Source organism: Anomaloglossus baeobatrachus, chromosome 3 (genome assembly GCF_048569485.1).
Source record: "Anomaloglossus baeobatrachus isolate aAnoBae1 chromosome 3, aAnoBae1.hap1, whole genome shotgun sequence".
NCBI classification, from domain to species: Eukaryota; Metazoa; Chordata; class Amphibia; order Anura; family Aromobatidae; genus Anomaloglossus; species Anomaloglossus baeobatrachus.
The window spans coordinates 482,664,793-482,808,971 of record NC_134355.1 but is presented as its reverse complement, the minus strand read 5'-3'; positions in this window follow the sequence as shown (position 1 = coordinate 482,808,971).

Sequence of the window (144,179 nt, the reverse complement as noted above, 5' to 3'; positions counted from 1 at the left end):
ACAACTAACAGTTCCACTACTATTAACACCACCAACAGAGCTAGGCTAATGAATCATGTTGTCCTCCACCTCTGCCTTGACCAAGTCCTAACATTGTTGTCATCCACCACATTAAGTGGAGGAATATGTTTTTCTCTTAAAGGTACCTCACAATTACTTGGGATCACTAAAGACAGACATGTCTTTAATGTAAATTAAGGTCTCTTGGCAACATCTCTGCCTCACCCACCCTGTTTCTCTGTTTCTTCCCCTATCAGTTAAACCTATATTATTCTCTTTTGCTGACACACTAGTCTTCATTGCACCTGCACTATCTTTCCTGTATACCCTGTGCATTATGTCTATCTTTTTATGTCTATCTATAACTGCATAATTCCCAAAACAAGAAAGAGGCTTGAACTTGATGGACCTATTTTTTCAACCTATATAACTATGTAAAGATGGACACATACTATGGCATGGGTAGCACACCGTTTAAGATCTTACTTCACGCTGAGCCAGTACCCTACTCTTGCTCATTTCTTTATATGCATCTACACACAAATATTGCTACCAATGAAGCTGATTCGTGTTCCCCCACGGTATGGTACACCTTTCAAGGGCTACATAGGGCTCCTTAAACAATTAGATGACTCCACATTCCCGCACACATTGTATACGAGTAATGCCACCACAGTGTCCACCAAACATTCACTATGATTTCACATTACATTACTCCACACACAGTATGATACCCCCACAGTATATTCCCCCACAGTATGGTGCCACAGACTGAGAAACCCCCCACAGTATGATGTCTCCCAGAGACCCCTCACTAAATATGATGTCCCCCAGTGTACAAGCAAAGCTCTGCTATATAAACACACACACACACACACACACACACACACACACTCTACTACATCAACACATAGTTTTGTTACATTAACACACAGATATACACACTCCGCAGCATCAACACACACAGCTCAACTCTACTATACACGTACACAAACATGCACACAGGCCATCTTACACTTTTTCATGGCAATAGTATTCCCTAATGAAAGTGATTTCTTTCAAGAGAGTTTTGCATCCTGTCAAACTACAAAAGTTGCTCTGGAATGCATTGAGGAACATTAACAATATTTCAGTATTTTGATTTGTTGGCATTGGCCTCCAAATTACTCAGATGTCAATTTAATTGAACATCTGTGGGATGTGCTGTAAAATCAGTTATTCCACGGAGGCCTCACCTCATGTCAAACAGACATAAAGGGTATCTATCAGCAGGTTTAGGTACGTAATCTGACAGCAGCATGATGTAGGGACCTAGACTCTGATTCCAGTGATGTATTACTTAACTAACTGACTGCTACAGTTTTCTCTCCTGAAGACCTAGCAGAGCTGAAAATGATTAGCCCTGTTTAACCTCACCCACACCACTGATTAGCAGCTTTCTAGGTACAATGTATCTTAAAAATCACTGAATACCTAGAACTTAAATAATCCTTTATTCATATACTTTAAAACACCATAGAAATTTGTACATCATAAACATAGGTTAAAACAAATACCAACTCAATGTCAGGATACTATACACACATACATAATAATAGAGGTGGGATAATGCCTCTCAAATGCACTAAGTAGCCCTACATAACAGCATGATCACCCTAACATATAATGGTACCCGTGCTCAATGTCGATTTTCCCTATATGACCCTAGAATATATGGTTTACAGGAAAAGGAAGAATAAATCAAAATTTAAGTGTGTAGATATCTGATGAAATGCATGTAATTATGTCCACATATACCAGATGAAATACACTTACTTAAGCATGACACTCGACTTCCTCATGAGATAAGATTTATAATTATATTTTACACTCACACTCGATGCGTTTACCCCTTAACACAGGTTCATCAGGAGTTACAATGGTGAACTCATCTTTAAAGATAATAATAAATACACTACAGAGCAGGAATGTGAAAACAACAAGAAATGAATAATTGGGTCCATAATATTAAACACCTATATATATGAAGGGTCACCAAAAGAGAGCACAAAAAGAAGAAAGAGAGACCTTCAACCATACATGATTACCGCACCAATATCATAATAAATCCAGGAAAATTCCATTTCATGATCATAAGGTGCAATTTAATTCACATATAACAATACAATTTACCAATAGATTTAAAGGGATGTCATTTGGACACACAAAGTGCAGAAGTGCCTGTAAAAAATCACACCCAGGGAGGCGTGCCTGAAAAGGCAGATCCAGGGGTTTAATAAACCATAACATGCATGGGGATTATTGTAATTGCAAGCATGCAGTATTCTGTAGTACAACCATTGTATACAATTACATTTCATCAGATTAACTGAGCATAAGATAATAACCACTATTCAGCAATCACAGCTCATGATAAAACATGATAACAGAATGGAACATTATCCTTGCATATGGGAAAGTGCATACAGAACAAGCTATTATCTCCATGTATGGAAAGGTGCTGTCACAGCCTGAACCATAGCCATGGCAATTGGGAAACAAAAAGCTCCCTTGTGAATATAAGAGGCTGGACCGGCAGATAGGATAACCTACCACAATAACCCCAGGACCTGGTACAGACACACCACCCTGCACCTCGACGCGTTTCGCTGTCGCTTCGTCGGGAGGTGCAGGAGTGATGTGAGTGGCTGCTATATATCCGAAAATATATCCCTTACCGTCCCTCATTGGCGCGCCGCGGCAATCCGATGCCCATCCTCCACACTGACCGGCGTCCCGGAAACCGAGGTGCGCGTGCGCGCAACCCAGAGTCCTGGTAGGTCGCCAGACAGAAAGGAGGAGGGGAGATCGGACGGCCGTGCGCGCTCAGGACGGAAGCCGGTGACACCATATTTAGAGAGGGCAAAGAGATGGGCAGCACGATAATGCAGCACATAGCAGCAGAGAGCAATGACAAATAAGATCACATATACAGTAAGTCAATTTGTTAAACAACATAATAATGATGACGAGGATCCTTCTATTAGCAGATCTCTGTTGTGCTATAAATCCATATGAAACATATAGTTGTCTCTCTTCACTCTCCAGTGTCTCCCTTCTGGTAACCAATCAAATCAGGGGCAGCAGCCAGTCACATCTAAAAAATCATGTAATGGAAAAACATAAAAATTAATTAAAAACAAAAAATAAAAAATGGTGTATAGCCACCGGCACAATCACCCACAACCAATGCAGAGCCACGGTTAGTACATTTAATTCTGTTCAAGCAGATCAATTCAAAAACGGCTTGTAACTAATCATGTCATTCAAACCCCTTGGTTTAACGGTGTCAAGTATAGTTATCCACCGAGTTTCTCTTTTAAGTAGTGTATTTTTAAGGTCACCACCTCTAGATCCAAGATGAACTTTATCAATTCCTCTGAACTTTAACAAACGCCAGTTACAGTCATGACATTCTTTAAAATGTTTAGGAATATTTTTCAAAAGGAAAATATCCTCTGGCCTGTGTAGTTTGGCCGCGTTTTTGATATCCCGGATGTGCTCCAAAATCCGCACCCTGAATTCCCGGGAAGTCAGCCCTACATAGACCAGACCACAAGGGCAGACCGCCCAATAAATAATGCCTGACGAACGGCAGTTGATGAATTCTCTGATTTTATAGACATTTTTACGGCTTGAGTCCCAAAACTCCACCGCACGATCCATCTGAGGACACGCGCCACAATCCCCACAAGATCGAGAACCCCAGTTGGAACCCCTAGAACTGCCAAAAAAATTAGTAACAGTGGGAGTATAATGACTCCTCACAATTTGATCCTTTAATGTTTTTGATCTTCTTGGCGTAATAGCGGGTGTCGGACTTAAAATGTGAGATAAATCACTGTCAGTCTGAAGAATTGACCAGTGTTTTCTGACAATGTCCGACATCTCCCTCCACTGGGCATGGTAAGGGGTGATAAAGCGAATGACTTCATCATGGCACTTAATATGAGTTTTAAGTAATTCCTCACGTGGAGTATCCCTAGCCCTAATGTACCCATCTTGTATGGATCTATGATGGTAATGGCGGGCCCTGAACCTCTTTTTTAATTCATCAGATTGCTGCTCAAACAAGGCATCACTAGAACAGACACGTCGAACACGTAAGAACTGGCCAATAGGTATAGACTTAATCACCTGGGTTGGATGTGAAGATTTTGCATTCAGGAGTGAATTCACCGCTGTTTGTTTACGAAATAAATCTGTGCATAAAGTTCCATCATTCCCTTTAAAAACCCGCACATCAAGGAAGTCGATTCTCTCACTGCTGTGGACATAAGTAAGATGAATATTAATAGAATTAGTGTTGAGTCGCTGCATAAAGGTGTCAAGCTGATCAATCTCCCCCTGCCAAATCAAAAAAATATCATCGATGTAGCGCAGCCACATGTGGACTGCGCCCATCTCAGAATCTGGAAAATAAATAGACCGCTCCCAATGTCCAAGAAAGAGGTTCGCGTATGAGGGCGCACAAGACGCCCCCATCGCAACTCCTCTCTCTTGGAGATAGAAGCGGTCCTTAAATAGAAAAAAATTATGAGTGAGAATAAATCTTAAAAGAAGCAGGAGGAGATCAATCAGCCGGGCATCCAACCCAGTGGTTTTCAGAAAAAAATTAACCGCTTCAACACCGTCATCATGCTTTATAGATGTGTATAACGACTCAACATCAGCGGTTATCATTACCACATCAGTTTCAAAGATTATACCATCAAGTCTATTTAGAAAATCGGTAGAGTCCCGGATGTACGAGGGAAGGGTATTAACCAAAGGTTTAAGGTAATAGTCAAGGAATCTGCAAGCAGGTTCACATAGACTGTTATTGCCAGAAACGATCGGTCTCCCTGGCGGACAGATTATGTTTTTATGTACCTTTGGTAGAAAGTAAATTGTGGGTACAATAGGATGTTCCACTATCAGTCCCTCAAAAATGGACTTAGGTATGATGTTTCTCTCAAATGCCAGAAAAAGCAGATCAAAAAGTTCACTCTGATATTTCCTTAATGGATTAGTCTCTAATTTAGTGTAACAGCTGGTGTCATGGAGTTGTCTAAAAGCTTCTGCTTCATATTTCTCTTTTCCCCACAATACTACATTCCCCCCCTTGTCGGATTGTTTTATGACAATATCATCCATATTTTTTAGTTCTTGCAAAGCCACTCGTTGATTACGGGTGAGATTGTCATGTGTACGCCTACGAGGTAGGCGTCTAAATTCCTGTGTTACCACTTTCGTAAAGGTATCAATCACAGGACAAGTCGACAAGGGAGGAAATGCAGTAGATCTTTTTTTAATAAATGAGGGAAAGCCTGCCATGCTTCCATCCTCCTGTTCTGCCAATAGTGACTCCAATGTTCTCACTGCCTCCAATTCTTCAGGAGATAAGTCAGAGTGCAAACTCATCTCTTTTTTCCTGAAATACTTCTTAAATAGAAGCTTACGACCAAATAGATTAAGGTCCTTGATGGCAGTGAAAACATCGAAGTCAGCTACAGGTGAAAAAGAGAGACCCAACTGTAACACCTCAGCCTGATCATTTGTTAACAATTTGTCAGTAAGATTAATTACCTTAAGGGTATCCGCTGGGTTAGAAGATTTTTGTGCATTCTGGCGCTGCTTTTTCTTTGCAAAATTTCTCGTTTCCATCCTATATGTGAAGGGATTGTGTCTTCCATGACTACCAAAGGGAGGGCGGGAATGTGATATTCCCTCACCAGAGGAGAGTGATTCCGTGTTCGACTGTGACTTGGAGCGACTATTAGACCCAGACTTGAAGAATTTGTTATGATGCCATCTGAAAACATTCCCATTTTGATAATCAGTGACAACACGCTTGAATTTATGTGCCTTTTTCTGTTTGATATCTGCCTCCCATTCCTCAAATTCTTTGGCCAGCTCCCTGTCAAAATCTGAGAGGGCAGTTTCAGACATATTCTGCTTCAACTCATTATTGATTTTCTCAATTTCACATTCAAGTTCTTGAATTCTCTTTTTGTCATAACCTAGAAGAAGCTCCAGCATGGTTCGGGAGCATAACATGCAGGCCTCTTCCCACCTGGTTTTGAACATATCATCATCTACCACAAAGGCAGGAAATGTCTGAATACGTAGCCCTCTTGGTATAATATTTTTACAAAGATATTGCTCTAGTGATGCCTTATTCCACCACGTCTTGGTCCGCTTGAACAGAAAGTTTTTCAATTTAACCTGGAGCTCGCGGTGCTGCACTGGGGGCGAGGGGCCAGGCTGGCCATCACCATTTCCAAACACATCCGACACCTGTGTTGCCCAATTGGCATCCCGACCTCGATAATCCATTGTTGGACCTATATTCCCCAAGAAACCAGAAAACAACAAGAAATGAATAATTGGGTCCATAATATTAAACACCTATATATATGAAGGGTCACCAAAAGAGAGCACAAAAAGAAGAAAGAGAGACCTTCAACCATACATGATTACCGCACCAATATCATAATAAATCCAGGAAAATTCCATTTCATGATCATAAGGTGCAATTTAATTCACATATAACAATACAATTTACCAATAGATTTAAAGGGATGTCATTTGGACACACAAAGTGCAGAAGTGCCTGTAAAAAATCACACCCAGGGAGGCGTGCCTGAAAAGGCAGATCCAGGGGTTTAATAAACCATAACATGCATGGGGATTATTGTAATTGCAAGCATGCAGTATTCTGTAGTACAACCATTGTATACAATTACATTTCATCAGATTAACTGAGCATAAGATAATAACCACTATTCAGCAATCACAGCTCATGATAAAACATGATAACAGAATGGAACATTATCCTTGCATATGGGAAAGTGCATACAGAACAAGCTATTATCTCCATGTATGGAAAGGTGCTGTCACAGCCTGAACCATAGCCATGGCAATTGGGAAACAAAAAGCTCCCTTGTGAATATAAGAGGCTGGACCGGCAGATAGGATAACCTACCACAATAACCCCAGGACCTGGTACAGACACACCACCCTGCACCTCGACGCGTTTCGCTGTCGCTTCGTCGGGAGGTGCAGGAGTGATGTGAGTGGCTGCTATATATCCGAAAATATATCCCTTACCGTCCCTCATTGGCGCGCCGCGGCAATCCGATGCCCATCCTCCACACTGACCGGCGTCCCGGAAACCGAGGTGCGCGTGCGCGCAACCCAGAGTCCTGGTAGGTCGCCAGACAGAAAGGAGGAGGGGAGATCGGACGGCCGTGCGCGCTCAGGACGGAAGCCGGTGACACCATATTTAGAGAGGGCAAAGAGATGGGCAGCACGATAATGCAGCACATAGCAGCAGAGAGCAATGACAAATAAGATCACATATACAGTAAGTCAATTTGTTAAACAACATAATAATGATGACGAGGATCCTTCTATTAGCAGATCTCTGTTGTGCTATAAATCCATATGAAACATATAGTTGTCTCTCTTCACTCTCCAGTGTCTCCCTTCTGGTAACCAATCAAATCAGGGGCAGCAGCCAGTCACATCTAAAAAATCATGTAATGGAAAAACATAAAAATTAATTAAAAACAAAAAATAAAAAATGGTGTATAGCCACCGGCACAATCACCCACAACCAATGCAGAGCCACGGTTAGTACATTTAATTCTGTTCAAGCAGATCAATTCAAAAACGGCTTGTAACTAATCATGTCATTCAAACCCCTTGGTTTAACGGTGTCAAGTATAGTTATCCACCGAGTTTCTCTTTTAAGTAGTGTATTTTTAAGGTCACCACCTCTAGATCCAAGATGAACTTTATCAATTCCTCTGAACTTTAACAAACGCCAGTTACAGTCATGACATTCTTTAAAATGTTTAGGAATATTTTTCAAAAGGAAAATATCCTCTGGCCTGTGTAGTTTGGCCGCGTTTTTGATATCCCGGGTGTGCTCCAAAATCCGCACCCTGAATTCCCGGGAAGTCAGCCCTACATAGACCAGACCACAAGGGCAGACCGCCCAATAAATAATGCCTGACGAACGGCAGTTGATGAATTCTCTGATTTTATAGACATTTTTACGGCTTGAGTCCCAAAACTCCACCGCACGATCCATCTGAGGACACGCGCCACAATCCCCACAAGATCGAGAACCCCAGTTGGAACCCCTAGAACTGCCAAAAAAATTAGTAACAGTGGGAGTATAATGACTCCTCACAATTTGATCCTTTAATGTTTTTGATCTTCTTGGCGTAATAGCGGGTGTCGGACTTAAAATGTGAGATAAATCACTGTCAGTCTGAAGAATTGACCAGTGTTTTCTGACAATGTCCGACATCTCCCTCCACTGGGCATGGTAAGGGGTGATAAAGCGAATGACTTCATCATGGCACTTAATATGAGTTTTAAGTAATTCCTCACGTGGAGTATCCCTAGCCCTAATGTACCCATCTTGTATGGATCTATGATGGTAATGGCGGGCCCTGAACCTCTTTTTTAATTCATCAGATTGCTGCTCAAACAAGGCATCACTAGAACAGACACGTCGAACACGTAAGAACTGGCCAATAGGTATAGACTTAATCACCTGGGTTGGATGTGAAGATTTTGCATTCAGGAGTGAATTCACCGCTGTTTGTTTACGAAATAAATCTGTGCATAAAGTTCCATCATTCCCTTTAAAAACCCGCACATCAAGGAAGTCGATTCTCTCACTGCTGTGGACATAAGTAAGATGAATATTAATAGAATTAGTGTTGAGTCGCTGCATAAAGGTGTCAAGCTGATCAATCTCCCCCTGCCAAATCAAAAAAATATCATCGATGTAGCGCAGCCACATGTGGACTGCGCCCATCTCAGAATCTGGAAAATAAATAGACCGCTCCCAATGTCCAAGAAAGAGGTTCGCGTATGAGGGCGCACAAGACGCCCCCATCGCAACTCCTCTCTCTTGGAGATAGAAGCGGTCCTTAAATAGAAAAAAAATTATGAGTGAGAATAAATCTTAAAAGAAGCAGGAGGAGATCAATCAGCCGGGCATCCAACCCAGTGGTTTTCAGAAAAAAATTAACCGCTTCAACACCGTCATCATGCTTTATAGATGTGTATAACGACTCAACATCAGCGGTTATCATTACCACATCAGTTTCAAAGATTATACCATCAAGTCTATTTAGAAAATCGGTAGAGTCCCGGATGTACGAGGGAAGGGTATTAACCAAAGGTTTAAGGTAATAGTCAAGGAATCTGCAAGCAGGTTCACATAGACTGTTATTGCCAGAAACGATCGGTCTCCCTGGCGGACAGATTATGTTTTTATGTACCTTTGGTAGAAAGTAAATTGTGGGTACAATAGGATGTTCCACTATCAGTCCCTCAAAAATGGACTTAGGTATGATGTTTCTCTCAAATGCCAGAAAAAGCAGATCAAAAAGTTCACTCTGATATTTCCTTAATGGATTAGTCTCTAATTTAGTGTAACAGCTGGTGTCATGGAGTTGTCTAAAAGCTTCTGCTTCATATTTCTCTTTTCCCCACAATACTACATTCCCCCCCTTGTCGGATTGTTTTATGACAATATCATCCATATTTTTTAGTTCTTGCAAAGCCACTCGTTGATTACGGGTGAGATTGTCATGTGTACGCCTACGAGGTAGGCGTCTAAATTCCTGTGTTACCACTTTCGTAAAGGTATCAATCACAGGACAAGTCGACAAGGGAGGAAATGCAGTAGATCTTTTTTTAATAAATGAGGGAAAGCCTGCCATGCTTCCATCCTCCTGTTCTGCCAATAGTGACTCCAATGTTCTCACTGCCTCCAATTCTTCAGGAGATAAGTCAGAGTGCAAACTCATCTCTTTTTTCCTGAAATACTTCTTAAATAGAAGCTTACGACCAAATAGATTAAGGTCCTTGATGGCAGTGAAAACATCGAAGTCAGCTACAGGTGAAAAAGAGAGACCCAACTGTAACACCTCAGCCTGATCATTTGTTAACAATTTGTCAGTAAGATTAATTACCTTAAGGGTATCCGCTGGGTTAGAGGATTTTTGTGCATTCTGGCGCTGCTTTTTCTTTGCAAAATTTCTCGTTTCCATCCTATATGTGAAGGGATTGTGTCTTCCATGACTACCAAAGGGAGGGCGGGAATGTGATATTCCCTCACCAGAGGAGAGTGATTCCGTGTTCGACTGTGACTTGGAGCGACTATTAGACCCAGACTTGAAGAATTTGTTATGATGCCATCTGAAAACATTCCCATTTTGATAATCAGTGACATCACGCTTGAATTTATGTGCCTTTTTCTGTTTGATATCTGCCTCCCATTCCTCAAATTCTTTGGCCAGCTCCCTGTCAAAATCTGAGAGGGCAGTTTCAGACATATTCTGCTTCAACTCATTATTGATTTTCTCAATTTCACATTCAAGTTCTTGAATTCTCTTTTTGTCATAACCTACAAGAAGCTCCAGCATGGTTCGGGAGCATAACATGCAGGCCTCTTCCCACCTGGTTTTGAACATATCATCATCTACCACAAAGGCAGGAAATGTCTGAATACGTAGCCCTCTTGGTATAATATTTTTACAAAGATATTGCTCTAGTGATGCCTTATTCCACCACGTCTTGGTCCGCTTGAACAGAAAGTTTTTCAATTTAACCTGGAGCTCGCGGTGCTGCACTGGGGGCGAGGGGCCAGGCTGGCCATCACCATTTCCAAACACATCCGACACCTGTGTTGCCCAATTGGCATCCCGACCTCGATAATCCATTGTTGGACCTATATTCCCCAAGAAACCAGAAAACAACAAGGGAGCTTTTTGTTTCCCAATTGCCATGGCTATGGTTCAGGCTGTGACAGCACCTTTCCATACATGGAGATAATAGCTTGTTCTGTATGCACTTTCCCATATGCAAGGATAATGTTCCATTCTGTTATCATGTTTTATCATGAGCTGTGATTGCTGAATAGTGGTTATTATCTTATGCTCAGTTAATCTGATGAAATGTAATTGTATACAATGGTTGTACTACAGAATACTGCATGCTTGCAATTACAATAATCCCCATGCATGTTATGGTTTATTAAACCCCTGGATCTGCCTTTTCAGGCACGCCTCCCTGGGTGTGATTTTTTACAGGCACTTCTGCACTTTGTGTGTCCAAATGACATCCCTTTAAATCTATTGGTAAATTGTATTGTTATATGTGAATTAAATTGCACCTTATGATCATGAAATGGAATTTTCCTGGATTTATTATGATATTGGTGCGGTAATCATGTATGGTTGAAGGTCTCTCTTTCTTCTTTTTGTGCTCTCTTTTGGTGACCCTTCATATATATAGGTGTTTAATATTATGGACCCAATTATTCATTTCTTGTTGTTTTCTGGTTTCTTGGGGAATATAGGTCCAACAATGGATTATCGAGGTCGGGATGCCAATTGGGCAACACAGGTGTCGGATGTGTTTGGAAATGGTGATGGCCAGCCTGGCCCCTCGCCCCCAGTGCAGCACCGCGAGCTCCAGGTTAAATTGAAAAACTTTCTGTTCAAGCGGACCAAGACGTGGTGGAATAAGGCATCACTAGAGCAATATCTTTGTAAAAATATTATACCAAGAGGGCTACGTATTCAGACATTTCCTGCCTTTGTGGTAGATGATGATATGTTCAAAACCAGGTGGGAAGAGGCCTGCATGTTATGCTCCCGAACCATGCTGGAGCTTCTTGTAGGTTATGACAAAAAGAGAATTCAAGAACTTGAATGTGAAATTGAGAAAATCAATAATGAGTTGAAGCAGAATATGTCTGAAACTGCCCTCTCAGATTTTGACAGGGAGCTGGCCAAAGAATTTGAGGAATGGGAGGCAGATATCAAACAGAAAAAGGCACATAAATTCAAGCGTGATGTCACTGATTATCAAAATGGGAATGTTTTCAGATGGCATCATAACAAATTCTTCAAGTCTGGGTCTAATAGTCGCTCCAAGTCACAGTCGAACACGGAATCACTCTCCTCTGGTGAGGGAATATCACATTCCCGCCCTCCCTTTGGTAGTCATGGAAGACACAATCCCTTCACATATAGGATGGAAACGAGAAATTTTGCAAAGAAAAAGCAGCGCCAGAATGCACAAAAATCCTCTAACCCAGCGGATACCCTTAAGGTAATTAATCTTACTGACAAATTGTTAACAAATGATCAGGCTGAGGTGTTACAGTTGGGTCTCTCTTTTTCACCTGTAGCTGACTTCGATGTTTTCACTGCCATCAAGGACCTTAATCTATTTGGTCGTAAGCTTCTATTTAAGAAGTATTTCAGGAAAAAAGAGATGAGTTTGCACTCTGACTTATCTCCTGAAGAATTGGAGGCAGTGAGAACATTGGAGTCACTATTGGCAGAACAGGAGGATGGAAGCATGGCAGGCTTTCCCTCATTTATTAAAAAAAGATCTACTGCATTTCCTCCCTTGTCGACTTGTCCTGTGATTGATACCTTTACGAAAGTGGTAACACAGGAATTTAGACGCCTACCTCGTAGGCGTACACATGACAATCTCACCCGTAATCAACGAGTGGCTTTGCAAGAACTAAAAAATATGGATGATATTGTCATAAAACAATCCGACAAGGGGGGGAATGTAGTATTGTGGGGAAAAGAGAAATATGAAGCAGAAGCTTTTAGACAACTCCATGACACCAGCTGTTACACTAAATTAGAGACTAATCCATTAAGGAAATATCAGAGTGAACTTTTTGATCTGCTTTTTCTGGCATTTGAGAGAAACATCATACCTAAGTCCATTTTTGAGGGACTGATAGTGGAACATCCTATTGTACCCACAATTTACTTTCTACCAAAGGTACATAAAAACATAATCTGTCCGCCAGGGAGACCGATCGTTTCTGGCAATAACAGTCTATGTGAACCTGCTTGCAGATTCCTTGACTATTACCTTAAACCTTTGGTTAATACCCTTCCCTCGTACATCCGGGACTCTACCGATTTTCTAAATAGACTTGATGGTATAATCTTTGAAACTGATGTGGTAATGATAACCGCTGATGTTGAGTCGTTATACACATCTATAAAGCATGATGACGGTGTTGAAGCGGTTAATTTTTTTCTGAAAACCACTGGGTTGGATGCCCGGCTGATTGATCTCCTCCTGCTTCTTTTAAGATTTATTCTCACTCATAATTTTTTTCTATTTAAGGACCGCTTCTATCTCCAAGAGAGAGGAGTTGCGATGGGGGCGTCTTGTGCGCCCTCATACGCGAACCTCTTTCTTGGACATTGGGAGCGGTCTATTTATTTTCCAGATTCTGAGATGGGCGCAGTCCACATGTGGCTGCGCTACATCGATGATATTTTTTTGATTTGGCAGGGGGAGATTGATCAGCTTGACACCTTTATGCAGCGACTCAACACTAATTCTATTAATATTCATCTTACTTATGTCCACAGCAGTGAGAGAATCGACTTCCTTGATGTGCGGGTTTTTAAAGGGAATGATGGAACTTTATGCACAGATTTATTTCGTAAACAAACAGCGGTGAATTCACTCCTGAATGCAAAATCTTCACATCCAACCCAGGTGATTAAGTCTATACCTATTGGCCAGTTCTTACGTGTTCGACGTGTCTGTTCTAGTGATGCCTTGTTTGAGCAGCAATCTGATGAATTAAAAAAGAGGTTCAGGGCCCGCCATTACCATCATAGATCCATACAAGATGGGTACATTAGGGCTAGGGATACTCCACGTGAGGAATTACTTAAAACTCATATTAAGTGCCATGATGAAGTCATTCGCTTTATCACCCCTTACCATGCCCAGTGGAGGGAGATGTCGGACATTGTCAGAAAACACTGGTCAATTCTTCAGACTGACAGTGATTTATCTCACATTTTAAGTCCGACACCCGCTATTACGCCAAGAAGATCAAAAACATTAAAGGATCAAATTGTGAGGAGTCATTATACTCCCACTGTTACTAATTTTTTTGGCAGTTCTAGGGGTTCCAACTGGGGTTCTCGATCTTGTGGGGATTGTGGCGCGTGTCCTCAGATGGATCGTGCGGTGGAGTTTTGGGACTCAAGCCGTAAAAATGTCTATAAAATCAGAGAATTCATCAACTGCCGTTCGTCAGGCATTATTTATTGGGCGGTCTGCCCTTGTGGTCTGGTCTATGTAGGGCTGACTTCCCGGGAATTCAGGGTGCGGATTTTGGAGCACATCCGGGATATCAAAAACGCGGCCAAACTACACAGGCCAGAGGATATTTTCCTTTTGAAAAATATTCCTAAACATTTTAAAGAATGTCATGACTGTAACTGGCGTTTGTTAAAGTTCAGAGGAATTGATAAAGTTCATCTTGGATCTAGAGGTGGTGACCTTAAAAATACACTACTTAAAAGAGAAACTCGGTGGATAACTATACTTGACACCGTTAAACCAAGGGGTTTGAATGACATGATTAGTTACAAGCCGTTTTTGAATTGATCTGCTTGAACAGAATTAAATGTACTAACCGTGGCTCTGCATTGGTTGTGGGTGATTGTGCCGGTGGCTATACACCATTTTTTATTTTTTGTTTTTAATTAATTTTTATGTTTTTCCATTACATGATTTTTTAGATGTGACTGGCTGCTGCCCCTGATTTGATTGGTTACCAGAAGGGAGACACTGGAGAGTGAAGAGAGACAACTATATGTTTCATATGGATTTATAGCACAACAGAGATCTGCTAATAGAAGGATCCTCGTCATCATTATTATGTTGTTTAACAAATTGACTTACTGTATATGTGATCTTATTTGTCATTGCTCTCTGCTGCTATGTGCTGCATTATCGTGCTGCCCATCTCTTTGCCCTCTCTAAATATGGTGTCACCGGCTTCCGTCCTGAGCGCGCACGGCCGTCCGATCTCCCCTCCTCCTTTCTGTCTGGCGACCTACCAGGACTCTGGGTTGCGCGCACGCGCACCTCGGTTTCCGGGACGCCGGTCAGTGTGGAGGATGGGCATCGGATTGCCGCGGCGCGCCAATGAGGGACAGTAAGGGATATATTTTCGGATATATAGCAGCCACTCACATCACTCCTGCACCTCCCGACGAAGCGACAGCGAAACGCGTCGAGGTGCAGGGTGGTGTGTCTGTACCAGGTCCTGGGGTTATTGTGGTAGGTTATCCTATCTGCCGGTCCAGCCTCTTATATTCACAAGGGAGCTTTTTGTTTCCCAATTGCCATGGCTATGGTTCAGGCTGTGACAGCACCTTTCCATACATGGAGATAATAGCTTGTTCTGTATGCACTTTCCCATATGCAAGGATAATGTTCCATTCTGTTATCATGTTTTATCATGAGCTGTGATTGCTGAATAGTGGTTATTATCTTATGCTCAGTTAATCTGATGAAATGTAATTGTATACAATGGTTGTACTACAGAATACTGCATGCTTGCAATTACAATAATCCCCATGCATGTTATGGTTTATTAAACCCCTGGATCTGCCTTTTCAGGCACGCCTCCCTGGGTGTGATTTTTTACAGGCACTTCTGCACTTTGTGTGTCCAAATGACATCCCTTTAAATCTATTGGTAAATTGTATTGTTATATGTGAATTAAATTGCACCTTATGATCATGAAATGGAATTTTCCTGGATTTATTATGATATTGGTGCGGTAATCATGTATGGTTGAAGGTCTCTCTTTCTTCTTTTAGAGCAGGAATGTGATAGCCCATTTGGGCCTCTCAATTGACCATTCAGGGCTCTACACACAGATGCTTCATCTCCCCACAGGTGCTCATAGGCAGTCTGAATCCTCTGTTAGTGAAGTATTCTCTGAGAAACAGGGTGCCAGGACACTTAAGCATGTAGTCAGTGAATTTGTCATTCCATTCATATCTCTAAACCTAAAAAAAAGTGGATTAATCAATGTCTTAAACAGCTGGTCGAACTCGCAAAAAACTGGGACCGGCGGATCCCTGCTAAATTTAAAAAAAAAAAAACACCCCAGATCCGCTCCAGAAGCCGGTACCCATATAAGTCTATGGGGACCAGAATCTGGAAATTACAAACGTTGGTGGAAGGGATAGGGGGATAGGAGTGCGCACAGTGTATTCACCAAGGCTGTGTCATGGTGGCACACTGCTTTTGGGTCACGCTTTCCCTTCTGGAACAGACAATTGCACATTCACTGCTTTTCCCGCCCCCCGGTGCATGTAATTGGTTGTAGTTAGACGTGCCCCCACCCTGAGTGGCAGTGTGTCAGCTGACTGCAACCAATCACAGGTGCCAGGACAGCCTGTGAGCAGGTAAAGCAGTGCAAGTGTCTGCGGGTCAGAATGGTGGTATAACAATAAATGAATAAATAAAACAATCAGTGCAGGGTCCCCCATATTCTGATGCCAGCACAGATAAAGCCCGCGGCTGCAGCCCCCAGTTGTCAGGCTTTATCTGTGCTGTGTATCAAAATAGGCCCAAAGTCACATGTGCAAGGGACTTGTGACGCCCTGGACAAGCCAGGGGTCACAGGTAATGACATCACCACACCCTACACCCCGGTGAGGCACACCTAAGCTAGACCTGAAATCCTTGTTGCCTTCCTCCAGGGGCTGATGTCCACACCAGGGGGTGGGCCAGGCGGTTGGCTCCACCCACCAAGGAGTTCACAGTCCTGGAGGCAGGAAAACCAGGCAGTTAGAGTTTGGAGGAGGAAGTGAGAGTTGAGTGGTAGAGGAGCAAATGAGAGGAGAAAAGGGACAGTTAAAGAGCCTGAGAGCGTCCGGGTGTGTGCCCCGGACAGAGACAGCAAGGTTAGCAGACGGCGGTGACCGTCTGCAGTGGAGGCTGATCGGAGTTACCATAAGGACCGAGGATGGGTGGTGGCCCGTCGGTACCGGACCGGTACACAAGGAGAAGCCAGCACCATTGGCAGGGGCCTTTCGGATCCCGGCAAGGCTAGGAGTCGCCGTGAATTTGCCAAATCCGTCAGTGAAGGGGACCTCCGGGTCTCCAAACAACTAAGTCCCGATTGAAGGCAACAGTCTAACCGTATGAGAGAGACACCGCCACCGCCAAGGCACCAGTTTCTCAGGGCCAGCACCTGCGGGCAAAGAGGGGCTCCTCCGGCCCATATCCAAGTCGGGGAGCGGGTTACCGGTGGGAATCCATCGCTACCAACATTGAACATAGGTGCAGGGAAAGAGACAGTCACCGTTACCTACCGGGGAAAAGCAACAGCAGCCGTCCGTGGGAACCGTCTTTCCAGCCGTGTGTTTTACCGAGAACTGTGTCACCGTCTCAGGCTGAGTGAGTACAACTGTGCCGTGAGGCACAGCGCTGCCCCCGCGACCCTGCACCTCACCAGACCCCGCACCTGGCCTGCCATCCCTCATCCTCCACCCCATCACTGGGCCCCGGGACAACCAACCCCTACCCATGGAGGGGAGAACTAACAACTCAGCTGCTCCCTGTCACCGCTCCCGGGATCCCCATACAGAGCAGCGGTGGTGTCCACACAATCACCACAACCGTGGGTGGCGTCACGGACAATAAATCCCCAAAACAAAACCCCTTTTCACTCACGGGCGAGGAGCGCCGCTCGAGTCCCCGGGATCCGGCCCATCGCTCGAGCCACCGAGCAGCAGAGGCCGCTGCAGCAGCAGCAGCCGGACCCGAGCAGTGGGAGAGCACAGCGTCCCCTCCTCCGCCCGCGACAGACTCCCATCACATCACCTGGCACAGCCTGCCGCTCTCCGATCATGAACGTGCAGGTACATAGAAACAAATATTTCCAAACTCGATATCCAAATAAATACACTATACATCATCAAATCATGAGTCTTTATTGCTGACAGATGAAAAACATAAATCACAAAGGACAAAAATAAAAAAATATTATTATTAAAAACACTAGGCATGGAGAGCAGGTCGTACTCCAATTTTCCATAAAGTTATATTCAAATATACATAAGGGGGTTATAACTATTTAAAAATGGTGGTAATCAATATAACACTTTTACAATATTACCATATAAATCACCAATAATGCATTCATGACACTGCTCCCCCGCCACACACTCCAACGCAAGTTTCCCAACCACTTCCTCAGGAACGCCCTGAGGAAGCGGTTGTGAAACGCGCGTTGAAGTGTTTGACGAGGGAGCAGTGTCATACTCTGTATACCATGATATCAGGTTTGTCTATGTGATGTTACTAATGGGGTGGTTTTACTGATGATGCTATGCATATAATGCTGTGATATAATGGATTTGAATGCATCATTGGTGATTTATATGGTAATACTAGCTGTAGTATCCGGGCGTTGCCCGGGATAGTAACTGTCTCTCTGTCTCTCTCCCAGTCTCTGTCTGTGTGTCACTGTCTGTCTGTCTCTCTCTTTCCTTGTCTGTCTGTGTCTATGTCTCTGTCTGTCTGTTTCTATCTCTCTGTTTGTATTTATATCAGTCTATCTGTCTCCATCTCTGTGTCTGTCTGTCTCTCTCTATCTCTGTCTGTCTCTATGTGTGTCTGTCTGTCTCTCTCTTTCCCCATCTGTCTCTTTGCCCGTCTGTCTCTTTGCCCGTCTGTCTCTTTGCCCGGCTGTCTCTTTTCCAGGGCTGTCTCTTTGCCCGTCTGTCTCTTTGCCCATCTGTCTCTTTGCCCGTCTTTCTCTTTGCCCGTCTGTCTCTTTGCTGGGCTGTCTCTTTGCCAGGCTGTCTCTTTGCCGGGCTGTCTTTTTCCCGGGCTGTCTCTTTGCTGGGCTGTCTCTTTCCTGGGCTGTCTCTTTCCTGGGCTATCTCTTTCCCGGGTTGTCTCTTTCCCGGGCTGTCTCTTTCCCGGGCTGTCTCTTTTCCGGGCTGTCTCTTTGCCTGGCTGTCTCTTTGCCCGGCTGTCTCTTTCCAGGGCTGTCTCTTTCCAGGTCTCTCTTTGCCCGTCTGTCTCTTTGCTCGGGCTGTCTCTTTGCCCATCTGTCTTTTTGCCCATCTGTCTCTTTCCCCGTCTGTCCAGGTCTGTCTCTTTCCAGGTCTGTCTCTTTCCCCATCTGTCTCTTTCCCCGTTTGTCTCTTTCCAGGTCTGTCTCTTTCCAGGTCTGTTTCTTTCCAGGTCTGTCTCTGTCTGTCTCTTTTCAGGTCTGTCTCTTTCCTCATCTGTCTCTGTCTGTCTCTTTCTTGGTCTGTCTCTTTCCCCGTCTGTCTCTTTCCCCGTCTGTCTCTTTCCCCGTCTGTCTCTTTCCCCGTCTGTCTCTTTCCCCGTCTGTCTCTTTCCACGTCTGTCTCTTTCCACGTCTGTCTCTTTCCACGTCTGTCTCTTTCTGTCTTTCTCTATCCGTCTCACCACCGACATCTTATTACCTTACACATAAGCTTCTTATACTAACAGTTTATTTTGTTCTTATAACAACCACTGACAGCTGCTAATAATAACTTGTAGCTTCCAGCTCCTTTCAGTTTAATGGAGGCAGGATTTTGGAGAGTAACTGTAAAGCGGAGGGTTACATTTTCCTGTCAAAACATAGTCTATGATGTTCCCTGAGTCACATGAGGCGACTGTGCAAAATTTCGTGATTGTAAATGCGACGGTGCGGATTACTTTAGCGGACATACACACATACATACACAGATACATACATACACTCAGCTTTATATATTATATTGTAAAATTGTTATATTGATTACCACCATTTTTAAATAGTTATAACTCCCTTATGTATTTTTGAATATAATTTTATGGAAAATTGGAGTATTACCTGCTCTCCATGCCCAGTGTTTTTAGTAATAATAATAATAATAATAATAATAATAATATTTTAAATTTGTGTCCTTTATGATTTATGTTTTTAATCTGTCATCAATAAAGACTCATAATTTGATGAGGTATGGTGTATTTATTGGGATATCGAGTTTGGAAATATCTGTGGTATATTGTAGTAGTTTTCTGAACAGAAATATATTTTGGTATTTTCTTCTAATCTTTGGGTTAACATAGAAACAAATGCGGCTGACTCATTCCTGTCTGAAGCATGTGCGGCTGTGCTGGGTGATGCAATGGAGAATCGTGCGAGACTGGCATGACATCACCCAGCACAGCCTGCTGCTCTCAGAACATGAGTGTGCAGGTACATAGAAACACAACGGCTGATCCGCTCCTGTTAGGAGAGTGTGCGGCTGTGCCGGGTGATGCGACGCAAGTCCCTCGCAAGTGGGATTCTGGCATGAAGGCCCTGTTACACGCAACGACGTATCTAACGATATATCGCCAGGGTCACGGATTCCATGACGCACATCCGTCATCGTTAGCGACGTCGTTGCGTGTGACACCAACGAATGGCTGTTAACGATGGAAAATACTCACCAAATCGCCCATTGTTGACACGTCGTTCATTTTCAAAAAAAATCACTGGTTGTTGAGGACGCAGGTTGTTTGTCGTTCCTGCGACAGCACCCATCGCTACGTGTGACACCGCAGGAACGAAGAACAACACCGTACCTGCATCCACCCTCAAAGAATGTGGACGAAAGCAGGTGGGTGGGATATTCTGCTGCCCTTCATCTACGCCCCTCCACTTCTATTGGGCGGCCGCTTATTGACGCCACTGTGACGCCGAATGAACCTCCCCCTTAGATAGGAGGTGGTTTGCCGGCCACAGTGACATCGCTAGGCAGGTAAGTCCGTGTGACGGGTCCATACGTTGTTGTGCACCCCGAGCAGCGATTTGTCCGTGACGCACAACCGACGGGGGCGGGTGCTTTCACTGCTAGCGATGTCGCTGCTTGTAAAACCCCATTAAGAGAAACTGCATGCGGCTTTTTTTTTTTTTTTTAATTATTTAAATAAAAATATTAAAAAAAACGACGTGTTGTCCCCCCCAAATTTTGATACCCAGACAAGATAAAGCCAGCTGGGGGCTGGTATTCTCAGCCTGCAGCCGCCCGGTATTGCCGCATCCATTAGATGTGACAATCCCGGTGCTTTACCTGCACTTCCCATTGCCCTGGTGCAGTTGTAATTGGGATAATAGCAGGGGTTAATAACAGTGCACAGCTGCTACCAAACCCTAGGTTTGTGATGGCACAGGCATCTATGAGATACCTGCATCAATACCTGTAAATGAAAGTAAATAAGTACAAACACAGAGAAAAAATCCTTTATTTGGGATAAAATACAAAAACAAACCCTCTTTTATCACTTTATCAAACACCCCTCCAGATCCAGCGTAATCCACATGAGGCCCCACGCCGCTTCCAACTCTGCTACATCTCACCGCGAGCGGCCATAGAAGAAGACCGCCAGCTAAGAGTCCAGACAATGACTGAGCTGTGATGAGCGATGACTGCAGGTAGACACTATCACAGGCTGGGGGCGCGTCTGACTGCAACCAACCACAGATGACAGGATGGCCGGTAGGCGTGGAAACCACACAAGGCTGTGTGTATGCGATGAGCCTAATGTGCAGTACAGGAAGTGAATGCACACCCTGAAGCAGTTTGCCACCATGACAGCGTGTCTCCGTAACTATTAAACACTCGCTTAAGTCTTGTTTTCTTTATTTTTCCTTCAATTTCTCTAGTCAGTGTCGATACCGGATTGTACACCTGGAATATCAAGCCCGAGTCCGGCACCCGGGCACCTTTGGAACCACGTGGATCTGGACTTTTAAAGTCCAGATCCACTCAGCCCTACTTATAATAGATAATGTCAGCAGGTGCCATTTAGATAAACCTTCAAGTTGCATATATCACTGCTGCTTCACATAGCGTGAGATAGTCCGCTGCTATGCATCTTCAGTTTCTGATAGAGAGATTCTATAAGTTATCCTCACAGGACCGATATCCCCAATGTACATGCTCCATCCATCTTACAGTATATGCTACCAGGGGCAGCATCGCTAACATGCCGCATGACTGGATGAAGTAAAGAAATCTTAAATATCAAAGGGCAGTATTTCATGTTGCCGTATAAGATGGATCTCTTCTCTCCACTTTGAATTTTGAGCAGATACACTGCGGATATCAGTCATGTGGGGCTATCTGATGGTAAATTGACCTCAGCTGACCTCATTGAACTCAGTGACCTCAACAATATCTTCAATGTACATGCTCCAATTCCAAGTGTGAAAGAAAGATCCATCTTATATGCTACCAGGGGCATCCCCAACATGCTGCATAACTGGATGAAGTAAGGGAATCTTAAGTATCAAGGTGCAGTATTTCATGTTGCTGTATAAGAGAGATCTTTTCTCTCCACTGGGATTTTTGAGCATGAAATTGTTACATCTAATGGATGCTACAACTCTGGGTGGCAGCAGGCTGCTATTTTTAAACTGGGGGGCTAAATAACCATGGGCTTCCAAAACCTGAGAATATTAGCCCTCAGGTGCAGGCTTTATTTTGGTTGGGTATCAAAATTGGTGGGAACGCAGGCAGGTTTTTGTTTAAATTATTTATTTAAACTATTAAAAAAAGTCGCATGAGGGTCTCTTTTATTTTGAAACACAGCCAATATAAGCACATGGCTAGGGTCTACAGCCTGTACCCATATGCTGTAACTGTGCTGGGTATCACAATAGGGGGGGACCCAACAGCAATTTATTTATTTAATAATTTATTTTTACATCACTATAGAGACGCAGACAGCTTGTGTGATTCCAACCAAACAGAGACGCTGTTACACAGGATGTGGGCATGGTATAACGGTTCTCCTCTAACCCCCAAAGCCCTACCACCATATTACACCACAATATTTGGGTCCCCATAGACTTATATGGGGTTTGGTGTCTGGGAAGATATTCAGGTTTAAGTCTGGTCCCGAACTGGATTATTTTTTAAAGTCCGGCCGTACCCGGAGGTCTCAGGCTGCCTATGACCACCTGTGGCGAGCATCTATGTGTGGAGCACTGAAGGGTCAATCAAATGGCCCAATTGGCTGTCGCATGCCTGATCCATAGTGTATTAATTGTCATCTTTAAAGATGAGTTCACCATTGTTACTCCTGATTAGAGATGAGCGAACCGGCCGTGGTTCGGCTCGAGTTCGGTTCGTCGAACGGAGGTCTCGTTCGAGTTCAGTTTGGTGAACGTTCGACGAACTGAACTCGAACCGCATAGGAAACAATGGCAGGCAATCACAAGCACATAAAAACACCTAGAAAACACCCTCAAAGGTGTCCAAAAGGTGACAAACGACTCACAACACAACACAAACACATGGGAAAGTGACAAGGACATATACTCATGCGAAAACAAAGGAGCTGGACAAGGAAAAAGAGGAGGAGACACAGATATGGGTATATGCAAGGGAACGTCCATGCCATTACTGTGCAACTTGAGCCCTGCTCATTTTAGGCTTCCAATCTGGATAAATTGCCTGAGCTCACCACGTACGCCTTGGGGATCTTGTTGTGTCCCGCAGCCAGCGTTTTCTCGGAACGTGTCCTCAGTGCTGCTGGGGGTGTGCTGACAGCTAAGCACACGCATCTGTCCACTGACAATGTGGACAGACTAACGTTCACCAAGATGAACAAGTCATGGCTCTCAGAGGACTTTTCTTCCCCTGGCTCAGCCAGGGGAGGCGAAAGGCACACGTATTTTTGAGAGTGCTTCCTGCAAAGCATCTTTTTCATCTTGAAAATGGGGGTCAACTGATGCCAGTCAAGTGGGGTGTGTGTGGCCCAATTAGTGGAAACGAGGGAGACTGTGGTTGGAGTCCCCTTGCTGTGTTTTACATGCTTTTAGAAGGGCATGACATGGCTTAGAGCTTGACTTTCAGCATCTGCAAACTGTTGGCTACCAAAATGCTTCCTTTCCAACCTTTTTAACCGAGGATTTTCGAGACCTTATGCCCATTGCAGTGCCCCAAGAGCCGATGCCCAGGCTCCACTCCTTCTCCAACAAAGGCGTGCATGCGCTACACCAGCATGTCGCACCAAACATCACCGCTTCTTTGAGAAACTGTGTGACAGGGTGCATTTCACCACAGATACTTGGCCCAGTAAGCATGGACAGGGGCGTTACATGTCGCTGACTGGGCAATGGGTTACTATGGGGAGAGATGGAGAAGGGTCTGCTGTACAAGTCTTGCTGTCCCCACGAGTTGTATCAATCCTTCCTCTGTATGTAGAAGTTAATACACTGCTTCTGCCTCCTCAACCTCGTTTGGGTCCTTCACCTCGGCTCAAACCCTGTGTGGTCAGGGCACCCTTCCTTGTAACTGCGCACAAGGAAAACCACACACCTCCTCCTTACTATGCTGGCAACTGAGCTCAATGCCATCATGCGGTCAAATGTTTACTTTGAAATGTATGGGAAATGTGAGTCACACCGCTGAGAAGTTGTGGACGGTTAGCTCTGGAGACCAAGTTTCATCAATGGTTGTCTCCACTCAACCAGCAGCCAGGGAAGGCCGAGTGTGACAATGATGCAAACATGGGTGCGGCCCTTCGCTGTGACAATGTGACACACGTGCCTTGTGTGGCTCACGTGTTGAATCTAATTCTCCAGCAATTTTTAAAACACCATCCCGGCCTACATGGCCTTGTGCAGCGGGCACGCTCGCTATGTGCTCCATTCCATCGTTCGCACACAGCAGCTCAACAACTTTCGTCGCTCCAGAAGTCTTTAGGTCTGGTGGTTAAACGCCTGAAATGCGATGTGCCGACACGCAGGAATTTGAATCTGCACATGTTGCAGCGTTTGTGGCAGCACCGCCGAACCCTGCTGCAATACGTTATGACATATAGCCTGTCCTAATTTGATCCAGAGGTGGTGCAGATCACACTGCTGGAGTGGTGTCAGATCAAGGACCTATGCACCCTTCTACACAGTTTACAAATGTTGACGAAGATGTTTAGCACTGGCAATGCCATTCTCAGTGTGACAATTCTGGTCATCTACATGATGGAGCACACTGTAAGCATTATTCGGAGTCAGGTGTTGGGACAAGAGGAAGGGGAGGAAGTACAGGAGGAGCCATATGCGGAAGGGATAACAAGATCTACGAGGTCCAGATGGTCAGCAGCACCTAGGCGGCAGTCATGGTGAGGGAGAGGGATTAACAAGGGCGCATAGTATCAGCAAAAAGTGTTGAGGAAGGTGCAGGAGCCCATGAAGAAATGGAGGACGAACTGGCGATGGGCATGGAAGACTCAGCAGATGAGTGAGAGCTTGCTCACATTTCGGTTGTGCGAGGTTGGGGGAAGAGGGCAGAGGAAGGAGGCACGATTCTCACCTCTCTGCCACCAACACACCAAGGACTTGGTCCTCCTGGATGCACAAGACACATGAGCGCCTTCTTGCTGCACTACCTACAACATGACCCTCGGATTGTACGAATTCGAAGTAATGCTAACTACTGGGACACGCAACAGGGAGTGTGATTGGCAGGTCATCACTTGTTTTGGAAACAGATGGTATTGTTGAGCTGTCAGACATCGAGAAAACCAACATTGGATGCAGGCTACATTATATCCACACCTGCACCTTCGTCATAGATTGGCTGGACTACCTGCATTTAATAATTGCATTCCAGAAATGGAAAGGAGTGTAGAATGCACATGTGTTCTACCTTGCTTGGCAGCAAAGGAACACTAACTTAGTATTACAGACAATTTTAGGAAGGCAGAAAAAGAGTCAGCTCTTTAGGCAAATTAAATAGCGTGGCAAAAGTGGACAGGTGGGTACAGTGGCCGTGGTCTGTGGGTACCAGGACAGTAAAGGAAGCCTCACTTTCTATCCCTCCGAATTATCAAATGCAGCAAGGAATTCCCTGAGTTTGCTATAAAATTAGCGTAGCAAAATGTGCATGAGGGTGTCATGCAGAGGTGCTGCAAATAGATTTGCACCAGTGGGACACTAATGGAAGTCCAACAGTCACTTCTGGTATGCCACTAAATGGCAGCATTTTTTGCTATTATTATAGCTTATTAAAAACAGAGCAGGAGGGTGTCATGCAAAGGTGCTAGAAATAGCTTGGCACCAGTGGGACAATAATGGAATACAACAGCCAGTTCTTGTATGCCACTAAATGGCAGCATTTTTTGCTATTATTATAGCTTATTAAAAACAGAGCAGGAGGGTGTCATGCAGAGGTGCTAGAAATAGCTTGGCACCAGTGGGACAATAATGGAATACAACAGCCAGTTCTTGTATGCCACTAAATGGCAGCATTTTTTGCTATTAATATAGCTTATTAAAAACAGAGCAGGAGGGTGTCATGCAGAGGTGCTAGAAATAGCTTGGCACCAGTGGGACAATAATGGAATACAACAGCCAGTTCTTGTATGCCACTAAATGGCAGCATTTTTTGCTATTATTATTATAGCTTATTAAAAACAGACCAGGAGGGTGTCATGCAGAGGTGCTAGAAATAGCTTGGCACCAGTGGGACAATAATGGAATGCAACAGCCAGTTCTTGTATGCCACTAAATGGCAGCATTTTTTGCTATTATTATAAAAGGCTCGGGTGCTCGAGGCTCGGGCCGAGCATCCCAAGATACTCGTGTACTCGGCCCGAGCACCGAGCCCAATGTTATCCTATGGGAGACCCGAGTATTTTTATGAAATGACCCCCGGCAGCATGTAGAAACCCTAAAAATGTCACAAAAGTCTCAGAAGAGTGCTCAAATGACATGGCAACAGCATGGGGAAGACCCCTTGAAGCATTTATCACTCAAAAGTCACAGCTGTGAACAATTTTGTCCGAGTTTTACGCCATTTTTATGGACTCACCAGAAAACCTTCCAAAATGACACCAAAATGAATTTTCATGGCGGAAATGTTAAGGGCACATACCCAATAGTGAGATAGAGCTGGTGTATGTTACTTTTTGAGATTAATACATGAAAGATTTTACGTAAAACATTGTGTGGCACTCCGATGTCCAAAACGCACGTTTTGTGCTTTTTACTAGCGATGTCGGTCATTTTTTTTTTCATTCTATCTCCCGTCGGTCGGTCTCGCTCTGTCGGTCTCTCTCTGTCTTGTCTGTCCCCCTCTCACAGTCTGTCGGTCATTCTCCCCCCCTCTCTCTTACTTACCATTCCCCGATCACTGCCGCGGCGCTGCACAGCTGTTCACTAAACTTTGGCGGCTTTTCCTCTTTTGAAAAAGCCGGCCGCTCATTAAACAATCTCGTATTCCCTGCTTTCCTGCTTTTCGGCGCCTATGATTGGTTGCAGTGAGACACGCCCCCACGCTGAGTGACAGGTGTCTCACTGCACCCAAACACAGCAGCCGGTGTGTGTGTGTATACTGTGCAGTGAAATAAATAATTAAATAATTAAAAAAAACGGCGTGCGGTCCCCCCAATTTTAATACCAGCCAGATAAAGCCATACGGCTGAAGGCTGGTATTCTCAGGATGGGGAGCTCCACGTTATGGGGAGCCCCCCAGCCTAACAATATTAGTCAGCAGCCGCCCAGAATTGCCGCATACATTATATGCGACAGTTCTGGGACTGTACCCGGCTCTTCCCGATTTACCCTCAGTTTCCCTGAGATTCCTTCCATGATTAATCTATAAATTACAGTTAAAAAACACACACACCCGAAAAATCCTTTATTAGAAATAAAAAACATTAACAAAGTCCCTCATCACCAATTTATTAACCCCGACAAACCCTCCATGTCCGGCGTAATCCACAGACCTCCAGAGTCGCGTCCAGCTGTGCTGCATGAAGGTGACAGGACAGGAGCTGCAGAATACACCGCCGCTCCGGTCAGCTTCACACAGCAACTGAGGTGAGTATAGCGATCAGCTGAGCTGTCACTGAGGTTACCTGGATGCAGCGGTGGCCGCGGGTAACCTCAGTGACAGCTCAGCTGATCGCGCTACTCACCGCCTCTCCGGTCAGCTCCATGCAGCAACTGAGGTGAGTATAGCGATCAGCTGAGCTGTCACTGAGGTTACCTGGATCCAGCGGTGGATGCAGCTGTGGCGCCCCAGGACCTGGTTGCCACAACAGCATTGCCCTCCCAAAGGGTTAATGCTGAGCCTGGAGGTAATTGGGAGGTCCATTGGCCAGTAAGTTTAACATCCAACGCAGTTCTCCCTCCGGCCAGCAGGGGGAGCTCTGAACCTGGAATTCCAGGGAGCCTTCCTTAAGTCTGACCTGAGGGAGGAAGTAGTGTTGAGTCTGTAGAGAGAAGTGATTGCAAGCAGACGCAGAGTGTGCTGTCCTGTGGATCTGGGGCCTAGAGCTGACGCAGCTTGGCCCAGGGAAGCAGGAGTAGCAGAGAGGCACAGAAGAGACTCGGACATCGGAGTCTGTGGCCACCAGGGCCTAAAACACTTCCTGGTAGCCGAATCCGAAGGGCAGGAGAGCTGCAAGCACCTGGCCCATAAACAGCCCAAGGGTACAGCTGCATCATCAGGGCCCGGTGTGGACTCCAGCAGAGAAGCACTAGAGAGGGCCTGCGCAGCCTACCACAGAGGGAAAGGGACGTACCACCGTTCCCAGCAGCAAGAGGGCCATTGCTAGATCCAGAGAGCAGGGTCCTATAATAGTAAAGAAAAGAACAGGAGTAGGCCTCATACTCAGCTGGCCAAAAAGATTACCCCAAGTACTTCCAGGCCGACCGGATCCCCTTCACCACCTGTGACGGTCTCCCAGGACTGGACTGTTCTTAAAGTAAAAGAGGAGAAGCTAAAGAGACTGTTGTTTGTGCCTGGTTCTTTCATTGCCTGTCGGCCCTGCACCGTTTTGTCCACACAACACCATAGACTTTCACGAGCACCAACAGTGTCCCCGGGGCACCGCTCCACCTGTGGGGAGCAGTACCACCATTGCTGCCATATCATCACGCCGGAGGCCTTACACAGCAGCGGCGGCTTAATAGCCGCATACCACAGGTGGCGTCACGAACACAAACCCCAAGTCACCAGCCATATTTAACTGACACCCACCAGGGCCACGGAGTCGGGCCCCGCCACCACTGACTATCTCCGGACTAGTCCGGCCCGGCACCGGGTGTCCCATAGCCCTGGGGTGGGCGAGTCACAGCGGTAGCCGCGGGTAACCTCAGTGACAGCTCAGCTGATCGCGCTACTCACCGCCGCTCCGGTCAGCTCCATGCAGCAACTGAGGTGAGTATAGCGATCAGCTGCTGTCACTGAGGTTAATCGCGGCACCGCTGGATCCAGCGGTGGCCATGAGTTACCTGACTGACAGTAGCTGATCGCGCTACTCACCTCAGTTGCTGTGTGAAGCTGACAGAAGCGGCGGTGTATTCTGCAGCTCCTGTCACCTGAATGTAGCAGAGGTGGACGCCATGCTGGAGGACTGTGGAGTACGCCGGACATGGAGGGTTTGTCGGGGTTAATAAATTGGTGATGAGGGACTTTGTTATTGTTTTTTATTTCTAATAAAGGATTTTTTCGGGTGTGTGTGTTTTTTAACTGTAATTTACAGATTAATCATGGAAGGAATCTCGGGGAGACGCCTGACATGATTAATCTAGGATTTAGTGGCAGCTATGGGCTTTATCACCAGCTTCTGTGATTGGGTGCAGTGAGACACCTGTCACTCAGCGTGGGGGCGTGTCTCACTGCAACCAATCATAGGCGCCTGTGGGCGTGGAAATGAGATGGCTGTGTGCAGAGCACAGCGCGCCCGCCGGTATAAAGGCTCGGTCACGCTGTGCAGGCCGGCCAATCACTGCAATTCCACAACTAACAGGGCTGTGGCATTGCAGTGGTCTGCCAGCCAATCACTGCATGAGGGCTGGCTCTCAAAAGAGCGCCAACATGCAGGGATGAAGACCACGAGTACAGCACGAGTATCGCGAAATTACTCGGTACCCGCCGAGTAGCCTGAGTACAGTGATATTCGTGCGAGTACCGAGTAGTGACAAGCATACTCGCCAATCACTAATCATTATAGCTTATTAAAAACAGAGCAGGAGGGTGTCATGCAGAGGTGCTGCACATAGATTTGCACCAGTGGGGCACTAATGGAGTACAACAGCCACTTCTTGTATGCCACTAAATGGCAGCATTTTTTGCTATTATTATAGCTTATTAAAAACAGAGCAGGAGGGTGTCATGCAGAGGTGCTAGAAATAGCTTGGCACCAGTGGGACAATAATGGAATGCAACAGCCAGTTCTTGTATGCCACTAAATGGCAGCATTTTTTGCTATTATTATAGCTTATTAAAAACAGAGCAGGAGGGTGTCATGCAGAGGTGCTAGAAATAGCTTGGCACCAGTGGGACAATAATGGAATGCAACAGCCAGTTCTTGTATGCCACTAAATGGCAGCATTTTTTGCTATCATTATAGCTTATTAAAAACAGAGCAGGAGGGTGTCATGCAGAGGTGCTGCACATAGATTTGCACCAGTGGGGCACTAATGGAGTACAACAGCCACTTCTTGTATGCCACTAAATGGCAGCATTTTTTGCTATCCTTATAGCTAATTAAAAACAGAGCAGGAGGGTGTCATGCAGAGGTGCTGCACATAGATTTGCACCAGTGGGACACTAATGAAGTCCAACAGCCACTTTTAGGATGCCACTAAGTTTACTCAGTGTTTGGTATTATAACTGCTTAGTAACAATGAGTTTGAGTGTGCAATGCAGGCAGACGTGCTGCAAATATCTTTGCACTAGTGGGACAATAATGAAGTCCAACAGCCACTTTTAGGATGCCACTAAAGGGCAGCATTTTTTGCTATCATTATAGCTTATTAAAAACAGAGCAGGAGGGTGTCATGCAGAGGTGCTGCACATAGATTTGCACCAGTGGGGCACTAATGGAGTACAACAGCCACTTCTTGTATGCCACTAAATGGCAGCATTTTTTGCTATCATTATAGCTTATTAAAAACAGAGCAGGAGGGTATCATGCAGAGGTGCTGCACATAGATTTGCACCAGTGGGGCACTAATGGAGTACAACAGCCACTTCTTGTATGCCACTAAAGGGCAGCATTTTTTGCTATCATTATAGCTTATTAAAAACAGAGCAGGAGGGTGTCATGCAGAGGTGCTGCACATAGATTTGCACCAGTAGGGCACTAATGGAGTACAACAGCCACTTCTTGTATGCCATTAAATGGCAGCATTTTTTGCTATCATTATAGCTTATTAAAAACAGAGCAGGAGGGTGTCATGCAGAGGTGCTGCACATAGATTTGCACCAGTGGGGCACTAATGGAGTACAACAGCCACTTCTTGTATGCCACTAAATGGCAGCATTTTTTGCTATCATTATAGCTTATTAAAAACAGAGCAGGAGGGTGTCATGCAGAGGTGCTGCACATAGATTTGCACCAGTGGGGCACTAATGGAGTACAACAGCCACTTCTTGTATGCCACTAAATGGCAGCATTTTTTGCTGTCATTATAGCTTATTAAAAACAGAGCAGGAGGGTGTCATGCAGAGGTGCTAGAAATAGCTTGGCACCAGTGGGGCACTAATGGAAGTCCAACAGCCACTTTTAGGATGCCACTAAGTTTCCTCAGTGTTTGCTAGTATAATGGCTTAGTAACAATGAGTTTGAGTGTGCAATGCAGGCAGACGTGCTGGAAATATCTTTGCACTAGTGGGACAATACAGAAGTCCAACAGCCACGTTTAGGATGCCACTAAGTTTCCTCAGTGTTTGCTAGTATAATGGCTTAGTAACAATGAGTTTGAGTGTGCAAAGGGCAGGAGGGTACAGTGGCAGGGTTGTGGGTCTGGGTACAGGAAAGGAAGCCTCCCTTTCTATCCCTCCTAATGGGGAAATGCAGCGAGAAAATCCCTGACCTTAGCTACACAGACGCTGTCATCTTGTGTAGCTGTTAAAATCTGTTTTCACGGCCCTGACTGTCACCTATGGCTCTGACCCTGCCGGTATTAGCCCTTACAAGGGCTGAAAGAAACTTCTATCCCTATTCTGTATAGCGCTGTGTATAGAGCGTACACAGCAGTATCGGAGACAGGAGCAACGCCAGCGGTGACTGACACCCAGACGCAGAAGAGATAATGGCGTCCGGACGGGCAGATACTCGTTTTTATAATGCAGGGACATGTGACATGGACATCCTATCACACATGCCATTGCTTCTCTGGCTAAAAGTCCACTTAACTGTGTGTGTGTCTGGGATTGGCTGACATGCTGGCCCGCCCCACTACACACGCACACTTAGGGAAGGAAGACAAGGAAAAAAAAAAAAAATGGCGATCGCCATTATCCAAACAGCAGTGATCTGAATGTGCTGTTCCCGCACACTATACACTGAAATTTCATAATAGTGTGAGTCACAGAGTGACTTACACTATTACAACGGAAAGCCAGCTAGTAATTAGCTTCTCTTTTTGCTGCTAGAACCGTTCTCGAACGTATCTAGAACTATCGAGCTTTAGCAAAATGCTCGAGTTCTAGTTCGATCTAGAACATCCCCCAAAATCACTCGAGCCACGAACTGGAGAACCTTGAACCGCGAACCGCGCTCAACTCTACTCCTGATGAACCTGTGTTAAGGGCAAAAACCAAAAAGCAGTGTGAGTGTGAGTTTAAAATTTGATACATATCCTATTTCAAAAGGAGGGCGAGTGTCATGTTTAAGTAAGTGTATATCATCTGGTATATGTGGACATAATTACATGCAGTTCATTGGATATATGTGTTACCCAGGGTTAGGGGGTACTCAGAACCGGGCCAACGGGGTCGCTTCTAGAGATACCACGATGGCGTGACTCGGTCTGTGATCCCAGGCTCCACAACAGAAGGGTAATATGTAAAGGGAGATTGTCTGTGACGCCACCCGTGGGTTGCGTTGATGAGATGGTGGCACTGCCGCTGCCTCTGGGGACTGTGCCCGGGACTGATGGTGTGGGGGCAGCAAGGTGGGATCCCCTCCACGGGTTGGGGAGTTGTAGTCCCGGGGCCCAATAGGAGTTGTGGTGGTGGCAGGGCTTGCAGGGATCAGCACACTTACAGTTCGGTTGTCCTGGTTTTGGATGAGGCTGCTTTCATGTGTAGGGTCAGGAAACACAGAGTCTGTTTTGTCAACCAACTTGCCAAATGGCCGGTCACCTTCGGCGATTGTCTTCGGGTCCCACACCCAGATGTACAGCCAGGGCTCTTCTTTCCACACTCTCTGTCTGTCTCCTTCTTGTCTAAAATTGTCCGTTTGAACGGCCTCTGGATCAGGTCCCTCTCCCAGCAGCAGCGGGCTACAACCCTGTCCCAGTCACCTCAGGATCCCCGCGACCAGATCTCCGTCGCCTGTGGCCCTCACAGCCACCTAGTCCGGTAGTCCAGGGCTCCAACCCCGGCTACCACCTTCTCCCGGGGAGCTCCAAGCCTCCCCTGTCAGCGTTCACTGACTACTGCACAACTGAAACTAAAACTCTCTCCACTTCCTTAGCTCCTCTCGCCCCCTCCCTTTTCCTGGGGAGGGGGTGAGTAGTGCCTGATTGGCTGGTGTACATCTGTGTGGGGTTGTGTAGCTGTCAAGGAGGATTAACTCTTTCTGTGACTACCTGGTTTTGCCAGGGCGTCACACTCCCCCTTGGTTGAATACAGCCCATCCGTGGGCTGTCTGGCAACTGACGTTTATTTTAACAGGAAAAGAAAAAATTAACAAATTACAACCATACATCTTCCCACATCGGGAGGTACGTTTGCTTAACCTTTAACTATCCTGCCACCCCCCCACCTGCTGTGCAGATGGCCTCCTCTGGGAACTTGAGGACGTTCAACAGTCATTCTTTAAACTTGCGGGTAGCCGTCCATGTTCCACTACCACTGCTGCTGCTGCCGCCACTCCCAGTATGGGGCACGGGTTCTGTGCTCTGCCTCCTGCTCAGGAGCCAGGCCCACTCGGATGCCCTCGGCCCCAGCTACAACCGTCCTCGCTAACTGCCGAAGGCCCCATCGCTCAGTGGCCTGCTCCTCCTCTCTGCAGGTGCACTCCGGCTGCTCCACAGCCGAGACGGGGCATTTGGGAGCGGCTGGCGCTGCAGATGGGGGCGATTTCAGGACGGGTGCTGCCGTCGTTGCGGCCGGGTGGACTGCCGGAGCCAACGTCATCACCGCTGCGGCCGGGCGGACTGCCAGAGCCAACGTCATCACCGTTGCGGCCATGCTCGGGGCCGGTTGAGATGTCATCAGGGTTGCAGCCTGGCTCGGGGCCGGACGGGATGTCATAGGGGTTGCAGCCTGCTGAGACATCTTGCCGCTCGTGTCCAGGAACGGAATTTTGCAGAGTCCTGGCGTCCCTGCACTTTACTGTTCCGGTTACATGCCACCGCTTCTCTGCCCGCCCCCCTTGGTCTTTTGCAAGCACTCCTTCTGGCCGTGTTCCCAGGGGGCGGGGCTTCAACTTTGCCCCATTTTCGGGGAAGAAGAAGATGGTGCCGTTGTTTTGGCGCCAAAAATGGCAGGCAAGATTGCGGCAGATCAAAATTTTACAAACAGTTCACGGATTACAAGGCGCACGTCATCCAGGTCACGGATGGGGTAAAAATCCTGTTTGTGATGCCAGAAATCGATGTGTACCGCCCTGTGCTCGGCAGCCGAGCTGCTCGGATCCAGACCTTCAGTGGGTGGCTCAAGGGTCTCCGGACCCGGGGGTCCTGCGGTCACGTCGATCAAAAAGGGGTTTTCGGTTTTGGGACGTATGTGTACGGCTGGAGCCGTGTTTAAGTTTGTGACGCCACCCATGGGATGTGGTGATGGTAGACACCACGCTGCAGTTACGGGGCACCCAGGGGAGATGTTGCGCATCAAGTTGTTAACCCCTCAATGGGCAGGGATGGTGGCCCTGGGACCCATTGGTGGTGTTTGGCGGTGCAGGAAAATGGCCGGCCGGAGGGCACTGATGTACTCATGATTAGTAAACACATGAGTCTCTGGTAAACCAAGGTGATGGTGGTCGCAGTCTGGTCCCCCACCCGGTTGGTGGTCTCTGTCTTTCTCCTGCACCTGCTTGTGATGGTGGACTACCTGTGCTTGCAACTTCAGGAGTTTGCTCCCGGCTTTTGGTTGCCTGAAGAGCCCTTTGCCCGCAGACGCTGGCCCGTGGGATCTCTGTGCCATGGCGGTGGCTTTCTATCCCCCTCGTTGGGCTGTTGCCTTCAGGACTTTGGGTGGGACAGGACCTCTAGTCCTGGCCGCAATCAGTTAATTAGATACCCCCCAGTAGCTTGTGGACCTAGCTTCAAAGTCTGAGTACCCCCTTTGTGCTCGGGTTTACAAGTCGGTTCCCCGGGTCGGTACCGGTGGGCCACTACCCTGTCCTGGTCCACCACGCTTCCACCGAGCCGTCTTTCCGACTCCTGCAGACAGAGGCCTCTGTCTGCCTCCTAGCCAGCAGTACCAGGGCTCCTACCCTGGCACCGGTTCAGTTTGGGTCTTTCCTTTGCTGGAGCTGCACACAGCTCCAGCCACACACCTCTCCTTTTGACCTCTAGACTTGAACTTCTCGACTAGACTAAACTTTCCCGCCCCAGGCTGTCTGAGACTCCTTGGTGGGCATCTTCCAACCGCCTGGTTCCGCCCCCTGATGTGTACATCCAGCACTGAGGGGGGTGACTAGGGTTTTATATGTTTGGCTGTTTTCACCTTGTTAGGGAACGGTGTAATGCGGGGCCCTATCTGTGACTACCTGGCTGGCCAGGGCGTCACATATACAGTTAGGTCCAGAAATATTTGGACAGTGACACAAGTTTTGTTATTTTAGCTGTTTACAAAAACATGTTCAGAAATACAATTATATGTATATAATATGGGCTGAAAGTGCACACTCCCTGCTGCAATATGAGAGTTTTCACATCCAAATCGGAGAAAGGGTTTAGGAATCATAGCTCTGTAATGCATAGCCTCCTCTTTTTCAAGGGACCAAAAGTAATTGGACAAGGGACTCTAAGGGCTACAATTAACTCTGAAGGCGTCTCCCTCGTTAACCTGTAATCAATGAAGTAGTTAAAAGGTCTGGGGTTGATTACAGGTGTGTGGTTTTGCATTTGGAAGCTGTTGCTGTGACCAGACAACATGCGGTCCAAGGAACTCTCAATTGAGGTGAAGCAGAACATCCTGAGGCTGAAAAAAAAGAAAAAATCCATCAGAGAGATAGCAGACATGCTTGGAGTAGCAAAATCAACAGTCGGGTACATTCTGAGAAAAAAGGAATTGACTGGTGAGCTTGGGAACTCAAAAAGGCCTGGGCGTCCACGGATGACAACAGTGGTGGATGATGGCCGCATACTTTCTTTGGTGAAGAAGAACCCGTTCACAACATCAACTGAAGTCCAGAACACTCTTAGTGAAGTAGGTGTATCTGTCTCTAAGTCAACAGTAAAGAGAAGACTCCATGAAAGTAAATACAAAGGGTTCACATCTAGATGCAAACCATTCATCAATTCCAAAAATAGACAGGCCAGAGTTAAATTTGCTGAAAAACACCTCATGAAGCCAGCTCAGTTCTGGAAAAGTATTCTATGGACAGATGAGACAAAGATCAACCTGTACCAGAATGATGGGAAGAAAAAAGTTTGGAGAAGAAAGGGAACGGCACATGATCCAAGGCACACCACATCCTCTGTAAAACATGGTGGAGGCAACGTGATGGCATGGGCATGCATGGCTTTCAATGGCACTGGGTCACTTGTGTTTATTGATGACATAACAGCAGACAAGAGTAGCCGGATGAATTCTGAAGTGTACCAGGATATACTTTCAGCCCAGATTCAGCCAAATGCCGCAAAGTTGATCGGACGGCGCTTCATAGTACAGATGGACAATGACCCCAAGCATACAGCCAAAGCTACCCGGGAGTTCATGAGTGCAAAAAAGTGGAACATTCTACAATGGCCAAGTCAATCACCAGATCTTAACCCAATTGAGCATGCATTTCACTTGCTCAAATCCAGACTTAAGACGGAAAGACCCACAAACAAGCAAGACCTGAAGGCTGCGGCTGTAAAGGCCTGGAAAAGCATTAAGAAGGAGGAAACCCAGCGTTTGGTGATGTCCATGGGTTCCAGACTTAAGGCAGTGATTGCCTCCAAAGGATTCGCAACAAAATATTGAAAATAAAAATATTTTGTTTGGGTTTGGTTTATTTGTCCAATTACTTTTGACCTCCTAAAATGTGGAGTGTTTGTAAAGAAATGTGTACAATTCCTACAATTTCTATCAGATATTTTTGTTCAAACCTTCAAATTAAACGTTACAATCTGCACTTGAATTCTGTTGTAGAGGTTTCATTTCAAATCCAATGTGGTGGCATGCAGAGCCCAACTCGCGAAAATTGTGTCACTGTCCAAATATTTCTGGACCTAACTGTACACACTTAGGTTTTGATTTAGTGTTCCCTTTCCTGAAAAACATATATTTTAGGGTCATATAGGAAAAGTCAAGGTTGAGCGGGGGTACCATTATACCTTAGGCCCTTTTCACACGTCAGTGATTCTGGTACGTTTGTGCTTTTTTTTAAACGTACCAGAATCACTGACATACGCAGACCCATTCTAATGAATGGGTCTGCTCACACGTCAGTGATTTGTCACTGCACGTGTCTCCGTGCAGCGTACCCACGTGTGCGTGATTGCTGCACGGAGACATGTCCATTTTTTTCTGGCATCACTGATGTTCCACGGACCACGCAGTGGTGTGATCCGTGAAACACGTGCCAGAAAAAAACGTGCTTTTAAAATAATAAACATTTTAACTCACCCGGCGTCCAGCGATGTCCTCTGCAGCCCGTTCTCCCTGCTCCTTCTGTGCCGGCTGATTACTGTCGCGCATATTCATTATGCGCGACACGGCCGACCAGGAAGCAGCTCCTGCAGGGGTCACTGCCGGCCGGATGCTGCATCGCGGGAGGATTCAGCACCACGGAGAGCGGGAGCGGGCGCAGGTGAGTGAATCTCTAAGTGCAATCACGGACCACGGAGAATGGAGCCCGGATTGCACTTAGACAACTCACGTGTGCCGTGATTTTCGGCACACGCAGGGACATGTGCGTGTTTTACACACCAGTGAAAAACGTCTGTGTTTTTCACTGACGTGTGAAACGGGCCTTAGGGTGATCACCTCTGCTGTTAGCTAGATGTAATGAGGGCTACTTAGTGCATTTGAGAGGCATATTCACACCTCTAATGTTGTGCATGTGTGTATAGCATCCTGTTATTGAGTTAGTATCTGTTCATACCTGTTCAGATCTGTAATCTGTTCATGGTGTACACTTTTATATGGTGTTTTAATGTATACCAATAAAGGATTATGTAAGATATACAGTAGGTATGTAGTTTAGCTATACCTATTTATATCCTCTTTGTTTTGGCATATGTACAATGAATATTCACAGAAAGCTAATTATCAGAGGTGGGGGCATTGTTGGACTTAGAGGAACATGGTAACTTGTTCAGTAATGATCAGACCGATGCTGCTTTGATCAGCAGAAATGCACAGGTGATCGAATATTGCAGGTAGAAAGCCCCCCCCCGGGGGACTAGTAAAATCAATAAAAAATGTAAAAAAAAGTTTTAAAAATATGAAAAAAAAAAAAAAGTTCAAATCACCCCCCTTTTGCCCCATTGAAAATAAAACAGTTAAAATAAATTAAAACCCATGTATTTTGTATCGCCACGTTCAGACATGCCTGATCTATCAAAATCTCAATTTTAATAACAAATTGGTGAACAGGGGAGTTTGGGGAGTCTTTATTCAACTAATTTTTTTTTTCTCTGTTTTTTTTTAACTCTGCACTTGCCGGCTTAGTGATAAACACCTATCGATTACTAACCCTTGGGCTTGATGTCAGCTGTCAATTCACAGCTGACAACAACCTCAAAGTATTACCCCAATAATAATGGATACACCATTTTTGGGGCATCTGTGGGCTGCTAGTTTTAGTTTGGGAAGGGCCAAATAATCATGGGCCTTCCCAACCAAATAATACTAACCCCCAACTGTCTGCTTTACCTTGGCTTGTTATCAAAATAGGGGGGACCCCATGCCATTTTTTTAAATTGTTTATTTGAAAAAATTAAAGAATGTAATTTATTTATTTTGTTCACAGCAGGGTACAGGCATCTTCCACATCCCAAAAAGCTTGTTGACTGGCTGTGCTGAAGCCTTTTAACAAACTTTATTAGCATACGAACAGTATCCACACTCCAAACTTGGACACAGTGTTTTTGAAAACTTTGTGTTCATGTTCGAGTCCCAAACACCAAGTGTTCGGTACGAACTCCGAATTTTAGAGTTTGGGTTCACTCATCCCTAATGGTGGATGCATTTCTTACTTCTGTTTTTACACAGGCTAAGACTCATTAGCCATAGTCCCTCCTTAATTGGCTGCTTTATATCATTACACTGTGTGCAGAATTATTAGGCAAATAAGTATTTTGATCACATGATACGTTTTTTACATGTTGTCCTACTCCAAGCTGTATAGGCTTGAGAGCCAATTACGAATTAAATAAATCAGGTGATGTGCATCTCTGTAATGAGGAGGGGTGTGGTGTAATGACATCAACACCCTATATAAGGTATGCTTAATTATTAGGCAACTTCCTTTCCTTTAGCAAAATGGGTCAGAAGAGACATTTGACGGGCTCTGAAAAGTCAAAATTGTGAGATGTCATGCAGAGGGATGCAGCAGTCTTGAAATTGCCAAACATTTGAAGCATGATCACCGAACAATCAAGCGTTTCATGTCAAATAGCCAACAGGGTCGCAAGAAGCGTGTTGGGCAAAAAAGGCACAAAATAACTGCCCATGAATTGATGAAAATTAAGCGTGAAGCTGCCAAGATGCCACCAGTTTGGCCATATTTCAAAGCTGCAACGTTACTGGAGTATCAAAAAGCACAAGGTGTGCCATACTCAGGAACATGGCCAAGGTAAGGAAGGCTGAAAAACGACCACCTTTGAACAACAAACATAAGATAAAATGTCAAGACTGGGCCAAAAAATATCTTAAGACTGATTTTTCAAAGGTTTTATGGACTGATGAAATGAGAGTGACTCTTAATGAGCCAGATGGATGGGCCAGAGGCTGGATCAGTAAAGTGCAAAGAGCTCCACTTCGACTCAGACGCCAGCAAAGTCGAAGTGGGGTACTGGTATGGGCTGGAATCATCAAAGATGAACTTGTGGGACCTTTTCTGGTTGAGGATGGAGTAAAGCTCAACTCCCAGACCTACTACCAGTTTCTGGAAGACAACTTCTTCAAGCAGTGGTACAGGTAGAAGTTGGTTTTGTTGAAGAAAAACATGATTTTCATGCAGGACAATGCTCCATCACATGCATCCAACTACTTCACAGCGTGGCTAGCCAGTAAAGGTCTAAAAGAGGAAAAAATAATGACATAGCCCACTTGTTCACCTGATGTGAACCCCATAGACAACCTGTGGTCCCTCATAAAATGTGAGATCTACAGGGAGGGAAAACAGTACACATCTCGGAACAGTTTCTGGGAGGCTATGGTGGCTGCTGCACATAATGTTGATCGTAAACAGATCAAGCAACTGACAGAATCTATGGATGGTAGGCTGTTGAGTGTCATCATAAAGAAAGGTGGCTATATTGGTCACTAATTTTTTGGGGTTTTGCTTTTGCATGTCAGAAATGTTTTTTTCTAAATTTTGTGCAGTTATATTGGTTTACCTGGTGAAAATAAACAAGTGAGATGGAAATATATTTGGTTTTTATTAAGTTGCCTAATAATTCTGCACAGTAATAGCTTCCTGCAAAAACAGATACTGTATCCTCCTAAGAGCAAACTAAATATATAAAAATAATAAATTATAATAAATTATGTCATAGGAGTATATTATATGTGGAGTAGGTTATTATCAACATAAGCCTTTATCTGTAGTGTTACCAGTAATAAACAAGAAGCCAATGAAGAACAATAAAAATGTCATACAAAAGGAAAATGTTAAAAACATTTTGCAGAAACTGCTGCTTCTTTCTACAAGGTTATTTCGAAGACCCATCTCGCTAATTACAGAAAGGGTAGCTAAGCAGTAGGACTGCAATGACCACATAAATGTGGCTGGTGATTGATAACATCACATCTGACCTTCATCCTTAGTTTCCATAACACCTTTATCATTAGTATGTGATTTATGCTTTCTCACTGAGAAACATTTTAGCCTACTGCAGTTTTTATTGTTATTGAACAAATGTAAAATGCCATTCAATGAAGGGTTCATGGGATAAAAGATTGTGCATGGCTTTTTGGTCTCTTTCTCTCTAGGCTCAATATTATGGCATTTTGTTACACGTAATGCATATTCCTTCATTATTTAGGTGAGTATTTTTTCGAGTCAAAAGCTTCCCCATTTATACACACTATGCACACTTATTGCAAAAGGTAATTAGGACTTGTCTTCTACAGTACTGTATGTTTTACTGGATGGGCTTAATGCAGCCCATCTATCCTGGATGCTGGAAACAAATGGCCATTTAATGACATGCAGGTTATTAGCGTTTGCACAGTTTGTTTTTAATTATGTCTTGCTTTACTTTACTTATTTCTACAGCCCACAACAGCTCAGCATGGCATCTTCTCTAATTTATGGAGCTTGCTTTGCCCATAGCAACCATAATATGTGAATACACCTACAATCAAGGATAGGATTTAGCTTGTTCTTACCAGTTCTCCCCAACCAATTGTTATCATAAAACTGATTCGCGGAAGTGCCCCAATCTGATACTGTCTCTAAGAGAGCAGTCAGATGGCCGTATAACATGGCTAAAACGATACCAAAACCTTTTTCTTTTAACATGAACATCCATCACACCAAAATGCTCAGACTGGCGGGCAGCTCCCCTGACCTGAGCATGACAGCTGCATGGAAATGCAAGAAACTGCTAAGGTCAGGTCAGGGGATCTGCGGCCAGTGCATGCAGTGTGATGCATTCCTCATCTGAGTTATATGGCCTAAGTGGGAGACATAATCCTCCAGCAGCAGGAGGGCTGACTGTGCTACCGCCTGAGAGAAGTAATCACTGCTGCAATGCAGGATGCTTAGGAGAAATACTCAATCCCAGCCTGTACTCAGTGGTGACAGGTGCCAAGCAGCAGAGCCCTCCCTTGCATAATGTCCCAGCTGGCAGACTTTGGAGCCACATGGAAGAATTGGAGCCAAATGGGCTGAATGGTGGGGGCGGAGCCAGAGACAATCATGGAAAAGGAGACAAAATGAAGAAAGAATAGAGCGGGAAAGAGAAAAGAGAGACAGGGTATAAGAAAGAGAGCAGACAAGAGAGAGATAGGATACAGAAAAGAGACTGCAGACAAGAGAGAGACAGGATACAATGAAGAAATAGTAGACAAGAGAGACAAGAGAGACACGATATGATAAAGAGACAGCAGACAAGAGAGAGACAGGATATGATAAAGAGACAGCAGACAATTGAAAGACAGGATACAAGAGAGAGACAGCAGACAAGAGTGAGACAGGATACAATAGAGGGACAGCAGATGAGCAAGAGAGAGCAGACAACACAGAGGCAGAATAAAGAGAAGAAAGAAGAAAGAATAGACCAAAAGAGAGAAAACAGAAGTGACAGTCAGAGACAGCAGACAAGAGAAAGACAGAATACAAGAAAGAGAGCAGACTGGAGAAAGATAAGATGCAAAAAAGAGACAGAAGACAAGAGTGAGGCAGGATACAAGAGACAAACAGGAAATACAAGAGACAGGTGAGCTGTAAATCTGTATATGAGACACTGGCTGTCTTCTACTTACCTTAAGGGGTTGTCCGTTCTAAAATGATGAATCTGCGCTCACTCTATGTGTCACGCTATGAGACTGCATACTTGTGAAGACTCACATTGCAAGCACTGTGTGCTGTGAGGATCTGCCAGTATCAGAGTCGGCAATGGCGATCACAAATATGCAAGAATGCGATATGGTTACTCCTGACTATAATTTGATGACTGTGTAAGGCTTTTCCCACTTGCATTGAGGTAGACTGTCACCCTCTAGTCAGATTCTTGGCAGGAACCTGCATATAGCATATTCGTCAATGTCAATCTCTGACTGTGACCTTTAGGTGAGCACGTCATTTACGTGCCCCCATGCCCACAACATGATCATGGAGCACCAATGTGTGCTGATGATCTTCATGCCTGTCATTATTATTCTCCTGTGAAAGCCAGTCAGTGGCTGATGTTCATAGGAGATTGTGATTTAGCTATACATACCTGTGCTGTAGTTTTGTTCAGTGTAGCACAGATGATTTCAAGCTTGATAGTCTGATCTATTAAAATGTAATTTACATTAGTCCGATCCATAAACAGTGTAATGAGAAAAAAAATCAAAACACCAGAATTATGGTTTTTTTTGGCCACCACAACATTGCACTAAAATGCAATAAGAGGCGATCCCAAAAAATTGTACCTACCCCAGAAAAGATATTAGTAAAAACGTCATCTCAGGACGCCAATAATAAAGGCCCCGTTACACGCTACGATTTATCTGACGATATGTCATCGGGGTCACGGTTTTAGTGACGCACTTCCGTTGTCATTAGCGACGTTGTTGCGTGTGACACCTACGAGCGACGAGCTACGAGCGTGTGACACCTACGAGCGACTCTGAACGATCTTAAAAATAGAGAAAATCGTTGATCGTTGACATATTGTTCAGTTTCAAAATATTGTTCGTCGTTTCGAACGCAGTGTGCTGCCCCAGGAGTGTCGATCCTGTTCAGGGACGCCACAGGGCTTGTTCAATATGGCGAACAGGTAATGTCAGTTTTTTTATGTCGTGACGCCACTCACGGCTTGCGGTTAGAGATGTGAATGACTGCCGCTGCAGGTTTTATGAGCTTCTGGGGCTGATGGGATCTGCAGCCAGATAATGTAGCCTCCCGTGAGTGAGGCAGGCCCCAGGGGCTCGAGTGAGCAGGATAGTGGGTCCCGGAATGATACAGGTCCAAAAGTCTTTTTAACTAGTTTTTACTCACTTTGGATGATGTGATGAGCTGACCCGGGAGTTGCTGTGATGAACCAGGTAGGACCAGGGCTCCTTCGGGCCAGTCTGAGGGTGACCTGTTAGCTCGCCTTCCTAGCACTCTGTGTTCGGATAACCCCCTGACGTGGAGTACCATAGGGGTCTATCCAGGGAGTTGCTGCTGCCTTTTCACCCCTGTGTTTGGCCCGTTTGCCGGCAGCCTGGACCAAGTGAGATGGCTCCAGGCTCTGTCCCCTTATGTGTCCCTGCATTGCTGCTGAGGCTCGGACTCTGTCAGGTTGGTGAGGTACGTGTAGTACCCCTCACTGGCAGGTTTAGCAGGTAGTTAAACTGGGGTCTGCTCTAGGGACCTGTACCCCATATGTGCCTAGTCACCAGGAACACCCTACTGTTTCACCAGGTGACTGTTCTCCCCCGCTAACGGTTACTACCCCATGCAGGGTCTGACTAGTGGCAACGCGCGTATCTGCCTCGCGACCGCCGCTCACCACCACCAGACTGGTTCTCCTCCTCCTCAGAACTCGACTCTCCTCCCTTCCTGACAACCTCTGCACTCTAGCTCCTAGCCCCTCTGCTACACCCCTTGACAAGATTTGAAGGCCAGCTCCCTCCGGAGACTGCCCAAGGGTCCCATCTACTAGTGTCAGAGAACTGGTTGCTATGTGTCTGTGCGTACACACCTCGTTCTGGCCCTTAGGATTACCTGGAAGTACTGTCCCAGCATTGGTGCAGTACTCAGTAGTGCCTAAACGGGTCAGGGGCGCCACAGCAGCAGACATATTGCTACGTTTGACACCCTGCCAACAACGAACAACATCGTTAGTGCGTCCGTCATCAGCAACGCGGGCGTGTCATTACGAGCAATGCTCCACGCCTCCTCCGCTCTGATTGGTGGTCCCAACTGCATTCTGATTTGGCAGCCATGGTTGATAAGGCGGACACAAAGTTTCATTGACGTCCTTTGTGGCAGCCCGCGGTCCTGTACGCGTTTCATTACAGAGCTGCTCTGCTGTGAGGTGTGAGTTATTTAATTTTCGGCTACTATCTGTTGTCCTGGTTGATTGGATCTTTTGGGCATTTGTTTTATTATATTTGTTTTAAAATGAATTTTAGACCTTGTTTTTCTGCATACTTCTGGAATTAAAAAACACTGAGCCCTATCCTGCATTGTTCACATGTTTATACACCTGTAAGCACATGTTGGCCACATGTAATTTTTTTTTTTTTAAATTTATTAAAAAAAAACCCATACCTTGGAGAAGACAGAAAGGCGTAAAGGATGCCCCACACACACACAAAACAGATCACATGTGCGGCACCAGTGGTTGCATCACACGGGGCAGCCGCAAATGCGGCCTTTTATTTCACAGACAAACAATAACGTAACAGAAGAGCAGAGGAGATTCTGACAGTATGGAAGTTGGGGCGTGGAGAGGGCAAGGCAATCACACGCCAGGGTGTATACTATGGACAATTATACATCTCTGTCGTTGCCGGAATCGTTGGGAGGAATGCTGTGTAACAGTGTCCACACGATCGCCTTGGTCAAACCATATATCGCTGAACGATGTAGCATCGTTTGTGAGATGGGTACGTGTGACCGCTACAAAACGACCTATGAGCTTTCTCGGCAAATCGTAGCAATGATCTGGGCGTGTCACATCGCTAATGAGATCGCTAGCTATATCGTTGTGTGTAAAGTGGCCTTAAGCCCTCACTGCCTCATATCCAAAAAATTGAGAGGATTACAGGTCTCTAAAAAAGAGAAAATCAAGCAATTTTGTTTTTTACGAATTTCAAAAACATTTTTTACCACTTAAATAAAAAAACTGTGCATGTTTGGTATCTCTGTACTACTCATATTGACCTGGAAAATAATGATGCCAGGTCAGTTTTACTGTACAGTGAGCATGGTAAATAAAAATAAATAAAAAGCCATTGTAGAATTGCACTTGTTTTGCAATTTCAGTAGACCTGCATTTTTTCCCACTTACCCATGCACGACATGATAAAAAGAATGGTGTCATTCAAACATACTACTTCTCCTGTAAAGAACAAGCTGTCATATAGGTTAGGTGGATGTAAAAATAAGTTATAGCTCTTGGAACTATTGGAGGAAAAATGGAGAATAGTCATTTCATGAAGGGGTTAACCTCCATTTTTACTGCACTGTCCTCGCTCTTGTCTAGATGCAGTATATTGGGAAAGGCATGCCAGTAGTGTATGTCATTTATGTTAAATGATACATAAAGAAAGTGTATGTCCTCATCTTCTGGCTGGCAACTTATATATGTATGTACATGTACACTAGAGATCAAAATTAGAGAACAATGTATGATCACTTGATGGTTTCAGAAATAATGTAATCTACATTGATGAATATTTGAAGGTTTTTTGTAAGGGGTACATCATGCCACTAGAACAGTGTTTTACAAAAGATCCAAAGTTTATCAACATAAAACTTTTATTTTGCCCATTTGATGATTATAATGAGAGAACAGCAATGACTGTAGCACAGAGAAAGATTATAAGTATATTTTCTGAAGGTAACAACAGTAACCAATCAGTAGGACATGTACAGGCTTTTGCTATGAATGACTTCAGCACATCTGCGGCCACAGAACATCACTAGACACTCACACTGCTGTAGTGTAATTTTGGTCCACCCTTCTTCCAGTCTCTCCCACAATTCTTTGACTGTTGGGGGTTTCTTGGGAATAACTTTGTCACAGAAAAAAACTCACCAGAAATAAAGCCACCAGCCAAAAAAAATGGTCAAATCAATGGCAAAAGCACATGCAAGATGCATACGGTCCCCCATGATAAAGGTTGGAATTTAACAGGTGCAGAATGCCTATAATACAACCACCAACAGCCTAATACGTCAGGAGGGGGCGGTTGCCGGCGCAACACTGCACACTAATAGGATCTAATATAGGGCATCAGTCACACAGATACGTGCAATGCCCTGTGTCCAGGCAAAGCCTATTGATCATGCCCTTCTATTAGATCAGGCGGGCTGCCCAGCACCTAAAAGGTGCACTGGCACAGTGGACAGATATCCCAGGGGACCGGCTGCATCCTGCAGTTTTTTGTAAGGGGTATACAATGTCACTAGAACAGTGTTTTACAAAAGATCCAAACTTTATCAACAGAAAACTTTTATTTTGCCCAACATTTGATGATTATAATGAGAGAACAGCAATGACTGTAGCACAGAAAAAGATTATAAGTATATTTTCTGAAGGTAACAACAGTAACCAATCAGTAGGACGTGTACAGGCCTTTGCTATGAATGACGTCAGCACATCTGTGGCCACAGAACATCACTAGACACTCACACTGCTGTAGTGTAATTTTGGTCCACCCTTCTTCCAGTCTCTCCCTTTGACTGTTGGGGGTTTCTTGGGAATAACTTTGTCACCAACGATTTTCTAGAGGTTTTCTATTGGGTTTAGATCAGGACTCTGGGCGGCCATTTCATTTGTTTCAATGTTTTCTGTTTGAAGGAACTGCTTTACCTGTTTTGCTGTGTGACATTGTACTGCATGCAAATTGCTGGCTGATTGAGTGCTGAACACAAGTAAGGAACCATGTGTTGTTGAAGAAAGTTGTGATACAAACTTGCATTCACTCTGCCATCTAGCTGTATCAGAGGTCCAACTCCTGCTGCAGAAAACATTCCAGAAACTATGACACTTCCTCCACCACCTTTCACTGACTTCTTAACACACTTTTGGTTCAGTCTTTCCTGAGTTTTTCCAACAAACATAATGTTACAGCTGGGACCCGGCTCTCTCTTCTCGGAGCGGTGCCTACGATGCTCCCGGCAGTGATCCTCTTCTTATCCCACAGCACAGGTTAACCTTATTCCTTCTCCCTTCCATACAACAGGTTTCCTCTTGTGGGACGTCATAGGACCTCCGTTTGGATTATGGTGGGACTTCAAGGCTTTTTGTTTATAAATTTGTGAACGAGGGCTAAAGTTGGGGGGGGGGTTAAATAATATAGTTTTTGTGTTCTTTTTTTCTATGTACATCTACTGGGTTAGTAATGGGACTGTTTAATAGACGCTCACCCATTGCTAACACCAGAGCTTGATACCAGCTATCAATTCACAGCTGGCATCAACCACATAAGCTATTACTCTGATTGCCACTGTATCAGGACAATCGGGAATAGCCAGGTTCAGCAGCAGAATTGGTGCATCTAATGGAAGCGCCACTTCTGAGGCAGTTGCAAGCTGCTATTTTAGGCTGGGAAGGGTTAAACAACCATGGGCCTTCCCACCCTAATAATACCAGCCTCTAGATATCTGCTGTATCTTGGCTCGTTATGAAATATGGGGGGGGATCACACATTATTCTTTATTTAAATAATTTAAAAAAACACTATGAGATCGCCTCTATTTTTCATAACTAGCCAAGGTTCAGCTGACATCTATTTTTTTCTGCCGGCAGCTGCTGCTATGCTATACCGGTGCTGGTATGGGAAAAAAGGGATACCCCACTTCAGTTTTTTCCTTTAATTATTTTGTAATTCTACTAACTAGTTGTACAAGCTATCTATCTATCTATCTATCTATCTATCTATCTAGCATTTATCTATATATCTACGGTATATTTTTTCTAGCTTTTCACATCTTTTACACATAAAAAGTTAGTTAAAATGAATGACTGTGATGTAAGTAAACACACTTTATGGGGTATGTTATTTGCTAATTTTTTTGTGATCTGTTATAAAAGTAAAAAAAATAAATAAAATTTTAAAAGCTTATTTTTTTTTACAGTTTTTTGTTAAATTTCTGATATTTTTATAAATAAATGCAAATGTTACCAATTTAAATTTATCACTACCACGAAGTATAATGTCATAAATAAAAAACATTTGCATAATCGCAGGGATTTGGAAAAGCATTCCAGAGTTATTACCACTTAATGTGACACATGTCAGATTTGAAAAATGGGTCTGTCAGGAAGGTGAAAGCAAGCTTTGGAGGTAATGGGTTAAATTCTCATCAAATTCTAAACTTAGCCTTCTGCCAGTTTTATATGTCCATTTCTTTCCCATATATAAAATGTTCCATTTATTTTCTCAGTATCCTGCATTCATTTTTCGTCTATGTCAGTTTTTGTAATCCTTTGCATTTGTTTTGTCTCATATGAAAAATAGAATTCTTCACTTTTCCCACTTGTTAAACAATAAAGCGATGTGTGAGAGACTGAAAAGACAAAAGGCACTAATAGGGTACGAACGTTACATGCATTTATAGAATAAATATCAGATGTGCTCACCTGCTACAGTTGTGAAAATAGTCACAACTGCTATTGAAAGCGTGTAGGTTACGGCTGCAGCAGGCACCACGAGGAGTTATAAAAATTTCAAATAGAAGTGGACTCCCGCACTGTCGTAAGAAGATGGTCAGCAGTAATGGTTAAACATGCTTTTATTACCCGTTTCAAAGATCACATCTCCTTCCTCAGATAAATCACACATGTACAAGGTGCTGCTGCTGATAAGTCTTTGGCTTTGTGATTTTTTTTTGTTTCTTTGGTAACAAATGTTACATCACATGGAAGCCTTATGTGTCTAATATATATTTTCAAAATTATGTAATTGTTGCATATGGTAACAGTGTTCTACACACGCGGGAACACAAAATGACGGTGTCTAATGTGATATTCAGAGCAACTGAGAGCAGAGGAGTGATAAAATTTTTGTTTCTGCAAGGAAAGTCCGAAAAGGATATTCATGGTCATATGTCCATCTTATTCCACATATTCCACAGTTAAGAACTAGGTTACCAAATTTAAAATGGTCCACTTCAGCACCAATGATGAGGAACGTCCTGGAGAGTGATTGTTGTTTGATTGTTGTTCCGGAAATCGTTAATGCTGTGCATAAGATCATACTAGAGAATTGACACATTTCAGCTAAAGCAATAGTAGACATCATGGGGATTTCCCGTGAACGTGTTTGTGTCATTTTCCATGAATATTTGGACAGGAGGAAGTTATCTGTACAGTGGGTCCCGAAATGTTTGACAACAAATCATAGAAGCATGCGAGTGAAAACTTCCTGGCCCATTTGTCAGTGTTTCCAGACTGATAAGAACTTCCTGGATTGAATGGTCACTATGGATGAGACCTGGATTTATTTGTATGACCCTGACAACAAGGAGCAGTCAAAAGTGTGGAGGCACAGTGGTTCTCCTGGTCCAAAGAGGTTCAGGGTAAAAAAATCAGCCAATAAGGTGATGGTGTCTGTGTTCTGGGATAAGGAGGGCATACCACAGATGGACTACCCTCAAAAAGGTTCTACCATCAATGAAAGGTATTACATTGAACTTTTGGACCAATTGAAGGCAGCTATAAAGGCCATAAGGCGCTGCAAGCTGTCCAAAGGAATCTTGCTCCTGCAAGACAACGCCTCCGCCCATACTGCACAAGTAATCACCGAAAAACTGGCAGAGCTGGGCTTCCAGCTGGTTGACAACACACATTATTCACCAGAACTAGCTCCCTCCAACTATCATGTGTTTCCAAACCTGAAGAAACACCTTAGGGGTATCAAATTTCACAGCATTTCTGATACCATGGCTGCGATGGCTGCCTTGCTGGAGGCACAACTGAAATCCTTCTTATTCCTAGGCTTACAGAACTTGGAATACCGATATAAGAAGTGTGTTGACATCAGTGGAGTATGTGGAATAAATGTAAAGTTTCATCATACTATCTCGTTTCTTTCTGGGTAAAGCCAAAGACTTATCAATAGCTCCTTATACATGGTTACATTACACAATGGAGGCTATATAGAGCCTTGTGGATTTAAAAAAAAAAAAAAAAAAAAAAAGGCGCACAAAGTAACAGAAAGCCACCTGACATAGTAATTTAAAATTCAAAAATAAACATGCATCAAATTGGACAGTTTCTCTACACCCCATCACAAGTTTGCTTCCCATTTATTTCACCTCCATATTTAACTTTTACACTTTAATATAGCCATTTTACTACCCAAAATACAAAACAGTTCACTTTGAGTTCATAGTTGTCATTGGCTCCATGGTATACACACCTATTTCATGAGTTTGCACCCTGATGAAACTATAGTTTCATATACCTTTTTAATGGAATGCTCTTTTTTTGTTTTGTTAATAATGTTTATTGGAATTGCAGAAGACTTTATATTTTATGTCAATGTGATTGATATTGTTTAATTTCTGTCCAATTTGATGCATGTTTATTTAAGAATTTTAAATTACTGTCAGGTCACTTTCTGTTACCTTGCACACAAAGTCTGCAGCAGTGTAATCTCACTAAGGATTTCATTGCAGAAAAGGCAGCAATTACTGCACATTTCACCCATTGTAATGAAATCAGACTAAAATGATATGCCGAAATTCCAAATCCACAGCACCTGCTAATTAAAGCTGCCAATTTTCTCCGTATTTGAAATGAAATTTTTTGAAATACTTACTATCTACACTAAAGATACGAAGGAAATATCTCCTGCATATTCGCCACAAAGCAACATACCCTAAATGGGTATTCTAACCTTAGGCATATATGGTATATTTACAACATGAATATCAGATAGGCAACTTGTTCACTTATTGACAGAACATACACTATCTACTGGCCCCACTCGCCAATTCTAGTGACCTAGTTTTCTAATACCACAAGTATGCTAAATTTGGGCTTACGAAAAATATTTCAAATCCAATGACTGATTCCTATGTTTTTCTTATGATTTAAAAAATACTTCTATTTTTAACCAACACATATGGATTTTGCACAAAATGTGTATGAAATTACGTACAATTGAGAAGAACAAGAAAAATCTTTATTGTAGCCAAAAACGTACACTATATTATTTATGTATAAATTTATTGAACATTCATTCTGCATCTTTAACCCCTTCACGACCTTTGACGGATTTATCCTTCATGGAGCGTGTGAGGTTAAGCCCCACCCCCAGCCGCTGGCAGGTTGCGGAGATCCGCGCACATATCAGCTGTTTTTAACAGCTGACGTGTGCCTGCATGTTCCGAGTGGAATCGCATTCCACCCAGAACATTTAACCCCTTACATCTCACTGCCAAAGTCTGGCAGTGAGATGTATATGCGCGCGGCCATGATTTTTACTTACCGCCGCCCCCACTGGAAGTCACGTGCGCGATCACGTGACTTTCTGTGGTTGCCATGGTAGCACAGGGTCATGTGATGACACCTGTAACTAACATGACTCACTTCCTTTCAATGCCGGAATACAGCCGGCATTGAAAGTAAAGCACCGTATCTGCAGTTCTCAGGTCTGTAGCTGAGATTTGCAGATAGGGCAGAGCGATCAGATTGCTGATCGCTATAGCCCCCTAGGGAGACTAGTAAAATAAAAAAAAAATAAAAAAAAAGGTTAAAAAAAATAAAAAAACTCTAAAAGTTCAAATCACCCCCTTTCGCCCCATTGAAAATTAAAGGGTTAAAAAAATAAAAAATATTCACATATTTGGTATCGCCACATTCAGAAATGCCCGATCTATCAAAATATAAAATAAATTAATCTGATCAGTAAACGGCGTAGCGGCAAAAAAATTCCAAAAGCTAAAATTACGTTTTTTGATCGCTGCAAGTTTTGCGCAAAATTTAATAACAGGCGATCAAAATGTAGCATCTGCGCAAAAATGGTATCATTAGAAACGTCAGCTCGAGATGCAAAAAATAAGCCATCACTGAGCCATAGATCCCGAAAAATGAGAATGCAACGGGTTTCAGAATATGGCGTAAAATGTGCGCCACTTTTATTGAACAAACTTGTGATTTTTTTTAACCCTTTAGATACAAGTAAACCTATAAATGTTTGGTGTCTACAAACTCGCACTGACCTGAGGCATCACACCCACACATCAGTTTTACCATATAGTGAACAAGATGAATAAAATATCCCAAAAACTATTGTACAATCACACTTTATTTTCAATTTTTCCGCACTTGGAATTTTTTTGCCATTTTTCAGTACACTATATGGTAAAACCTATGGTTTCTTTTAAAAATACAACTCATCCCGCAAAAAACAAGCCCTCATATGGCAAGATTGATGGAAAAATAAAACAGTTATGGCTTTTGGAAGAAGGGGAGCAAAAAACAAAACGCAAAAACAGAAAGTGCCCGGGGGCTGAAGGGGTTAATGGAAAATAATTTTTGTGCCTTTTCCTTTTCTTGCCATAGCTTCTTGATACCTTTTCTCTTATAGAATGCCTGCGGATCTTCTCTGTGAAGTATCCAGCAGTTATACGCACAACATTGCATCTCCTTGATATCCTGATGAAATCTTTTTCCTTGCTCTTTAAGAAAAGCACCAAGGTTTTTAGGAAAGTAGTCCAAATGGGAATGTAAAAAATGTAGCTTCATAAGACAACTCAAGATTTAGAAATGTTTCAGCATGTTCTCCACAATGGACTTAAATTTTGGATCTTTGTTCTTACCTAGAAATTTCTTTACAATTTCTTTAACCTTTTCATCCCTGGTAGATTTTCGTTTTTTTATTCTTTGCTTCCCATCTTCCAAGAGTAGTAACATTTTTTACTTTTCTGTCAATCATGTCATATGAGGCTTGGTTTTTGTGGGATGAGCTGTACTTTTAAATGAAACCATATGTTTTACCATATAGCGTACTGGAAAACTGCAAAAAATTTCCAAGTGCAGAAAAATTGCAAAAAAAGTGTGATTGCATGACGGTGGTTGGGATATTTTATTCACCCGGTTCACTATATGGTAAAAGTGATGTATCAGTATGATTTCTCAGGTCGGTATGAGTTTGCAGATACCAAACATGTATAGGTTTACTTTTATCTAAGGGGTTTAAAAAAAATCAGACATTTTTCCAAAAAAAGTGGCACACTTTCCGCGACTTGTAGTGTTGCCATTTTTCAGGATCTATGGCTCAATAATGGCTTATTTTTTGTGTCTCAAGCTGACATTTTTAATGCTACCATTTTTGGGCAGATGCTACATTTTGATCACCTGTTATTGCATTTTATGCAAAATTTGTGTCCACCAAAAAACATAATTTTGGCTTTTTTAATTTTTTTATCGTTTATCAATCACATTAATTAATTTTATATTTTGATAGATTGAGCATTTCTGAAAGTGGCGATACCAAATGTGTGTATATTTTTTTATTTTTTTAAGCCTGTAATTTTCAATGGGGCGAATGGGGGGTGATAAGAACTTTTAGGTTTTTTTATTTTTTTTTAATTTTATAAAACTTTTTTTTACTTTTTTTGTTTTATTAGTTCCCCTATGGACAGTAAACACTCACCTCTTGTCACTGGCAGAACTCAGCTGGGTGAAACAGGAAGTGACAACCATCGGCGCACAGGGATCACATCACAGCGTCGCCAATGGAACCGGGTAAGTGAAGATTTAATGCGGCGGGGCTGTAAATCACATGTCACATTTTAACATCACAGTTTAAGTGGTTAACAGGCACGGGTGGATCACGGATCCAATTGTGCCTGCGAGGCACACATGTCAGCTATTCCAATCAGCTGACATGTGTCAGATCTCCGGCAGCTGCCCGCAGCAGCCGCCGGTGATTACACTATGACCGCTTAGGACATACCAGTACAGCTCATGGTTAAGGGGTTACAACAATTCCAAGCCCTTTTCTCAACAGCTTTCATTTTTTTTTAACACATTATCCTACATGAGTCTCCAAATATACTGAGCCACAAAAATTCCTTTCTTCAGTTTTGCTTCAGACTGTCCCTGAAACTTATTACACAGCTTTCACAAACTGTTTTATCAGTCCAAACTTGATATGGAATGGTGGCAGAAGAACTTTAGTGGGATCAACAAAACATTCTGCAACTATGTTCTATTTTCAACAATTTTCAACTATTTTCAACAATTGAAAGTATATAAAAATGAGCCTTTTACTTATTAAACAATTTTACCCTTGAAGACCTCTGAAATCAGCGGAGTTCTCAGAGATTCTCACCAATCAAAAGCATTAGGTTTCACTCACATCTGCCTATAATAAATCGGTCCGATTTTCACCCAGAAAACTTGAACGAGTGAAATCTGTTTTAAATTTAAATTTAAATTAAATAATTGTTTTTTTTCAATATTCATAGTAACCATACTGCACAAGTTTGTCTTTGCATGTTTTTATAGGGTAGGGTGTTTTTATCTGTGGGTACCAGCACCAATTAAAATTTTGCAAAAATTTTGTAAAACATTTTTAAAAAAAAAAAAAATTGTAATTTTTTGTAATATTTATATGATGAAATAAAAATTAAATTCTTAACCATAGAGGTTTTTTGATAATTATTGAATCCTATGCAGACTCTATTTTTCGGTTAATAAGTCTTGATATGGTGATGTTTGCTATGTTAATGTCTAGTTAGAAATGGAGTTCTATTTCCTTTTTTGGCTTAACCCAATATAGTGAGCTTACCATACAATGTATTGTTTTCAAAATGCATATAATCAACAAACATGAAGCCTAAATATAAACAAGTAATATTTTTGCGTCTCTATATAATGGGTCCCTGTAAACAACTCTACTGGTGGGCCCTATGTATCCCAGTCCAACACTGTGTATGTGTTAAAATGAATCAAACGTTTATTAAAATAGTCTTAGAACACATAAATATTTAGGTTATAGGACATCGACTGCTTGTTACTTATTCTGCCATAACCTTTTGTTGAGTTTGTAAGTGGGTTATTTTACACTGATTTTTATTGTGACACATTGTTAATAATGAGCTGCAATTTCCTTAAATTAATATCACAGTCATTTGATAGTACAGACACTATTTTATATCATTTTTATAGAATATTTTTTCCATTTGACGATAAGCTGCAGCAGGAGGTGATCACGTGACCCTGACACCGTTGACCTGCATGTCAGTAGAGAGTTTCTTCACAGCAAACCTCTCACTGCAGTCTACGGACTCTTGAAAGGTTACATCTCACTCTGTCTTCTGTGTCTGTACCAATTTACTGAGCACTTCACTCTGTCACCGCGGACATATTTCACATGTATAGAGGGAATAATGTCACATTTTATATACAAAATGTCACCGCTAAACTCCTAACTATAACAATTTCATGGAAATGTAACATCAAGAGAAACAATCTAATGTAAGAGACTTCATAATGACAGTAAATGTTTTTCCGTAACCTGGTAGCTTTTATAATCCATCCAGTTATTGTTTTCAGTGAGCAGAAAAATTCATCCTTAAATCAAGTTCACATGGGGACATTCAATATATTATAGAAAACCACCAACCACAAGATGAAAAACTCCTGATAAATCATTATTATGTTATGGCTCAAATGTATAATTTTTTATGTTAAATTGTCTATTTTTTATTAATGTAAAAAAATATGTAATATAAACCATATAAAGATTGAAAATTGAAAAGAGACAACATAAGTGCACATGGGACCAATTGCCAGTCTACTCAATGAAAAAAATTCAAAAAGGGAGGCATAAGCAATATGTGACTTTCACTTAAAGGGAACTGGTCAGCAGATTTAGTCCCTATAAGCTGCGGCCACCACCAGTGGGCTCTTATATACAGCATTGTAACATGCTGTATATAAGAGCCCAGGCTGTGTGCATGACATGTCCTACATCATACACACTACAATTCTTTGATCTGCCCTGCGCAGGACCTCAATGCTGGCGCGTGTGGCTGACGTGGATGCCCCGGCTTCAGAAGGACGACAAAGATGTCCGAAAGAGGATGCGCCATATGACTTAACTCCACCGCAACGACCATTTAGGTAAGTATTATAAAGTGATTTTTACATTCTACACAGCGGCCTGGGCTCTTATATACAGCATGTTAAAATGCTGCATATAAGAGCCCACTGGTGTTGGCTGCAACTTATATGGGACATATCTGGTGAGAGGTTCCCTTTAACTCCTTTTCCTCTCAGCCCGTTTTCCCATTAATGAAATGACCATTTTTTTTTTAAATTTTGACCAATGTCACTGTATCAGGTTATAACTCTGATACAAAGACGGAGAAAAACTGCTCACCACTGCAGAGACAAGCCTGTACCAGTCCTCCAGGTAAATCCTATGGTCTAGCACGGATCACGGCAGCAAGCCGAATAGACAATGGAACAGAGAAATAGAAAAGATCCAGCTAGACTCCAGCGGATAAATAAAAAATCCTTCTTCAGTTCATGTTGATTAAAAAATATCCATATTGCATGTAATGACACCGGCTTATACACACTGATAGATGGCAGATGTATACCGCACTACACGTTTTGGCAGGACGCCTTCTTCAGGTCATAGTCATCTCAACACTGAAAGGATATTTATAAATGTTTTTCCTGATCACTGAACCAACCCACATGTTCTTAATGAATTAATTAAATAGGGGAGTATACGTTGCTCCGGCAAAATCACAAATGCAAGAGAACCCCAAGAATACGATAATATATGACCATGAAATATTTATCTAACCAGGTAAAATTAAAAAAATATTCATCCAGATAGACAGAAGATAAAAATAACGAATGTAATATAGTTCAATTTTGATTAATCAATTTACACTTAAATATGTATAATATATATATATATATATATATATATATATATGCATTTTATCAATGGACATAAAATCACTAAATGCAACAATACCCCCTCCAAAATGATTTTTAATTATAAATATTTTATATATATTTATTTATTTATTTACTTATCATGTGTTGAAAAAACCTAGACCCGCATAAATTAGTTGCTCAAGAAGAAGAAAAAACTTTGGTTAACATAAAAAAAGAAATCAAAGATCTACAGACTGCAGCCAATGTTTTTTCTGGTAGCAAACACTTTGGTAAACTACAGGAGAATATCTCCAACAATTTGGCAAAATTGGAGGAGGATATTACGGAGATAAAAAAAAGAAATTGAATAGAGACAAAGAAGATTACATGAACAATCAAGTTTATAGCTGGAATAAAAGATCTTATCCCTATAGAAGAAAATCATCTATGAGAAACAAAGTTTCATTTGGCGGCTCTAGTTTTCTTACAGAGAACACGCTTTCTAATGCTGCAGATGATTTTTACGACATATCCAATGCTTCTACCTCCACCTCTATGGGAAACAAATCAGTGGCTTCCCGAACGCAGTAACAATAATTACAAACGAGCAAAAAACGACAAAGGGGGGGAAGAAACACAGGAAAAATCACCACACCCGGAGTCTGAAGAACTGGTGAGTGTTCCTATTTGGAATTTATCCAGATATATTTTGTCACAAACACAAATTAATGTCTTGTCGAAAGGATTGAGATTTTCTCCATCTAGAGACTTTGATGTATTTAGCACATTGCGTGATATTTAGAGTTGAGCGATGTTCGAGGTTCGCCAATTTCATGTTCGAGTGATTTTTGGGGGTGTTCGAGCTCGAACTCGAGCTTTTTGCTAAAAGCTTGACAGTTCAAGTTAGGTTCGAGAACAGTTCGAGCACCAAAAACGTGGCTTTTCACAGTAAGGCTATGTGCACACGTTGCTATCTGCATGCGTCCTGCGTCCTCAGCACAATCCCTCTCTCTTTCCTACTCACCGATCACGGGCATCTCGCTGCACGTCTGTCACAGATCTGCGGTGTCTTTTCCTCTTTAGAAAATGGCTGCCGCTTCATTAGTCAATCAGTTATTCCGTGCTCTCCCCGCCCACTGGCGCCCATGATTGGTTGCAGTCAGACACGTCCCCAAGCTGAGTGACAGCTGTCTCACTGCAACCAATCACAGCCGCCGGCGGGTGGGTCTATATCGTGCAGTAAAATAAATAAATAAATAAGAAAAAAAAAAAATCAGTTCCCCCATATTTGATACCAGCCAGGATAAAGCCACATAGCTGGAGGCTGGTATTGTCAGGATGGAGAGCACCACGTTATGGGGAGCCCGCCAGCCTAACAATATCACCCAGCAGCCACCCGGAATTGCTGCATCCATTAGATGTGACAGTCCCGGGACTCTCCCCAGCTCATCCCGAATTTCCCTAGTGCGGTGGCAATCGGGGTAATAATGAGTTTAATCATGCCAGGCATCTCTCTGAGACACCTTCTATGATTAAATTAAAAGTGAAAGTAAAGAAACACGCACAACGAAAAATCCTTTATTTGGAATAAAAGACAAAAAACACCCTCATTTACCTCTTTATTAATCCCCAAATACCCCTCCAGATCCGACGTAATCCACACGACACTCTCAGCTCGGCTACATGAAGCTGCAGCAGCACCGTAGAACATGATCGCGCTGTATCAGCTCCACGTAGCAATGAAGTGAATCGCGCGGTCACCAGAGACTTCAGCAATGCAGAAGTCAAGATTACCAAATCTGCCTATCTTTATCATTAGAGGCAGTAGACTAGTGGATAGAGCGCTTGCCTAAGAAGCATAACTTCAGGAGTTCTAATCCCGGTTTCGATAAAGATTTTATAATTTAATTTAATTATTCACTGAGGGGAGGAAGCCGGACATCAGCTTTGAGCCATGGGACACACCTCTAAAATCGGAGCAGTTCACGGAATGAGGCTGCATTGCTTTCTCCTCTCTCTCCTCTCTCTCTTCTCTCTTTCTCTCTCTCTCTTTCTCTCTCTTTCTCTCTCTGTCTCCCAAGGAGAGAGAAAAAAGTGTTTCAGGGAGGGCTGAGAAAGCACACTACAGAAAAGGAGAGGGAAGAAAGTGTTTTAGGGAGAGCAGAGAAAATATACTATACACAAGGAGAGGTAAGAAAGTGTTTCAAGGAAGGCAGAGAAAACATACTCTGGACAAGGAGAGGGAAGAAAGTGTTTCAGAGATGGCATAGAAAACATACTATAGACAAGGAGAGGGGAGAAAGTGTTTCAGGGAGGGTAGAGAAAACATACTATGGACAAGGAGAGGCAAGAAAGTGTTTCAGGGAGGACAGAGAAAATATACTACAGACAAGGAGAGGGAAGAAAGTGTTTTAGGGAGGGCAGAGAAAACATACTATGGACAAGGAGAGGGAAGAAAGTGTTTCAGGGAGGGCAGAGAAAATATACTACAGACAAGGAGAGGGAAGAAAGTGTTTTAGGGAGGGCAAAGAAAACATACTATGGACAAGGAGAGGAAAGAAAGTGTTTCAGAGAGGGCAGAGAAAACATACAATATTATAATATAATTATTATTTATTTATAATTTAATTTAATTATGCACTGAGGGGAGGAGCCGGACATCAGCTTTGAGCCGCGGGACACACCTCTGAAATCGGAGCAGTTCACGGAATGAGGCTGCATTGCTCTCTACTCTCTCTCCTCTCTCTCTTCTCTCTCTCTTCTCTCTCTCTCTCTCTCTCTTTCTCTCTCTCTTTCTCTCTCTGTCTCCCAAGGAGAGGGAAGAAAGTGTTTCAGGGAGGGCTGAGAAAGCACACTACAGAAAAGGAGAGGAAATAAAGTGTTTTAGGTAGAGCAGAGAAAATATACTATACACAAGGAGAGGTAAGAAAGTGTTTCAAGGAGGGCAGAGAAAACATACTCTGGACAAGGAGAGGGAAGAAAGTGTTTCAGAGAGGGCATAGAAAACATACTATAGACAAGGAGAGGGGAGAAAGTGTTTCAGGGAGGGCAGAGAAAACATACTATGGACAAGGAGAGGGAAGAAAGTGTTTCAGGGAGGACAGAGAAAATATACTACAGACAAGGAGAGGGAAGAAAGTGTTTCAGGGAGGGCAGAGAAAACATACTATGGACAAGGAGAGGGAAGAAAGTGTTTCAGGGAGGGCAGAGAAAATATACTACAGACAAGGAGAGGGAAGAAAGTGTTTTAGGGAGGGCAGAGAAAACATACTATGGACAAGGAGAGGAAAGAAAGTGTTTCAGAGAGGGCAGAGAAAACATACAATATTATAATATAATTATTATTTATTTATAATTATAATTTAATTTAATTATGCACTGAGGGGAGGAGCCGGACTTCAGCTTTGAGCCGCGGGACACACCTCTGAAATCGGAGCAGTTCACGGAATGAGGCTGCATTGCTCTCTCTTCTCTCTCTTCTCTCTCCTCTCTCTTTTTCTCTCTTTCTCTCTCCTCTCTCTTCTCTCTACTCTCTCTCTACTCTCTCTCTCCTCTCTCCTCTCTCTCTTCTCTTTTTCTTCTCTTCTCTCTCTCTTCTCTCTCTCTCTTTTCTCTCTCTCCTCTCTCTCCTCTCTTTCTTCTCTCTCTCTCTCTTAGACCTGTCGATGATCAGCTGATGCGGTCCCCTGATGGAATCAGCTGACACTATAAGTCGAGCGGTGAGGCCGGCTTTTTAACACCCGGCCGGCTAAACTATCAGCTGATGCTGTCGGACAGGAGTCTGCACTGAAGTGTGTAGTTTTTTGTGTTTTTTTTGCACTGATGCATCAGCTGATTGTATAAAAGCCGTTTATACAATCAGCTGCTGTGTCATGTGATTCAGGCCCTTGAACCTGGCACATCATCTGATCGCTTTGCCTTCCAGCAAACCAATCAGATGATATTGGATCCGGATTGGACGGCACGGGACCCGTGACCCAGGAATACTGCGGAGGGGGGTTCTTTATTTCAATACAGATGGAGTCACTAATTGTGTTGTGTTTTATTTCTAATAAAAATATTTTTCTGTGTGTTGTGTTTTTTTTTATCTGTACTAGAAATTCATGGTGGCCATGTCTAATATTGGCGTGACACCATGAATTTCGGGCTTAGGGCCAGTTGATAATATACAGCTAGCCCTAACCCCATTATTACCCAGCGAGCCACCCATCACCAGGGCAGCTGGAAGAGTTGGATACAGCGCCAGAAGATGGCGCTTCTATGAAAGCGTCATTTTCTGGGGCGGCTACGGACTGCAATTCGCAGCAGGGGTGCCCAGAAAGCTTGGGCACACTGAGCTGTCGATTCCAATCCTCAGCTGCCTAGTTGTACCTGGCTGGACACAAAAATTGGGCGAAGCCCACATCATTTTTTTTTAATTATTTCATGAAATTCATGAAATAATTAAAAAAAAAAGGGCTTCCCTATATTTTTGGTTCCCAGCCGGGTAGTTCCCAGTAACATGGAATCCCCCTATATTTCCGTTAATAAGTGAAGGACCTAAATGGGTGTAGCACCCCAGTGTTGCCACAGTAACAACACAAAGAGTTAACTCCCCACACAACACTAGCACCTCCTGGCCAGAAGGGGGAGACCAAGCTGCTTCCCTTTATATTCTGGTGTGGAGAGGAAGTTTCTTTGTGCAGTCAGTGCAGAGGACTGAGGAAAGAGGATCTGCAGGTTGGAGCTGGCTCTAGCTCACCACAGGATCCGCTGATCAATTCCAGGCCTAAGCCAAGGGTCTAAGGAAAGGAGACAGATTAATCAGAGGAACATACCTGGGAGAAAGAGTATTGCTGAGCTCACCCCAGTGGAGTGCACAGAACGGATGCCGGATCCGAGGCTGAGCAGATTACACACAGCACAGCTAACACCGGAGAAGTGAAGATTCCACATTCTTCATTTGTACCACAAATACAGCAACACACAGGAGAGTTCAGAAACATACAAGTAAGGACTCGAGTTGCCTGTCAGGTCGGTACCCGGGAGGAGAACAGAGATGTTTGCCTAGTTTACAAAGCAGCAGGGCCACACAAGCACAGTGCAGAAAAAGGAGCCAAAATGACCCGGCTGGGTGGGAGAAACCCTGAACCCTTCACAAACTCCTTGGACAGTACTCTGCTGAATACCATCATCAGTAAAGGACAAAGAAACTGCAACACTGTGAGTCTGCTTGTTTATTGTGCTCGTGTCCTGCACCTCCCCATAGACTATCACATTGCCCCGGGGAGAAGGCTCTACCCGTGGGGAGCTATCCCATCTCAAGCTGCCATCCATTACCCCGGAGGTTCTGCAGCAGCGGTGGTCATCTCTGATCACATTCCACGGGTGGCGTCACGAACATAACCCCCCCTTTTTATCATGGAATGAGGGGGTCACAGACCGGGTCACGACACCGTGATCCCATTTCCAGAAGTGACCCCTTGGCCCGGTTCTGAGTATCCCCTTAACCCCTGGCGACACAACTTTGGCGTCACGAACAGGATGCCGACTGGACCCAGCTGCAACCTGGGTGATGTGCGCCTGTAAAGACTTATTGCATCGCATAAAAGACTTGCCCTGTGAATTGTTGCAACAAAGAACGTACTTTAAACTTTGCGGAGATACCTGGAAAATCCAAAAACATCATTGGTAAAATTTTTCAGGCGCCATCTTGGATTGCGCCATTAGCTGCTGCGCGTGTGAAAACATCGCGCCTAAACCAAAACTCCGCCCACCGCTTGTGGAGGAGGTGTGCTTTGTGCTGCGATCCAAACAGGGACGCAGCAAAGTGCCCCAGGCTTGCCGTGAAGAAGACTGGTGAAATTAACTAAGGGGGCTCAAAGACGTCACAGCAGGGAGACGCTGTTGTACCCGGCAGTGCAGCAGCACCTATCATGCCATTCCTGATGCCGTACACCCCAGGAGCAGTATGGCTGCCGCAGTACTCAGGTGAGCCCAACACACTTAATGACTTTATCGGAAAGCTAAAAATCTACTACAGCATGTACCCCCTGATGAAAGCCCAGCGTGTCGGTATGCTTATGGGACAGCTAACCGGCAATGCCCAGCGAGAGGTTACGTCCTGATCGGATGATGCAAAAGACATGTAGAGCACATAATAGCTGGACTAAAAGCAGCTTTTGAATCCACTGCCGGCAGCTGGGCTAAAATGAGGTTGTTTGGATGCAAGCAAAAAACCTAGAGAGAGCGCAAGAGACTTTGCCTTAAACTTGCAGGAGGCGCTCAGAGCACTTAAGTTAGCAGAACTTACCTTAGCCCCTGGAGCAGATAAGCTGCTGATCAATTCCTGGATCGACTCTCATCCCCTTCCCACCGGGGACAACTGAGCATGATGGTGATCCAGGATCCAGGACTAATGTTTGCCCAGCTAAAGGATAGAGCCATCCGCCTCCAGCAGGTAGAGGAGCCCCGGGATATAGACTCACACTCTACAGCGGCAGCCCAGCAGCCAGTAGTGCCAGTGACATCGGCCATGTCGGTGGATGCTGCTAACCACCTGGAGCCCATCACTAATGAGGCTCTCCATCAAAAGCTTGATGCCCTGACAGACACTGTTGCTTCCATGGCTAGAATCGTCCAGGAGCTGCGTGGATCCAAGTCTGCACCCAAGATTGAGTTGGCGACCAGCAAGGAGGATGGCCCGTGGATGAGGACTAGGAAATACCAAGCGACGAGAGGACGACCCAGCGACCGCTACCAGCCAGATGGACAGCCCATTTGCCACCGTTGCAAGGAGCCAGGTCACTTTGCCCGTGAATGTGCTTTAAAAGGGGATCCCCTGGGGAGATGGGCTGCTCCTCAGGAATGAACTCTCAAGGCCCCTAACCCTGGCATGGCAAGTATGTGGCAGGACGTCCAGTCATCCCCATCGTGCTGGATGGCATTCCGCTCAACGCCTTGCTGGACACTGGTTCCCAAATAACATCAATTCCGTTTGTCCTTTATAAGAGGTACTGGGCTGATTCAGACGTTAGCAGTGGTCCATCTAACATTGCATTGAATATATGGGCTAGCAATGGTGAATTAGTACCACAGGTTGGTTTCAGAGAAATGACCATTAAGATTGGGAGAGTAGAATTGCAGAATCAGGGTGTTGTCATTGTTGATGTTGACCGGCGAGAAAGTGAACCAACTATGCTGCTAGGAATGAATGTAATTGAAAATTGTTTTGCAGAGGTAATTACTGTCTTGCAGCAGATGGCCGAGACTGCCAAACCTGGGCAACAGAGATTCCTGCAGAAGGAAATTAAAGTCTTGATCCTGAAGCAGCAGGTAGAAATGTCAGGAGGTGAAATTGGCAGCGCAAGGGTAAGTGACCCAATACCCATTGTAATTCCTCCCAAAACGGAAATGCTGGTCTGGTGTAGAGCCGCAATAGGTATCAGACGGCGAGACTATCAGGCCCTGATAGAACCCGTGTACTCAGACAGTAGGCCCACTGTACTAACGGCCAGAGGAATAGTTGAGGTACATCGGGGAATAGTGCCAATACGCCTTCTAAATTGTGGGGAAGATGAGGTCACCCTGCCAAAGTATGCTACCATGGCTAAGCTATATATGGTTGATAAGAACACTATCACCACCGTTGAGCCCTTTAGCCCGTCAAGTCAGGCGGAGGAAAATGGATCAGAGGGAAAGCTGCAGGATTGGTGCCAAAAGCTACATGTAGGTACCGATTCTACACCCTCCCATCAAAAGCATGGAGTATACAGGGCAGTGAAAGAATATGAACAAATATTCAGCAAACACCCATTAGACTTTGGGCAGATCAAACGGGTAGAGCACACTATACCCACAGGTAACCATCCACCCATAAAGGAGAGGTATAGACCAGTACCACCAGCTCACTACCAATGCGCCAAAGACATGCTCAAAGAAATGAAAGAAACAGGGGCAATAAGAGACAGTTGTAGCCCCTGGGCAGCCCCACTAGTGCTAGTTAGAAAAAAGGATGGGACCATGAGGATGTGCGTAGGCTACCGACTGATCAACCGCATTACACACAAGGATGCATACCCATTACCTAGGATAGAAGAGTCATTGGCTGCATTAAAATCCGCTACTTACTTTTCTACCCTAGATCTGACTAGTGGGTATTGATTGGCAAGTTCCTGTGGCAGAGGCTGACAAGGAGAAGACAGCGTTCACCATGCCGATGGGCCTCTGTGAGTTCAATTGTATGCCGTTTGGACTCTGCAATGCGCCTGGTACCTTCCAGCGACTAATGGAGTGCTGCCTAGGACATAAAAACTTTGAAACTATCCTCCTGTACCTGGATGACATCATAGTCTACTCCAAGACCTATGAACAGCATCTTCAAGACCTGGCAGAAGTGTTTGAAGCCTTATCTGGATACGGCATGAAAATCAAGCCATCCAAGTGTCACCTTCTAAAGCCAAGGGTACTGTACCTGGGACATGTCATGAGCTCAGAAGGGGTAGCACCGGATCCTGAAAAAGTTACTGTGATAAGAGATTGGCCGAGACCCACCAGCGTGAATGACGTGAAGCAATTCCATGGACTGGTGGGCTACTATAGAAGATTCATAAAACTGTTCACGAAGTTAGCAGCACCCCTACAAGACATCCTAGTAGGGCAGTCAAAGAAGTCTGCAGCTCGGAATCCTCCTTTCCAGTGGAGTGATGAGAGAGAAGAGTCCTTTAAGAAGTTAAAGTGGGCACTGACAGGAGAAGAGATCCTGGCATATCCAGATTACCATCAACCCTTCATTTTGTACACGGATACCAGCAACGTAGGACTGGGAGCAGTATTGTCTCAAAAGCAGGAAGGCAAGGAGAAAGTTATTGCCTTTGCAAACAGGAAGCTCCGGTCTACAGAAGGAAACCCTGAAAATTACAGCTCCTTCAAGTTAGAACTACTGGCAGTAGTTTGGGCTGTAACAGAGCGTTTCAAACACTACCTGGCAGCTGCAGAATTTACCACCTTTACTGACAACAATCCATTGACCCACCTGGACTCGGCAACATTAGTTGCGCTGGAACAGTGATGGATAGCCCGACTGTCAAACTACAACTTTGTCATGAAATACAGGGCAGGCCGCAAGAATGGGAATGCAGATGCCTTATCCCGGATGCCACACTCGGGGGATGTGGAAGAGGAAACAGAGGGGCTGGAAGAAATTGAGCTTCCGGCCTTTCACCGTCCTAAGGTGGGACAGTATCAACCGAGTGTCTACCAAAAACAACAGCAGGCAAATCTCAACCCATTAGCACACCACGGATGGGCTGACACACAAAACAGCGATCCAGCTGTGAAGCTAGTGAAAGAACTGCTTACACAACAAGGTGCATACCCTAATCAGAATGCCCCAGCTGAGACACAAGATCTCTGGAAGGAGAGAGGTAAATTGTTCCTGTACCAAGGGAAGGTCTGTAGAAGGCACACCAATCCAAAAACCCATGAGTTGGTCTGGCAGATCATCGTGTCCAAGAGAGCTGTCAAAATGGTTCTGGAAGCTTACCATGACGGTGCAGGTCATTTTGGTTGGAAAAAGTTGGAAGTGCTCTTAAGAGAAAGATTCTACTGGGTTGGCATGAGGAAATCAATTGAAAATTGGTGTAGAAAATGCGGCCCATGCAACCTCAGGAGAAAGGATCAACAGAACCAGAGAGCTCCACTACAGTCCATAGTAACCAAGCAACAACTCGAGCTAGTCGCGTTAGACCACGTCAAGTTGTCACCAAGCCGTTCCGGCTATGTCTATGCCTTAACCATCGTGGACCATTACTCATGTTTCTTAGTGGTGGTACCCGTGAAAGACCTTACAGCTAAAACAGCAGCTAAAGCATTCCAGACGTACTTTTGCAGACCTCATGGCTACCCAGAACAAGTCCTTGCAGATCAAGGTCCAGCTTTTGAATCACAGATCTTCCAATAATTCTGCAACATGTATGGCTGTAAAAAGATCCACACAACAGCATACCATCCCCAAACAAATGGCTTATGCGAGAAGATGAACCATATTGTGATTGACCTGTTGAAGACCTTACCTGAGTCAGAAAGAAATCAATGGCCAGAGAAATTGCCAGTCTTGGTGGACTTGTACAATCATATCCCGGTGAGTTCTAGAAACTGCACATCCCACTTACCTCATGCGTGCAAGGCCCGGTAAACTGCCAATTGATTTAGATATGGGAATTCTGAAACCAGATGCAGAAGTTCAAGAATCCAATTGGGATACCCTACGTCAGCAGCAGTATCGCCAAGTACAAGAGTGCGTAGAGAAAAGTCTCCAACAAGCTAGGGGAAGACAGGAGAGAACCTTCAACCAGCATGCTCTAGCATCCCCATTGCAACCTGGTGACCAAGTTCTCAAGAGGAAACGACGCACAAACAAATTGGATAATCAGTTGGAAACCACCCCATATACAGTCTTACCATCAAGTATGGATAATCCTAAAGTGTGTCTCATCAGTATGGATGAAGGAAGGAAATCAGCTGTCGTGTCAAGAGATCAACTCAAACCGTGTCCTTAAACCCTGAAGATAAAAGAAATCACCTTACCCGTACAGGTACAACCTGTCAAGAATGAAGAAGATGTGTTCCATACAGTCTTAGGAGATTTCCCAAAAACTTGGCCAAATTACTACCGGGCGGTAGTAGTCCCAATGATCACCTTCCCTCAAGTGGTGGAACGAGCATCAGAATCCACACCACAAGAAGTCCCAAGACAAGAAGAACTGGAAGTTGAACCCGTAGAGGAAGAACAGATTTCTGGTCCCAGTGGGCTTGCCAGTCCTACAGTCAGTCCCCCATCTTCACAATTACCAGAAACACCAAATAGGTACACTTCTACCCACACCAGTACGCAGGTCACAGCATAGTACTCAGGGTCAGATACCAGCAAGATATAAGGACTAATGTGTAATTGCATATAAAATGTACATATGTTACAATGTTTATATGAGAAACCGTAACAGTTTAGTGTACAGAAAGGGTGAGAGAAGAGTGGTGTAAGGTGGCAGCACGGAGAGTTACAACTTGATCACACGGGTGGTGGCCCGAGGGCCGTGAGGCCTACTGCACTTACGACCAGAGTAGAGGCACCTGTAAGAAGCGTTTGGTTATTGAAATGTTTATATAATTGCAACGTTAAGACCCATAAGCCCAGTACCTACAGAGACTATTCTGTATGAACACTTACATATTCTTGAACAATTTCCTTGCTATTAAATATGGACCATACCTACCACAGGACTGGTTGTGGTAAAGACTGAGTGCGTACCTTCATCAGCCCCGGAGGCAATAGACTAAGCCCTGAAGAGACTGCTTTTTGAACATTTTAGACTGCTTTTTGAACTTTTTGGGTTTTTGTATTTTTCCTTTTGAGACTCTGTATGTATACAATTGTTGATAACTTGTTTGTTTCTTTCACAGTCCCGGAGTACTGTTCTTCACTAAGGGGGAATGTAGCACCACAGGGTTGCCACAGTAGCAACACAAATGGTTAACTTCCCACACAACACTAGCACCTTCTGGCCAGAAGGGGGAGACCAAGGTGCTTCCCTTTATATTCTGGTGTGGAGAGGATGTGGTCAGTTCAGTTTCTTTGTGCAGTCAGTGCAGAGGACTGAGGAAAGAGGATCTGCAGGTTGGAGCTGGCTCTAGCTCACCACAGGATCCGCTGACCAATTCCAGGCCTAAGCTGAGGGTCTGAGGAAAGGAGACAGATTAATTCGAGGAACATACCTGGGAGAAAGAGTATTGCTGAGCTCACCCCAGTGGAGTGCACAGAACGGATGCCGGTTCCGAGGCTGAGCAGATTACACACAGCACAGCTAACACCGGAGAAGTGAAGATTCCACATTCTTCATTTGTACCACAGACACAGCAACACACAGGAGAGTTCAGGAACATACAAGTAAGGACTCGAGTTGCCTGTCAGGTCGGTACCCGGGAGGAGAACAGAGCTGTCTGCCTAGTTTACAAAGCAGCAGGGCCACACAAGCACAGTGCAGAAAAAGGAGCCAAAACGACCCGGCTGGGTGGGAGAAAACCTGAGCCCTTCACAGACTCCGTGGACAGTACTCTGCTGAATACCATCATCAGTAAAGGACAAAGAAACTGCAAAACCGTGAGTCTGCTTGTTTATTGTGCTCGTGTCCTGCACCTCCCCATAGACTATCACACTGCCCCGGGGAGAAGGCTCTACACGTGGGGAGCCGTCCCATCTCAAGCTGCCATCCATCACCCCGGAGGTTCTGCAGCAGCGGTGGTCATCTCTGATCACATTACACGGGTGGCGTCACAAACATAACCCCCCTTTTTATTGTGGAACCAGGGGTCACAGACTGGGTCACGACACCGTGATCCCCTTTCCAGAAGTGACCCCTTGGCCCGGTTCTGAGTATCCCCTTAACCCCTGGCGACACATGGGGACTTGTGTTTTTGCTTGTTGGATTGAGTGCTATTAGATGGCAATTTGGATACAGAAAATGTTATATGAGGTCATAACTATCCCATACTCTATGATGAGCACTTGCATCAAAGTTTCCATCTACATCTCCGAAATAAGTGATTCAGTTGAAACACCGGATGGATCCATTCACTAATGAGGCAACAGAGCTACTCCGTACTCTGTTTGGTCTCTGTTCCTTGGTGTCTTTTCAATGGTGAATGAAAGTGTTTATGACCATGTGGCGCCCCTGACCTGGTCAGGCACCACTGAGTACTGCACCCATGCTGGGGACAGTACAATACAGGTAATCCAGAAGGCTGACAGGGGTGTGGAACACAGGCGCATAGTGATCAGGTCTCACACATGTACCCATGAGAGGACCCCTGGGGGACCCAGGAGGGGGCAAAGCCTATACCTCCACTGGAATAGTGGCAGGGGGTCAAAAGCCTCCATCTCCTCTCAAGGGGTGTGGTAAGAGAATCTGGTTGCTAGGTGGCGTAGGCAAGAACAGGAGAGGAGGAGCAGTGAGTCAGTTAGAGCAGAGAACTCCAGAGGGCTCAGTGAGGAGCAGACCTGTGGGGCTGTTGCTGTCTAACAGCGCCCGCGCAGTGGCTACTGACGGGGGAGAACGGTCAACTAGGAGTGCTACCTGAAAGCCAGCTTCAGCTAGAGAGAAAGCACGGAGTGGGAAGTAAGGAGACTGCTAGAGAGCACCAGGCCCAACCGGGCGGCAGATCCCGAAGCGAAGATAGATCCAGCTTTCTTCTGCTAAACCTGCCGGTGTGGGGCTCTCAAAGCCCACACCACAACACCACAAAAGCCGCAGCCACGTAACCGCAGTGAGGGCCCATAGGTCACAGGAGGCAAGCAGCTGGAGTGGCCTGGTCCGGGGAACAAGCAAACGGCAAACAAAAGGGGGAGAGAGGCTGCAGCATCTTCCCTGGGTGACCCCCATAGGGACTCAAAGTCGGGGTCACCCCAAACCACCAAGGGCTAAGGAAGGCGAGTCAGTAGTCACCCTCATAAAGTCAGCCTGAAGGATACCTGGTTCCCATCTGGTTCATCCCAGCTACGCCCGGGCTACTCACCCTGCCATCAAATGTAAGTAAAGCCCTTGAAAGACATTTCTGCCTGTGTGAGTCATTCTGCAACTTGTGGTACTACAAACCTACACTGGGCCCTGGGGCTTGCCTCACTCTCAGGAGGCTATTCCAACTAACTGCACACACCATCAGCCCCAGGCGACCCTCAACCTGCAGTGGCGGTCCCTACTGGCCGCAATACTGAGAGTGGCGTCACGATCAAAAACCGAAGATTCCCTACCTGTGACCAGATCCAGCTACGTGGAGTCCCTGAAGGTAATGCACCGACACAACACCTGAGGGGGCTTCACATCTGGCGTCACGAACAGGATAAGGACTAGACCTGTCCAGACAGGTGACCATGTGCCTGGGCGGTCCGCTTGAAAAATTGGAAGCGCCGCCATATTGCCACCATGAAAAGCGCGCTGAAAAACAACAGCAGCCCGCGCTGGGAGAAGTTACCGCCCACGAAGAGGTGTGGCTACCCAGAGATCCCCTGCAGAGTTCTGACCTTGCCAGCTATGAGAGTGGAAGCGTCCAGAGACGGCGGGAAGGAAGGAGAGCCACAAGCCTGCTGCTGGGAGAGGAGCTGCTGAAAGAGGCAGAGCAGAAACTGAACAGCTTGCTATCTGAGGCAACGGCGAGTCCACAGCTGGAGAGTCGTGCAGAAGAGGGCGCAGAAGAAATGGCGTCTGACCGCAGAAATCCAGAACCGGGCTCCGCTGCCTGGTGGTATCGGGAGCTGGCCCAGTTCTGCGACCGACTGGAGAACCGGGTTGTGGAGCAGATCCGGGAAGAACGAATGGAAATGCTGGAGATGACCGCGGCGGTTCGGGCCTATGAAAGGAGAGCCGCGCGCCGAGTGCCAGACAGGACGGCGATGACGCAGACCCCGATGCTGCCACCGGTGGGTGAGTCGAGTGATGCCCCGGCCAGCGCAAGTGCCCCGACCCCTGCTGCCACGCCCGCGGTCCCCGAAGAGGCGTCCGGTGCGGCGACGCTGAAGCAGGCCGCAGCCACGCCAGGTGCGGCCTTCCAAGCCCCAGCGGCCGCCGCGATGCCCTGCTCGGCCCGCCAAGACCCGGCCGCCGCAGCGATGCCCTGCTCGGCCCGCCAAGCCCAGACTGCTGCAGCGACGTCCAGCCCAGCCTGCACAGATCCCATCGCAGCTGCGACGCTGATCCAGGCCGCCGCCATGCCGGGCGCGGCCCGCCAAGACCAGGCCGCCGCCATGCCGGGCGCGGCCCGCCAAGACCAGGCCGCCGCCATCCAGGGCGCGGCCCGCCAAGACCAGGCCGCCGCCATGCCGGGCGCGGCCCGCCAAGACCAGGCCGCCGCCATGTCAGGCGCGGCCCGCCAAGACCAGGCCGCCGCCATGCCAGGCGCGGCCCGCCAAGACAAGGCTGACGTACCATTTACCCCGGCCCGCAAGGCCAGAGCAGACAAGGCTCCCCAGGTTCAGGAAGTCCCTGCTAGGCAATCCCTGGTAGGTGAGGACTCCGCATACTGGCAGCTAAAAGCCGACCTGGAAGCTAAGTTCCCACAAGAGATGGTGGATCGGTATCTGCTCCCTCCGCATACCCCCAAGGAGATTCAGGCAACCCCTGCAGCCGCGCCAAAGAGTCCCCGCCTGGGCCTGCTGAAGAAAGCCCATCCCCAGCACTGCCACCAAAGGAGTGCCAAGAAGAACTAAGGGGGAGAGGAGGCCAGGAAGCTGAGGAGCTGACTCCGGAGCCACCGGCAGTGGAGCAATACTCAGAGCCGGAGATGTTACCCTATTCCCGTTGGGATGAGGAAGACCTGACACCGTCCGCTGACGAAGATCTGCCTAAAAGTCTCACCTGGGAGCTTGTAAGCTGCACTTCGCAGAACCCAGCCCGCAAGACAAGGCGTCGCAACAGAACAATGCTGTCCCCTGCACCACAATCTCCAGAGCAGAGAGAAGTCACAGCCAGAGACCTACAGGAGAAAAGGTTACTAAGAAGGTCCAAAGCCCAGGTTAGAGGACCCCTTTGCAGAGGAGTAGTAGAGGACTTTAACTTGAAAAGCGGATATGGCTTCATTGTAGCCCCTGGTATCAAAGAAGGGATATTTGTCAACAGAAGAGATGTGAGCGCTCATCTGCCTAGAGGACACCCTGGCAGAAACCTAAAGATGGGGGATTCAGTCCAGTTCACTATGCATGAAGGCGAAAGAGGATTGTATGCGCTTGACGTAGCACTATGCACCAGCAAACCTTACAGCCACCCCATGCTACAAGAAAGAAAAGACAGAGATAAAGACACAGATGAAGATCAAGAAAGAAAAGACAAGGAACCTACAGATGAAACTACCACAGACGACGACAGAGAGCAGGAAAGCAGCAGGTGCCACCGCCATACAGGCTCAAGCCCTGGTAAAGAGGAGTAGAGTAAAGTAAAGTAAAGAAAGAAGTTACCAGTTGAAGTTTTGAAAAGTTTTGTTTTGCAACGTTCAAGTTCAAGTAATGTGCCCACAAAAACTATTGTGAGAAATAAACCTTAAGGCTATGAACTGGCTATAGCCACAAACTCTCGCAGTGTAAATAGTTACACCAAAAGGGCACCACCACCACCAGAGTCAGCCTGTTTAGGGGCTTGGCTCGTCTGCAACCAGGAGGAGCCCGTCCGTATATAGGGCCTTGGCTCACCTGCGACCAGAGAGCATGCCTGTTTATGGGGCCTGGCTCTCCACCACAAAGAGGGTACCTGGTCAGCACCAACTGTGGAGGCCGCCTCTGCATCCTGCCAGAAGAGGCTGAAGGCGCGGATCCACCAGGCCAGGTATACCCTGAAACCACCAGCCCATGAAAGCCGCCTCTACATCCTGCCAGAAGTGGCTGAAGCCGCGGCCAACGTGAAAGGGTTTTGGGTGGGTTAACGGACTTGTGGGTGGAGGGTGGTGATGTATGGTCCCTGGTGCTTTTAAATGTTTTACATGTTTTAATGTTTTATGCATTTTAAAATGTTGTCTTGCAGCCCGAGGACGTGCTGGTGATAACTAAGGGGGAATGTGGCGCCCCTGACCTGGTCAGGCACCACTGAGTACTGCACCCATGCTGGGGACAGTACAATACAGGTAATCCAGAAGGCTGACAGGGGTGTGGAACACAGGCGCATAGTGATCAGGTCTCACACATGTACCCATGAGAGGACCCCTGGGGGACCCAGGAGGGGGCAAAGCCTATACCTCCACTGGAATAGTGGCAGGGGGTCAAAAGCCTCCATCTCCTCTCAAGGGGTGTGGTAAGAGAATCTGGTTGCTAGGTGGCGTAGGCAAGAACAGGAGAGGAGGAGCAGTGAGTCAGTTAGAGCAGAGAACTCCAGAGGGCTCAGTGAGGAGCAGACCTGTGGGGCTGTTGCTGTCTAACAGCGCCCGCGCAGTGGCTACTGACGGGGGAGAACGGTCAACTAGGAGTGCTACCTGAAAGCCAGCTTCAGCTAGAGAGAAAGCACGGAGTGGGAAGTAAGGAGACTGCTAGAGAGCACCAGGCCCAACCGGGCGGCAGATCCCGAAGCGAAGATAGATCCAGCTTTCTTCTGCTAAACCTGCCGGTGTGGGGCTCTCAAAGCCCACACCACAACACCACAAAAGCCGCAGCCACGTAACCGCAGTGAGGGCCCATAGGTCACAGGAGGCAAGCAGCTGGAGTGGCCTGGTCCGGGGAACAAGCAAACGGCAAACAAAAGGGGGAGAGAGGCTGCAGCATCTTCCCTGGGTGACCCCCATAGGGACTCAAAGTCGGGGTCACCCCAAACCACCAAGGGCTAAGGAAGGCGAGTCAGTAGTCACCCTCATAAAGTCAGCCTGAAGGATACCTGGTTCCCATCTGGTTCATCCCAGCTACGCCCGGGCTACTCACCCTGCCATCAAATGTAAGTAAAGCCCTTGAAAGACAGTTCTGCCTGTGTGAGTCATTCTGCGACTTGTGGTACTACAAACCTACACCGGGCCCTGGGGCTTGCCTCACTCTCAGGAGGCTATTCCAACTAACTGCACACACCATCAGCCCCAGGCGACCCTCAACCTGCAGTGGCGGTCCCTACTGGCCGCAATACTGAGAGTGGCGTCACGATCAAAAACCGAAGATTCCCTACCTGTGACCAGATCCAGCTACGTGGAGTCCCTGAAGGTAATGCACCGACACAACACCTGTGGGGCTTCACAACCACACTTTTGTGCACGTCTGAAAACGAACGCAAAAACATGGACGCTGCCGGACCACAGGCCAGATAAGAGTTCATAGTAACTCTCTGCCTCATTACAGTAAATCTTACATTGGTAATTTTGTCTGAATCCCATTTTTCAGAGATTAACGTGTAATACCTGGTGTAAGCACTCAGCGTAGAGCACAGGAGAAATACGACCACGCTGTACTGATATTTGTGGGAGACAAAATGAGCAAATCAACAGCAGGTGAAGAATTGGCTTTATTTATTTATTTTTTACACCGTTCACTTTGTGGTACAAGTGATAGGGATTAGATATGAGCGATGTTAGAATCGAACCATTTGCCAATTTCAAATTCGAGTTGTTTTGGGCGATATTCGAGTCGTTGGACAAACCCAAACGATTTGCTTCAAGTTTGACAGTTTGAGTTAACGTTCGATAACGGTTTGATCACCAAAAGCGTGGCTTTTCACAGTAAGGCTATGTGCGCACATTGCATATTTGCATGCGTCCTACGTCCCCAGCACAATCCCTCTCTCTTTCCTACTCACCGATCAGCTGCATGGCTGTCACAAAGCTCCAGCAGCTTTTCCTCTTTTGAAATGGCTGCCGCTCATTATTCAATCTCGCATTCCCTGCTTTCCCTGCCCACCAGTGCCCATGATTGGTTTCAGTCAGACACACCCCCACGCTGAGTGACAGCTGTCTCACTGCAACTAATCACAGCCGCCGGTGGGTGGGTCTATATCGAGCAGTAAAATAAATAAATAAATAATTAAAAAAAAACAAAACTGTGGTCTCTCCCAATTTTGATACCAGCCAAGATAAAGCCACACGGCTGGAGGCTGGTATTGTCAGGATGGGGAGAGCCACATTATGGGGAGCCCACCACCCTAATAATATCAGTCAGCAGCCGTCCGGAATTGCCGCGTCCAATAGATGCGACAGTCCCGGAACTCTACCCGGCTCATCCCGAATTGCCCTGGTGCAGTGGCAATCGGGGTAATAAGGAGTTAAATGGCAGCTTATAGCTGCTACTAAGTCCTAGGTTAATCATGGTAGGCGTCTCCCCGAGATACCTTCCATGATTAACCTGTAAGTGAAAGTAAATAAACACATGCACCCGAAAAATCCTTTATTTGGAATAAAAGACAAAAAAAACCCCTCAATTACCACTTTATTAATCCCCAAACACCCCTCCAGGCCCGAAGTAATCCACACAACGCTTTCAGCTCTGCTACATGAAGCTGACAGGGAGCGCCGTAGAACATGACTGCTCTGTGTCAGCTCCACTCAGCAACTGAAGTGAGCCGCGCTGTCAATGGAGACTTCACTCACGTAGTGCTTGCATGTGTGCGGGGATGATGATGAGTGCGGTAGTGCCGGGGTGTGTGTGGGGATGATGATGGGTGCGGTAGTGCCGGGATGTGTGCGGGGATGATGATGGGGGCGGTAGTGCCGGGATGTGTGCGGGGATGATGATGGGGGCGGTAGTGTCGGGGTGTTAGCGGTGATGATGATGGGGGCGGTACTGCCGGGGTGGGTGCGATGATGATGATTTGGCGGTAGTGCTGGTGTGTGTGCAGGGATGATGATGAGTGCGGTAGTGCCTGCATGTGTGCGGGGATGATGATGAGTGCGGTACTGCCGGGGTGTGTGCGGTGATGATGATGGGGGCGGTAGTGCTGGGGTGTGTGCGGGGATGATGATAGGGGCGGTAGTGTTGGGGTGTGTGCGGTAATGATTATGGGGGCGGTACTACCGGGTTGTGTGCGGTGATGATGATGGGGGCTCTCTCAGTTTAAAGCAACGCGTTATTTCACAGGAATCCGTTGCCTTTATATCACACTATTTACAACGCATCCGTCACATGTGTCACACAACGCATTGTGACGGATGCTGCTCAACGCAAGTGTGAAAATACCTTCAGTTGTCAGCGGGCATGGAGCCGAGCTGAATGGCAGAGCAAGCATTCAACGCACATACATTCTGCATCAATTCTGCAGTCCCAATACATTCACATGTGCTGCCAAATCGCTGCAGAATTATACGCATGGACACTATGCAATGTGTGCAATGCTAATAATAATATCCAAATTCAGTGTATAGTGTCCGGGGGGGCAGGGGTTCCTGAAATAATGGCGATCTTCATTTTTTTTTTCCAAACTGCGCGTACAATGGGGCGGGCCAGGCTGTCAGCCAATCACACACACACAGCAAAGTGCATTTTTTGCACACAAGCAAGGACATGTGTCATTGGCTGTGTATGTCACATGTCCTTGCCCTATAAGGACTTCTGAGTAGTTTCACTTTTGGACACCGTAGGAGTTTACTCTGTGTATATATACTTCATACCAGAACTGCTTCATCTGGATCGATCCTTGCACCTCCTGATTTGTCCTGTGGCTTCTACGCTGGTAAGCTGAACCTTTTTTTGTGTTTTCTATGTGTTTGTGTTTGCCTGCCATTGTTTTCAATGGGGTTCGAAGGTGTTCTTCGAACGTTCCATGAACCGAACCGAACCGAACTCGAACACTAGGGGGGAGTGGCTCATCTCTAATAGGGATGCTTTATTCCTCAGCACAGTACGATCACAAGGATACCAGATTTATACAGTTTTTTTTAGGTTTGGCTACTATCACACTAATAACGTTTTTTTTTTACAAAATAAAGGTTTTTTTGCATCACTGAATCTTGACGACTATAGTTTTTTTTTTTATTTTTCTGCCAGCAGTGTGATGTGAGGGCTTGTTATTTGCTGGATGAGTTGGAGTTCTTAGTGATACCATTTTGACTTTACCACTTAGAAACCTATTGCAAAAGGTAGTATATCAATTTGGACCCAGAATGCTACCTCAAATTATATAATATAAAAACAGTTTTTATTGAAATTCATTAAAAGTTCAAAATTCCACCTGTGAAAAATTATATAACACACAAACATAATCCCAGGACCATGGGACAGCGCCAATATATCCGCCCAAAGGAACAAAACAGTTATTCCATAAAGAATCGCATTAGTAATCCTGCCAGGGATATAGTTTTTAAATGACCCTTACTCTTTCTTTCCTCTACCTGCCAATGGAGATGCAACATAAAGTCACAATACACCCTAAAGGTAAATAGGTGCCCCCATTCCTCGGCGGCTTTCCCTCCTAAGATATCCCTGATCTCCCTCGTGATCAAATGAGGTCTAGAGATTATACCATTAGTGGTCAGGAAAGATAGGGAAAATAAACTTATCTGAAAGATGTTTGAGTCAGAAATAATCCCTTAGCAATCCTTTTTTCATAGCGTGAAGGCGTCCGGGCTTTCCATGGTCCTCAACCCAATAAAATAAATTCGCACAGTCTCAACGCGTTTCTCCCCATACAATTAGTTAGGGTTCATCAGGAGACAATGAAAAATAACTGGCTCAATCGCCTAATAGCTGTTGAGGGGGCTACTCATTCAGCAGCACACACCTCTCCATGTGGAGGTATATAATGGACCATTTGATCACGAGGGAGATCAGGGATATCTCCCTCGTGATCAAATGGTCCATTATATACCTCCACATGGAGAGGTGTGTGCTGCTGAATGAGTAGCCCCCTCAACATCTATTAGGCGATTGAGCCAGTTATTTTTCATTGTCTCCTGATGAACCCTAACTAATTGTATGGGGAGAAACGCGTTGAGACTGTGCGAATTTATTTTATTGGGTTGAGGACCATGGAAAGCCCGGACGCCTTCACGCTATGAAAAAAGGATTGCTAAGGGATTATTTCTGACTCAAACATCTTTCAGATAAGTTTATTTTCCCTATCTTTCCTGACCACTAATGGTATAATCTCTAGACCTCATTTGATCACGAGGGAGATCAGGGATATCTTAGGAGGGAAAGCCGCCGAGGAATGGGGGCACCTATTTACCTTTAGGGTGTATTGTGACTTTATGTTGCATCTCCATTGGCAGGTAGAGGAAAGAAAGAGTAAGGGTCATTTAAAAACTATATCCCTGGCAGGATTACTAATGCGATTCTTTATGGAATAACTGTTTTGTTCCTTTGGGCAGATATATTGGCGCTGTCCCATGGTCCTAGGATTATGTTTGTGTGTTATATAATTTTTCACAGGTGGAATTTTGAACTTTTAATGAATTTCAATAAAAACTGTTTTTATATTATATAATTTGTGATACCATTTTGAGCCACATAATATTTTTTGATCGCTTTATATTCTGTTTTTTTGTGAGGCAGTATCAAGAAGAAATAGACTTTCAGGAATTGTTTTATGTTGTTTATTTGTTTACGCCATTTATTTTGCTGCAAAAGTGATAACACAGTGTTATTCTTCGGGTCAGTACCAGTACAGTGATACTGCATTTATATATTTTTTTGTGTTTTGCCACATTTACACCATAATATTATGGAAAAAAATAGTGTTTGCATTGCAGTTTTCTGAGAGCTATAGAGTTTACATTTTTAGGTTTATAGAGCTGTATAACATCTTATTTTTTGCAGGACAAGATTACGTTTTCAGGGGTATCATTTTTATTTATATATTACTTTTCATAGCGTTTTATTTCACTTTTTTATTTCATTTTTATTTCAAAGACGCCTTTATCCAATCTCACTGAGCTATGAGTTTTTAGGATCTGGAGCTCAGTGACACCATATTTTTTTGCACCTTGAACTGATGTTTTTACTTATACCATTTTTTTTTATAAATGCAACATTTTGATTGCTTGTTATTGTGGATTGGATTCAGCACTGTAAGGGGGGCTTTACACGTTGCGACATCGCTTCCGAAATATCGTCGGGGTCACGTCGTTAGTGACACACATCCGGTGCCGGTAACGACATCGCAACGTGTAAATCCTAGATGCGGCGATAAACGATCGCAAAAGCATCAAAAATCGGTGATCTGTGTAGCATCGTTCATTTTCATAATGTCGAGTCGACCGCAGGTACGATGTTGTTTGTCGTTCCTGCAGCTCCACACATCACTGTGTGTAAACCCGCAGGAGCGACAAACATCTCCTTACCTGCGTCCCGACGGCAATGCGGAAGGGAGAAGGTGGGCGGGATGTTATGTTCCGCTCATCTCTGCCCCTCCGCTTCTATTGGCCGGCCGATTAGTGATGTTGCGGTGATATCGCTGTGACGCCGAACGCACCTCCCCCTTGAAGGAGGGATAGTTCGGCAGTCAGCCGAGCAGGTATGTGCGTGTGAAGCTGCCGTAGCAATAATGTTTGCTAAGGCAGCTATCACCACATATCGCATGTGCGACAGGGGCGGGTGCTATCGCGCTGGACATCGCAAGCAATTGCTAGCGATGTCCCAGCGTGTAAAGCCCGCCTAACTGTGAACAGCCAGCTTCTTTAGCAATGACCTTTTGTGGCTTACCCTCCCTGTGGAGTGTGTCAATGACTGCCTTCTGGACATCTGTGAAGTCAACAGTCTTCCCCATGATTGTGTAGCCTACTGAACCAAACTAAGGGACCATTTTAAATGCTTAGAAAGCCTTTGCAGGTATTTTGTGGTAATCATTCTAATTTTCTTAGATAATGACTTTTGGAATTTCATTGGCTGTAAACCATAATCATCAACATTAGCAGAAATAAACATATGAAATAGATCATTCTAGTTGTAATGACTCGATATAATATATGTGTTTCCCTTTTAGCATTGAATTACTGAAAGTAACTCTTTGATGATATTCTAATTTATTGAGATGCACTTGTGTGCATAAATGTGTGTGTGTGTATATATATATATATATATATATATATATATATATATATATATATATATATATATATATATATATATATGTGTATACATATATATATACATATTGTATATATATATATATATATACATTAGAAAGAAATTGCATTTTTATCATGTGACCTATTTCAGGGCAATGAAATTTGATGTGATTTAGCATGTAGTAACTCACCCTGTCTTGCTACTAGAAATTATAATTAGAACAATTATATTACAATGACATTTCCTGCATAATCATATCTGCAGTTTCTTCTACTTTTCATCTCTATATTTCACTTTCACTGTAAGTGATGTTGTCATTTTTTAAAATCCCTGTTATTTCTACATCTGAAATTAACTGTAAATGTAGACCTATTATTATTGGATTTTTTTCCCAGGCAGTGTCTATGGCTTTAATTTTCTCTGGTTACTTCAACATATGAAATAATACATAAATTTGAACACAAGAGGGTCAGAAGTGCTCTAGTCCACTGGCCTGGCTGTCCTGGCTGTCTGAAAGACCGCATGGAACAGGGCTCATCCCATTAAATGCCGATACTCCTTCTGCATGAACAGAACACTACATAGGCAACACAGGGTTAGGTTACTACACTCTGGTTAGATTTTATTGGGCTCCAAACAAAGAACAGAGATGGTGCAAGTGACAGTCTCTCCCTTCAGCTGCCTCGCCAGATATTATAACCTCTGCACATTTGGGGCATCCAGGGCCACCGCCCCAGCTAACAGCGCTCTGCTTTTTACATGCATCTACTGAAAGGAGATAGCATCAAGCTTACGAAACTGACTGGTCACAGTAAGGTAGGTGGCCAGATGGGTGACTGGATAGTCTCAACCTTGGTTCTCCAAATGCATTTATAAACTCAGTGTTGGGTTATGGAGTAGTTCTGTAATCCACCACCTGGAATCGTGGTGTCTAGGCTGAAATCCTGTAGACTCAAACAGATGACAGGAGCAAGCTCCTTTTTATGTACCTCAACTCCTGTTTCAGGGCATTGTGTCCCACAAGATGAAGATAAACGTGGCTGTTCCCTCATTGTTCACTTTTTCAATTAAGCCTGCTTTACACGTTGCAATTTCGCATACGATATCGTATGCGATTTGCAACGCCCCCATCGTATGTGCAGCACATTTAATTTGTTGAACATGCCGCACAAACGATTAACCCCCGTCACACATACTTACCTTCCATACGACCTCGATGTGGGCGGCGAACGTCCACTTCCTGGAGTGGGAGGGACGTTTGGCGTCACATCGACGTCACGCGGCAGCCGGCCAATAGAAGCGGAGGGGCGGAGCTGAGCGGGACGTAAACATCCCGCCCACCTCCTTCCTTCCGCATTGTGGGCCAGGAGCCGCAGGAGGCAGGTGAGATCTGTTCATCGTTCCCGGGGTGTCACACACTGCGATGTGCGCTACCCTGGGTACGATGAACAGTCTGACGTTCAATTCGTCAGGAATGAATGACGTGCATGTGATGAACGGTTTTTCGTTCAATCACAATTGCACGTCGCTGTCACACGCTTACCTTACGATGCCGGATGTGCGTCACTTACGACGTGACCCCGCCGACGCATCGTAAGATATCTTGTAGCGTGTAAAGCAGGCTTTAGACTACAAAATAGCTATCTAAATGATGCAAACTATTACAATACAGTGGATTGTTCACTCCAAAAACAACAGATATTCAGCAAATTAGCATTCAAAAAGTGCACCGGACATTCTCAAATAAAACAAATGCTCGTGTCCCTTCACTTACTGAACAAAATAATAATACGTCTGGCATAATTATCAATAGTTCACCCCCACACAAGTGGCCAGATATTCCTCCTCTACACTGATTTTCACAATAATCCCTTCCTGTATTAATTGCTAAACAGATTGAGGGATTGAAATGATTTTTATATTTGTCATGCTACAAGATTGAGTGGAGAGAGGGATGTTCCTAGAACAAGGATTACCCTGAGAGGTGCATTGCAAAGTGCCTACCCAGTCGTCATCAGAGTCTCCGATGGTAAGGTTGGTTTTGCCTGATGATAGGCACTAGATATCACTCAAGGTCAGCTCCTGGTTCTCGTGCTCCACCAAGTGGGCTGGTTGGTGCAAGGCAAGATGGGAGGAAGGGTTATACTGCCACTAGGGAAGGATAGGGAGAAACAATCACTTACTCTTACCCTAAGCAATCGTGAGCTCCCTGATATCCCAAGACATGTTGTGTTACCCCTTGCAGTGATCCCATTCCCATTCTTGTATGTCCCTGCTCACAACCCTGTCTAGTGTTCAGGGCAGTGGGTACACTAGTCCCACTTTAGGTTAAAGACATAGAAAGGATAAGAAGGATAGGGGTGAAAAAACAACAATCATACAAAGCACACCAATCTATAGGAAGGAGTAAAGAGAATGTATAAGTGAGGCAAACTGAAAATGGATAAAGATAAGGAAAACACCACACAAACATCCATGGAACATCTCCAGATACAGCTCCAAAAATGAATTCTTAATCTACAGCTCAGAAGTCCACTCCAAAGGATAAGTATAGCTAAGCTATCACTGGCAACTTCCTGAGCTGAGGGGAAAGTATGTATAGCAGAAGTGAGCGGGAAAATCAGACCAACTGAGAAAAATATTTTCATCCTGAAATAAGAGACCTAACGAACTTCGTAACCCTTCAAGCACTGGACAAAGGAGAACAGCTAGCAAGTTACACCTGTGCAAGTGTGCATGTAGCCCTGCGCTACAATCGCCTGACCTTTGAAATAGAGGGAACCACTCTCCATCGTGGTACCCCTATGATAGTTTTTCTTCATTTCAAGTCATACAAATAAAAAGCTATACAAAATGTAAAAGTCTTTAGGAATAAGCTTTAGAGATGAACGAGTACATTTGATGAAAATAGAATTTATCTTAAATTTTAAGAAACACAACAATTTTTAGTTCAATTTGTGCAAAAAAAATGTATGTTTCCATTTCATACAAAACAGAATATTGAATGAGCCACTATGACAATGGGATTAACTACAAAGTGATATAGTGTAGCTGGCAGCTGTCTGCAGCATTTCAAATAAAACCAAATAAATGAGGCAGAGCATAAGTTGATATAAATGTGGTGTATATACATGTTCACACTGTGGCTATTTAACAGATGAAACCGAAGATAGTATCAAAATGAGCATATATCCTGTAGTAAGTAAATCGACATAGTACATATAAATAAAATAGGGTACTTGAATATTTCTTCAAGAAAAATAAATCAACACTCAGAAACATATCCATTAAGGTGCTTAAGACAACAGACAACTGGTGTAAAACCCTTAAAAACCGCTATTATTGGAGCAACTTTGAAGTTGTGCAAAAATATTCAACTTTAATGCATCAGTTTAGGTGGAGTTTGGGTGGGACAGGGCATGACTAAGCACATCACATCAATGAAAAGTTAGACCACTTTAGAGGGATAATTTATTCCAGAAATGTACTGTACTTGTCACGCTCGCTGCCAGGTGATGGTACTGCAGCGAGCAAAAGTAGACCCACTGGACCACAGGGGAACCCCAGGCTTACCCTTTTAGGGAAAGGGGCTTGACTAAGTGCCCAGAGTAAGCCACACGCCTGGTACTACTCTAAGAGCAGGGACCGGGACTGTGGCAGCTGACCCCCAGGGCAGGGGCAGACACAGGAGGAGACAGGGCTGAGTCTAGAATGTAAACAGGGACCACAAGGGTAGCCGAGGAATGTGACACAGCCAATTTGAGCAGCCACCCTGAAAACTTCAACCCCTTCATCAAACATGGTGATGGTGATGGCAGCAACATGCTGTGTGTTTTCCTTCAACAGGGACAGGTAAGCTTTTCAGAGTTGAAGGAAAGATAGATGGAGGTTTGATAAGTGGGATTTCTTGCCTTATAAATAGGGTTGGGACCATCAGTTGTGTTGTGCAGAAGTCTGGTGGATACACAGTTGATAGTCCTACTAAATAGACTGTTAGAATTTGTATTACGGCAAGAAAAAAGCAGCTAAGGAAAGAAAACGAGTGGCCATCATTACTTTAAGAAATGAAGGTCAGTCAGTCTGAAAAATTGGGAAAACTTTGAAAGTGTCCCCAAGTGCAGTGGCAAAAACCATTAAACGCTACAAAGCAATGGGCTCACATGAGGACCGCCCCAGGAAAGGAAGACCAAAAGTCAGCTCTGCTGTGTAGGATAAGTTTATCCGAGTGACCAGCCTCAGAAATCGCAGGTTAACTGCAGCTCAGATTAGAAACCAGGTCAATGTCACACAGAGTTCTTGCAGCAGACACAGCTCTAGAACAACTGTTAAGAGGAGACTATGTACAGCAGGCCTTCATGGTAAAATAGCTGCTAGGAAACCACTGCAAAGGACAGGCCACAAGCAGAAGGGACTTGTTTGGGCTAAAGAACACAAGGAATGGACATTAGACCAGTGGAAATCTGTGCTTTGGTCTGATGAGTGCAAATTTGAGATCTTTGAATCCAACCATTCTTTGTGCAACGCAGAAAAGGGGAACGGAAGGACTCTACATGCCTGGTTCCCACCGTGAAGTCTGGAGGAGGAGGTGTGATGGTGTGGGGGTGCTTTGCTGGTGACACTGTTGGGAATTAATTCAAAATTGAAGGCATACTGAACCAGCATGGCTACCACAACATCTTGCAGCAGCATGCTATTCCATCCGGTTTGTGTTTAGTTGGACCATCATTTATTTTTCAACAGGACAATGACCCCAAACACATCCAGGCTGTGTAAGGGCTATTTAACTAAGAAGGAGTGATGCGGTGCTATGCCAGATGACCTGGCCTCCACAGTCACCAGACCTGAACCCAATCGAGATAGTTTGTGGTGAGCTGGACTACAGAGTGAAGGCAAAAGGGCCAACAAGTGCTAAGCATCTCTGGGAACTCCTTCAAGACTGTTGGAAGACCATTTCCGGTGACTACCTCTTGAAGCTCATCAAGAGAATGCCAAGAGTGTGCAAAGCCGTAATCAAAGCAAAAGGTGGCTACTTTCATTAACCTAGAATATGAGACATATTTTTAGTTGTTTCACACTTTTTTGTTAAGGATTTCATTCCACATATTTTCATTCATAGTTGTGATGCCTTCAATGTGAATCTACAATTTTCAGAGTCATGAAAATAAAAAAAACTCTTTTAATGAGAAGGTGTGTCCAAACTTTTGGTCTGTACTGTATATGTCTCCATACTGGTTTATTTGTCCCCATCCTAGTATATAGGTCCCCTTTCTGGCCCCGGCATGGTATATATGTCCCCCTCCTGGTATATATGTCCCTCTCCTTTACCCTTCCTAGTATATACAGTATATCTCCCTCCTGGTATATATGCCTCCCTTCTGGTATATATGTCTCTTTTTTGGGCCCCTTCTGGTATCTGGTATGTATGTCCCATTCCTGGTATATTTGAAAACAATCAAAACACTTTTTTACTCATCCTTCCTGGCTCCCCCATTTTTTGTGTGCCGTGATGCATTTCTGCTGGCTCTGTGCCCCAAACCATCACCACACATGGCCTTTGCGATCATGCTGCCTCTGTCTTCAGCTCCTTCTTGGGACTGAAGAGAAACTCTGAGTAGGGAAAGAAAGGCGCAAAATAGGGTCTTACCCGGTATATGGGTTTAGGGAAGTGAAAGGAATGAATACACTCACCTGATCAGGTTGTGCCAGTCACAACCCCTGTGCAGACATATGTGAGTGCTGGAGTGGTTAAGCAGTGGCCCCGTTAGAGAGAAATTGCTATAAAGGTTCAGGGTGGAAAAAACAGGTTTAATGCCACGCTATAAACCACGAACTGGTGTTATTAAAATAGATATTCTTTTATTGAAACATTCCTACGCGTTTCAGAGGCATGCACGCCTCCTTCTTCAGGGAAAAAATATCAACGATATGATATGATATTTTTTCCCTGAAGAAGGAGGCGTGCATGCCTCTGAAACGCGTAGGAATGTTTCAATAAAAGAATATCTATTTTAATAACACCAGTTCGTGGTTTATAGCGTGGCATTAAACCCATTGTTTCCACCCTGAACCTTTATTTCAGCTCCTTCTTGAAGCACTTACCGCATCCTGTCGCATCCTCTTCAAGTTCGCATTGCCCATAGCAGTGTGATGAGGTCACAGCATGATGACCTTATCATGCTGCTGCACGTGGAATGACGTGTCCTGCTTTACCCCACTGCCCTTGGTGCCACCACATTACTAATTTGCATGTGATGTGCCTGAAAGTGCTTCACATGCAAACTAGCCATGTGTAGTGCACAATCAGTTAAAGTGGCCCAAGTGACTTGGCTGGCCCCCTCTGCTGTGGCCATACTTTCTGCAGGCTGCGACTGTGACTAAGCCCCAGCCCGAGAATTAATAAAGCAAAATAAGTATGCTCTTCACTGGGCCCCTTACAGCAGTAAGGGCAGTAATGCCCTAAAGCTGGACCTGGAGCTCAATTCAGAACAATCCTGGAGGAAAACCTGGCAGTGACTAAAACAGACCTGAGACTGGGGTGTATGTTCACCTTCCAGCAAGACACTGATCCTAAACATGATGCTAGAGCTACAGTAGAATGCTTTAGATCAAAACATATTGTAAGGTGGCTGCTGTACATGTCATGTAGGGGAGACTTTAATCCCAGAGATTCTTATCCTTTGTGATAAAAGCCTGGAAGGTAGCTCCAGTATGTATAGGACTGAGAGGGTTAATAGGGCTGAGAAGAACCAGGTTTGCGAGCAGTCAGAGAGATGGGTAGGACTGGTTGCTCACATATCGCCACCCAGGATCAAGGGATGGTGGACATAAGAAAATCCAGGTGGATTAATTGACTCTCCGTATGTTGAGGTAAGAAGTCATCCTGTGTGAAATCTCCTTGCTTAAACTTGCATGCTGGATTAACAGAGTAGTGCCTTTACTAGGACTGTTTATTAGTGATGAGCGAGTACTAAAAAGCTCGGGTGCTCGAAGCTCGGGCCGAGCCTCCCAAGATACTCGTGTACTCGGGCCGAGCAACGAGCCCAATGTTATCCTATGGGAGACCCGAGTATTTTTGTGAAATGACCCCCCGGCAGCATGGAGAAACCCTAAAAATGTCACAAAAGTCTCAGAAGAGTGCTCAAATGACATGGCAACAGCATGGGGAAGACCCCTTGAAGCATTTATCACTCAAAAGTCACAGCTGTGAACAATTTTGTCCGCGTTTCACGCCATTTTTACGGACTCACCAGAAAACCTTCCAAAATGACCCCAAAATGATTTTTCATGGCAGAAATGTTAAGGGCACATACGCAATAGTGAGATAGAGCTGGTGTATGTTACTTTTTGAGATTAATACATGAAAGATTTTACGTGAAAACATTGTGTGGCACTCCGATGTCCCTGAGAAGAGACGTACATGAAGGCCTCTTGAGTCTAATGTGCCCATTTTGAGGAAGTGAGTCTTTGTAGTATTTTCCTTTGCCAGGGCAGTCCAAAATTGTGAGGTTCACCAATGCCCCTGCATACAGACATGCATGATGGCCTGTAAACCTGAAGTGCCCATTGTAAGGAAGTGGGTCTATTTTAGTATAGCCCTTTGCCAGGGCAGCCAAAAATTGGGAGGCTCCACGTTGTCCCTGGATAGAGACGTGCATGATGGCCTGTAAACCTGAAGTGCCCATTGTAAGGAAGTGGGTCTATTGTAGTATAGCCCTTAGGCAGGGCAGCCAAAAATTGGGAGGCTCCACATTGTCCCTGGATAGAGACGTGCATGATGGCCTGTAAACCTGAAGTGCCCATTGTAAGGAAGTGGGTCTATTTTAGTATAGCCCTTTGCCAGGGCAGCCAAAAATTGGGAGGCTCCACGTTGTCCCTGGATAGAGACGTGCATGATGGCCTGTAAACCTGAAGTGCCCATTGTAAGGTAGTGGGTCTATTTTAGTATAGCCCTTTGCCAGGGCAGCCAAAAATTGGGAGGCTCCACGTTGTCCCTGGATAGAGACGTGCATGATGGCCTGTAAACCTGAAGTGCCCATTGTAAGGAAGTGGGTCTATTTTAGTATAGCCCTTTGCCAGGGCAGCCAAAAATTGGGAGGCTCCACGTTGTCCCTGGATAGAGACGTGCATGATGGCCTCTAAACCTGAAGTGCCCATTGTAAGGAAGTGGGTCTATTGTAGTATAGCCCTTAGGCAGGGCAGCCAAAAATTGGGAGGCTCCACATTGTCCCTGGATAGAGACGTGCATGATGGCCTGTAAACCTGAAGTGCCCATTGTAAGGAAGTGGGTCTATTTTAGTATAGCCCTTTGCCAGGGCAGCCAAAAATTGGGAGGCTCCACGTTGTCCCTGGATAGAGACGTGCATGATGGCCTGTAAACCTGAAGTGCCCATTGTAAGGAAGTGGGTCTATTGTAGTATAGCCCTTAGGCAGGGCAGCCAAAAATTGGGAGGCTCCACATTGTCCCTGGATAGAGACGTGCATGATGGCCTGTAAACCTGAAGTGCCCATTGTAAGGAAGTGGGTCTATTTTAGTATAGCCCTTTGCCAGGGCAGCCAAAAATTGGGAGGCTCCACATTGTCCCTGGATAGAGACGTGCATGATGGCCTGTAAACCTGAAGTGCCCATTGTAAGGAAGTGGGTCTATTTTAGTATAGCCCTTTGCCAGGGCAGCCAAAAATTGGGAGGCTCCACATTGTCCCTGGATAGAGACGTGCATGATGGCCTGTAAACCTGAAGTGCCCATTGTAAGGAAGTGGGTCTATTTTAGTATAGCCCTTTGCCAGGGCAGCCAAAAATTGGGAGGCTCCACATTGTCCCTGGATAGAGACGTGCATGATGGCCTGTAAACCTGAAGTGCCCATTGTAAGGAAGTGGGTCTATTGTAGTATAGCCCTTAGGCAGGGCAGCCAAAAATTGGGAGGCTCCACATTGTCCCTGGATAGAGACGTGCATGATGGCCTGTAAACCTGAAGTGCCCATTGTAAGGAAGTGGGTCTATTTTAGTATAGCCCTTTGCCAGGGCAGCCAAAAATTGGGAGGCTCCACGTTGTCCCTGGATAGAGACGTGCATGATGGCCTGTAAACCTGAAGTGCCCATTGTAAGGAAGTGGGTCTATTGTAGTATAGCCCTTAGGCAGGGCAGCCAAAAATTGGGAGGCTCCACATTGTCCCTGGATAGAGACGTGCATGATGGCCTGTAAACCTGAAGTGCCCATTGTAAGGAAGTGGGTCTATTTTAGTATAGCCCTTTGCCAGGGCAGCCAAAAATTGGGAGGCTCCACATTGTCCCTGGATAGAGACGTGCATGATGGCCTGTAAACCTGAAGTGCCCATTGTAAGGAAGTGGGTCTATTTTAGTATAGCCCTTTGCCAGGGCAGCAAAAAATTGGGAGGCTCCACATTGTCCCTGGATAGAGACGTGCATGATGGCCTGTAAACCTGAAGTGCCCATTGTAAGGAAGTGGGTCTATTTTAGTATAGCCCTTTGCCAGGGCAGCCAAAAATTGGGAGGCTCCACATTGTCCCTGGATAGAGACGTGCATGATGGCCTGTAAACCTGAAGTGCCCATTGTAAGGAAGTGGGTCTATTTTAGTATAGCCCTTTGCCAGGGCAGCCAAAAATTGGGAGGCTCCACGTTGTCCCTGGATAGAGACGTGCATGATGGCCTGTAAACCTGAAGTGCCCATTGTAAGGAAGTGGGTCTATTGTAGTATAGCCCTTAGGCAGGGCAGCCAAAAATTGGGAGGCTCCACATTGTCCCTGGATAGAGACGTGCATGATGGCCTGTAAACCTGAAGTGCCCATTGTAAGGAAGTGGGTCTATTTTAGTATAGCCCTTTGCCAGGGCAGCCAAAAATTGGGAGGCTCCACATTGTCCCTGGATAGAGACGTGCATGATGGCCTGTAAACCTGAAGTGCCCATTGTAAGGAATTGGGTCTATTTTAGTATAGCCCTTTGCCAGGGCAGCCAAAAATTGGGAGGCTCCACATTGTCCCTGGATAGAGACGTGCATGATGGCCTGTAAACCTGAAGTGCCCATTGTAAGGAAGTGGGTCTATTTTAGTATAGCCCTTTGCCAGGGCAGCCAAAAATTGGGAGGCTCCACATTGTCCCTGGGTAGAGACGTGAATGAGGGCCTCAAAACATTAAGTGTCCATTGTCAGGAAGTGGGTGTATTATAGTATAGCCCTTAGGCAGGGCAGCCAAAAATTGGGAGGCTCCACGTTGTCCCTGGGTAGAGACGTGCATGAGGGCCTCAAAACATTAAGTGTCCATTGTCAGGAAGTGGGTGTATTATAGTATAGCCCTTAGGCAGGGCAGCCAAAAATTGGGAGGCTCCACGTTGTCCCTGGGTACAGACGTGCATGAGGGCCTCAAAACATTAAGTGTCCCTTGTCAGGAAGTGGGTGTATTATAGTATAGCCCTTAGGCAGGGCAGCCAAAAATTGGGAGGCTCCACGTTGTCCCTGGGTAGAGACGTGCATGAGGGCCTCAAAACATTGTTCCCATTGCAAAGGAGCGGGTCTCCTGTCGTTGTAATGTTCATTCTGCAAAGAATGGGCGAAACAATTTACCACTGGGGGTATACCTGAAACAAAGGCCTAAGTATTGCAATTTGTAACGGTCATCATCATGGTGGCGCATGAGGAGAAGGAGGAGCAGTCCAGCGATTATCCAAAGTCCAGAAGTGTGTACCCATGGGTGAGTGGAGGTACATGGCAAACTTTAAATTCCGCTCTCATTTGCTGGTGGTGTGGTGAAGTCTGGCCCAATCCAACCCTTGTTCATCTTGATCAGAGTCAGCCTGTCAGCATTTTCAGTTGACAGGCGGGTGCGTTTATCTGTAATGATTCCACCTGCGGCACTAAAAACACGCTCTGACAAAACGCTAGCAGCAGGGCAGGCCAGGACTTCCAAGGCGTAGAGAGCCAATTCATGCCACGTGTCCAGCTTGGATACCCAATAATTGTAAGGCACAGAGGAATGTCGGAGTACAGTTGTTCGATCTGCAAGGTACTCCTTCAGCATCTGGGCAAACTTAGGATTTCTTGTGGCACTACCCCGCACCTCAGGGGCTGTGGTACGTGAGGGGCTGAGAAAACTGTCCCACATCTTAAAGACTGTTCCCCTACCTCTGGCGGATTGGACTTGTGCCTCTCTCGGCTGTACGCCTCGGTTGTCCACTGATTCCTGACCTATGCCGCTAGCGTTTTGTGAGGGGAATGCTTTGCCTACTTCCGTGACTATGGCCTTCCGGAACTGCTGCATTTTGGTTGACCTCTCCTCCACGGGAATAAGAGACAAAAAGTTCTCCTTGTAGCGTGGGTCTAACAGTGTTACCAACCAGTAATGATTGTCGGCCAAGATGTTCTTAACGCGAGGGTCACGAGACAGGCAGCTTACCATAAAGTCAGCCATGTGCGCCAGACTCTTAACAGCCAGGACTTCAGTAGCCTGACCAACAAGATGACTGAACATGCTGTCCTCCTCCTCCTCCTCCTCCTCCTCCTCATCTACCCTGTCCTCTGGCCAGCCACGCTGAACCGAGGATATGACTGGTGTGCATGTCATATCCTCAATTTGGCCGGGGAGTTGCTCCATGTCTTCATCCTCCTCCTCGTCATAGTCCTCCACTGCACGTTGTGATGAGACGAGGCTGGGCTGTGCGTTATCACCCACACCCACTACTGTTTCTTGCTGCAACTCATCGCGCTCCGCCTGCAATGCATCATGTTTGTTTTTCAGCAGAGACCGTTTTAGAAGGCAGAGTAGCGGTATGGTGACGCTAATAATGGCGTCATCACCACTCACCATCTTGGTGGAGTCCTCAAAGTTTTGGAGGATGGTACATAGGTCTGACATCCATCTCCACTCCTCAGGTGTTATGTGTGGAGTTTGACCCATTTCCCGACGGCTTAGGTGATGCAGGTACTCAACAACTGCCCTCTTCTGCTCACATATCCTGACCAACATGTGCAGAGTTGAATTCCAACGCGTGGGGACATCACACACCAGTCTGTGAGCCGGAAGATGCAAACGGCGCTGAAAGCCGGCAAGGCCGGCTGAAGCAGTAGGTGACTTTCGAAAATGTGCAGACAGGCGGCGAACTTTTACCAGCAGATCAGAAAGCTCTGGGTATGACTTTAGAAACCGCTGAACCACGAGGTTGAGCACATGGGCCACGCATGGAACATGTGTCAGCTGGCCTCGCCTCAAAGCCGCCACCAGGTTCCGGCCATTGTCACACACGACCTTTCCTGGCTTTAGGTTCAGAGGTGTGAGCCAGTGATCTGCCTGCTGTTTCAGAGCTGTCCACAGCTCTTCTGCATTGTGGGGTTTGTCACCTATGCAGATTAGCTTCAGCACAGCCTGTTGCCGCTTTGCCGAGGCAGTGCTGCAGTGCTTCCAGCTTGTGACTGGTGTGGAGGGTACAGTGGATGAGGATGCGCAGGAGGAGGAGGAGGCTGAAGAGCATGACATTCCGGAGCTGTAGAGTGTGGGTGAAACACTGACTGAGGTAGGGCCTGCAAACCTTGGTGTGGGAAGGACGTGTTCCGTCCCTCGCTCAGACTGGGTCCCAGCTTCCACAATATTAACCCAGTGTGCCGTCAACGAGATGTAGCGGCCTTGCCCACAAGCACTTGTCCACGTGTCTGTGGTTAGGTGGACCTTGGGTGAAACAGCGTTGTTCAGGGCACGTGTGATGTTTTGTGACACGTGGTTATGCAACGCGGGGACGGCACACCGGGAGAAATAGTGGCGGCTGGGGACCGAGTAACGTGGGACAGCTGCCGCCATCAGGTCACGGAATGCTTCTGTCTCCACCAGCCTAAAAGGCAACATTTCCAGCGCAAGCAACCGCGAAATGTTAGCATTTAGAACTGTGGCATGTGGGGTGTTGGCAGTGTATTTGCGCCTGCGTTCAAAGGTTTGCTGAATGGATAACTGAACGCTGCGCTGGGACAAGGACGTGCTTGATGATGGTGTTCTTTCTGCGTAGGCAACTGCAGGTGCAGGAGTGGAGGAGGCTTGTTCGCAGGCAGCATGGACAGGGGATTGGCTCGCATGCACAACCAGCGAAGACGTAGCAGTGACATCAGCAAGCACTGCTCCTCGACTCTGTTGTACTTCCCACAAAGTCGGGTGCTTGGCTGACATGTGCCTGATCATGCTGGTGGTGGTCAGGCTGCTAGTTTTGGTACCCCTGCTGATGCTGGCACGGCAGGTGTTGCAACTGGCCTTTTTTGAATCATCTGGATCCAACTTAAAAAACTGCCAGACTCGGGAAGACCTAACATTTGTACAGGCACCTTGTGTCGTCGTGTTGTTCCGGGGAACGGTTGCCTGACTTCTGCCTGGGGCCACCACCCTGCTTCTTACTGCCTGTTGTGATGCTACGCCTCCCTCCCCCTGTGCACTGCTGTCCTCGCTCTGCATATCCTCCTGCCAGGTTGGGTCAGTTACTGGATCATCCACCACGTCGTCTTCCTCTTCCGCACCCTGCTCCTCCTCCTGACTTCCTGACAATTGTGTCTCATCATCGTCTACCACTTGTTGAGACACGTTGCCAACTTCGTGAGAACGTGGCTGCTCAAATATTTGGCCATCTGTACAGACGATCTCCTCATGACCCACTTCAATATGAGCTGGCGAGAGGCCAGAATGTGTGAATGGAAACGTGAACAGCTCTTCCGAGTGTCCAAGTGTGGGATCATTAATGTCCGAGGAGGACGTGTACTCAGCCTGGTGGTAGGAAGGAGGATCAGGTTCAGAAATGTGCGGTGCAGTATCACGGCTACTGACACTTGACCGTGTGGAAGACAGAGTGTTTGTGGTGGTGCCAATCTGACTGGAAGCATTATCTGCTATCCAACTAACAACCTGTTGACACTGGTCTTGGTTCAAGAGCGGTGTACTGCTGCGGTCCCCAAGAATTTGGGACAGGACGTGCGAGCGACTAGATGTGGCCCTTTGTTGTGGCGAAATTAGAGCTTGCCCACAACCTCGGCCTCTGCCTGCACCACCATCACGTCCACTTCCTTGTTCCTTGCCAATGCCCTTGCGCATTTTGCAATGCTGTGCACTGCTGACATGTATATTCACTATTTGTGCGTTATATCAAAGTTTGTGGAAATTGCACACAAGTGCACCTGTACGCTGCCACCAACAGGCACACACGTGCGGTTTTAAAAACCAAGCACGGACGCAATAAGAACCTAACAGGTTTTTTTGGGGAGCGACAATTACAGACAAGTCAGACACTATCTGGACTGTTTTACACTGTGTACACCAGCCCCAGATATGATGAAGGCTGGTATGCGGTCACCACTACCCTGCCTGCCTGCCTGTATACTGGTACAATAGTCCTGACAAGGACTCTTCTGGTCACTAGCCTGTATTCAGACCTGGCTATACCCTGCCTGTATATAGCAACAATAGTCCTGAGAAGGACTCTGCTACTGTACTCCGACCTGGCTATACCCTGCCTGCCTGTATACAACTAGAATAGTCCTGAGAAGGACTTTTGGTCACACTGTTTGCAGCCCTGCAACTGAAAAAGCTATAAAGGGCCGCAAAGCTTTCCCTGAATCAGCGACACTCTCCCTGCACTGACTGTCTGGATAGCTGTGAGCAGAGCGCAGCGCGCCGGCCGGTATAAAGGCTCGGTCACGCTGTGCAGGCCGGCCAATCACTGCAATTCCACAACTAACAGGGCTGTGGCATTGCAGTGGTCTGCCAGCCAATCCCTGCATGAGGGCTGGCTCTCAAAAGAGCGCCAACATGCAGAAATGAAGACCACGAGTACAGCACGAGTATCGCGAGATTACTCGGTCCCCGCCGAGCAGCCCGAGTACAGCGATACTCGTGCGAGTACCGAGTAGTTACAAGCATGCTCGCTCATCACTACTGTTTATCCTGTTTCCCTGCAAAGAAAGTGTTTGAATGGCCCAGCTCAAGTTTGGACCTAATCCTAGTGGGAATCTGTGGAAATTCTCGAAAATTGCTAATCACAGATGGTCTTTATCCAATCTCATGGTGCTACTGTCTAGCCCAGTCCCGGGCTTTTAGTTTTTAGGGGATCGGGCACAGGTGGCTGTGCCCAATCCCATGGCCCTGGTGGAAGTCTGCTAAAAAAATAGTGAAAATAAATAAAATAAAAGTGTCTTGAGACGCCACCTACGGTTCTCAGTAATGTTACCGGCGCTGCTTGCAGACCTCCGGGGTGATGATGTAGCAGCTAGTTTGTTTTCCCCGTAGTTGGGGTGATGTCCCTGGGGCCGTTGGGAAGGATCAAGATTTCACACACAGGGAGACAGCTTACCACAAGAGTCTTGATAAAAGTCTCTTCAAGGCCACTGAGATGTGGCTCCCCATGTTCAGGCAAATGAAGTCCATAGTGAGAGCAGTACATTTGATAACAATAACTGTCACACATACACCGGGTCTTTCTATCTGTACCTCTACTGATGTTGTTAGCATGGTTAAGTCCAGGGTACAGTTCGGGTGGTCGAGTGGCAGTTAGGATTTCCACATCCGTGAGATATGAGGCCTCCTTATTACTGTATGATTTGCTTAAGTCCTGGGCTGTCTAAAACCTGGCCCTGACCTCTCCTGTATCTCGAACTTGTATAGCAGGTGATGAGAACCGTTCTCCTGGTCACCACTAACTCTACTGCAGTCCCTGGCTCTATTGATGGTGGTGCTACAAGTGTTATTGTGCCAGGAGACTGAAGTCCCCTTTGCCCTCCAGTCTTTTCTGCTGGGCCTGAATGAACCCATACAGACTCGGACTCCGGTGACCGGGTTGCTTCTTCTGGGCTGAATCAAACTGATCCCTCTGCCCCCTTTCTGTCTCGCCTCACCTCCGAACCTGACTCTGGATCTCTCACACTCTCTAAGCTTTCCTCTGGTATAGGTCTAAAGCAGCACCATTTACCAGGTTTCTTCCTCTGACCTATCCCGCACTCAACTTCGCTCAACTGACTTTGCTCAACTGACTCTCTTGCCCCGCCCTCAGCATTTCTTATAGGAAACCTCAACTGACGTCAGCCAATACACCTGACGTCAGTTAGTCGAGCTGCGCCTACAGGCCTGGGGTGGAAAGTGATGTATGTGAATTCTCCCAATGTGGAAATCCCTTCTTGCACTTACCAAATGTTACTGTGGCTACTTAACCATAGGGTGCCACATCAAAGCTATTTTGAAATAAGAATGGGCAAAAATTTTACTTTAAAGGCACAAAACTGGTAGAAACATACCCCAAAAGAATTGGAGCAGTAATTGCAAAGAAAGGTGGTCCTACCAAATACTGACTCAAGGGGACTGAATACAAATGACTGTCACAGTTTTCAGATTTCCCAAATACTTACTCCTTAAGCCTGCTTTACACGAGTCAGTCCATCGTGCGATTTATTTGGCAAAGTCTTTTTTTTTGTATCGCTGATAGGTATTTGTCCATGTGTCACACGTTGAGTGTTGTCAAACGACCTCAAAGCGCTCATCGATATATTGATTGGCCATGGCGGACGTCCAAAAGGCTTCACACATGTTTTCCTTTGGTCAATCTGTCTTTTGTATGGGCGTAATTAGGCAAACTATACAGCCCCCCGTGACGTTGTCTGGATTGTTGCACGCCCTGAATTCTTCTGACCTGCTCAATCCAGTTCTGCTAATGTGGTTGATTGGTTGCATACCATATATATAGTTTCGCTTCTGCGCCTGTCTTTGTTGCCTCGTGTGTCCTTAGCATCAATCTTGTTTGTGGTCTGGTTTTTGACGAATTCAGAGTATCTATCCTCCAAAGGTGGGTAACATTAGGTTTTGTATGGTTTCTTTATTGTGTCATTTAGCCGTTCACAATCTTTTTTTTTTTTCATGTTTATTTATTATTGTTATTTGTGTAGGTTTTATCGTGTATTATGTTTTTTGAAACATAATAATGTTTTTTATTATTTTTTCTCATTTTTGTTCTTTTAAAAATCTAAAAAATTACATGTTTATTATAACAGTGTCAAATAAAATGTTCTCATATAATCTTTCACAGATGACGGCTCATCAAAACGAATTATTTTTGCGTGATTTCATTGAAAAATATCGCACATTAACCTGTCTTTGGAAAATTAAATCGCCTGAATATAGTAACAAACGCATCAAACAAGCAGCTTATGCGGATCTGATTACTATCTTTAAAAACCATTTTCCAAATGAGCCTGTGGATGTAAATCTGATCAAGAAAAAAATACAAGGAATGCGCACTGTATATAAAAAGGAACTAAATAAAGTCGAGGAGTCACGACGTTCAGGGGCTGCGACTGCCGATCTTTATGTCCCACGGCTGTGGTATTTTGATCTACTTGACTTCACAAGAGATCAAGAGATTCCAAGGTCATCAACAAGTATGCTTTCCATTCAGGAGTCAGAAAATGGGGCAATTGGCAGCGAGTCAGCGACACAATTGGTATATTTACCTTTATTCATAAATGTTTCTTTACACACTATTTTTTTTATTTTATAAACAATTTTTAAGGTGTTGTATGATCTGCTTTTGTTTTTTTGGAAATTTTGTTTTATGTACCAACATAAATAACCAACAGAAAAATTTTTCAACACAAAAGGGTTACATGTTTTTTTTTTTCCATTATTGTAGTTCCAAAATATGTTGTATCATCTCTCTAATGTGTTCACACATCTTTCTAATTTTTATTTTTTTTTTCTTGTTACAAATGTAGGATTATGCTACTGAAAGCACTTCTCAAGAGCAGGAAACTACAAATAGCTCACAGAATCCATCTGTAACATCGTGTGAACAAACACCTGCCACATCAAGACCTTTGTTAAGGCAATTACCAAGGAGAATGAGAAGACCAACTTTATTGCCACGTGGAAACAAGTTGGCGTCTATTTGTCGGTCAATACTTGAGAAACATGACCGTCCACCTGTATCTGGATTTGCGCATTATGTTGATGATGTTTGCAAAATACTGGAAAAGAATCAAAAATTACATGCCGAAAGAATCATCGCCCAAGTCCTACATGCGGCACAAGAAAATCGCCTTACATCGGCTACAGTATTAAAAGAAGATTTGTTGCCTGAAAATACATCTGTTGTTGCTGATGTGGCAACCCTTGGGGAATCTGTTGCATTGTCACCACCTCGAAAAGTTAAAAGCAAAAGGCGTCGGTAATTTTTTTTTCTTTCCTTTTTTTTTTTAAATTTTGATACGCAATTTGCATTCAAAATAAGACAAAGAAAATATTTGTCTACAAACTGTAAATATTTTGCTTTTTCAGACTCACATAATTTTCGCTGTATATATTTCACAATAAATGTTAGGTTTAGAACAAAATAATTGTCATGTTGTTTTCTTTAAAAAAAAAACAAAAAAACCAAATTTTTTGACAAAATTTTTTTATTATATAGAGTTTTAAATACCCATTCTCTAAATATTTTTAGGCCTTATGTACAAAAAAATAACATGGTCAAAACATCATTACATGTTGTGACTGCAAACGGTTTAAAATTAAAATAGCCAAACAAAATTATGCATTATCATCCATGTATGTTTTTAACAATTGTACATGATCTTGTGCTGTCTGGTATAATCTGCATGCTGACTGATACACTTCTTCAAGCTTTGGTCGATCATCTGGTTAAAAAAAAAAAAAAAATTATTTAAAACAAAAACATACATTTTCTCAACCAAAATTATAAAAAATAAACAAAAACCTGATCTAACTTGCACAGACGCAGAATCTGAATCAGAGCTGAGTGTCCAACCAACAGCATGAACACGTGTTGCAGCAATAGGAGGATGTTCTTCAATGTTATCTAGGGAGTGACATAATAGTTCACTATTTGGTTTTTTCCTTTTTTTTTAAAATAAAAAAAAACTGGCAAGTTAAAATAAAAACAAACCTTGCTCTGAAACCTCATTTTGATCCAAAACAGGAATTGGTTCTGATGAAGTTCCTGGATTATTGTTTATTGCGCTCCCTTGGTCCGCTACATGTGATGATCCTTTCAAAAAATAGAAAATAAAAATTTTTTTTAGAAAAAAAATAACAAAACAACATGGCATATTATGTAAACACATGTATGATTGATATTATACACATGGTTTTTTGAAAAAAGGGCCAAATAAAAAAAACCAAACATTTATTGTTAAAATATACCTCGAGTAGTGTTATTTTGTGCTCTAATTTCTGCTAGACGTTGCTTGTCACGATATTTCAGATCAGCCATTTTCTTCCTGATCTGCGTTTTTGAGCGGTGGAGGCCAAATTTCTTCCGAAGAGATTTCTTAATCTTGCGTAGAACTTTTTTTTTATGCTCCCATGGACGTTCAGATATAAGTAGACAATCATAGTCTCTTTCATCCATTTCGGTGACAAGAAGATGGATTTCTGCATCTCCCCAGACAGTTGCTCGCATGTTTGCAGACATGTTTGTTTATGCGATTTTTAAACCGGAAGTGAAAATTCCAGCCTGCCTTGTAGTGAAAGGAAGTGATGGCAGTGTTTATTTGTGAAACATAGAATAAAGTTGTAATGCTTTGAAATCATGTAATGTATGTATTTTAGAAATATATTTGTATTCATATATTTATAACAAAGTGAATTTGTTTGTTGATAGTTATTTCTTACTTTACTTCAAGTTTTAATGTAATTATGTTTGTTTCATTGTTTTAAATAAAAAATATAGTTTACACAAAAGGTAATGTTCTCCGACTTTGTTAACACACTCTAATGTTCAGAAATGCCTTTTCTATTATAAAAATGAAAAAAAAATAAAAAAAAAAAAATAAAAAAAATTGTCAAATAATGAAAAGAAAAAAAAAATTATGACGCATTCAAATAATCACAAAAACGATCCCGATTGATTATGGCATCATGCCGGACACGACCAAAAGATTGAGGTGTCGGCAGGGATGGCAACTGTGGATCACTACAACGCCAAACTCCTGGGACAACATCGGAATCATCACTGCCAATGTTGTCTACATACCCCGGGGGCATGTAGGCTGCTGCATCCTTTTTGCGTAAAAAATTATGTAGAACACAGCTGCCAAGAACTACACTATCAATGGATTCGAGTTTGAGATTTATTGGTGTTGAGAATACACGAAACCGACTTGCCATAATTCCAAACGTATTCTCAACAACCAAACGTGCCCTTGAGAGACGGTAATTGAAATATTGACGCTCGGGACTCAAAGTAGTCTGGGGATAAGGACGCAGGAGATGGCTTTGAAGAGGAAATGCCTCATCCCCTAAAAAAACAAAATTTAAATTATTTTCATTTCCTGAATTTGGAGGCAAAGGTAATTGTGAACTAAATAAACGCTTTCCAAAATCAGTTTGTTCTAAAACGCCACCATCGGAAACACGGCCATTTATTCCTACATCCACTGTTAAATATTCATAATTTGCATTAACTACTGCAAATAAAATTATACTAAAGAAACCTTTATAGTTATAAAAAACAGAACCACTATTTGGGGGTTTAATTATTCTTATGTGCTTGCCATCAATCGCACCACCACAGCAGGAAAATTGCCACCTCGTCGCAAAATTATGAGCTATATCAGACCATTCTGAAGTTGTCTTGGGGAAAGGCATGAAATCTGCTAACGCATGTATTATTGCCTGACAAGTCTCCGGAATTAATGAACTTAATAGGGATCTCGAAATACCGGCAGAATATTGTAAATCAGTGAGGCTACGGCCTGTGGCAAGATAGCGCAAAGTCACCAGCAACCTTTCTTCCGCAGGAACAGCCTTACGCATTAAAGTATCTCTGCGCTTTATGTATGGGCTGATACGCGTCAGGACTAATGAGAAAGATTCTTCCGACATACGTAGATAGTTGCGGTAATCATGCGGATTGCGTTCCTGTAAATCATGCACTAGACGCACGTGGGATATCTCATCCCTTCGAAGCAGCCATTGACGTGACCATAATCTTTTGGGCCGAGGATTCATACGTGTATTTTGGTCCATTTCCTCCTCCTCCTGCAATATCTCGGTCATAAGGAGACCCACAGATAAAATGTCAGTTTCGACATTGCTGAACATCCTGTTACCTTAAATTATATAAAACACACACATTATAATGATGCCAAATGTCGATTTTGATCCAAAAAGGAAAGATTGGCATATAACAACTTACCACAAAAAAGGTATACAAGGAGTGAGGTCGGAAAATCCAGCGAACAAACTAACGTCAGAAAAATTAGGAGTAATGCACTATAAAACACTGTGCATGACGCCAAGGATGAATGTTCACACATCATGAATACAGCGCCGTCTTTTATAACAGTAATAACCTATCACAACGCATCTGCTACAACCAATCCGATTAGATTAGGCGTGATTATTTAAAACCACAAATACGCCCTGAACGTTTACTGACGTCACAAACAACTACGAGGATGGCCGATTACACGGTGTCACACTTTGCAATGTGTCGGTCATTAAGACTAAACTGACCGATTTTATGGAATTAAACGATGAGTACACGATGGCCGAATTTCAAACGATTAGGCATCGGTTGAACTCGCAAGGAGCTGTCACATGAGGAGATGTCGTTACGAATGACGGAAGTGCGTCACAAAATCCGTGACCCCAACGATGCATCGCACAATAGATCGACTCGTGTAAAGCAGCCTTTAGTGTTGGTGTATCACATAAAATAAAATAAAGTTTGTGGTTGTAATGTGAAAAATGTGGAACGTTTCACAGGTTTTAATATCCTTTCAAGGCACTAAGGCAAGGTCAAATACTAGGAGGACAAACAAAAACACAATCAGACAGCCTGAGGTCAAGACTGTGGAACTCACTTCAGGATACTGGTCAGAGTGAGGTTTACAGCACTAGAGCACAAGGAGAAACAAAGCAATATCTTACAACTCCCAGCAGAATTTTAATAATGTCATTACATACCATAATTGATAATATCTCAGGTCCATTAAAAACTCCAAAAAGGGTTCCTCACTTTCATGTTATCCAGTACATTTCTATAACAATTGGGTATTAATGTGACATCTGAATGCTAAATGAAAATAACACTTTGGTCTAAGACTGTGAATTATTCAATGTCACTGATTGATGTGCTCATTTCATTTTATTTAAGATATACATGATTGGCATTCCTGTTCCATGACTTATAAAAGTCTTTTTCAAAGAAAACACCTTGAGCAACTTCAGTATATCATGGGAAATAATACTTAGTGTAAGCTGCACACTTTTCTGTTATCAAATTGATTGTGTTGTCTGCTTTGTGAGCGGAGTCAGTAAAGTACCTTTCATAAACCCTCACACGTTGTGACATGTGCGCGAGACCTCAGACATTTTCATTTGTAATGACATCTGTCACTCTATCATCTAGATCTTCACTATAGATGCAGTGACATTGGTGTAATACAGGCATCATAAAGTAAGATCTCTATTGTCCTGGAGGTTTTTAATTCTCCTACCTCTACCTTGTGGATTTAGTATTACACATCTATTTGCAATCTTACCAGATTTAACCTACTATTATTATATTTATATGTTTACATTACACTATGTTTTCTCTTTTTTCACTGCTGTTCAATAACACGAAACTATTTTATATTCCAGTTGAAACAAAGTGAAAGAAGTATGTTAATAAATAGATATTGGGGAAAATGAGACTTAACACATTTTAGCTTTTTCTCTACATAGCTCTGTATTGCTATAAATACAACAGGAACCCATTTGCTTTATACTTATAATTGGGAGCCTGACCTTGTTCAGCACCTCCAGGACAATGAATGGTCACAAAGAAAATGAAAAGTTTTATAAATGCTTTTATTTATTTTTATTTATATTTATAAACTAGATTTCATAATTTTGTGGTAAACCTGCTCAGACACAACAAATATCTATGAAGAAACTCTCCTTACATAATGGTCTACTAAAAAGACATTTTAATTTGTTTTCTAGTTTTATATCTTTGTTTTCTGAGATCTTTTGATATTTTTGTCTACAAAACAAATTGTAAAAGAGCCACTATGTTAAAGGAGGAAACAAATCCAGCGTCCAACGATGTAAAAGCAAACAGTTTATTCCAAAATCATTTTAAAACATAGAAAAACATTGAAAAATGTATGAAAATGACATAGTATAAAACACAGAGATATCTCAGGTAGAGGCAGACATGTTTCAGACAAAGGAGTCCATAATCATTGCCATGATTAAGGACTCCTTTGTCAAAAAATATGTTTGTTGGTCAGATTTATGTATATCTATGTATATGTGGCACCCCTGGGCTTCAGGCGTCACAGGGTATTACACCCCTTTTCAGGGGTAATATCTATCCCAGGTTAAGAGGGGGTTAACTGACGATGCCTTCACAAAAACACACACATACAACAGTAAGGTGCTTTCCCACAGGGGGGGTGGACTAGGGCAAACAGGGTGGTTAGCCATCACGAAGCATGGGATTAGGACAACCACTGGGGGTGGGCACCACTTGGGGTAGAAATAGACACAACCATCTCACTTGAGCAGACCTTCCCGGGCTCAGCTTGGGATAGCATCGAGCACAGACAACTGGAGTTTAGTGTTTCTCTCTCTTCATAAGACCAGTGGCTTGGAGCAGAAGCCTTGGCCCAGGTTCCAGATATCAATCGAGGGACACTTCACTAGAAAGACTTTCATGGGCAATGACAGTGACCGCCGACTATCTGGGATCGGCTGGAGCCCATCATGGCAGATATCGGTACTCTGGGGCAGCACTTGGACTACTTGTGAGTAAAAGACCTGGAACTGCAGCACCTGCCTCTGCCTCTCATTTGCTGTTGCCATCGCCTAGCGCTGCGGCTCCAACGGGGAGCTGCAGTGACTGTCAGCTTTCACTGGTGTCGGTGCTATGGTAACACATGACATTATTGTCATGCGACGCCCTCAGTCACTGGAATGCAGATAAAAGCTGCTGGCTTCTGTTTGTACAGCAGAGTGTATCATAGTAAAGGGACCTAACGGGTCTCTGCACAGTGATGCACTTCAGTTGGATTTCCCCTCAGGTGCACATCCAGCTGAAGCAGGGGCTTGGGTCCCTGGACCCCTGCACCCCCAGGCCTGGTCACAGTTGTGATTCCTGCAACCGCAATTGTTCTGCCCCTACTGGCATCCGGTATGCTGACAGTCAAGTTCCAGCTGAGAAACTTTGCACTTATATAAACACAAGTAAGAGTGTAACAAGCATACTCGCATGCGGAGGATGAGGGCCCACTGACACCATTGCCTTCTTCAGGTGTCTGTAAAGCTATGGTCACACTAAATGACAGCGACAACGACGTCGCTGTTACGTCACCATTTTCTGTGACGTAGCAGAGACCTTGTAAGTCGCTGTTATGATGGCTGCTTAGCTGTCAAACACAGCAGCCGAAGCAGCGATCATAACGACACGTGTCGCTGTGCTGCAACATGTGCAGAGAGCAGGGAGCCATGCACACTGAGCGCTGGCTCCCTGCTCTCCTAGCTACAGTACACATTGGGTTAATTACACAATGTGTACTGCAGCTACATGTGCAGAGAGCAGGGAGCCGCGCACACTGCTTAGCGCTGGCTCCTTGCTCTCCTAGCTACAGTACACATCGGGTTAATTACACGATGTATACTGCAGCTACATGTGCAGAGAGCAGGAGCCGACGCTGGCAGCGTGAGAGCGGCGGAGGCTGGTAACGAAGGTAAATATCGGGTAACCACCTTGGTTACCCGATGTTTACCTTGGTTACAGCTTACCGCAGCTGCCAGATGCCGGCTCCTGCTCCCTGCTCGCTTCATTTCGTCGCTCTCTCGCTGTCACACACAGCGATCTGTGCGTCACAGCGGGAGAGCGACGACCAAAAAATGAAGCTGGACATTCAGCAACGAGCGGCGACCTCACAGCAGGGGCCAGCTCGTTGCTGGATGTCACACACAGCGACAGCGACGGGACGTCGCTGCAATGTCACAGAAAATGGTGATGTAGCAGCGACGTCGTTGTCGTTGTCGCTGTGTGTGACACCACCTTACGTCTTCAGTCATCCATTAAGTTAAAATAACTATAATGGTGCTGAAGCCAGTCACTCTCTGAACCATATTAGCTATCTATATAAGCTACAAACTGATCAGAGGCTGCCAGTTGACGTCAGTGAGTCTATTTTGTCTATGTAGGTATATGATAACAGCACAGCAGGCAACCACAATAAGTGTTTGCACAGATTCCTCAAAAATCCATTTGTTTGGGCAGCAATATAGGAAAAAAATAATTTGATAAAACACAACTTTTTTAGTTGAATCATCATGACACTCTTCATATGCAGATTTAAAATAAAAATAAAAATATTAAAATAATTATTCTCACCTATCCCTGCTCCCATGATGAGCACATGTTCATCCTCCTGCATAGATATCAACACATACTCATAAAGTGCAAAAAGTAACTAAAGTGCTTTAATACAAGTGTGTTCACACTTATCTCCCGTCCATTGGACATAAAATGATGAATATTGACTTGGATATCCCTATTATACAATGCAAACGTTCACAATCGTGTAGTACGTGTCAGGGCTCTATATCCAGGTCAACAAGTTACCAATATAATACCTGTAGACAACTTATAAAAGTTACACCAATACCATTGCTACAACATGCACATGTCAGCACAAATTAGATTCAGGAAATTTCAGAAATCAGATGTAAGGCATGTCATAAAGTTATTAGTTAACATAAGTTATTTGTCTGAATGATGCTTTTGATATTTCCATCCACACTGGACAATAACAAAATCAATACTCCAATCCAGTGCTCCTAAGGACCAAATGACAACAGTACTATCAAATTAAAATTTCAGCTTAACTGTACCAAACTCTCTTACACACAGTATGCCTTCCAACACAACCATGCTCTGATAGGGTTTTTGCGTATAATGTCCGGGAATGGTGCAATGGTGACTTTACTGGCAACCATTTGTCATAGTGATGAGATAATTAATAAATAAATATAATTACAGTGGTGACATAAAAAATAGAACGGTCTCACCCATAGATGTAGATCTCATATGGTAGGGTCACTCATATGGTAACACATGGCATCGGTCCATCTCCAGGCATTGAGTTCTAACCCTGTGATGAGTCTATGCGTGTGTTACGTCCGTTTTTCGGGTCCGTTTTCCGTTTTTGTGTCCTTTTTTTTTGGTCCGTGTGGCATCTTTGTGAACTGCGTATGCTAGCCGTGTGTGCATGTGTAATGCCCGTGTGTGCGTGTGACACTTAACTGACGTGTGTGTTGTCCATGTGAAATGTCCGTGTGTGATGCTAAATGTCATTGATACATAACCGCTGACAGCAGACAGAGTCTCGCACTGAGAATGAACTTGGGTGAACTTCACCTGACTTCATCCTCATACCGCGGCTCTATCTGTGTCGCATCCTGATTAGCGGTCACCCGTGGAGGACTCACCGGTGACCGCTAATCCCCTGAGTAACTGAAGTGAGCAGCGCGATTAATGCTGCTGTCACTCAGGTTACCCGTGGCTAGCTGTATCCTCCCCCCGTGACCGCAACTCACCTTTGACTTCATCGCTGTCACTCGGGCGGCTTGCTGTCACAGGTGGAGGATCCAGCGGTGGCCGCGAGTTACCTGAGTGATGTCATCGGTGATCGTGATACTCACCTCAGTTGCTGCATGGAGCTGTCAGGAGCGGCGGTGTTCTTCTGCAGCTCCTGTCACCTTCATGTAGCAGAGCTGGAAGCGATACTGGACCTCCGTGGATTACGCCGGACATGGATGGGTATTTGGGGCATAATAAATTGGTGAACAAGGTTTTTTTTAATGTTTATTATTTCAAATAAAGGATTTTTCTTTGTGTGTGTTTATTTACTTAAATTTTCAGATTAATCATGGAAGGTATCTCGGGGAGACGCCTGCAATGATTAATCTTGGACTTACTAGCAGCTATGGGCTGCCATTAACTCTTTATTACCTCGATTGCCAACACCCAGGGCAATTCGGGAAGAGCCGGGTAGAGTCCCAGATCTATCGTATCTAATGGATGCGGCAATTCTGGGCGGCTGCTGGCTGATATTGTTAGGCTGGGGGGCTCCCCATAACGTGGAGCTCCCCATCCTGAGAATACCAGCCTTCAGCCGTGTGACTTTACCCTGGCTGGTATTTTAAATTATTTATTTATTTTTTTTACTACACAGTATAGTCCCGCCCACCGGTGGCTGTGATTGGCTGCAATGAGGCAGCTGTCACTCAGCATGGGGGCGTGTCTCACTGCAACCAATCATAGGCGCCGTTGGGCGGGGAAAGCAGGGAATACGAGATTGTTTAATGAGCGGCCGGCTTTTTCAAAAGAGGAAAAGCTGCCGGTGTTTAGTGAACAGCTGTGCAGCGCTGCGGCAGTGATCGGGGAATGGTAAGTATGAGAGAGGGGGGAGGCTGACCGACAGACTGTGAGAGAGGGACAGACAAGACAGAGAGAGACCGACAGACAGACAGAGAGACCGACCGACGGACTGAGTGAGATAGACTGAAAAAGAAAGAATGACCGACATTGCTAGAAAAAAGCACAAAACGTACACGGAGCATATAGAGATGCATCCGTGTCACGTACTTGTGCGCACCAAACCATTGACTTTCATGGTGTCCGTGTGTGCGTGCTCCATGCAGAAAACGGACATGCTTCCATGCAAAACGGAAACACATACGGATCACAGACACAGACACACGGACATGATGAAAAACGCAAGTTTGAGCACAAACATAGATTAACATTGGTGCAACTGAAGACAGCCACGCGATCAGCTGAGCTGTCACTGAGGTTACCCGCTGTCACTGGATCCAGTGACAGCGGGTAACCTCATTGAAAGCTCAACTGATCGCACAGCACTCTTCATTTGCCGCGTGGAGCTGTCAGGAGAGGCGGTGTCTTCTGCAGCTCCTGTCACCTCCATGCAGCAGAGCTGGAAGCGACGCTGGAGCATCCTGGATGACACCGGACATGGAGGGCTTTTTCGGGCTGATAAAATTGTTGAACCAGGGTATATGTTTGTGTTTTTTATTTCTAATAAAGGATTTTTTCGGGTGTGTGTGTTTATTTACTGTAACTTACAGATTAATCATGAAAGGAATCTCGGGGAGATGCCTAACATGATTAATCTAGGATTTAGTGGCAGCTATGGGCTGCCATTAACTCCTTATTACCCCGTTTTGCCAAAGCACCAGGGCAAATCGGGAAGAGCCGGGTACAGTCCCAGAACTGTCGCATCTAATGTATGCGGCAATTCTGGGCGGCTGCTGACTGATATTGTTAGGGTGGGGGGCACCCCATAACGTGGAGTTCCCCATCCTGAGAATACCAGCCTTCAGCCTTATGGCTTTATCTGGCTGGCATTAAAATTGGGGGGGACCGCACGCCGTTTTTTTAAATTATTTATTTATTTATTTTACTGCACAGTATAGACACGCCCACCGGCTGCTGTGATTGGGGGCAGTGAGACAGCTGTCACTCAGCGTGGGGGCGTGTCTCACTGCAACCAATCATAGGCGCCGGTGGGCGGGGAAAGCAGGGAATACGAGATTGTTTAATGAGCGGCCGGCTTTTTCAAAATAGTAAAAGCCGCCGCAGCAGTATGAATGCCGTGCAGCACCGCGCCGGGGATCGGGGAACAGTGAGTATGAGAGAGGGGAGGAAACTTCAGTCACTCGGGGGATTAGCGGTCACCGGTGAATCCTTCACAGGTGACCGTTAATCAGTACTCGACACAGACAGAGCCGCGGTATGAGGATGAAGTCGGGTGAAGTTCACCCGAGTTCATTCTCATCGCGCAACTCTGTCGGCTGTCAGCCGACATTTATAAACAACATTGTGCATCACACACACGGACATTCCACACGGACATTCCACGTACACATACACGTTCATTCCACATGCACACACGGACGTTCTACACACAAACACGGCTAGCATACGCAATTCACACAGATGCCACACGGACCATAAAAACGAACACAAAACCAGGACACGGACCCGAAAAACGGCCCGTAGCACACAGACGTGTGAAGGGGGCCTAACCCAGACTCCCGCCCTAACAAGGGCAGTCCCAATCTGACCCTCCACTACAAAAAAGCACTAATAAGTCAACAAAGCCTTCCAACATGTTTTCTCCATTAGGATTCATCAGGGGAATTGCTCATTAGGTACAGGGCTCAGAATCAGGCATCAAGACCTTTGCAAAAGACCTAGGTAGTGACTCGTAGTCAGTCCGCCTTGTAATGAGTTTTCTTTTAAACCTTATTAGTCTTATTACATAGGTGTGGTTTCCCATCTCACTCCTACCTTGTCAGGTGTCTGTCCTGCACCCCTCATCACTAGTGATGAGCGAGTACTAAAAAGCTCGGGTGCTTGAAGCTCGGGCCGAGCCTCCCAAGATACTCGTGTACTCGGCCCGAGCAACGAGCCCAATGTTATCCTATGGGAGACCCGAGTATTTTTGTGAAATGACCCCCCGGCAGCATGGAGAAACCCTAAAAATGTCACAAAAGTCTCAGAAGAGTGCTCAAATGACATGGCAACAGCATGGGGAAGACCCCTTGAAGCATTTATCACTGAAAAGTCACAGCTGTGAACAATTTTGTCTGCGTTTTACGCCATTTTTACGGACTCACCAGAAAACCTTCCAAAATGACCCCAAAATGATTTTTCATGGCGGAAATGTTAAGGGCACATACCCAATAGTGAGATAGAGCTGGTGTATGTTACTTTTTGAGATTAATACATGAAAGATTTTACGTGAAAACATTGTGTGGCACTCCGATATCCCTGAGAAGAGACGTACATGAAGGCCTCTTGAGTCTAATGTGCCCATTTTGAGGAAGTGAGTCTTTGTAGTATTTTCCTTTGCCAGGGCAGTCCAAAATTGTGAGGTTCACCAATGCCCCTGCATACAGACGTGCATGAGGGCCTCAAAACATTAAGTGTCCATTGTCAGGAAGTGGGTGTATTATAGTATAGCCCTTAGGCAGGGCAGCCAAAAATTGGGAGGCTCCACATTGTCCCTGGATAGAGACGTGCATGATGGCCTGTAAACCTGAAGTGCCCATTGTAAGGAAGTGGGTCTATTGTAGTATAGCCCTTAGGCAGGGCAGCCAAAAATTGGGAGGCTCCACGTTGTCCCTGGATAGAGACGTGCATGAGGGCCTGTAAACCTGAAGTGCCCATTGTAAGGAAGTGGGTCTATTGTAGTATAGCCCTTAGGCAGGGCAGCCAAAAATTGGGAGGCTCCACGTTGTCCCTGGATAGAGACGTGCATGAGGGCCTGTAAACCTGAAGTGCCCATTGTAAGGAAGTGGGTGTATTATAGTATAGCCCTTAGGCAGGGCAGCCAAAAATTGGGAGGCTCCACATTGTCCCTGGATAGAGACGTGCATGAGGGCCTGTAAACCTGAAGTGCCCATTGTAAGGAAGTGGGTGTATTATAGTATAGCCCTTAGGCAGGGCAGCCAAAAATTGGGAGGCTCCACGTTGTCCCTGGATAGAGACGTGCATGAGGGCCTGTAAACCTGAAGTGCCCATTGTAAGGAAGTGGGTGTATTATAGTATAGCCCTTAGGCAGGGCAGCCAAAAATTGGGAGGCTCCACATTGTCCCTGGATAGAGACGTGCATGAGGGCCTGTAAACCTGAAGTGCCCATTGTAAGGAAGTGGGTGTATTATAGTATAGCCCTTAGGCAGGGCAGCCAAAAATTGGGAGGCTCCACGTTGTCCCTGGATAGAGACCTGTTAGGTTCTTAGTGCCTCCGTGCTTGCATTTAAAAACCGCACGTGTGTGCCTGTTGGTGGCAGCTTTCCGCTGCATTTGTGTGAGTTTTTCAAAAACTTGGATATAACGCACAAGTCTAGTGAATACACATCAGCACAGCATTGCAAAATGCGCAAGGGCGTTGTCAACGAACAAGGAAGTGGACGTGATGGTGGTGCAGGCAGAGACCGAGGTTGTGTGCAAGCTCTAATTTCGCCACAACAAAGGGCCACATCTAGTCGCTCGCACGTCCTGTCCCAAATTCTTGGGGACCGCAGCAGTACACCGCTCTTGAACCAAGACCAGTGTCAACAGGTTGTTAGTTGGATAGCGGATAATGCTTCCAGTCAGATTGGCACCACCACAAACACTCTGTCTTCCACACGGTCAAGTGTCAGTAGCCGTGATACTGCACCGCACATTTCAGAACCTGATCCTCCTTCCTACCACCAGGCCGAGTACACGTCCACGGGCATTACTGATCCCACACTTGGACACTCGGAAGAGCTGTTCGTTCACGTTTCCATTCACAAATTCTGGCCTCTCGCCAGCTCCTGTTGAAGTGGGCCATGACGAGATTGTATGTACAGATGCCCAAATATTTGAGCAGCCACGTTCTCACGAAGTTGGCAACGTGTCTCAACAAGGGGTGGACGATGATGAGACACAATTGTCAGGAAGTCAGGAGGAGGAGCAGGGTGCGGAAGAGGAAGACGACATGGTGGATGATCCAGTAACTGACCCAACCTGGCAGGAGGATATACAGAGCGAGGACAGCAGTGCACAGGGGGAGGGAGGCGTAGCATCACAACAGGCAGTAAGAAGCAGAGTGGTGGCCCCAGGCAGACGTCAGGCAACTGTTCCCCGGAACAACACGACACAAGGTGCCTGTACAAATGTTAGGTCTTCCCGAGTCTGGCTGTAATACTATTGTATGTATTGAGGATTTCGATTGCGTTAGGGCAATGACAACCAGAGACGAGTTCTTGGTGCAAGACGTTTATAATATGCAACCAGCAAATATGTATATAAACGGAACAAAAACACAGTAGAACATAAATACAGGAAATACCTTCCAGGGACGGAGCGAAAGGGAATTCCCGGGACCGCGCACCGGACTCCCCCAGGGAGACCACCAAGAGCGAACCCCTATACAGGGACTGTCTGGCAATCACCCCAGAAGCCCTAAATGCGCAGCAGCCGGGACACAAAAGGGCAATAGGTAAGTCCAAAAATGTCCGTACGTGATGTGAGTCCAGAGTGGTATTAAACGGAAGGAACCGGGCAGAAGTGCCGACCAAAGACGGCAAACGGAGTCCGGGCACAGCTAGATGATACCAGATGAAGTCCAGAGTCGGTGTCGGTTGTTTTCCAAGAGGATCCGAATAACAATCAGGAACCAAAAGCAGCAGGGCAGGAGCACACAGGAAGCAGTATACTCAGGCACTGGACTAAGCTTTAGGGGCGGCTTTTAAACAGATGGACAGGAAGTAGGGCAACAGAACAGAAAACTCCATGTTAACAAAGGGCAAGCTCTTTCAAAAGAAAACTGGAAAACCCGGAACTCTGACACTGGCAGTTTTTTAAGTTGGCTCCAGATGATTCTAAAAAGGCCATTTGCAACACCTGCCATGCCAGCATCAGCAGGGGTACCAAAACTAGCAGCCTGACCACCACCAGCATGATCAGGCACATGTCAGCCAAGCACCCGACTTTGTGGGAAGTACAACAGAGTCGAGGAGCAGTGCTTGCTGATGTCACTGCTACGTCTTCGCTGGTTGTGCATGCGAGCCAATCCCCTGTCCATGCTGCCTGCGAACAAGCCTCCTCCACTCCTGCACCTGCAGTTGCCTACGCAGAAAGAACACCATCATCAAGCACGTCCTTGTCCCAGCGCAACGTTCAGTTATCCATTCAGCAAACCTTTGAACGCAGGCGCAAATACACTGCCAACACCCCACATGCCACAGTTCTAAATGCTAACATTTCGCGACTGCTTGCGCTGGAAATGTTGCCTTTTAGGCTGGTTGAGACAGAAGCATTCCGCGACCTGATGGTGGCAGCTGTCCCACGTTACTCGGTCCCCAGCCGCCACTATTTCTCCCGGTGTGCCGTCCCCGCATTGCATAACCATGTGTCACAAAACATCACACGTGCCCTGAACAACGCTGTTACAGCCAAAGTCCACCTAACCACAGACACGTGGACAAGTGCATGTGGGCAAGGCCGCTACATCTCGTTGACGTCACACTGGGTTAATATTGTGCAAGCTGGGACCCAGTCTGAGCGAGGGACGGAACACGTCCTTCACACACCAAGTTTTGCAGGCCCTACCTCAGTCAGGGTTTCACACACACTCTACAGCTCCGGAATGTCATGCTCCTCAGCCTCCTCCTCCTCCTGCGCATCCTGATCCACTTTACCCTCCACACCAGTCCCAAGCTGGAAGTGTCGCGGGCGGAGGAGGGGACGGTGCGCTCTCCCACTGCTCGGGTCCGGCTGACGCTGCTCTACGGCTGCTGCTGCTCGTTGGCTCGAGCGATGGCCGGATCCCGGGGACTCGAGCGGCGCTACTCGCCCGTGAGTGAAAAGGGGTGGTTTGGGTTTTGGGGATATTGTCCGTGACGCCACCTACGGTTGTGGTGATTGTGTGGACACCACCGCTGCTCTGGACGGGGATCCCGGGAGCCTGTGACAGGGAGCAGCTTTGTTGTTATTTCTCCCCTCCGTGGGTAGGGGGGTTGGTTGTCCCGGGGCCTGGTGATGGGGTAGACATGGATGACAGGCGGGTTGCGGGGCCTGATGAGGTGCAGGGTCGCAGGGGCAGCGCTGTGCCGCACGGCACGGAGGTACTCACTCAGCCCAATGATGATGACACAGTTCACGGTAAAACAAGTGGCTGGATGGACGGGTCACTCGGACGGCTGCGGTTGTTCCTCCCTGCAGGTTAGTGATGACTGTCTCTCCCTGCACCTAAGTTAAGTGTTGGTAGTGATGGTTTCCCAACGGTAACCCGCTCCCCGACCTGGATATGGGCCGGAGGAGCCCCTTTTGCCCACAGGCGCTGGCCCTGGGAGACGGTTGCCCTTGGCGGTGGCTGTGTCTCCCCTTCACGGTTGTACGGTTGCCTTCTATCTGGACTTGGCTGTTTGGAAACCCTGAGGTTCCCTTCACTAACGGATTTGGCAAATTCACGGCGACACCAAGCCTTGCCGGGATCCGAAAGTCCTCTGCCAATGGTGCTGGCTTCTCTTTGTATACCGGTCCGGTACGGCCGGGTCACCACCCGTCCACGGTCCTTACGGCAGACTCCAATCGGCCTCCACTGCAGACGGTCACCACATCCTGCCAACCTTGCTGTCCTGTCCGGGCCACACACCCGGACCAACTTCAGGCTCTTTGCTGTCACTTTTCTCCTCTCTACTACTTTCCTCCTTCCACTTCCTTAGCTTAACTCTCACTGCCTGTGTTTTCCCTCCTCCTCGGTGGGTGGAGACCAACCGCCTGGCTCCACACCCTGGTGTGGACAACAGCCCCTGGGGAAGGCAACAAGGATTTTGTGTTTTGACTATGATATGCCTGCAGGGAGTGTGGGGTGTTTAATTTTTGTGCTCTGTGGCCCCTGGCTTGTCCAGGGCGACACAGAAGCACTGCAGCACTGCCTCGGCGAAGCGGCAACAGGCCGTGCTGAAGCTAATCTGCATAGGTGACAAACCCCACAATGCAGAAGAGGTGTGGACAGCTCTGAAACAGCAGGCAGATCACTGGCTCACAACTCTGAACCTAAAGCCAGGAAAGGTCGTGTGTGACAATGGCCGGAACCTGGTGGCAGCTTTGAGGCGAGGCCAGCTGACACATGTTCCATGCGTGGCCCATGTGCTCAACCTCGTGGTTCAGCGGTTTCTAAAGTCATACTCAGAGCTCTCTGATCTGCTGGTAAAAGTTCGCCGCCTGTCTGCACATTTTCGAAAGTCACCTACTGCTTCAGCCGGCCTTGCCGGCTTAAGACGCCGTTTGCATCTTCCGGCACACAGACTGGTGTGTGATGTCCCCACGCGTTGGAATTCAACTCTGCACAAGTTGGTCAGGATATGTGAGCAGAAGAGGGCAGTTGTTGAGTACCTGCATCACCTAAGCCGTCGGGAAATGGGTCAAACTCCACACATAACACCTGAGGAGTGGAGATGGATGTCCGACCTATGCACCATCCGCCAAAACTTTGAGGACTCCACCAAGATGGTGAGCGGCGATGACGACATTATTAGCGTCACCATACCGCTTCTCTGCCTTCTAAAATGGTCTCTGCTCAAAAAACAACCATGATGCATTGCAGGCGGAGCGCGATGAGTTTGAGCAAGAAACAGTAGTGGGTGTGGGTGATGATAACACACAGCCCAGCCTCGTCTCATCACAACGTGCAGTGGAGGACTATGACGAGGAGGAGGATGAAGACATGGAGCAACTCTCTGGCCAAATTGAGGATATGACATGCAGTCATATCCTCGGTTCAGCGTGGCTGGCCAGAGGACAGGGTAGATGATGAGGAGGAGGAGGAGGAGGACAGCATGTTCAGTCATCGTGTTGGTCAGGATACTGAAGTGATGGCTGTTAAGAGTCTGGCACACATGGCTGACTTTATGGTAAGCTGCCTGTCTCGTGACCCTCGCGTTAAGAACATCTTGGCCGACAATCATTACTGGTTGGTAACACTGTTAGACCCACGCTAAAAGGAGAACTTTATGTCTCTTATTCCCAAGGCGGAGAGGTCAGGCAAAATGCAGCAGTTCCAGAAGGCCATAGTCACGGAAGTAGGCAAAGCATTCCCCTCACAAAACGCTAGCGGCATAGGTCAGGAATCAGTGGACAACCAAGGCGTACAGCCGAGAGGGGCACAAGTCCAATCCGCCAGAGGTAGGGGAACAGTCTTTAAGATGTGGGACAGTTTCCTTAGCCCCTCACATACCACAGCCCCTGAGGTGAGGGGTAGTGCCACAAGAAATCCTAAGTTTGCCCAGATGCTCAAGGAGTACCTTGCAGATCAAACAACTGTACTCCGACATTCCTCTGTGCCTTACAATTAATGTGTATCCAAGCTGGACACGTGGCATGAATTGGCTCTCTACGCCTTGGAAGTCCTGGCCTGCCCTGCCGCTAGCGTTTTGTCAGAGCGTGTTTTTAGTGCCGCAGGTGGAATCATTACAGATAAACGCACCCGCCTGTCAACTGTAAATGCTGACAGGCTGACTCTGATCAAGATGAACAAGGGTTGGATTTGGCCAGACTTCACCACACACACCAACAGCAAATTACTGCGGAATTTAAAGTTTGTAACGGGAATTTGCCATGTACCTCCACTCACCCATGGTAACACACTTCTGGACTTTGGCTACTCGCAGGACTGCTCCTCCTTCTCCTCATGCGCCATCATGGTGACCGTTACAATAGTTAAGCCGTTGTTTCAGGTATACCCCCAGTGGTAAATTTTTTCGCCCATTCTTTCTGAATGGGCATTACAACGACAGGAGACCCGCTCCTTTGGAATGGGAACAATGTTTTGAGGCCCTCATGCACATCTCTATCCAGGGACAATGTGGAGCCTCCCAATTTTTGGCTGCCCTGCCTAAGGGCTATACTACAATAGACCCACTTCCTTACAATGGGCACTTCATGTTTACAGGCCATCATGCACGTCTGTATCCAGGGACAATATGGAGCCTGACGCTGCCACCGACTGCCACACACATGCTGTTTTTAAATGCAAGCACGGACGCAATAAGAACCTAACTGGTTTTTAGGAGCGACAATTACTGAGAAGTCTGACACTATCAGACACTGCTGACTGACGTGTATTATTATACACTAGACTTGTGCGTTATATAATAGTTTGTGCAAAACGCGCACCTGTACCCTTCCACCGACTGCCACACACGTGCTGTTTTTAAATGCAAGCACGGACGCAATAAGAACCTAACTGGTTTTTAGGAGCGACAATTACTGAGAAGTCTGACACTATCAGCCACTGCTGACTGACGTGTATTATACACTAGACTTGTGCGTTATATAATAGTTTGTGCAAAACGCGCACCTGTACCCTGCCACCGACTGCCACACACGTGCTGTTTTTAAATGCAAGCACGGACGCAATAAGAACCTAATTGGTTTTTAGGAGCGACAATTACTGAGAAGTCTGACACTATCAGACACTGCTGACTGACGTGTATTATTATACACTAGACTTGTGCGTTATATAATAGTTTGTGCAAAACGCGCACCTGTACCCTGCCACCGACTGCCACACACGTGCTGTTTTTAAATGCAAGCACGGACGCAATAAGAACCTAACTGGTTTTTAGGAGCGACAATTACTGAGAAGTCTGACACTATCTGGACTGTTTTACACTGTGTACACCAGCCCCAGATATGATGAAGGCTGGTATACGGTCACCACTACCCTGCCTGCCTGCCTGCCTGTATACTGCTACAATAGTCCTGACAAGGACTCTTCTGGTCACTAGCCTGTATTCCGACCTGGCTATACCCTGCCTGTATATAGCAACAATAGTCCTGAGAAGGACTCTGCTACTGTACTCCGACCTGGCTATACCCTGCCTGCCTGTATACAACTAGAATAGCCCTGAGAAGGACTTCTGGTCACACTGTTTGCAGCCCTGCTCCGGAACTAACTATAAAGGGCCGCAAAGCTTTCCCTGAATCAGCGACACTCTCCCTGCACTGACTGTCTGGATAGTTGTGAGCAGAGCACAGCGCGCCGGCCGGTATAAAGGCTCGGTCACGCTGTGCAGGCCGGCCAATCACTGCAATTCCACAACTAACAGGGCTGTGGCATTGCAGTGGTCTGCCAGCCAATCCCTGCATGAGGGCTGGCTCTCAAAAGAGCGCCAACATGCAGAAATGAAGACCACGAGTACAGCACGAGTATCGCGAGATTACTCGGTCCCCGCCGAGCAGCCCGAGTACAGCGATACTCGTGCGAGTACCGAGTAGTTACAAGCATGCTCGCTCATCACTACTCATCACGTATATGTCCATCCATTGCGTTCCACAATTGTTCTCCACCACGTGTCACACCGATGAAGGTCACCACATTGGTCTGTCCCTTAATAATAATAATAATAATAATAATTTTATTCATTTATATAGCGCTATTAATTCCACAGCGCTTTACATACATTTTTGCAACACTGTCCCCATTGGGGCTCACAATCTAGACTCCCTATCTGTATGTCTTTGCAGTGTGGGAAGAAACCAGAGAACCTGGAGGAAACCCACGCAAACACGGGGAGAACATACAAGCTTCTTGCAGATGGTGTCCTTGGTGGGATTTGAACCCAGGACCCCAGCGCTGCAAGACTGCAGTGCTAACCACTGAGCCACCGTGCCGCCCATCCAGGGCCATCCGATCTACCCATGCTGCTCCACTATTTCATGTCATGTGCTCCATCCTGGAACGTACCCGAGAATGCTCATGGTTAGCTCCGCCCATAGTATGCCTGAATGTGACATGATGCGCTCCAACCTGGAGCACGCAATAGGAGGAACCACGTGAGTCTCCCAGGACCACCCAGAACAGGTACTGCTGTGCAAGTGGTAAATCATCCAGTCTGGAGTGCATTTGAGAGACCATTCATGAATGTAATGTGATACACTGCAACCATGTGTTTCTCCATAGACCGCCTACAAAAAGGTCCTGCAGTGCAAGTAATGAGTTGTCACTAGAGTTGAGCGATGTTCGAGGTTCGCCAATTTCATGTTTGAGTGATTTTGAGGGGTGCTCGAGATCAAACTCAAACTCGAGCTTTTTGTTAAAAGCTCGAAAGTTTGAGTTACGTTCAAGAACGGTTTGATCACCAAAAGCGTGGCTTTTTACAGCTACAGTGTGCAGGTAGCCATCGCTGGCAGCCTGCGGTAAGCTGGTAACCAAGGTAAATATCGGATATCCAAGCAAAGCGCTTTGCTTAGTAACCCGATATTTACCCTGGCTACGTGTGCAGGGAGCCGACACTTCCCCGCTTGGCTCTGCCCCCTCTTGCACTTGGCATGTACACACACACACACTCACACTCACACTCACCTGTCCCCAGCCATGCAGTCCCCGGCACTGACGTCGTCAGCACCACATGGCCCCGTTCGGCTCCACCCACCTCGCACTCTGCCGCCCGCACACATGGACCCGCTCGGCTCCACCCACCTCACACTCCACCGCCCGCACACACGGCCCCGCTTGGCTCCACCCACCTTGCACTCCGCCGCCCACACACATGGCCCCGCTCGGCTCCACCCACCTCACACTCCGCCGTTAGCACACATGGCCCTGCTTGGCTCCACCCACCTCACACTTCGCCGCCTGCACACATGGACCCGCTCGGTTCCATCCACCTCGCACTCCGCCGCCCGCACACATGACCCCGCTCGGCTCCACCCACCTCGCACTCCGCTGCCCGCACACATGGCCCCAATCGGCTCCACCCACCTCACACTCCGCCGCCCGCACACATTACCCCACTCCACCCACCGTGCACTGCGCCGCCCGCACACATGGCTCCGCTCGGCTCCACCCACCTTGCACTCCGCCGTCCGCACACATTCTCAGCGGCCGGCTATTGTGAATGATCAGCTGATCGCTCTCATTAGTCAGCCGCTGGGAGATCAGCTGATCGTTTTCTCTTTTACAACGGAGTCCAACAATGAATTCTATTCTTGTCATCCGTTGTACAACGCATCAGTCACAAGCATCAAGCAACGCATGTGACTGATGAAAAACAACGGAAATGTGAACCTAGCCTTACCTGCGGTGATGAAGTCCTGCCCTCCCGACGTCAGCGCTGTCACTGTCCTCCATGGCCGCTGCTTGTCACATCTCCTCTCGCTGCCGACCTGAGACAGTCACTAGCGGTGACGTCACAGGCACCCGCGATACTTGGTTGTGAAGGCAGCGGTCATTGAACTCAGTGACAGCGCTGCTGTCAGGAGTGCAGTGATCACCGCAGGTAATGTACCTCGCTATCCTTCTGACAGCAGCACTTGTCATGCCCTGAAGTGACCTGGGCTGACCTATTGATGTTAACTCAGGTCACTGCATTGCTCTTCCAGCCAATATTGAACATTCTGTTCTTCATTGACTGGGACATTGACTATGGTATGGATCGTCATGGGAACCCCTTGGATTACACCAGACTTGGATTTTTTTTTCTTTCTAATAAATTGGTAAAGGAGGGAATGTTTTGGGGAGTGTTTTTTCAAATAAAAATGTATTTTTTTCGTCTTTTTTTTTTATTACTGACTGGGTTGGTGATGTCGAGTATCTGATAGACGCCTGACATCACGAACCCCAGGGCTTGATGCCAGGGGACATTACACATCTGGTATTAACCCCATATATTACCCCGTTTGCCACCACACCAGGGCAATGGGATGAGCTTGGGCGAAGCACTAGGATTGGCGAAACTAATGGAGGCTGCGGCCTGCTATTTTTAGGCTGGGGAGAGTCCAATAACCATAATCCTCCCTAGTCTGAGAATATCAGACCCCAGCTTTCCGCTTTACCTTGGCTGGTGATCAAATTTTGGGGGGACCCAACGTTTTTTTTTTTAATTATTTATTTAATTTAAAATAACAGCATAAGGTGCCCTCAGTTTTGGATTACCAGCCAAGGTGAAGCTGCCAGCTGTGGTCTGCAGGCTGCAGCCGTCTGCTTTACCCTAGCTGGCTATCAAAAATAGGGAGAACCCTACGTCATTTTTTTATACATTTTTTTTTTTGCTAAATACAAGGCTAAGCACCCCTTAGTGCCACATGAAAGGCACCAAAGGGTGCAAAATTACAAAAAGCAGGAGAGTGGGACATTATGTGTCTTTCTGCCATTATAATGACAGGAAAGACTAATATGAAGTGTACAAGCTCACGAAAATCACCCGAGCGCTCTACGCTGTGAAAAGCAGTAGAAAATGGCACTGGAGTGAACATGTGACCGCCTCATGTAGGTTGAAGCTATGGATCCTGGGTAAATTTATGTATTTTCCATCCTTCAGTTTTTTTGCAGTATGCAAACAAACGGAAGGCACACGGATGACAAACAGATGACATACGGACCGTCTACGGAACGGAAACGGATACAACATGGATGCACCCGTGAAACAAAAAGACCATTTTCTGCGGACGGCAAAAACGGATCGGTCATGTGAATCTAGCCTTATTCTGATCTGCCGTTTATAAACAGCAGGCAGAAATAAGTGAATAGTGCCCCCCAGCGTCAGAAAATCTCCAGGGTTTCAGGGGGTAGCTGAGACCCTGGAGATCATGATTCAGGCCGGTTTTTCCGGTCCCCGCTCAGGTGATCACCGTATAGTGATGATCACGTTACAAAAAAATGACAGCGCTGGTAAAAAATTATTTATCTCCAATCTGGCATGAACAAACATGTCAGATAGGAGATAAATCTCCTCCCCGGTCCCCTCCGGTCCCTCTCGCCAAAGTGCTCTCCCCCTGACCCCCTCCCGGAAATCCAAGATGGCCGCGCGCACAGCAGCGCGCCAGTCGCATTCACCCTACTCCTCTGATTTCTGTCGCATGTGCCATGACACATGCGACAGAAAACTCCTCCCCAGGCCCTGCCAGGTCACCACTATATCCCCACCGGTGTTCCCCGATGTCCCACGGTACCTGTGCAGTGTTGATCCCCGCGGCCCCCTCCTTCACAATAGACGCTGCCACATGCACAGAGCGGCTGTCAGCTCAGCTTCCTGTGTTCAGACACAGTGAGTGGTGGTAACCATGCATCTGTAAGCTACTGCAATGCCCTGCTAAGGAACATAGTTGATCAGGAGAGCTATACATTTCCAAATGGAGGTATTTGATTTTATAGTTGCACTGCTGAACAACTACCAAACATGAGAGTCCGTTATATGCCACAAGAAAACACATCTAAATAGCGAGCTCTGTTGTTTAGTATTCATTCAGCAAGATAACTGGACTTAAAGTGGTATTCCATCTCCAAGATCCTATCCACAATATATAGTAGGTGGAATAGCAATAATATGAGGAAATACCAATATTTGGAAATATAGAATAGTTCTCCTTATTAGGCATGCCCTTACCTCATGAGCAGGGCATTGCAGCTTTGGTAGCAACAGTTACCACATGGACTCTGCTGCTGTGGACCCGGGGAGAGTGGGTACAGATTCATTGCACCCACAATCCTCACATGGAGGGTCTGCACTCCTAGAAAATGGGGGATACGTTCCCTGAGTATGTCCCCCCATATTCTAGACGGTCCAGAGTCGTCGTGGGACCCCTTATTTTTTTTTTCTTACAATAAATTGGTGAAAGAGGGAATGTTTTGGGGAGTGTTTTTTCAAATGCATTTTATTTTGTCTATTTGTTTTGTTAGTACTGACAGTTTGTGATGTCGGGTATCTGATAGACGCCATGACATCACAAACTGCTGGGCTTGATGTCAGGTGACCTTACAGCTAGTATCAACCCCATTTATTACCCCGTTTGCCACTGCACCAGGGCACGGGATGAGCTGGAGTGAAGCGCCAGGATTGGCGCATCTAGTTGGTGCGCCACTTCCTGAGGGCCTGCTATTTTTAATCTGTGAAGGGCCAATAACTATGGACCTTCTCACCCTGAGAATACCAGACCACAGCTGTCCGCTTTACCTTGGCTGGTGATCCAATTTGGGGAAGACCCTACTATTTTTGTAATTATTAATATTTATAAAATAATTGTAAAAAAGGAGCCTGGGGTGACCTCCACATTGGATCACCAACCACGGTAAAGCTGCCAGCTGTGGCTTTCAGGCTACAGCCATCTGCTTTACCCCAACTGACTATTAAAAATGGGGAGACCCCACGTCATTTTTTTTTAACTATTTTTTAAATAAAAAAATAAATGGGCTTCCCTGTATTTTGATTGCCAGCCAAGGTAACGCCAGGCAGAGGGGGGTGGCAACCCGTAGCTGTCTGCTTTATCTGCGCTGAGAATCAAAAATAATGTGGAGCGCTACGTCATTTTTTTTAATGATTTATTTTTACAGCACTGTGATGTCCAGCAATCAAAATACAGGAAGCCCATTTTTTTTAGTTATTTAAATAAATAATTAAAAAAAAATATATATGGGCTCCCGCTGCATTTTTTGTATTGCTAGCTAAGGGTAATCCAAGCAGCTACTGGCTGCTAACCCCCACTGCTTGGTGTTACCTTCACTGGCAATGGAAAATCCAGGGAAGCATTTTTTATTTTTTTTTGCCAAAAAACTACAAAAAAAATGACGTGAGCTTCGACATATTTTTGTATGCTAGCCAGGTACAGCAGGCAGGTACAGCTGCCCCCAACCCCCAGCTGCCTATTTGTACCCGGCTGGGAAGTAAAAATAACGACGTAGGTGTCACCCCATTTTTGTGTCTTGCCAGGTACAACTAGGCAGCTGGGGATTGGAATCCGCAACACAGGTTAGCCCGAGGTTTCTGGGCCCCTCTCCTGCGAATTGCAGTCCACAGCCGCCCCAGAAAATGGCACTTTCATAGAAGCGCCATCATCTGGCACTGTATCCAACTCTTCCAGCAGCCCTGGTGATGATGACTTGCTGGTTAATAATGAGTTAATACTAACTTTGTTTTACTAGCTAGTATTAAGGCAGAGATTCTTAAGGGGGCTTTACACGGTAGCGATATCACTAGCAATTTGGAGCGATAGCGAGCGTGTAAGTACCCGCCCCCGTCGCGCATGCGATTGTTTGTGATCGCTGCCGTAGCGAACATTATCGCTACGGCAGCGTCACGCATACTTACCTGGTCGGCGGCGTCGCTGTGACTGATGAACAATCCCTCCTTCAAGGGGGAGGGACGTTCGGCATCACAGCGACGTCACCGCAATGTCACTAAGCGGCCAGCCAATCAAAGCGGAGGGGCGGAGATGAGCAGGACGTAATATCCCGCCCACCTCCTTCCTTCCGCATTGTGGCAGGCGGCAGGTAAGGAGACGTTCCTCGCTGCTGCGGTGTCACACATAGCGATGTGTGCTGCCGCATGAGCGATGAACCACCTGGATAAGCAACCCTTACCGATTTTTGAGTTTGGGACGACCTCTCCATGGTGAACGATTTTCACCAATTTTGAGGTCGCTTAAGGTCGCTGGTTAGTGTCACAGGCTGCGATATCGTTAATGACGCCGGATGTGCGTCACTAACAACTTGACCCCGACAACAAAACATTAACAATATCGTAGTGTGTAAAGCCCCCTTTAGTGTCTGGCAAGTTTGACCCAGCCATTAAGAATCTCCAATAAAGGGTTAAAAAAAAAACACCACACAGAGAAAAAATACTTTAATAGAAATAAATACACAGACTTACTTAGAGACTCCATGTTTATTACTCCCTGTCAGCCCTGCACGATCCTTCTCTTCTGTCTTTTTTCTCCTTCAACCCATGCAGCTCTGCTACATCAGACAACACTGCATGGGAGGAAGACGCTGCTGCCTCGTGCAGTCTTTTCACTCCCTGAGTGATCAGAGGCTGGTGGCTGTAAGCAGTGACGTCACCGCTGACAGACGGGTTACCATAGCAATGGTTCTCCGATCACGTGATTCCCGGTGCCACTGCGTGCTGTAAGCGGTGACGTCACTGCTGACAGATGGGTTACCATAGCAACGGTGCTCCGATCACGTGATTCCCGATGCCGCTATTTACCGGCTGTGACAGCTAGTCCCTGCATGTGGCTGACTCTGTAAAGAGTGTCCATATGCAGGATAGTGGAGTCGACCATGTACCAGAGCATTTTGCCGGTACACAAACATGCTCAAACGAGCATCGCGTACCGGAAAGATGCACTGACAGGACCTAGGATAACGTCATAGCCATGTGACCAGTCTGTAGCCAATGAGATAATAGACACGTGACTGGTCACATGCTATTTTGACGCCACGATAGGTCCTATCATCACTGCTGGTTACCGGGAGGACGCAGGGATTATCGGAAGGAAAAGCAGCGTGATACAGAGTGCAGGACGTGTCGCGGGGACCGGTAAGTGCAATGGCAATGTTTATTAACTGTATGTGTACATTTATAATGTGTTTTTATGTGTTTGTGTTTATCTCCCATTGTTTTCAATGGGCTTCGAGAGGTTCGTCAAATGGCTCGCCGAACCGAACTCGAACGCGGCCTCCGTTCGACGAACCGAACTGAACCCGAGCCTCTAGATGCTTGCTCATCTCTAGTTGTCACTTAACAGAGCTGAATCTACTATACGTCGACTGACTGTGCTGATAATGAACACAACTTCATTCCAACCAAAAGGACGCCTACGCAATGGTAGCGCACAGCATAACCTCTCTGTTTGACTTACTTCAATTAAAGGTCATGCAACTTCCAAAATCATGGGGGACGATTTTAACCAAATAAAGGATATTCACACATTATACATTGCTTTTATGTGTATTTATAGCCTATTCCTCTATTCCTATCACCAAAATACACAGGATGAAAGGATAAATTCTAGAGGGACTTCTTGGAAATGGGATGCAAAATATTTTAACACAAAAGAAGGTAAATATGGGAGAGGAATTGAGGGAAAGTAACTATACCATACTAAATACCCCAATGATGTCAGGCAGTATTCAGGACGATTTGACAAAGGTAGGTATATAGTCAAATATGAATCGGGATATCAAAAAAGTGGAATCGGATATAGACAGGATTCTATGGATATGTATATGACCCGCATGTCTGATCAACTGCCCATATATAGGTCCCTCCTTTTTGTGTTGATATAAATATCAGTCAATGGGTCATGCTCCTGATGCGGAGCAAAATAAACCCAACTGAGATTACTACTGGCAGGTGAATCAAACTACCATACTTTATTCCAAACTGTGGTTAGTGTGTAATTATAAAAAGCAATTAACCCCTTCAGCCCCAGACCACTTTCCGTTTTTGTTTTTTGCTCCCCTTCTTCCGAGAGCCATAACTTTTTTATTTTTCCGTCAATCTTGCCATATGAGGGCTTGTTTTTTGCGGGACAAGTTGTACTTTTAAATGAAACCCTAAGTTTTACCATATGGTGTACTGGAAAACAGCAAAAAAATTCCAAGTGTGGAAAAACTGCAAAAAAAGTGTGATGGCACAATAGTCTTTGGGATGTTTTATTCACGGTGTTCACTGTATGATAAAACTGATGTATGGGTATTATGCCTGACGTCGGTGCGAGTTTGTAGACACCAAATATGTATAGGTTAACTTGTATCTAAGGGGTTAAAAAATTTTTTACAAGCTTGTCCAATAAAAGTGGCGTACGTTTTGCGCCATTTTTCAAAACCCGTAGCGTTCTCATTTTTCGGGCTCTATGGCTTAGTGATGGCTTATTTTTTGCGTCTCAAGCTGACGTTTCTAATGGTACTATTTTTGTGCAGATGCTACATTTTGATCGCCTGTTATTTCATTTTGCGTAAAACTTGCAGCGATCAAAAAACTTAATTTTGGCGTTTGGAATTTTTTTGACACTACGCCGTTTACTAATCAGATTAATTGATTTTATATTTTGATAGATCACGACGATACCAAATATGTGTATATTTATTTATTTTTTTAACCCTTTAATTTTCAATGGGGTAAAAGGGGGGTGATTTGAACTTTTAGGTTTTTTGTTTTTCTTTTAATTTTTTTAAAACTTTTTTTTTACTTTTTTTTTTATTTTACTAGTCCCCATAGGGAGCTATAGCGATCAGCAATCTGATTGCTCTGATCTATCTGCTGATCACAGCTATACAGCTGTAAACAGCAGATACGGTCACTTCCTGCTTCACTGGCGTCCGGGCCGGGTGAAAATGAAAGTGACTCGTCATAGCTGCAGGTGTCATCACATGACCCTGTGCTACCATGGCAACAACCGAAAGTAACGTGATTACTCACGTGACTTCCGGTGGGGGCGGCGGTAAGTGAAAATCTTCACTGCGCGTATATACATCTCGCTGCCAGACTTTGGCAGCGAGATGTAAGGGGTTAATGTTATGGGTGGAATGCAATTCCACTCGTAACATGCAGGCACACATGTCAGCTGTTGAAAACAGCTGATCTGTGCGCCGATCGCCGCACCCTGCCTGCGGCAGGGGGTGGGGCTTGACATGACATGCTCCATGACGAATAGATCCGTCCATGGTCGTGAAAGGGTTAAAACTAAGTTGCTAATTTAGCCCTCGAGGTGTCATCGTATCCATGACAAAGATCCATCTTGCCTCATTTTACAAAATATAATGATTCCAGGGACCTCCTCTTAGAGGTTTTCTGACCATCCCAATGCCCTGGAATCTCATCACATGGGCATCACCTCCATGCACTGTAATGATATGCCTTGCTATAGGTGTGTCCCTCTTGTGCAGGATATCGCCCAAATGGTTACCCTCTTTGTCTTTCCTATGTACTCCACGTTAAATTAGCATGTTTTTTTATATATGACTCCTTCCATCTTACAAATAATGAAATCATTACACTATACTCCTTACCAGATACTCCTTAAGATCTTACTTTTCCATATGAATGGGTAGGCAATGCAATCCCCAATTTGACACATTCCCTAATGCTAAGGGTCAACCATATTTCATTCACTGGTGCTCTAAAATGGCTGTGGGCTAGCCTATCTCTTAAATAGTAGCCCCTTCTATATGTGATGCTTGGATATTCACTCAATCATCCACCAAAATCTTCATCCATTTGTAGGACCACCCAATGTTATTTTAATATCTCTAACTTTGCTTGCCCCTTTGTCAAAAGTTGTTATGTATCTGAACTGATGTTATTTGAGGGCAGCACGGTTCTTTTGCAGTTTAAGGAGCTCTGTTCTGTTCTTATCTTTCGTATTATTATAGGCTTTCTTCAAGATCTTATCCGGATTTTCCCTGTCTCTACATCTTTGTCTAAGGTCTTTTGCCTGTCTTTAAAAAGCGTCTTTATCAGAGCAGTTTATCCAGGCTTAAATATTGCCCTTTTGGTATACCTTGTTTAAGCACTACTGGATGACTGCTTTCCCATCGTAATATAGAATTTGTAGATTTTGGCTTTCTATACATACCCATACATAGTTCCCCATTTTTATTATTCTTAACCAGTTCATCTCGTGTACCCGTCCATATAACAAAGACGTCATCAATATAACGTAACCATAATTCCACTTTCTGGAGAAGATCAGCATGTTCACTACCTGTATTTATTACCACCTTTTTCTCCCACCAGCCCAGGAATAAATTAGAATATGTGGGAGCACAAGGTCTCCCCATTGTTTACCCCTGAGCTGGTGGAAGTACTTGTGGTCAAACAGGAAGAAATTCCTAGTAAGACAGAAGTTCAGCAGTTCCCCATAAAAACATTGTGTGTTTGGAACTGCCGCCCCATTGTACTAAGGAAGCCCTGGACTGCCTCAACATTGTTGTCATGGGGGACTGAGGGGTACAGGGCCTCCAAAGCAATACTAGCAAGCATGGCGATAGGTTCCACCATCAGACCATCAAGCTTGAGTAAGAGGTCGGATGTATCCACCTTGTTTACCACTCCTTCCAACAAACTTCATCCAGGATATCCTTCAATTCCCTGTGATAGCTTGTTGTTGGGTATTATGGCAATATTTCATAGGTACCCTTGTACTTCAAAATATGTAAACACATATTTCTATGCTTATCAACATCTAGAATCACGGTATTTCCCCCTTTGTCTGAGGGTTTCACTAAAATCTTCCTATCTTGTTCCAGCTCTTTCAGAGCTTTCATCTCCAATCTATCACAGTTATACTGAGTAAAAAAATTTCTTTTGTCCAAATATTTTAGATCTCTTGTTACTAGGCCTAAAAAGAAATCAATTGCTGAAGTCTCTGTAGAAACGGGTGGCATCTTTCTACTTTTGTTCTTCAAGGTACTAAAGGGACCCTGGCTTATTGTATTAGGGCATGGTTCCTACAAATTTGTCAATAACTCCACCCCTTGTAGTAACCCTGTTGAGATGCCTAATTCACTACACTTATGTTTTTCTTGAATTGTGAAGTGTTCTTTGTGATAGATTAATAATATGTGCTCTTTTCCTTAATTGTGACTCCCTCGGTGGATTCACCCTGTCTCTCAGATGGTAACCTTGTTCTAAAAAAAGAAGGACCCTGCTGCTGACATTGCCTGTCATTTGATCTTATATTTGTGTGGTATGTCACCCTCCCTCTACCTCTACCCCTCGGATTCCGATTCCTAGTTTCAGAATCTGAATGCTCCGTATCATTAGAAGTTGACTCTATGTCAGTGTTTGGGTTGCTATTCTTCAGAGGTTGTATGTACACCTTATTGCTTTTGAAATCTTGTAGATCTCTTAAAAACTGATTATGTTTCTTTCCTTATGTGTCATTGGAATTGATCTATCGTGTCCCGAAGCTTGGTTTCCTTGATCCCAAAATCTTGTTCACTTGCAAATTTTTTGGTAGCCTGCTCCTTAAGTTTTTCCTTTAGTGTTATTAAAGTATTTTTTTCTTGCTGAAGGAGTAGTTGAATAAGTCTAAGGGAACACACTGTTGCCTCATTCTCCCATTTATTAATGAATTCTGCACTCCTATATCTTAAACCCAAAATAAGGGATATCTATGGGTGAGATTCTATTTTTTATTTCACCACTGTGATTATATTTATTTATTTATTAATTATCTCACCACTATGACGAATGGTTGCCAATAAAGTCACCATTGTGACAGTACAGAACAATATACGCAAAAACCCTATCAGAGCATGGTTGTGTTGGAAGGAATCCCGTGCTTAAGGAAGTTTTGTACAGCTAAGCTGAAATTTTAATTTCGTAGTACTGTTGTCATTTGGTCCTAGGAGCACTGGATTAGAGTATTGAATTTTATTGTCCAGTGTGGATGGAAATATCAAAAGCATCATTCAGACAAATAACTTATGTTACCTGATAACTTTATGACATGCCTTACATCTGATTTCTGAAAATTCCTGAATCTAATTTGTGCTGACATGTGCATGTTGTAGCAATGGTATTGGTGTAACTTTTTGAGTTGCGTACAGGTATTATACACACGGATGACACACGGACCGTATACGGAACAGAACGGATGTCACACAGATGCCACGCGGCCTCCACTTTTTTTTAAAATTATTTATTTATTTTACTGCACGATATAGACCTGCCCACCGGCGGCTGTGATTAGTTGCAGTGAGACGGCTGTTACTCAGCATGGGGGCTCGTCTGAATGCAACCAAATCATAGGTGCCGGTAGGCGGGGAAGCAGTGAATACGAGATGGAATAATGAGCGGCAGGCATTTTCAAAGCAGGGAGAAGCCGCCAGAGCTTTGTGACAGCTGTGCAGTGCAGCACCGCATTGGTGATCGGTGAGTATGAGAGAGGGGTGAGAGGGAGAGACCAACCGACTGACAGAGAGAGAGAGACTGACCAACAGACAGAGAGACCGACAGAGAGAGAGAGACCAACATGGACAGAGAGAGAGAGAGACACTGACACCAACAGAGAGAGAAAGAGAGAGAAAGAGAGAGACACCCAAAGACCTGCGTTTTGTTTGTCAAAATGCAGTGCGAATACACAGCTAAACATTTTGGTTGCATTTTGACACACCTCATTGATTTCAATGGGTGGAAAATGCAACCAAAATGCACAAAAGAAGTGACATGCTGCTCTTTTAAACCCATCAATTTTGTCAAATTGGCATCCAAAACGCTGCGTTTAAAAAAGCAACGTGCACATGGAATTTGCTGACTTCTCATAGACTTTGCTGGTGAAGCACAATGCATGCATTTATGCTGCAGTTTAAAACGCTGCCAAAATGCAGGAAAAAATGCAACATGCGCACATAGCCTAACTGAATCTGTCACTAGGCTTAACAAAATAAGCTGCATACATGATTAAGCCCTTAAAGGGAATCTGTTAGTAGGATTAACCCTCCTAAGCCATTTATGGGCATGTAAGGTTGAATAAAATGATACCTTAATATCTGCATTCCAATTTTTTGTTCCAGAGAAATCCACATTTTTCTTAATTTGTAATTGAGCTGTTATGGTATATGGTCCAGACTAAAGGCCACGTCTCACTAAGCGACATCGCTATCGACATCGCTGCTGAGTCACGTTTTTTGTGACGCAACAGTGATCTTGTTAGCGATGTCGCTGTGTGTGGCATCCAGCAACGACCTGGCCCCTGCTGTGAGGTCGCCAGTCGTTGCTGAATGTCCTGGACCATTTTCTTCCAAAGCGATGTCCTGCTGGGCAGGATGCATTTCTATATTTGACACTAAGTGACAGGGTCCCAATGACTGCCGACATTGTTACACAGGTCGCTACTGCGACCTGTTTCGTTACTGAGTCGTTGGTAAGGTCTGACTGTGTGACATCTCACCAGCTACCTCTCAGAGACTTACCAGCGGTCCTTATCAGGTCGCATTGTTTTTGGGATCGCTGGTAAGTCGCTAAATGTGACAGGGGCTTAAGGTTTTCCTAACATTCTGCCTCCAGACCTTTTTTATATGACATAGGAGTTATCAGTGTGAGGCATGTAATGATTGACAGTCTGCTCTTCTGATCTATATGTCTCACACTGGTATCACCCCTTTCATTTACAATTTGCTCTGGAGACAGATTCTCAGGGAGATCTGTATCTGTACTATAGACCTTAACAGTATATTTGCATATTAGGAAAAATGTGGATTTCTCAGGAACCATTATTTGGATTGCAGATAAGACCTATATTCCCTTATAGATGGCCTAGAAGGTAAGATCTTTCTGATAGATTCCCTTTAAGGACAATTTTCATTTTTTTTGCTGTAGTTTTTCCCTCCCCTTACTCAAATAGCTGTAATTTTCAGTTTTTTTCCACCAATAAAGCCATATGAGAGTTTGATTTTTAAGTGTTGTTGTTTTGATTTGCACTACTTATTTTACCCATTGAATGCACTGACAAACAAGAAAAAGATCTAAACATAGTGAAATTGTGAAACAAAACACAATTCCATCTTGTTTTTTTCAGTTTTGTATTTGCATTGTTCATTATTCGGTCATATTGACCTCTCAAGCTAATTCTCCAGGTCAGTATGATTATATTCATATGAAACATTTATACATTTTTTTTAATTTGAGAAAAAAAAAATTCTGAAACAAAATTGTTTTCTGCTGCCATTTTCAGAGACCTGGAACGTTTTAATTTTTCAGTAGACTGAGCTTCTACATATTGCACTGCAACTATATTGAACATCACAGGTATTGTGTTCTATGACACCTAGCCTGTGGCTGGACATTACAGGAAAATCAACCAAATGGAAACATGGACCTTAAAAAGGCAATAGCTTGCTAACGAAACCCATCTTCATTCTGCAATCATGTCACAAGGGGGTGTTTGAGTGATCGGAATATATGGCAGAGCCAAATCATGTGGTTTAAATGCTCTTTTCAGGGACTGACAGTGGCATTTAGGGTTCGCTCACATTAGTGTTTAAATCAGACAATTGCAATGAGAGAAAATCTTGCATTGCATTCGGACCAATGTTAATTCATGAGGTAGCGCAAATCTGTGATTATTTTCTTATCCTGATTCGGCATTATAAAACAATCCCAGCATGCTGCGACTGGCAGCATATCTTGGATAACGTCCATCCATAAGGCCCCTTTACACACTGCAACATCGCTGACTACTGACTAGTCAGTAGTCAGTTGTCATTTGTCAGTAGTCAATTGCCAGTTGTCACTTGTCAGTAGTCAGTAGTTAATTGTCAGTAGTCAGTTGTCAGTAATCAGTTGTCAGTAGTCAGTAATCAGTAGCCAGACCAGTTGTCAGTGATCAATTATCAGTTGTCAGTGATCAGGTGTCATTTGTCAGCGATCAGTTGTCAGTTATCAGTGATCAAACAAGGTATTTCTGATGTTTGACACAGATATATATTCATGTACTAAAATGGACACTGTACAGCTGTTTTCTGAAATCATTGCAGGAACACAATAAGGCTGATCAAGCTTTGGTACATAGTTAGACATTCCACAATAATGATGAGCTTATAATATCTCAATAATGGTTAAATGATCAGTTTCCCAAAAATTTGAAAATGAGAATCGCCAATGATCAGAAAAGTTATCTTCTCGGTATATAAGACTTAATTTTCCTGGAAAGTTTCATTTTAAAATAGAAATTATAAAAAAAAAGTAGGAAGTTGGCAGGGGCATAATCATTTGTATCTCCTGAATAAACATTGTGCTCCTACATTGTTTGCAGGAGTTGCAGGTGCTGAAATATCTAGCTAATATTTACTCTTATTTCTTATTCTAATGTTGAACCAAAGAAAATACATTTTGCTTTAATACTAGGTCTATGCAGGAAAATAGATACTTGATAATAGCACCATAATATTTATGCAATTTACTATATATTTGTAAATATTGCAACTAGCAGTGTAATATTAAAATATTTTCCAGTCCGAGTAACTGAAGCATACAACGTGTTTACTTCCATTACAACCGCTTATTAAGCACTGATGTATGACTAAATGTTTGTATTATTCTCACACAATTAACAATAACCATTTGCTTTCCTGGCTTTTCATCTAACATTGCAGCTCCGATTTTCTTCTTAGAGCTTAATATGAATAGATAAAACTACCAATTTATTGTTAGCATAGCCAGTATAAATGTAGCTTTTCCTACTTTTTTTTATAGGCATCAATGTGTAAAAACGAAGAGAAGGTCACTACTACCAAGGTGACAATGTCATGTTCTAATTATGCATCACAGAGTTCCCTTTTCCAGCCAAAGTTTTCCCCATTTATTTGTAGAAAACATTACAACCATATACTGTATATTTGTAAAATAGTTCAAAGACAGTTACAAAGTATCAAATTCAAACAGATAATAGTTTAAATCTAGACAAACACATTACAGCAGCCATGAAGGTAAGGATGGGAAGGGAAAGCTGCTACCTAATATTCACAGCCCGCCTTACTCCTAGAGGTTTATTCATTCATCAGTTTTTGACAGAACTCAGATGAAAACTTGTTTGAAAAGTCAAATTTTTAGACAGTCTATAGTTATGCAGAAAATGTGCAGCTTTTGGTGTTTTTACACCAGCCCCAGCCATCTCCGGTAACTGTGTGAAAAATGGGTAGACCTTAGCTGTCACGGAGTATGGTCATGGCTAATAATTTTATGATCATTTACAACATGAAAGTGGTATACATTATGACAAATGTATTCCAGACTCTAGCTGGACTACATTTATTCAGGTGGCGTTTGGCAGCTGATTAGAGGCACAAAATTTATCAAGAGGCATTGAATTTGGTGAAACTTCCTCTAGTGCAATCTTCATGAAGATGTGAATATAAAACACCGGTCTTGATAAATCTGGGCCCTAGACACAGTCTGACACAAGAGTCTGACAAAAGTCACAATAGTTGAAAATGCTATTTCTGATGGGAAATCAAACAATTTGTGACAAAATTGTTGGAAGTTTTTTGTTTTGCTTTTGTAAAAGCAACTTTTTACCTGACAGAAATGCATCTGTATGCTAATTTTTTTACCTATAAAGTATTGTATTCCCAATTGAATCGCTGTCTAGGAGCATGTTTTCCAACATCTCCAATGATGTTTCATTTTCATTCTACAATCTCCCATATATGTTAGGCCCTCTTCACACGTCAGTGATTCTGGTACGTATGTTACTGTTTTTATACGTACCAGAATCACGAACATACGCAGACCCATTAAAATTAATGGGTCTGCACACACATCGGTGATTTTTCACTGACCGTGTTTCTGTTTTTCTCCAGCATCACAAAGTGGTGTGATCTGTTAAATACAAAACAGGACAGAGTCATTATTACACCAAGTTTTTTTCTGCAAAGTGCAATCAAAAAACTTCGTTAAAGTATCCAGTATGTGTTTGATTAAAAAGGAGGATTTTTACAATTATTCATTCAGTGGTAAAATACACGGATATATGGAAAAAACATAGGGGCCTTAAACAATGATAATAAAATTACATATAACATCCAAATTGTCTCTCCAGAACAGGAGACAAACTCTAGCGCAGCGCCACCTATTGAAAGTAGCGATCCTAAAAGTCAAATGTGGATTTTTAACAATCCTTTGCATATGACTTAGGAAATATATGCCAGATCAGAATCCCAATTTGCAGACACGGTGTTCGGGGTGCTTGCCCCTCATCAGTGCAAAGTATCGGGTATCTGATCTGGCTCACGACATCCTCAATGAATATGTATATTAATTAAAGTTTTAAAAAAAAATATAATCCAAGTGTGCTGCATGTCATTCCAATCACTAATCATATATCATGACACTAGAACATGAGCAGTCTGTATGCAATTACATAGGCTGTCTGCAATGGACCTATTCAGGTTAAATACCAATCACATGCCTCCATTACCCACATGCCAGTAATCTCTATGATGTTACTACTATTTATTACAAACTGTCGGTTATGTGACTAACAACAGGAAGTATAATCTTATAAAGATAATTACCCCCCCCCCACTCTGCTGCTATACGGATGTTGCTCCCCAGGTGGGTTACAGGGTATTACATGCAATCACATTTAGCTACCATTCCCCATTTTCCAGGGACATGCATATGCAGTATATAAACACTAAAATAGCAGCAGTGCATGTAGTGTTAAAAACACTACTGTTACCGATAAAGTCAGGGATGCCAGGGGATTTGAAAAGTTCCAAGTGCAATCGGGCTCCAGCCCCTACAATCATTTCACAGACACAAGTCTTCAGGGTGTGATCTGTGTAACATGTACCAGAAAAAAATATGCATTTAAAATAAAAAGCTTTTTAAACTGACCCATCACCAGCACTGCTGTCTTCATCTGCTGCTGTCTCTTGCTTCCAGGATGGCTAATTAGACTCATGCATATTCCCTGCACAGCCGACCTGAAAGTAGCAGCAGCGGGGAAACAGCAGCAGCCAGACACAGCATCGTTGGAGACTTTAGCACCACGGAAAGCAACAGCGTGGACAGGTAAGTATAGAAGTACCTGATCTCCGTGTACTATCATGGATAGCACACGGAGAAAACACATGTGCCAAAATCACGTCACATGGAGGGACATTCGCACCTTTATCATGTCAGGCCTTTAGATAGATGGTGGCTGAACTATTTGCTAATACCTTTTCTTCCTGACTTCACCAATCTTAGAAATGCTAATGCTCTCCATTCCCAATGACATGCCTTTGGCAGGGGTTTATCTCCCAGAGTAATAAAGCATCATCTATAACATCATCTTACTAGCTGCATTTGTTTTTTTTCACACAGTGGCTGGTGTACACAGGAGACTGTGATTTTTCCTTTGTATGGCAATTCTGTGGCATTGCTGTATATAGCACAAGTGATCAGTTGAGCTCAGGTTTAAGTCCCCTACAGGGACTAACAAATAAAATTAAAACTAAACAAAAATATTTTTAAAAATATAAAAAAAAATAAAAATATGCAAAACTTCAAATCACCCCCATTTTCCCCAATTCAAAACAAAGAAATACAAAAATAAAAATACATATATTTGGTATTGTTGCATTCATGAAAGTCTGAGCTATGAAAAAACCCCAAAATATATTAATCCATTCGTAAACAGCATAATCAGAAACAAAATCAAAATAAGGAAATTGTGTTTTTTGGCAACCACATTAAAAAATGTAATAAGATGAGCAATCAAATTATCGTATTTACCCCAATGTGATATCAATAAAAACATCAGATTGGGGCACAACAAATAAGCACTCATAAAGCCCCGTATCGCAAAAATTGAAAATTTTACACCTCTCGGAAAATTGAGACTAGAGATGAGCCACCCCCCCTAAAGTTGGAGTTCGGTTTGGTTTGTCGAACGGTGCACCGTTCGACGAACCATTCGACAAACCTTTCGAACCCCATATGATAGGTTTTAGGAGGACCCCCCCCGGAAAGACACTGTTCAGCTGCCCCCGCCTCCTGTGGTATGACTGACTCTTGGCCCTGCCTTTCGAATATAGGTCACCGTGCTGCCCAGCTTCCGGTCTCTATGTTCCTGGACCCGGACCTGTTTCCCGCTCTCCCTCCCCTTGGTTTTTATGAGTTTTGTTGTGTTTCTCTTAGTTAAGTTGCAGCAGCGGAAGGGGTAGGAAAAGTGGTGGTAAAATACCCCCGCCGGACGGTCGGTGGCGGAAAATATCCCAAAACCCCGTCGTTTTGGCTAGTAGAGATGAGCGAACCTCTAAAGGCTCGAGTTCGGTTCGGTTCGTCCGTTCGACGAACCTCTCGAACCCCATTGAAAACAATAAAAGACAATCACAAACACCTAAAAACACCTTGAAAACACCCTCAAAGGTGTCCAAAAGGTGACAAACAACTCCCAAGACAATACAAACACATGGGAAAGTGACAAGGACATATACTCCTGCGAAAACAAAACAGCTGGACGAGGAAAAAGAAGACGAGGCACAGATATAGGCAAGGCATGTCCTTCTAAAATCATGTAAAACATAGCAAGGGGACTCCAAGCAGAGTCTCCCTTTTTATTCCATAAATTGGGCAACACAGACACCCCTTCAGTGGCAGCACTTGTGCCCCTGTTGTACACTTCACAGGTAGATTTGCATCAAGCACATTCCAAAATACGCCAGCCTTAAATGTCCCCAGGATGACACCGGGGTAGGTAGCAAAGTCTTTGCTGAACCATGACTTGTTCATCTTGGCTCGTTTTTAAAAACACAGCAGGGGGACTCCAAGCAGAGTCACCCTTTTTTCCAAAAATTGTGCCCCACAGACACCACTTCAGTGGCATCATTTGTGCCCCTGTTGTACACTTCACAGGTAGATTTGCATCAAGCTCATTCCAAAATACGCCAGCCTTAAATGTCCCCAGGATGACACCGGGGTAGGTAGCAAAGTCTTTGCTGATCCCAGATCTGTTCATCCTGGATCATTTTTAAAAACACAGCAAGGGCTACTCCAAGCAGAGTCTCCATTTTTTCCAAAAATTGGGCAACACAGACACCCCTTCAATGGCACTTGTGCCCAATTTGCAAACTTGACAGGTAGATTTGCATCAAGCACATTCAAAAATACACCAGCCTTAGCTGTCCCCAGGATGACACAGGGGTAGGTAGCAAAGTCTTTGCAGAACCATGACTTGTTCATCTTGGCTCGTTTTTAAAAACACAGCAGGGGGACTCCAAGCTTAGTCGCCCTTTTTTCCAGAAATTGGGCCACACAGACACCCCTTCAGTGGCATCACTTGTGCCCCAGTTGCAAACTTAACAGGTACATTTGCATCAAGCACATTCCAAATCCACAAGCCTTTACTCACCCCAGGATGACACAGGGGTAGTAAAGTCCTTGCGGATCCATGACTTGTACATCTTGATGATTGTTAGTCTGTCCACATTGTCACTGGACAGACGCGTGTGCTTATCTGTCAGCACACACCCAGCAGCACTGAAGACACGTTCTGAGACAACGCTGGCAGCTGGACATGAGAAGATCTCCAAGGCGTAAGTGGAGAGCTCTGGCCATTTTTCAAGATTTGTAGCCCAAAATGAGCAAGGCTCCAGTTGCAAAGTCATGGCATCGATGTTCATTTGGAGATACTCCTGTATCATCCTCTGCAGCCGTTGACTCTGTGTCAGACGTCTTGTTGGCCTTGCAAAGGATGGTCTAAAAAAATTATGAAACGATTTAATAAAATTGCTGTTACCAGCACCAGATACGGTGCTGCTGGTACTGTTAGACTGTTGATGACGAGACAGTCCCATGTTTGTCAAGTTACAACTGGGAGATTCACTCCGTGCACCACTGGTGTTTGGTGGAAAAGCCAAGCTAAGATTGAATAACAGCTTCTGCTGATACTCCTGCATATGTGCATCCCTTTCTATGGCTGGAATTATTTCACAAAATTTGGACTTGTACCGGGGATCTAATAGTGTAGCAACCCAGTAGTCATCATCACTTCTAATTTTGACAATCTGAGGGTCATGTTGTAGATAGTACAGCAAGAAGGCGCTCATGTGTCTTGCGCATCCATGCGGACCAAGTCCTTGCTGTGTTTGTGGCATAGAGGTGCTAACCGTTCTTTCTTCCTCTGACATCTCCCCCCAACCTCTTTCAACTGAAATGTGACCAAGGTCTCCCTCATCTGCTGAGTCTTCCATGTCCATGGACAGTTCGTCCTCCATTTCTTCATGTTCTCCTGCACCTTCCTTAACATTTTGCCTGTTACCATGCGCCCTTGTTAATCCCTCTCCCCCATCGTCCCATGCCTGCCGCCTTGGAGCTGCTGAACGTCTGGACCTTGGTGATGTTGTTATCCCTTGCGCATATGAATCCTCCTGTACTTCCTCCCCTTCCTGTTGTCCCACCCCCTTACTCCGAATAGTGTTTAGCGTGTGCTCCAGCATGAAAATGACTGGAATTGTCATGCTGATAATGGCATTGTCAGCGCTAAACATATTTGTCGCCATGTCGAAACTGTGCAGAAGGGTGCATAGGTCCTTGATCTGAGACCACTCCATCAGGGTGATCTTCCCCACCTCTGCATCTCGTTGGCCCAGGCTATACGTCATGACGTATTGCACCAGTGCTCGGCGGTGCTGTAACAGTCCCTGTAACATGTGGAGAGTAGAATTCCAGCGTGTCGGCACATCGCATTTCAGGCGATGAACCGGCAGACCGAAAGACTTCTGGAGCGATGCAAGTCAGTCGGCTGCGGCGGTTGAACGGCGGAAGTGAGCAGACAGTTTTTGTGCCCTGTGCAGAAGGCCATCTAGGCCGGGATAGTGTGTTAAATATTACTGGACAACAAGGTTCAACACGTGAGCCATACAAGGCACGTGTGTCACCTTGCCCAGGCGAAGGGCCGCACCCAGGTTTTCAGCATTGTCGCACACGGCCTTACCTGGCTGCAGGTTGAGTGGAGACAACCATTTACGAAACTCGGACTGCAGAGCTGCCCACAACTCAGCCGCTGTGTGACTCTTATTTCCAAAACATTGCAAGCTAAAGACCGCCTGATGCCGTTGCGCTCTGCTGCCAGCATAGTAAGGTGTGCATGATTCCTTGTACACAGTTACAACGCTGGTGGCCTTACCAGGCAGGCTTGGGGCGGAGATGGAGGACCCAGATGAGGTTGAGGAGGCAGAAGCGTTGGAGGAACTTCTACATACAGAGGATTGACGCACAAGTCGTGGGGACGGAAGACTTGTTCAGCAGACCCTTCACCATCTATCACCATGGTCACCCAGTGCCCAGTCAGCGACATGTAGCTTCCCTGTCTATGCTTACTGGTCCAAGTATCGGTGGTGAAATGCACCCGTTCACACACAGAGTTTCTAAAGGAAGCGGTGATGTTGTGTGCGACATGTTGGTGTAGTGCAGGCACACCTTTCTTAGAGAAGTAGTGGCGACTGGGCATCTGGTACTGGGGCACAGCGACGGACATAAGGTCTCGAAAATCCTGTTTGTCCACCAGGCAGAAGGGCAGCATTTCGTTAGCCAAGGGTTTACAGAGGGATAAAGTCAACCTCTTAGCTTTGTCATGGGTCACAGGAAATGGCCTTTTTTTATCCAGATCTGAGGGACAGAGATCTGGCTGCTGTGTGGAGATGGTGGTGAGTAGTGTGTCCCTGGAAAAATGCAGGTTTGTGAGGAAAGTGTAGGCGGAGACATGATGTTGCCTTCATCCAAAGTTGGTGCTATCGGTGTCTGAGAGAGCTGTACACTCGCACTTGTTTCCTCTTCCAAACCATATGACGACCTAACAAGCAAACTGCCTGTTGCGTTTACAGTGGTGGAAGGTGTGCGTGGAAAACCAGGTATGACAGCTTTCCCCACAGTCATAGAAGATGAGGAGCGCGCGGATGCACTGGAAGGGGCAGGCGGTGGTTGGTCCGCTACGCTAGGCCGCATTGCAGATAGTGAACTTCCCACTGGAAATTATGCTTGGTATTCATGTGACGATTCATGGAAGAAGTCTTCAAACTGGTGAGCTTCTTGCCTCTACTTATAGATTCCCGACAAATTTTACAGATCACATGATTTGGGAGATCCTTCGCAAGGTAAAAAAAGGACCAGGCTAGGCAAGACTTAGAGGACATGCGACCTGCAGAGCCACCCCGACTTGTGCTCAGAGGCAGAGTGGTGGCTGAGGATGCAGTTGTAGACGTGCTACCAGTACTCCGACTCTGTCCAGGAAGGCGCAAGGTAACTTCATCGTCAGTTGCATGCTCCTTCACTGCCTCTGTTGACCTCCTCAGTCCTCAAGTGCCTGACTGTGGGTTGACAGTAAGTGGGATCTAGAACTTTATCATCAAGCTTTGTGTTTGCACTCCCCTCGCCCTCAGACCTAGCCTCTTCCTGCCCTGACCGAATATTTAAGTTGTCATCCCAATCTGGTATCTGCGTCTCATCGTCATCAGTATGTTCCTCATTGTCTCCACCAACAGGTGTTACAGTTTGTGAATGAGGGTCTACATTATGCTCAGAAACTTGGTCATCAGGGCCTGAATCTGAGTCACAAAGCTTCTGGGCATCACTGCAGACCATTTCCTGGTCTGTACTCACTGTAGCTTGGGAGCAGACCTCTGATTCCCAGGCTATAGTGTGACTGAACAGCTCTGCAGACTCAGCCATCTCTGTTACACCATACTGTGCAGGGCGAGTGGAGACTTGAGAGCTGGGAGAAAATAAGTGTGATTGGGATGACAACTCAGAGGACTGGTTTTTTTTTTATGTGGTAGTTGAGGTGGAGTAGAGGGCACTTGTTGGAGCACTTGAGATCCATTCAAACATGTTCTTTTTTTGCGCATCATCTACATTTCTTACAGTTGTTCGGGTCCGTAAAAAAGGGAGCACATCGGATTGTCCACGGAAAGTAGTAGACATCTTACTTTTGCTGGAAGATGGCCTATCTTCAGCAGATGTTAATGTAGCTTTGCCAACTTCCCCACGGACACAAACTTTTTTTCCTTTTCCAACACGCCTGTTCCCCTTTCCACCAGCATCTGTCATTTTGCCACGAATTTTGTTAGAGACAAGATTAGCCACTTAAAATGTGGTAGCAAAAATTGAGAGGTGGTGTAGATTGCAGAGGTGGTCTAGCTTTATTGACAGCTGAAGAACCAACACTGACTATCCCTGGCAATGCAACTATGGCCCTAAAACTGGCAGCACTGTTTGCTATAAAAATAGCGGAAAATGTGCAAGAGGGTAGAATGCAGAGGTGGTGGGACTTGCTTGGCCCAAGTGGGACACTAAATTAGTATAGCAGACACTTTGTGGATGCCACTAAGTTTCAGCACTGTTTGCTATAAAAATATCGTAGCAAAATGTGCAGGAGGGTAGAATGCAGAGGTGCTGGAACTTTCTTGGCACCAGTGGTACACTAATGGAGTATAGCAGCCACTTTTTGGATGCCACTAACTTTCAGCACTGTTTGCTATTAAAATAGCGTAGCAAAATGTGCATGAGGGTAGAATGCAGAGGTGGTGGGACTTGCTTGGCACAAGTGGGACACTAAATTAGTATAGCAGACACTTTGTTGATGCCAATAATTTTCAGCATTTTTTGCTATAAAAATAGCGTAGCAAACATGGACAGGAGGGTAGAATGCAGAGGTGCTGGAACTTTCTTGGCACCAGTGGTACACTAATGGAGTATAGCAGCCACTTTTTGGATGCCACTAAGTTTCAGCACTTTTTGCTATAAAAATATCGTAGCAAAATGTGCATGAAGGTAGAATGCAGAGGTGCTCGAACTTTCCTGGCACCAGTGGTACACTAATGGAGTATAGCAGCCACTTTTTTGATGCCACTAACTTTCAGCACTGTTTGCTATTAAAATAGCATAGCAAACATGGGCAGGAGGGTAGAATGCAGAGGTGCTGGAAATTGCTTGGCACCAGTGGGACAACAATGGAGTATAGCGGCCACTTTTTGGATGCCAAGTTTCAGCACTGTTTGCTATAAAAATAGCGTGGCAAAAGTGGGCAGGTGGGTATAGTGGCCGGGTTCTGTGGGTCAGTGGACAAGAAAGGAAGCCTCACTTTCTATCCCTCCTATTGATGAAATGCAGCAAGGAATTCCCTGAGCTTAGGTACGCAGACGCTATCTAAAGCTGTATACAGCGTTTCCACGGACCTGCATGTCAGATATGGCTCTGAGCCCCAGGAAATCAGCCTTGAAAAGGCCTGAAATAAACTTCTGTCCCTAATCTGTACAGCGCTGTGTGTGTAGCGTACACAGCAGGAGCCGCAACAAGAGCTGCGTGAGTGGTGACTGTCACCCACACGCACAAAGGAGATAATGGCGGCGACAGGGGAAATGGCCGTATTTTATAAGGCAAGGA